This window comes from Muscardinus avellanarius, assembly GCF_963383645.1.
Source record: "Muscardinus avellanarius genome assembly, chromosome: 10".
Classification (NCBI taxonomy): Eukaryota; Metazoa; Chordata; class Mammalia; order Rodentia; family Gliridae; genus Muscardinus; species Muscardinus avellanarius.
Genome location: NC_137796.1, coordinates 74,572,898 through 74,691,431, shown reverse-complemented (window position 1 = coordinate 74,691,431; position 118,534 = coordinate 74,572,898). Strand labels below are relative to the sequence as shown.

General features: G+C 50.6%; 3 protein-coding genes and 1 pseudogene across 5 annotated transcripts; 2 read left to right on the top strand and 2 right to left on the bottom strand.

Moving 5' to 3' along the window:
* Positions 1 to 34,626: 34,626 nt before the first annotated feature.
* On the top strand, positions 34,627 to 35,248 carry LOC308268717 (large ribosomal subunit protein eL15-like; annotated as a pseudogene). The gene has a single exon. The product of its transcript is annotated as a large ribosomal subunit protein eL15-like (transcript).
* Positions 35,249 to 51,382: 16,134 nt separating this feature from the next.
* Positions 51,383 to 88,458, bottom strand: FBXL18 (F-box and leucine rich repeat protein 18; the record flags this gene model as incomplete). The annotated part of the gene is made up of 5 exons (XM_080702984.1): positions 88,264 to 88,458; positions 78,336 to 78,551; positions 75,255 to 76,798; positions 61,517 to 61,735; positions 51,383 to 51,539 (listed from the first exon to the last, which is right to left on the bottom strand). The coding sequence occupies exons 1-5, from the start codon at positions 88,279 to 88,281 to the stop codon at positions 51,383 to 51,385; spliced, it is 2,154 nt and encodes a 717-aa protein (XP_080559110.1). The 5' UTR covers positions 88,282 to 88,458.
* LOC308269118 (large ribosomal subunit protein eL13-like) lies at positions 80,563 to 81,477 on the top strand (the record flags this gene model as incomplete). Of its 2 annotated transcripts, XM_080704281.1 has the most annotated exons (2): positions 80,563 to 80,826; positions 80,968 to 81,477. In XM_080704281.1, 2 exons carry the CDS (start codon positions 80,563 to 80,565, stop codon positions 81,193 to 81,195), a joined length of 492 nt encoding a protein of 163 aa, XP_080560407.1. In that variant the 3' UTR covers positions 81,196 to 81,477. The 2 variants fall into 2 exon arrangements, with proteins under 2 accessions (XP_080560407.1, XP_080560406.1); XM_080704280.1 differs by having other exon boundaries at positions 80,563 to 81,477.
* Positions 88,459 to 104,231: 15,773 nt separating the features above from the next.
* ACTB (actin beta) lies at positions 104,232 to 108,155 on the bottom strand. The gene is given in 7 exon segments (XM_080702101.1): positions 104,232 to 104,956; positions 105,079 to 105,260; positions 105,350 to 105,788; positions 106,241 to 106,480; positions 106,605 to 106,733; positions 107,600 to 107,645; positions 107,647 to 108,155. Coding segments are annotated over 7 exon segments (1,344 nt in total). The 5' UTR covers positions 107,811 to 108,155; the 3' UTR covers positions 104,232 to 104,812.
* Between the last annotated feature and the right edge of the window lie 10,379 nt (positions 108,156 to 118,534).

The following is a 118,534-nucleotide window of genomic DNA, read 5'->3' as shown; positions in this document are numbered from 1 at the left end:
AATTGTGACGGCGGGGTATGTGTGCCATAAATCATTTAGTTGCTAATAAAAATTCTGCCCGTTTGCCCTGCATTTGCCAATGGCGTTTGCATTTTTTCAAGTGCGCGCCGGGTCAGGCTGGCCGACGAGCCCGCGTTTCATCAGGGCGGATTTCGGCCCCGAGGCCCCCGCCCCGCTGGAATGCGGCGCCCCGGCCCCTCGCTCCCGCCCTCGGCGGCCACGCGGGCCTGCAGCCGCCGCGCGCGGGCCGGGCGCGGGGACACGGTGCCCGAGCCGTCGGCCACGCCAAGGGCCTCCCTGGCCTTCGCCCCCTCCGGGCCCCCAGCCCAGGCGCCCTGCAGCCGCTCAGTAAACAGCGGCCGGGAGCCATCTTTGGGGCGTGGGACGGATCCCTAGGGGAGCGGAGGCTGCAGCCCCGGCCGCTTCCGAGACACCGGCCATCAGAGCCGGGCCTCCGAGGCGCCCAGCCGAGCCTCGGGGTCTGGGGAGGCGCCCTGCCCGCCCCGGTGGGCCGCGTTTAAACCTGCAACCCGGGCGCGCGGGGCGGACGGCCACCGCACAGGCCCGCCGCCATCTTCCGCGCCCCACCCCCTCCTACTTGTTTACCCGGCGGGATCGGTGGCCAGAAACTGTGTTGACGCAGTGTGTGTGTTTTGTACTGACTGGGCGGAAAATCGGCCCGGGTGGGGGGAACCACCACGCAGCTCCAAGCTGCAGCTCACGGAGGGAGCCCATCCAGACCAGCCTCCGCCTGCCCGGCCCGGTGCGCGGCCAGCCTGGGTCTGCTCGGCAGCGGCCTTTTGTGTTCCCAAGCCCCAACTCCAGCCTCAGCTCCCGGCCAGCGACCCTGCCCGACTGACAAAACTCTGCCCCTTTGTTGCAAAGCCAAAGGACAGGCCAACCCTGAGCCCACGGGCCTCCCGCGGTGGCTCTGCGGGCGGGTGCGACTCCGGGCGGCGCGCATTCACCCCGGGCAGGGCCAAGCCTGGCTCCCGTAAAGCCCCGGTACGGGCGGCCGCGTAAACATCTCCATCCCATGCTCCTTCCCTGAACAAAGGCCAGTGTCCCCTCCTAGGCGCAGATACCGACGCGATTCCCGGAGGCCAGGAAAGGAGCGGACCCCCGAGGGCCCCGGCGTCTGGTGGAGGGGGCCCCGAGCATCCGCCGGCTTCTGCCGCCCATGCTGGAGGCGGCGACCGGGTCTCCTACGCCTGGGTCCCGCAGGTCCAGCCTGGGCGCCGCTAAAACCCGGAGAGGCCGCACTCGGGACGGCCTGGCCCGGCTGCGGCTCGCCGTCCAGCTCAGCCGAGGGCCGCCCGGACCCGCCGGCGAGGCCAGGCGCGGCTCGGGCGCACGCGGGCACGGGCGGGGCAGGCGCTGCCGGACGGACCAGCGGATTCCGGCTCCTGTCGGCCCCGCCTCCGGCCTGGCCTCTTCCTCCGGCCGGGTCGGGTCTGCGCTCGGCTGTGGTTCAGAGAGAGAACTGAGTCCGGCTCCGCGCGTCGCAGGCCGGCTGCGGCCATAAATCTCTGCGCAGGCCCTCCTTCCCGCTGCTCTGGTGCGGCGGGCATTCGGGCTGGCCTCGCGTCCTGGGCCGAGCCGATCGCCCTGCTCTCCTGGTTGCAGCCTGGGGGACCCCAAGACTGCGCAGGGAGTCAACCCGGAGCTTCCCTGTCGGCCTCGCCCACTCGGCGCCACCGCGGGAAGCCAGGATGGCCCCGGCCCCAAGGATCTCCGCGTGGGACAGAGACGCCGGAGCTGGGCGCTTCCCCCTAGGAAGGCTCCGTGACGCCGGATGGGTGCGCGGCCACCCGCCGTCCTGCACCATCGCCGTCGCCGGACAATGCCAGGGTCAGGGGCCAAGTGGTTTCTCAGAACCCAGCCAGCCCTCCTCCGACCCGGCCTTAGTCCTGCACGGCTGGAGCCCGGTGCCGGTGCACGAGGAATGGGGTGGGGGTGGAGGTGGGGCAAGAGCCTAGCCTGCGGCGTAGTGTTGGAGACTTGCGGGGTTCCCCATCCCGGGCCAGCCCGCCTTCCCCCAGGATACTCCCAGGCTTTTTTCCGGGGCGGAGATCGGGCCAGCCACCTTGGTACAAACAGGTTAAACCAAAGAGAAAATGGAACTTGCCTCGCTGGCGGCAACCTGGGGAGGGAGGCGGGCCCTCTACCCTGTTTTCAGGCTGCCAGAGAGAAGCTGCATTTGCAGTAATAACGTTTAATGCCACCAGTTAGCTTTTTGCCACAGGGACAAGGACCAGGCCTTCAGATCCCCAGTGAGCCGACCTCCGATGGGGATCCGGGGATCCCACACCACCGCAGGGAGTCTGCATGGGGCTTTTGCTGGGCCGTGGGGGCGATCCCTCCGGGGGGGGGGGGCCTCCCCCCAGACCTCATGGTACCAGTGACAGGACCCTAAGCACGAGTGGCAGACGGGGAAGGGGAACTTGGGCTAGGTTGCTTTTGCCCCTAGCGCTTCGGCTCTTTCCTAGAATTTCTAGAAGCAGTTTTGGAAGGACAGAGGTCTTCCGGCTGAGCGCAGAGGAATTTGAGCCTTGCCCCAGCCCTGCCCCGGAGACAGGCTGGGAGTGGAGAGGCTGCCGGGCCACATTCCGGCCTAGCTGCCCCTGCTAGGCCCCAGGAAGCCCTCGGAAAACAAAGCACTGCGGTTTCAGCCCAAGGTTAAAGTCCACCGCTAGCGTTCCTTCCCCGGAATCCGAGAGCGATAGCGTTTCTCCAAATAAACCGCCAATAAATCAGCTCCTGGGGCAGCCTGCTGAAGAGCTCGGGTGACCTTGGGGGATGTTTCCTGCCAGGCCCAACCGAGGACCGGCGGAGGGGGGGGCAGTGTCAGCTCTACACCCCCCAGAGGCGGGGAGGGGGTGGTCAAGGGCATTTGTGGGCGTTTATTGTGGCATGTGTGCCCAGAGGGACTGGGGGAGGTGATGATGGAGCGTTGTAGTTATTTGGGGGTTCGCAGCACCGGCTTGTGGCGGGCCAGCCATGGGGAGGGGCTTCTCCACAACGCAGGCACTGCTGGGCCCTGATGAAGGAGCCCCGAAGGACAAACAGGGCCTCTTCGGGGGCCTGGGTCTTTGTGTGGGTGTGACTGGGTGTGTTCCGCAGCGAGTTTGAGCGGGGTGTGACTAATGGGATTTATGTTGGCCGGTGCCAGGCCAGGGTGACTAATGGAGGGCTTGGCAGCACGTGTGTTTGGGGAGGGGCGCTGCACCCAGGTGGAGAGTCAGTTCCCCCGGAGGGGGCCGCCTGGTCTCTTACGAGTTCCCCTCCGCTCCCCCCTCTACGGCTTCCAGCTTTGTTGGGGCCTCCGCCCCGCTCTGCGGCAGGCCCGAGCAAGCCGACGTTCTGGAGCAAATTCCAGCGCCAGCCGGGCCCCCAGGGGCGCCTCCCAGCTTGCACCTCCCTAACCCACGTGGTGCCTCCCAATCCAGGCTGCCCCACCCCCTGGGGCCGCGCCCTCGGGCTTCCTCAGTCTGGGGCTGAGAGTTCCCTGAGATGCTCCTGGAGAAGCCCCTTAGCACCGTGATTTGGGTGCGGTCCTACTGGGTTTACAAATCAGGACTCCTGCGGGCCGAAGGGAGAAGAGACAGGCAGGCAGCTAGGAATTGGAGCAAGCGATGCCTACCGAGCCAGGCAGGGTGTCCGGAGCCCTTGGGTCTCCAGCACCGGTACTTGCACAGGTGTGTGTGTGTGTGTGACCCAGAGCTGGTGTCAACTAAGCAAGCGCTCAACCACTAGGCCACACCTCCAGGACCCCTTCAAGAGCTGTGACCCGGTCAAACTAACCTGCTTGGCCACACCATGTACAGGCCGTCCCATCAATCCTTCTGCCACTACAGGGGACTTTCTCCTACTTTAACCTGGTGGGAGGAGGGAAGGCCAAGGAGGTCAGAAGGCAGGGACAGGTAAGGGTGGGGTGTGGTCAGGCTGACCGCAGGCTGCATTCCTCTAGAGTTCAGGAGGGCCTGCACCACACCTTCCTTGATTCCACAGAACCTGGTGCAGATCAGGACCTGGGTACACCTGGACAATGGGTTTCCCATCTCTCCTCAGGGGCTTTTTTTTTTTTTTTTTTTTTTTGCGCGTATTGGGGATTGAACCTAGGGGCATTCTACCTCTAAGTTACACCCTCAGCCCAATTTTTTTTTCTTTTTTGGTGGTACTGGGGTTCCTGGAAGCCCTTCTACCTCCGGGCTACCCTCCCAGACCTATTTTTGCATTTTTATTTGGAAACAGGGTCTCCTAAGCCAGCGCACGGGGCTAGCTTTGAACCTGCGCGATCCTCCTGTCTCTGCCTCCCAAGTGCGGGGATTACAAGCGTGCGCCACCACGCCCGGCCCAATTTTTTTTTTAAACAGGGTCTCACTAAGTTGTAGAGGGCCTCACAAAGTAGCTGAGGCTGGCAGTGAACTGGCGATCCTCCTGTCTCAGCCTCCCAAGCACTGGGATTACAAGCTTACAAGCATGCGTCACAGCGCGGGCTCTTTTTTTGTTTTTTAATTTCTGCAGAGCGGGGCATGGTGGCTCATGCTTGTAATCCCAGCATTCTGGAGGCTGAGACAGGAGGATCGTGGTTTGTGGACAGCCTCAGCTTCTTAGGCTCTCCGCAACTTAATGAGACCCTGTTTCAAAATAAGGAATAAAAAATATGGCAGGGGGTATAGCTTGGAAGTTGAATGCCCCCTGGGTTCCATCCCCAGACCCACAAAAAATATATATAAATTAAAAAATAAAATTTCTGCAGATTGAACCCAGGTGTCACCTCATGCTAGGAAGGCAAGCGCTCTGCTCTTGAGCCACACGACCAGCCCTTTGTGTGTGGGAAGGTACTAGGTGTGCAACCCAGGGGCTTTTCTACCTCCCAGTACTTGGGAGGCTGAGAAAAGAGGATCACAGGTTTGAGACAGCCTCAGCTAGTGAAGTCCTCTGCAACCTAGTGAGACAGTTTCAAAATAGAGAATAAAAAATGGGGCTGGGGGTGTAACTCGAAGGTAGAATGACCCTGGATTTAATCCCCAGTACTGCAACAAAAAAAAAAGCTGGGTGTGGTGAGACATACCTATACTCACTGTATTGGGGTGGCAGAGAAAGGAGGACTGCAGGTTGGAGGACATCCTTAGCAAGTAGTGAAACTCTCATCAACCTAGCAAGACCCTGTTTAAAAATAATAAAGGCCGGGTGTGGTGGCGCACGCTTGTAATCCCTGCGCTTGGGAGGCTGAGACAGGAGGATCGCACAGGTTCGAAGCCAGCCTCAGCTACTGAGTGAGGCTCTCAGCAACTTAGTGAGACCCTGTTTCCAAATATAAAAAAGGTTTGGGAGTATAGCCCGGAGCTAGAAAGCCCCTGGGTTCCACCCTTAGTACCACCAAAATAATAATAATGATAATAATAATAATAATAATAATAATAATAATGATGGCTGGAGGTATAGCTTGGTAACAGAATGTTCTTGGGTTCAATCCCCAATACCACACACACACAAAAAAAAAATTTTTAAAGGGTCCTTAAACCAGGCATGGTAGCACATGTGTATAATCCCAATAAGGGAGGCTGAGACAGGAAGATCGCAGATTGGAGCAATTTAGCTAGACCTTTTCAAAATAAATACGATGGGACTGAGGTGTAACTCAGAGGTAGAACACTCTTGCGTTTAATCTACGCGCACGCACACCCGGTCCCTGCGGATGCCGGTGCCCAATTTCCTCCTATGGACTGGTGCTCGCCTGGCCACCGCCCCCCCCCCGTGGTGATGGGGGGGCAGTCTGACCCTTCCCAGGTCACCTGGCTGACAAGCTCCCAGGATTACATTTATATTCCTCTCCCTCCCCCCACACACATTCTCACTCTCTTCACCTCCCTTTTTTTTTTTCCTTCCTTTTTATCCTCCTTTGGCATTTTCTTTCAAGCAGAAAATAAAAACGTTTCCCATGGCTACAGCTTTGAAAGCTCCCCTCTCCAGTCAGCCTCCACCCTGCACCCACCCTCACATCAATCCATTTCTACAATCAGCAGAAAGTCAAAAACAAGCCCGCCGAGATCAAACCTGACAGGTGCCTGGCCTGCGCCCTGCACTTCCCTTCATGCTCTGCTCTGTCTTTGCCCTAGAGAGGAGCAGGCACGCCCTCTCCAACACAGGCGCCTGCACATTTGCACGCCCCGCTTCTGGGGCTCGCTGAAGAGCCTTCTAGAGCTGCTCCTGCCAAAAAGTGCTGCTCTCCTCTCCTGCTCAAAATGTCTGGGCTGTCCCTCAGGTGACCCTCTCAGCCCTGCTCACCTGGCCCAGCTTCTTCCCCTGGGAGACCATCTGTTATGGGTTGAGTGGTACCCTCCCAAACTTCACACATTCATGTGCTGACCCCAATACCTCAATATGTGACCTTATTGGAAATAGAATCATTGAAATATAATTCATTAAGATGAAGTCCTGGAGCCAGGCGTGGTGCTGCACGGTTGCAATCTCAGGACTTGGGAGGCTGAGGCAGGAGATTCACAGGTTTGAGGACAGCCTCAGCTACTTATTCTGCAACTCGGTGAGACCCTGTGTCAAAATAAAGAATAAAAAATAGGGCTGGGGGTGTAGTTCCGAGGTAGCGTGCCCCTGGGTTCAATCCTCAGCACCACAAAAAAATTTTTTTAATTAAAAATGAAATAGGGCTGGGAGTGTAGCTCAGAGGTAGAATGCCCCTGGGTTCCATTCCCTGTACTGCAAAATAAAATAAAATAAAGCTAAAAAATAGTGCTGGGGATATAGTGTAGAGATAGATTGCCACTGGATTCCATCCTCAGTGAAACACAAGTGCACATGTGCGTGCACACACACACACACACACACACACACACACACACACACTGTCCTCGCTGTTCCTGAAGCAGGAAGCCCAAGATCCAGACTCTGGCAGACATGGTTTCTGGGGAGGCCGCTTCCTGGCCTGCGGTGGCACCTCTCACTGTGTCCTTGCCTGGCAAGGAGTGGACGCAGCTGTTTTCTCTTCTCATGGAGGCACCAACTCCATTCATGAGAGCTACGCCCTCCTGACCTAAACACCTCTCACAAACCAGGCGAGGTGGGGCACGCTGGTCATCCCCGCGCTTGGGAGGCGGAGACAGGAGGATCCCGAGGGTTCGAAGCCAGCCTCAGCTACTCAGTGAGGCTCTCAGCAACTTAGTGAGACCCTGTTTCCAAATAAAGTATAAAATAGGTCTGGGAGTACAGCCTGGAGGCAGAAAAGCCCCTGTGTTCCACCCTCAAAACCACAAAATAAATAACTACATATATATTTTTTAACTACATATATATTTTTCTACATATATATATTTCTACAAAATAAATAACTACATATATATTTTTCTACCTTTGGGCTACACCCCCTTCCATATATATATATGGAATATATATATTATATATAATATATATGGAATATATATAATATATATGTGGAAGGGGGCCCTTCCATATATATATAATATATATATGAAATATACATATATTTATATGGAAGGGGGTATAGCCCAAAGGTAGAAAGCCCCTGGATTCCATCCCCAGCACCACAAAAGAATAAAATATAAAAAATAAATGCCTCTCACCAGCTCCACTCCTAAGGCCATTCCTTGGGGGTAGGATTTCTTGTGTGTGTGTGTGTGTGTGTGTGGTTGGAAGGTACTAGGGATTGAACCCAGGAACATTATACCTCTAAGTTACACCCCCAATCCTATTTTTTTTTTTTTTTTTTTGGTGGGTTTGGGGATGGAACCCAGGGGCATTTGACCTCCAAGCTACACCCCCTGCCCTATTTTTTATTCTTTTTTTTTTTTTTTTTTTGGTGGTACTAGGGGTAGAACCCAGAGGCTTTCTACCTCTGGGCTATACTCCAAGACCTATTTTATATTTTATTTGGAAACAGGATCACACTAAGTTGCTGAGAGAATAAGTAGCTGAGGCCTGGCTTCAAACCTGTGTGATACTCCTGTCTCAGCCTCCCAAGCGCGGGGATTACAAGCGTGCGCCACCACGCCTGGCCTTTATTCTTTATTTTTGAAACAGGGTCTCACTAAGATGCGGAGGGCCTCACTAAGTAGCTGAGACAGTCCGTGAACCGCGATCCTCAGGTCTCAGCCTCCCGGATGCTGGGATTACAAGCGTGCTCCACCACGCCCGACACTCTATTTATTTTTTATTTGGAAACGGACTCTCACTCAGTTACAGAGACTGGCCTCAAACCTGTGATCCTCCTGTCTCAGCGTCCCAAGTACTGGGATAACAGGCCTGTGTAACCTTGCCCAGCTCATTACCCTCTTCCACGCCAAGCCAGCTGGACCTCAGCAAACCTGCTCCATGAATGAATGAAACGACATCATCTTGGAAGGGTTTTCAAGGATGAATCCAAGTCTGTTAGGTAGAGAAGGCACAGAAGGACGTTCCTGGCTAAAACAGCCTGGGCCGAGGTCTAGAGGCCTCCCGGCAGGACCTACCTAGCTTGCAGGATGGTTGCTGGTTCTGGGGCGGGGGAGAGGCCTGCGTGGAAGCCAGGCAAGCCGACCAGCCTCCTCGGCCCTGGGCCTATGGGGCCTCCACAGGAGCAGGTCCCAGTGCCTCCGTCCTTCGAGCCAGCTTGGAGGATTTTAGTCTTCCTTTTTCCCCTTCACGGCTGGCTGGGTTGGATAGTGTTTATTCAAACTCGTTTTATTGCTGTTTTTGTTGAAAGTGCAGGAATTATTCATGGCTGGTTTCCATTCTCTTCTGGCAACGACCACATCTTCATTTTCAAGGTACAAACAAGGTGTCAGTTTAATTCCTCGTCACTCAGCTCCTGTCCCCGGCATTCGGCAGCCACGGCTTGGGATGCCCTGGAAGCCCAGGCTGGCTGAGGTGGCAGAGCCTAGATGGCTCATAGTCGCCAGAGTCACCTGGAGCAGGGGACAAGGATGGGAAACAAGTAGCCTGAGACAAAGCCTACCTGTGTCCTTTCTGTGTCCTGGTCTCAGTCTTCTCATCTGTAGGATGGGCGGCAGCCCAAGCAGCGTGGGGACCCCTCCCACCGTCACCCCCTGGTGTTGTCTTCTGTGCCTGGCCAGCCTGGGCACGTGGGTGCCCTCTGTAGGAGCCCAAGGAAAGGACAGGGACATGCTGAGAGAACAGAGGAGCCTGTGCTCTGCAGTGTAAGAACGTGCCCAGAAAAGTGTCTTTGACACTTTTCCTATTGAAGAGTGGGGCTGCCGGGCCTGGTGGCCGCCGGGCATAGTGGGTTCGCTTGTAATCCCAGCATTTGGAAGGCAGAGACTGGAGCATCGCGGTAAGTGGACAGCCTCCGCAACTTAGTGAGACCCTGTTTCAAAATAAAGAATAAAAAATAGGGCAGGGGGATGTAGCTCAGAGGTCGAATGCCCCATCTGCAGACCCGCAAAATAAAAAAGAGTGGAGACAGGCATGGTGGCGCACGCTTGTAATCCCAGCGCTTGGGAGGCAGAGACAGGAGGATCACACAGGTTCAAAGCCAGCCTCATCTACTGAGTGAGGCTCTCAGCAACTTAGTGAGACCCTGTTTCCAAATAAAGTATAAAATGGGTCTGAGAGTATAGCCCAGAGGTAGGAAGCCTCTGTGTTCCACCCCCAGTACCACACACACACACACACACACACACACACACACACACCACAGAGTGGGGCTTAGCCAGGCACAGTGGCACATGCCTGTACTCCTAGCACTTGGGAGGTTGAAACAGGAGGATCTGAGATTCAAGGAGAGTCTTAGCAAGTAGTGAGATTCTCATCAACCTAGCAAGACCATGTGGCACAAACCTGTAACCCTAGTACTTGGGAGGATCACAAGTTTGAAGCCAGCCTCAGCAACTTTGTGAGGCTTCCAGCAATTTAGCAAGACCCTGTTTCAAATAAAACAACAACAACAACAAAAAAAAAAATAGGGCTAGGGGTGTAACCCAGAGGTAGAATGCCCCCTTTTTTTTTTTTTTTTTTTTTTTGCGGGTTTGGAGATGGAACCCAGGGACATTTGACCTGCGAGCTGCACCCTCTGCCCTATTTTTTATTCTTTATTTTTGAAACAGGGTCTCACTAAGTTGCTGAGAACCGCAATTCTCCGGTCTCAGCCTCCCGAATGCTGGGATTACAAGCGTGTGCCACCACGCCCGCCTGGCACAAAAAATTACTTTTAAAATGGGGTATGGGTGTAACTTGGAGGTAGAATGCCCCTGAGCTCAATCCCTAGAAGAAAGGAAGAAAGAAAGAAAGAAAGAAAGAAAGAAGAAAGGGAATGGAAAGGAAAGGAAAAGAAAAGAAGGAAGGAAGGAAGGAAGGAAGAAAGAAAGAAAGAAATAAAGAAAGAAGAAAAAAAGTAGGGTCTTGTGGTACACACCCGTAGCCCCAGAGAATTGCTGGTTGGAGGCCGGCATGAGGTAACAGTGAGCCCTATTTCAAGATAAAATAAAAAGGACTTGGGGTTCTAGCTTAGAAGTAGAACACCCTCGGGTTCAGTCGGCAGTACCAAAAAGAAAAGAAAAGTGGGTCTCATAAGATATAGTGGTAGCCGGGTGTGGTAGCTCACACTTATAATCCCAGCATTTGGGAGGTTGAGACAGGAGGATCATGGTTCGAGGACAGCCTCAGCTCCTACTTAGTGAGGCCCTTTACAACTCAGTGAGACTCTGTTTCAAAATAAAGAATAAAAAATAGGGCTGGGGGTGGCACTCAGAGGTAGAATGTTCCTGGGTTCCACCCTTAGTACCACCAAAAAAAAAAAAAAAAAAGATTTGTGCCTGTAGTCCTAGCTACTTGGGAGGCTGAAGCAGGAGGATTCCTTGAGCTCAGGAGTTTGAGGCCAACTGGGGCAAGATAGTGAGACCCCAATTACAGGCTTGGGCCACCACACCTGGCTGAATCCAAGCGGATTGTTTGTTTGTGTGTTTGTTTATGACCCTAGGGATTGAACCCAGGTGCATTCTACCTCTGAGTTATACCCCCAGCCCTATTTTATTTTTATTTTTCAAACAGGGTCTCGTTAGGTTTAATGAGACTCTCACTACTTACTGAGACCGTCCTCAAACCTGTGATCCTCCTGTCTCAGCCTCTCAAGTACTGGGATTACAAGCCTGCACCATACCTGGCTAGTGAAAGCAATTTTATATATGTATGTTTTTTGTGGTACTGGAGATGGAACCCAGGGGCATTCTACCTCCAAGTGACAGCCCCAGCCCTATTTTTTACTCTTTATTTTGAAACAGAGTCTCACTAAGCTGCTGAGAGCCTCACTAAGTAGCTGAGGCTGGGTTTGAACCTATGTGATCCTCTCAGCCTCCCAAGTACTGGGATTACAAGCGTGAAAGCAATTTTATAAAGCAATGATCAGTCTGACAACAAAGACAGCTACTATATAACTATGTACTAACTACTATATAAGATAACATATACAGAATGGGTACACAAAATAAAGGGATGATTCACATCCTGGGTGGACAGAGCAGGAGAGCAAGAGACTTCATCCTTCTCAGAATGGTAAAAACCTATAAATTGCTTATTTCTAGAATTTCTAGCTAATATTTTCTTTTCTTCTTTTTTTTTTTTTTTTTTTTTTTGGTGGTACTGGGGTTCCTGGAAGCCCTTCTACCTCCGGACTACACTCCCAGACCTATTTTTACATTTTTATTTGGAAACAGGGTCTCCTAAGCCAGCGCGCGCAGCTGGCTTTGAACCTGCGCGATCCTCCTGTCTCTGCCTCCCAAGTGCGGGGATTACAAGCGTGCGCCACCACGCCCGGCTTTTTTTTGTGTGTGTGTGGGTCTAGGGATGAAACCCAAGGGCATTTGACCTCCGAGCTATACCCCCTGCCCTATTTTTTATTCTTTATTTTGAAACAGGGTCTCACTGAGTTACAGAGGGCCTCACTAAGTAGCTGAGGCTGTCCATGAACCATGATCTTCCTGTCTCAGCCTCCTGAATGCTGGGATTACAAGCGTGGGCTACCACGCCTGGCTTAATATTTTCAAACTATGGTTGATGGTAGGTATCTGAAACCACATATAGCAAAACTGCAAATGAGGAAGACTACTCGTGTTAAATTTTTTTTTTTTTTTTTTGGTGGTACTGGGGTTCCTGGAAACCCTTCTACCTCCGGGCTACACTCTCAGACCTATTTTATATTTTTATTTGGAAACAGGGTCTCTTAAGCCAGCGCGGCTGGCTTCGAACCTGCGCGATCCTCCTGTCTCCGCCTCCCAAGCGCGGGGATTACAAACTGTGCACCACCTGCCTGGCCTAGTGCTAAATTTTGAAGCAGTTTTTTTTTTTCACAGCCAGAGTAAGTAGGGCTTCCTCTGAGTCTGTGTGGGGTAGCGTTTAAAGTCAGTAGAGGGCCGGGCGTGGTGGCGCACGCTTGTAATCCCCACGCTTGGGAGGCGGAGACAGGAGGATCGCTCAGGTTCGAAGCCAGCTGTGCTGGCGTAAGAGACCCTGTTTCAAAAATATAAAATAGGTCTGGGAGTGTAGCCCGGAGGAAGAAGGGCTTCCAGGAACCCCGGTACCACCAAAAAATAAAAAAAAATAAAAAATAAAGTCAGTAGAGGGCCGGGCGTGGTGGCGCACGCTTGTAATCCCCGCGCTTGGAAGGCAGAGACAGGAGGATCGCACAGGTTGGAAGCCAGCCTCAGCTACTTAGTGAGGCTCTCAGCAACTTAGTGAAACTCTGTTTCCAAATAAAATATAAAAAAGGTCTGGGAGTATATCCCGGAGGTAGAAAGCCTCTGGGTTCCACCCCCAGTACCACAAAAAAATAAAATAAAATAAAAATAAAATATAAAAAAAGATAAAGTCAGTAGAGAGGAGTGTGGAATCTAGGGGCATTCCACCTCCGAGCTCCACCCCCCAGCCCTGTTTTATTTTTGTTGTTGTTTTGTTTCAAAATAGGGTCTCGCTTGGTTGCTGAGCGTCTTACTAAGTTGCTCGGGCTGGCCTTGAACCTGCCATCCTCCTGTCGACCTCCCAAGTCCTGGGATTCCATGGGTACACCGCCACACTCGCCGGGGAGGGTTTTGCTCCTGCTGGAATCTGTGTACCTTGAAAGGGCACCACGGGGAGCTGAATTTGGTTCTTCAGCTTCTGGAATCAGCTTGTCCCTGGAGACCTCATCCCTTCCAGGGCTTTAAAAGAATCGCACTTGCCGGAGGGAGGCCAGCTCTGGGCCCACAGCTCTGCCAGCTTCCTGTTTCAATTGGGACCATTTTTAGCTCTCTGAGGGAGGCTCCCAAATGCCCCCCTCCCCCGGCATCCCCTCTCCCTGGGGTGCCCACAGGCATGACATGTGCCTACCACGTGCCAGGAGATCCTGTCTAGGGGACTCAGGGAGGGGAAGGCAGTTGTTACTGGCACCCACTGGGTAGAGCTGGGCCTAGGGGAAACATCCACCTAGAACACTGCTCTCTGGAGCAGTGCCCACCGCCCACTGTATAATAACCTTAATCCCAAACCAGACCAGTGGCATAGGCCTGTAATCCCAGTATTTGGGAGGCTGAGACAGGAGGATTGTTGGTTTGAGGCCAGCTTCAACCACTCAGTGAGATCCTGTTTCAAAATTTTAAAAGGGGGGGAGCTGGGATGTAGCTCAGAGATAGAAGGCCCCAGGTTCAGTCCCCAGTGCCAACAACCACAAAGGGCTGGGGCATAGCTCAGTGGTAGAGCATCCCCTGGGTTTAATCCCCAGTAACACACACACACACACACACACACACACACACACACACACACACACTCTCCTAGCCCCATGCTCAGTGCCAGTGCCAATGCAATGGGACCCACCGGCTGGGTTTGCTGGGACCATTTTCTCTCTGAACACCCAATATCCAGATACCTGGCAGCTCAGGATGGGTTCTTGTTTGGAAATATTGGTCTTTGCAGATATAACCTGGGTAAGGATCAGGACATGGAAACATCTGGAGTAGGGTGGCCCTGGACCCAGACACCAGGTCCTTACATGAGACAGAAAGCACAGAGCCACGTGAGGGGACAGAGTAAACCCAGAGCACAGCGGAGCATCTGCAGGCGCTGAGCACCGCCAGCCACCCCAAGGCGCAGAGAGACCTGGGGGTCTGTCCTCAGAACCTCCGCAGGAGCCAGCCCTGCCCACAGCCGGACCCTGGACTCCTGGCCTCCAGAACATGAGACAGTTCTGTTTTGGGGAGATTTTTTTTCTTTTTCTTTTCTTTTCTTTCTTTCCTTTCTTTGTATTAGGGATTGACCCCAGTATGAGCTGGCTCCCCAGGATACATTTTCTTTTTTTTTTTTTTTTTTTGGTGGTACTGGGGTCCCTGGAAGCCCTCCTTCCTCCGGGCTACACTCCCAGACCTATTTTATATTTTTGAAACAGGGTCTCTTACGCCAGCACGGCTGGCTTCGAACCTGCGCGATCCTCCTGTCTCCGCCTCCCAAGCGCGGGGATTACAAGCGTGCGCCACCACGCCCGGCTAGGATACATTTTCTAAGAGGAAAAAAGTTCAGCTGACCTGTCAGTGGGTAAAGAAATGAATCGTACCAGGCATGGTGACTCATGCCTGTAATCCCAATACTTGGGAGGCTGAGACTGGAGGATTACGAGTTCGCTGCCAGCCTCAGCAGTGAACTTGTGTATGTGTATGGTACTGAGGAATGAATCCGGCAGCTTTATACCTCTGAGCTCTACCTTAACCCTTATTATATTATTTTATTTTGAAACAGGGTCTCACTAAATTGCTGAGAGCCTCACTAAAATACCAGGCTGGTTGCTAACCTGCGATTCTCCTGTCTCAGCCTCCCAAGTACTAGGATTACAAGTGTGCCCAGCTATGAGACTCTGTTTCAAAACAAAAAATAAAAAGGGCTATAACTCAGAGGTAATATGCTCCTGGGTTCACTCTCCAGTACCAAAAAAAAGGCCACACATGAGGACAGCGCCAAGGCGTCCTCCTGGACTCCCACAGGCCCAGCCTGGCAATGGCTCCCGCTGAGCTCACATCTGAGTGATTCTTCTCAGTCCTGTTCTGCTCTCCTCATGCCCTATGGCCTGAGAGCCCCGTGTTAGGAACCCACTGTGCACAAGAATCCTGAGCTCTGACCCAAGACAGTAGATGTCAACCACTGTCGGATGGTGGGTGGACAGTGAGTGTGTAGATAGATGGGTGGATGGATGGTAGGTGGGAGATGGACCCGCGCTTTCTCCTCTCAGGCCTGTTCTGCAGACCACTTCCCTAGAACCCCAGGAAACCTGCCTCCACACCCAGTCCCCAGCAGGAGACAGATGAGAGTCTTGCTTATAATCCCAGCATTTGGGAGGCTGAGACAGGAGGATCACGGTTCGCGGACAGCCTCAGCTACTTAGGCCCTTTGCAACTCAGAGACACCCTGTTTCAAAATAAAGAAAAAAATAATAGGGCTGGGAGTGTAGCTCAGAGGTAAAATGCTCCCTGGGTTCCATCCCCAATACCACACACACACACACACACACACACACACACACACACACACAGAGTCTTCTGGGTCTTTTCTGGGCCTTGCCTGGGATGGCTTCGTGGTGGGCTCCTCCACACGCCATAGGTCTAAAAGCAGGGGAAGAGCTGCTTCCACGGGGACCTGCAGGCCTCCTCAGGCAGGCGTGGGTCCCTGGCAGGAAGCCTTGGTCACCTAGCACTCCTGACTTCTCTGCCCTCTGGGAAGGGGACACTGGCTAGATCCTGGAAGAGGGGATGTGCAGAGCCCCAGGCTTTTCCAGCCTGGATGAGGAGCGAGGCAGGGGTGGGGTGCAGGCGCTGATTAGCTTCAAATTTATGTTTCTGTATTTTCCAACGTTTCTACAGGGACAACGATTGTTTTTGCAACCAGAAAAAAAGGTAGTGAGTCCCAAGGACACCGCTGTGCCTTCTGTGTGCCAGCCCCAAAATGACAGGCACATAGCGCCTGTGATGCCCCGTGCGGGGCCCCCACCACGGCCAGGGGCTTGGGACAGAGTGGGACCCGCAGACACAGAGATCCTGGAGGGATCTGGTGCCAGAGGCCCTGCCAGTGCTAACCCTTCCCTGTGGCTGGGGAGGGAATATTCACCAAGACTGTGACCCAGGGCAGAGCAGAAGTTGACCCACCGGTCAGTAGACAACACCTCCCTTCCCCAGACAGGACCCCAGATGGGGCCCCAAGAATCTCAGAGGCCACCAAGCAAGGAACACCCACACCTGGGCAGGTGCGGCGACTTGGTGGACACAGCCCTTGTGACTCCATCTCACTGTCCTCTGACTTGCTTTTCCTGTAGCATTGCAGATGGAACCCAGGGGCATTCTATCTCTGAGCTACACCCCCAGCCCTATTTTTTTTATTCTTTATTTTGAGACAGGGTCTCACTGAGTTGCAAAGGGCCTCATTAAGTAGCTGAGGCTGTCCATAAACCACGATCCTCCTGTCTCAGCTTCCCCAAACGCTGGGATTACAAGCATGTGCCACCATACCCGGCTTTTTATCCTTTATTTTGAAACAGAGATTCACTAAATGGCTGAGGCCGGCCATGAACCTGTGATCCTCCTGTCTCAGTCTCCCAAGTACTGGGATTACAAGTGGTGTGTTCCACCATGCCTGGCTCCTTTTTTTCCTTCCTTTTTTCTATCAGAGATTGAACCCAGGGATATTCTATCTCTGAGCTAGCCCCCAGCCCTTTTTATTTGGAAACAGGGTCTGACTAAATTGCTGAGGCTGGCTTCAAACCTGTGATCCTCTTGTCGGAGCCTCCAGGGTACTGGGCTTACAGGCATGCACAGCTGTGCCGGGCTTGCCTCTGCAGCCTCTTTAATTTGCTTTGTGTAGAAAATAAGCTAATGGAGAGAGCAGAGACTTCATTTAGGCAAAGAGCAGGCCTCAGCATTTCCCACATTGGCAGCTTTCTGGGAGGAGAGGGGGAGGAGGAGAAGGAGGAGGGGAAGAGGAGGAGGAGGGGGAGACGACAGAGGAGGGGGGAGAGAGAAGGGTCTGGGCCAGAGCCCTATGGATTCCCGGAATTCCAGAGCGGACTGGTCCCTGGTTGCCATTCCCTTCAGAGCTGTGCTCCGTGCGACCTCTGCCTCCCCATCCATCAGCCCTGGCCTCTGACCTGTGGCCCAGCTTAGGGAAAGGTCAAGGGGGTCTAGGGGGCTAAAGGCCTTCTCATACGGAGCCCTCAGGCTAGGCCCTGATGCTTAGAGAGGGATGCAGGACCAGAGCTGAGGGGCTGGGACTGGCCTGCAGCTCCCTCACCCTGACAGCTCAGCACAGGGCCCTTAGCCTTCTGCTGCTCTGCACAGGGAGCAGTGTCGGAGGTCCACGGAACCTGGAGGAAAACCGCAGACCCCGCCGCTGAGCACACCAAGCACACGAGTGTCTCCTACGCACGGCTGGCTTCCCAGTCAAGTGCCCATTTTTATTCTTTGGCACTGGACTGAACCCAGGGGCATTCTACCTCTGAGCCACACCCCCAGCATTATTTTATCTTTTTTTTTTTTCCAGTACTAGGGATGGAACGCAGGGCATTCTTCCTCCGAGCTACACTTCCACCCCTATTTTTTATTCTTTATTTGGAAACAGGGGCTCACTGAGTTGCGAAGGGCCTCACTAAGTAGCTGAGGCTGTATGAAAACCATGATCCTATCTCAGCCTCCTAAATGCTGGGATTACAAGCATGCACCACCACACCCAGCTTTACCTTTTATTTTGAAACAAGGTCTCACTAAATTGGGGGAGAGCCTCGCTAAGTAGCTGAGGCTGGCTGTGAACCTTCAAACCTTCTGTATCAGCCTCTCAGGTACTGGGATCACAGGCATGTGTGGCCATGAATGGCTTTGTGTATGTGTGTGGTACTGGGGACTGAACCAGGGCATTCTATTTTTTTTTTTTTTTTTTTTTTTTTTTTTTTTTTGGTGGTCCTGGGGATGGAACCCAGAAGCTTTTTACCTCCAGGCTATACTACTAGACCTATTTTATATTTTATTTGGAAACAGGGTCTCACTAAGTTGCTGAGAGCCTTACTCAGTAGCTGAGGCTGTCTTTGATCCTGTGCGATCCTCCTGTCTCAGCCTCCTAAGTGTGGGGATTACAAGCGTGCGCCACCATGCCCAGCTGAACCCAGGGGCATTATGGGCATTATTTTATTCTTTCTTTTTTTTTTTTTTGCAGTATCAGGGATGAAACCCAGGGCTATTCTACCTCCAAGCTACATCCCCAGCCCTATTCTTTTTTTTTTTTTTGCGGGTCTGGAGATGGAACCCAGGGGCATTTGACCTCTGAGCCACATCCTCTGCCATATTTTTATTCTTTATTTTTTTTATTTTATTATTTATTTATTTATTTATTGCGGTACTGGGGGTGGATCCCAGAGGCTTTCTACCTCCGGGCTATGCTCCCAGACCTTTTTTATATTTTATTTGGAAACAGGGTCTCACTAAGTTGCTGAAAGCCTCACTAAGTAGCTGAGGCCGGCTTCGAACCTGTGCGATCCTCCTGTCTCAGCATCCCAAGCGCGGGGATTACAAGCGTGTGCCACCACGCCCAGCCAGCCCTATTCTTTTTATTCTTTATTTTTGAAACAGGGTTACACTGAGTTGCAAAGGGCCTCACTAAGTAGCTGAGGCTGCCTCCGAACCATGATCCTTCTGTCACAGCCTCCCAAATGCTGGAATTACAAGCATGTGCCACCACGCTCAGCTTTTCCTATTTTATTCTTTTTTTGTGTGTGTGGTAGTAGGGATGGAACCCAGGGGCTTTTCTACCTCCGGTATACACTCCCAGACCTATTTTTATTTTATTTGGAAACAGGGTCTCACTAAGTTGCTGAGATCCTCACTCAGGAGCTGAGGCTGGCTTCGAACCTGTGCGATCCCCCTGTCTCAGCCTCTCAAGCGTGAGGATTACAAGCGTGTGCCACCATGCCGGGCTTCTATTTTATTCTTTATTTTGAAACAGGGTCTCACTAAATTACTAAGGGTCCTGCTAAGTTTCTGAGGCTGGACCTTGAACCTTGTCTCCTCCTCTCAGCTTCCGAAGTGCTGAGATTACAGGCGTGTACCAGGGTACCCCACTCTCTCAAATGCCCTCTGACTGAGATGTTTCCAGGCCCTGAGGATAGTAAAGAGCAGCTCCCGCTGTTGGCCTCTGCCCTGGACAAGCCCCTGGCACAGTTTTCCAGATGAGGAAGTGGAGGCTCAGCCCTGCTCTCCCCGCAGTCGTGGGGACTCTCCTTTGGGCTCTTCCCTGCCCTGGGGCTGTGTGGCCGAAGACAGGGCTGCTGTACCTGGCTCTCGGCAGAGGTGAATCTGAGGTCCCCCCCTGGGTCTGGGGAAGCTGCAGGGCTCTGCGGGCACAGCTGGATGAGCCCCCCTGCCCCGCCCATCCCTGCTTGTCCTGCAGATTCTGCAGCCTCTGCTGACACCTGCTGGTCATGCATCTTATCACTATGGCAACCGCAGCTGGGCCTCCAGGCCCTGCAGGAGGTTTGGGTGGGGTCACCCTGGCTGGGCCGTGGGGGGTGCGGAGCCTCGGGCTGGGGTCCCTTCCAGAACATCCCCTTCCTCCCATGCAAAGACCGCCCTCTTCCCTCCGAGGTCCGAGCTCACCACTGGTCCCCTAGTCAGTGGCCCCAAGGGAATAGGATTCATGGCCCCCTCCCTTGGCCGCCAGGGCCACTGCCTCAGCACAGTGACCCTACCCGCCGCCCTGGGCCCTGGACCTGGGCTGGGGAGGGACCGCCTTGTGCTTCCCAGGGCCCCCTCCTGACCACCTGAGTCCTCTTCGCTCCCTCTCTTCTGCCTTGCCCGGCCGCCTGTCACCTGAGCTTGTCACACCGCCCTGTGTGCTCCCCACCAGGGAAGGTCCAGGGCTGCACAGTCTGGGGGTCTGGACGCACCTCGAGTGATATACAGACAGGTGCTGTCCTCACTTGGGCTCTGCATGAGGTCCCGCCGCAGAGCACCCTTCCACCCCCCTTCTTTTCTTCTCTCCTTTCCTTCTTTCTTTCTTTAGGAGATTGAATACAAGGGCTTTCTACCCTCAAGCTACACTCCCAGCTCCCCTTTTTTTTTTATTTCAAAACAGGTTCCCTCTAAGTTGCCGATGACCTCTCCCTAAATTGCTGGGGCTGGCCTTAACCCTGGGATCCTCCTGTCTCAGCTTCTCAAGTACTGAGATTACAGATATGCACCACCACACCCAGCAAGAGTGGCTCTTTCTGCTTCTTATAAGACTAGAATCCTCTCCATGGACATACAAATGGATAAACAAAATGTGATTCATCCACACAATGGAATATTATTTGCCTGTGAAAAGGAACCTTATACATGCTCCAATATAGATGATCCTTAAGGATGATGAGTGAAAGAAGCCAGTCCCCAAAGAGGAATGCTGCAGGAGCCCCTGATGTGAGCGCCTAGAGAGGTCTGACTCCCAAAGCCACAGGAGAACAGTGGGTACCTGGGGCGGGGGAGTGTTTAGTGGGCAAGTCGGTGAAATTTAGGTTTTGTGCATGCTTACCATGATGTTAAAACATTAAAACCTTCGAGGCTGAAGCTGGGGAGAGAAGCTACAGAAAAGAGACAGAGTAGCCTGGCATGGTGGGGCACGCCTGTAATCCCAGTACTCGGGAGGCTGAGACAAGAGGATTGCGGGCTCAAGAACAGCCTTGGGAACTTAGTGAGACCCTCGGTAACAGAGAGACCCTGTTTCAAAATAAAAAAAATAAACATCTGGGGCATTCAGAGGTAGAATGACCTTGGGTTCAATCCAAGGAGAAAGGAAGAAGGAAGAAAAGGAAGGAAGGAAGGAAGGAAGGAAGGAAGGAAGGAAATAAGGAAGGAAGTTAGTTAGACCCTGGCAAGGGGAGGAGGGTCCCTGGGAAGAGATCCTCTGTCACCCAGGCCTGTCCTGTGAAACTTCAGTTATGCAGAGGGGACGGCAGAGTGCAGGCTAATGGGGGTTCTGACCCCAGCAGCGCTTGCCCCTCCTCCTGTGGGCGCAGGTCGAGAGCTGCTCACCAGGGCTGTAAGGGATGTGGCTGGGCCGGCTGAACTGTAGGAAGATAAGGTTGTGTGTTGGGTCCTGAGTGTGGCTTGAGGGTCCCGTGTGCCATGCAAGGCTATGATAGAGCTGGGAAATCACCTGCAGGGTGCACGGGGGCCGGGGGGGCTCCAGAAGGCAGAGCCCTGGGGCACAGACAGCATTCTGCAGAAGGCAGTCTGGTATTTGTTTGTTTCTTTGCTTATTTATTTATTTATTTATTTATTTATTTATTTATATTTTGGTGCTGGGGATGAAACTCAGGTCATTCTACTTCCAAGCTACATCCCCAGCTCTTTTATTTATTTATTTATTTATTTATTTATTTATTTATTTATTATTTTGGTACTGGTGATAGAACCAGGGGCCATTCTACCTCTGAGCTCTACTCCCACCCAGTCTGATTATTTTTTTATTTTTTATTTTTTGGTACTGGAGATGGAATCCATGGGCATTCTACCTCCACACTACACCCCCAGCCCTATTTTTTTTTGTGTGTGTGGGTCTTGGGATGGAACCCAGAGGCATTTGATCTCTGAGCTACACCCCCTGCCCAATTTTTTATTCTTTATTTTGAAACAGGGTCTCACTGACTTGCAGAGGGCCGCACTAAATAGCTGAGGCTGTCCGCGAACCACGATCCTCCGGTCTCAGCCTTTTACAAGCGTGCACCACCATTCTGATATTTATAACCCCAGGGCTCCACTCACACATCTGCCCTCATGCCTGTCCATCAGCCATAGCACAAGTTCACTGGGATGAGTGTATAATTGAAACTAATGCCAGCAGACGTGGTGGAGCACGCTTGTAATCCCAGCATTCAAGAGGCTGAGACAAGAGGATTACGGTTCGCGGACAGCCTCAGCTACTTAGTGAGGCCCTCTGCAACTCAGTGAGACTCTGTTTCAAAATAAGAATAAAAAATAGGGCAGGGGGTGTAGCTCGGAGGTAGAATGCCCCTGGGTTCCATCCCCAGACCCGCAATAAATAAATATATAAATAAAATAAAAAGAATAAAAAATAGGGCTGGGGGTGTAGCTTGGAGGTACAATGCCCTGGTGTTTCATCCCTAGTACTGAAAGAAAAGAAAAAAAACTGATGCCAGCCTGGTATGGTGGTGCACACCTGCAACCCCAGCTACTCAGGAGGCCAGCCTTGACAATTTAGTGAGATGCGGTTTACAGGCACATGCCTGTAATCCCAGTAGTTAAGAGGCTGAGACTGGAGGATCACAGGTTCAAGGACAGCCTCAGCAATGTAGTGAGACTCTCAACAACCTAGTAAGACCCTGTGTGCAAACAAAAAATAAAAAGGGCTGGGGTATAGCTTGGAGATAGAACCCCTCTGGATTCAACCCCTAGTACCACACACACACAAAGAGATATTTCCATATTTCTGCATAAAACAGAAACACACAGGGGGAAAGGGCTGAGGATGAGGTTAACAGTATTTTTCTAACCCCCCCCCCCACACACAGGGGGCTGGTAACTGCAGACACGGTGGTGCAGAAGTCCCTCCTGGATGCTTGGGCCTCGCAGCTGGGTCTGTCCCCTTCTCCTCAGAGCCAATGAATGGCGCTTTTTGACCCCTCAGCCAATAGCAATGGCCTGCATTGTGACCCTGCCCCGATGTTTCATGGCCTTGCCTGTGCCTGCCATGCTCCTCTCTAATCTGAGGTAAAAAATTTATGTCTGTCTGTCTCGCTGGGATCTTCTTCTTCTTTTTTTTTTTTTTTTTGGTGGTACTGGGGTTCCTGGAAACCCTTCTACCTCCGGGTTACACTCCCAGACCTATTTTGTACTTTTTTATTTGGAAACAGGGTCTCTTAAACCAGTGCAACTGGCTTCGAACCTGCGCAACTCCTGTCTCTGCCTCCTAAGCGCAGGGATTACAAGCGTGCGGCACCACGCCCAGCTAGCTGGGAATCTTCTTAAACCAGGTGCCCATCTCGTGGGGATTAGTACTGCTAATCTGCAGATCCACTTAGCTGGCTGCAGGCGGACATCCCCGTGTCCCCAGCGCAGAGTGGACAGGGAGCCAGCTCCTGGCCTGGCTCCTCCAGGGAGCACGGGACAGCCGATCACCTGCTGCGTGCTGCTGCTTGCCGAGGCCCGCGGCGAGCTGGGCAGGGCTCCAAGGACTTCACAGGGAAAACTGAGGGTATGAAGAAGGAGGCGGCTTGAATGGGGGAGAGGAGGTAGGTGAAGGGCATCCCAAGGGGGGTCCCAACATTGTCAAACTGGGTCCCACACAAATGTCCAGTCCCAAACAGCCAAGTACAAACTGAAAGGGGAGGGAGGGCGGGCCTGCCTGGCCGAGCAATTTGGGGTCTTCCTGCAGGTTGGAAGCCAGCCTTAGCAACTTAGTGAGGTCCTCTACAACCTAGGAATACCCTCCACAGAGAGAGAGAGAGAGAGAGAGAGAGAGAGAGAGAGAGAGAGAGAGAGAAGAGGGAAGAGAGAGAGAGGAGGGAGATAGAGAAGGGAAAGAAAGAAAGAAAGAAAGAAAGAAAGAAAGAAAGAAAGAAAGAAAGAAAGAAAGAAAGAAAGAAAGAAAGAAAGAAAGAAAGAAAGAAAGAAAAGAAAGAAAGAAAGAAAGAAAGAAAGAAAGAAAGAAAGAGAGAGAAAAAGAAAAGAGAGAGGAAGCCGGACATGGTGGTGCATACTTGTAATCCCAGCATTGGGAGGCTGAGACAGGAGGATTGCAGTTCATAGACAGCCTCAGCTACTTAGTGAGGCCCTTTGCAACTCAGTGAGACTCTGTTTCAAAATAAAGAATAAAAAATAGGGCTGGGGCCAGGCTTGGTGGTGCGGGCTTTTAATCCCAGCATCCCGGAGGCTGAGACCTGAGGATTGTGGTTTGCAGATATGCTCAGCTACTACTTAGGCCCTTAGGCCCTTTGCAACTCAGTGAGACCCTGTTCAAAAAAATAAAAAGACTAGCCGGACGTGGTGGCACACGCTTGTAATCCCAGCATTTGGGAGGCTGAGACCAGAGGATCACGGTTCGCGGACAGCCTCAGCTACTTAGTGAGGCTCTCTGCAATTCATTGAGATCCAGGTTCAAAATAAAGAATAAAAAATAGGATAGGGATTATAGCTCGGAGGTCGAATGCCCCTGGGTCCCATCCCCAGACCCACACACACACACACACAAAAGACGAAAAAATAGGGCTGGGGGTGTAGCTCGGAGGTACAGTTTCCTGGTGTTCCATCCCCAGTATTGAAAAAAAAAAAAATAGGGCTGGGCATGGTGGCGCACGCTTGTAGGAGGATCGCACAGGTTCGAAGCCAGCCCCACTGGCTTAAGAGACCCTGTTTCCACTGGGTGTGGTGGTGTACACTTGTAATCCCTGCGCTTGGGAGGCTGAGACAGGAGGATCGCACGGGTTTGAAGCCAGCCTCAGCTACTTAGTGAGGCTCTCAGCAACTTAGTGAGACCCTGTTTCCAAATAAAATATAAAAAAGGTCTGGGAGTATAGCCCTGAGGTGAAAGGCCTCTGGGTTCCACCCCTAGTACCACCAAAAATAAATAAATAAATAAAAATTGACCAAGTTTAATAAAAATTAAAAAAAAGAGACCCTGTTTCCAAATTTTAAAATCCCTATTAAATAGGTCTGGGAGTGTAGCCCGGAGGTAGAAGGGTTTCCAGAAACCCCAGAGAATGCCTCTGAGTTCAATCCCTGGTAACACACACATACATACACACACACACACACACACACACACACACACACACACTGTGTGCCACCACGTCCAGCTCTGTGTGTGTGTGTGTGTGTGTGTGTGTGTGTGTGTGTGTGTATTACTGGGGACTGAGCCCAGGGGCATTCTACCTCTGAGCTACACCCCAGCTCTATTTTATTTTTATTTGAAACAGGGTCTTGCTAGGTTATTAGAGTCTCACTACTTGCTGAGACTGTCCTTGAACCTGTGATCTTCCATATCAGCCTCTCAAGTACTGGGATTACAATCATGTACCACCACACCTGACTATCTTTTTACTTTGAAACAGGGTCTCGATAAGTTCCTGAGAGTTTCCCATCTCAGCCTCCCAAATACTAAGATTATAGGCATGTGCCACCATGACTGGATTCCTTTATTTTATTTATTGGTACTAGAGATTGAAAGCAGGGGTATTCTTTTATATTTATTTATTTATTTATTTATTTATTTATTTATTTATGGTACTTGGGATGGAACTCAGGGGCATTCTACCTCTGAGCTACATGCCCAGCCCTGTTTTAGTCCTTTTATTTTTGAAACAGGGTTTCACTGAGTTGGAAAGTACCTCACTAGGTAGCCGAGGCTGTCCGTGAACCGCGATCCTCCAGTCTCTGCCTCCTGAATACTGGGATTACAAGTGTGTGCCACTACGCCTGGCCTATTTATTTATTTTTATTTGTGGTACTGGAGATGGAACCCAGGGGCATTCTACCTCTGAATTATACCCCCAGCCCTATTTTTTTTTATTCTTTATTTGGAAACAGGGTCTCACTAAGTTGTGGAGGACCTCACTAAGTAGCTGAGGTTGGCCACGAACCTGCGATCCTCCTGTCTCAGCCCACCAAGCTGGGATGACAAGTGTGCGCCACCATGTCTGCTGAACCCAGAGAAATTCTACTTGTGAGCTATATCCCCAGCCCATTTTATTATTTTATTTTGAAACAGTGTCTCACTAAGTTGAGGAGGGCCTCACTAAATTGCTGAGGTTGGCCTGAAACCTGCAATCCTCCTGTCTCAACCTCCCTAATACTGGGATTACAAACATGTACCACTACACCTGATTTATTTATTATTTTGCTTTATTTTTCGTGGTACCGAGGATGAAACCCAGGGGCATTCTACCTTTGAACTACAACCCCAGCCCTATTTTATTTTATTTTTATCATTTATTTATTTATTTGGTACTGGAGGTTGAACCCAGAGGAATTCTACCTCCGAGCTATGCCTCCAGCCCTATTTTATTTTGAAACAAGGTTTCACTTAGTTGGGGAGGGCCTCACTAAATAGTAGAGGTTGGCTGTGAACCTGTGATCTCCTATCTCAGTCTCCCAAGTACTGGGGTTACAGGCATATGCCACCATGCCTGGCTTTATTTTCATTTTGAAACAGGGTCTCTTAGGTTGACGAGAGTCTCACTACATGCCGAGACTGTCCTCACACTTGAGATCTTCCTGTTTCAGCCTCCCAAGAACTGAGATTACAGGTGTGAACCACCATGCTCAGTTGTCTTTTTTTTTTTGTGTGTGTGTGTGTGGGGGGGGTACTGGGGTTCCTGGAAACCCTTCTACCTCCAGGTTACACTCCCAGACCTATTTTATATATATATTTTTTTAATTTGGAAACAGGGTCTTTTAAGCCAGTGAGGCTGGCTTCGAACCAGCGCAATCCTACTGTCTCCTCCTCCCAAGCATGGGGATTACAAGGGTGTGCCACCACCACGCCCGGCCGTCTTGTGTGTGTGTGTGTGTGTGTGTGTGTGTTACTTGGAATTGAACTGGGAGTAATCTACCTCCAAGATACACCCCCCAGTCCTATTTTATTTTGAAACAGGTTCTCACTAGGCTGGTGAGAATCTATTTGCTGAGACTGTCCTCAAACCCGCGATTCTCCTGTCTCAGCCTCCCAAGTAGTGGGATTACTGGCATGTGCCACTGTGCCCAGCTATCTTTTTATTTTGAAACAAGGTCTCTCTAAATTGCTAAGGGTCTTGCTAAATTGCTGAGGCTGTACTCAAACCTGAGCCTCCCAAGAACTGGGATTGCGGGTTAGCTCCACCACGCCCAGCTTGAACTAGTTTATCTTTATTTGCTACCAAACATATCCTGATACAGGGGCATGGGGTGGGGCGCTGGGAGAGAGTTCTTGCAGACTCAGTGTAGCCAGAGGCCACCCCAGAAGCCAGACAGAACAGTTTCCAGATGGCAGTCAGCCAGGGAGCCAGTGCAGGGAAGACCAAGCTATTATTTCCCAAAGCAACAGAAGGTCTGAGAATCAGAGCCCTGGATAGCAAAGGTCTGTGATGCCCCGTCTATCAGCTGCATACCATCCCAGAGCTGCGCCTGGCAGGTCCCGCCCAGCCGCTGTGGTGGGGAGAGGAGCCCCTGCCACCGAGAGCCACATCCAATGCTCTCGCGGGGTGGCTGCCAGGCTCTCACCATGGAGAGCGCTGGAAAATTGCCCACATGTTAAAAGAGATTTCTTTCCAACAGACATCGCTCCGGCAGATTTGAGCCTTATCTTTCCTTCCCAGAGTGAGTGTTGTTCATTTCACTTCCTAAAATTAAAGAAAAAGAAAAAAACCCTACACCACAAACTGAAAAACAGGTGGATTTTGGCTAGAGTTTGTCTTGGGGCTGATAAGGAACCGCCAGTTGTTCGGGTAATAGAGCAGGGAGGAGTACCCAGCGTTTCCAGGGTGCCCATACTGATCCCCAAAAAGACAGCTCCCTGACACCTTTCTTGTTTCTGTTTTTATTTATTTATTATTAATTAATTTATTTATTTATTTATTATTTATTTATTTTTGTGGTACTGGGGATGGAACTCAGGGGCAGTGCATCTCCAAGCTACACCCCCAGCCCTATTTTTTAGTCTTTTTTTTTTTTTTTTTTTGGTGGTACTAGGTGTGGAACCCAGAGGCTTTCTACCTCCGGGCTATACTCCCAGACCTATTTTATATTTTATTTGGAAACAGGGTCTCACTAAGTTGCTGTGAGCCTAAGTATCTGAGGCTGGTTTTGAAACTGTGCAATCCTCCTGTCTCAGCCTCCCAAGCGCTGCTGGGATTACAAGAGTGTGCCACCACGCCCAGCTAGTCTTTCTTTTCTTTTCTTTTCTTTTTTTTTGAAACAGGATTTCACTGAGTTGCAAAGGGCCTCGCTAAGTAGCTGAGGCTGTCTGTGAACTGTGATCCTCCCGTCTCAGCCTCCCAATGCTGGGATGACAAGCGTGCGCCATCACACCCGGCTCACTGGGGGCCTTTTATCTCCAGGTTATACCTCAGCCCTATTTTATATTTTATTTGGAAACAGGGTCTTGCTAATTGCTGAAGCTGTCCTCCAACCTGCAATCCTCCTGTCTCAACCTCCCAAGTATTAGGATCATAGGCCTGTTGCCACATCTGGCTTTTATTTTTTATTTTGAAATAGGGCCTCACTATGTTTCTAAGGCTGTCTGCAAACCTGCGATCCTCCTGTCTCAGCCTCCCAAGTGCTGGGATTGTAGGCGAAGCGCAGCTTCCTCGCAGTTCCCCTCATGACCAGCAGGGTGCGGTCTAGGGGCCTAGGGCTGCTCCACATACATCCCCATCCAGATGTTACATCTCCTCACTCTGGGGCCCTTGGGCATGTATGCGTGTACACACACACACACACACACTCTCTCTCTCTCTCTCTCTCTCTCTCTCTCTATATATATATATATATATATATATATATATATATATATATATATATATATATATCCCCCAAGCTCTCCTCCAGAGCAGGGATGTGCAACAGGCTTTCTCCCCCTCTCACACCTTGGTCCCTCCCGCGTGACTGGGGAGGGTCCCCTGGTGCTGTCGTTAAAGTTTAGAGTTGAGGCTATGAATAGACACCCTCCCAGAGGGCACAGTCACACACTTCTGTAATCCTAGTACTTGGGAGGCTGAGACAGGAGGATGGCAGGTTCAAGGCCAGCAGGTGATAACCAGCGAGACACTGTTTCAAATATAAAAAATACAAAATAAGCCGGGTGTGGTGGTGCACGCTTGTAATCCCAGCACTTGGGAGGCTGAGACAGGAGGATCATGCAGGTTCGAAGCCAGCCTCAGCTATTTAGGGAGGCTCTCAGCAACTTAGTGAGACCCTGTTTCAAAATAAAGAATAAAATAGGTCTGGGAGTGTAGCCCGGAGGTAGAAGGCCCCTGTGTTCCACCCCCAGTACCACACTAAATAAATAAATAAATAAATAAATAAATAAATAAATAAATGGGCCAGGGGTTGTAGCTCAGTGGTAGAATGCCACTAGGTTCAATCCCCAATAGAAGAAAAAAGAAAGTGGGGTCACAGAGGCTATCCTTGTGGGTCTGTTATGTGTGGGAGTTGAGCCTGGTGGCCCAAGTCAGCCAAGCAGCATTGCCAGGAAGCCTGGGTCCTGGGTGGTACCTATGCCGTCCCTCACCAAGCCCTTCAGCCCGTGGGCATGGGCATCTGCTCAGCTGTAGGTTGGGCAGCCGCTCCCTGAGCGCAGACCCTAGGCCTGAGCCCCAGACAGGATCCCAGCTCCAGTCCCAGAGGTTGCCTGTGATTGGGGACCTCCTGCTGGACAGGGCTGAGCCTGAGAACGGATGGCTGAACCTCCAGCTGTGGGGTCCCTGGGAGCTTGGCAGCAGGGCCCGGGCTTCAGCCTGCAGGGACAGGGGGTGTGCCTGGCAGGGCATGTCCTCTGAGCAGACAGGGCTGGACCCCCAGAGACAGTGCCCGCCCTGCCTCCCCTGCCTGCTGTAATCCATCAGACCCTGGGACCACATGATGAGTAACAGGCGCATTCGACCTGCGATCCCCAGCCCAGCAGGAACACTGAGCACAGAGTGAGTCAAGATCTGAGCTCCCAGGACATGCCTCTTCAGGGGCCAGGTCATCCCTGCAGCTTGGGGAGTGCCCTTTCATGCTGGACCCTGTGCCTAGCGCTGGGGCCCGGGCAGACCCAGGCCCGCGCTCACTAGGGACACAGAGAACTAGCAGGTGCTTTGACCCCCCAAAAGAAGCCGGCGTGGGGTAGGGAGTCTGGCAGGGTGGGACCCCAGGGACCAGGACATGAGTCTCACAAAGGCCACTGACACTGACAGGTCAGGGAGCCAACAAGAGATAGCACCTAGCTAGGCACACCAACATGGTATTTTCTTCCAAGAGTGAGACTTTCCTGTGACCTCTATCACCCCTTTTAATATGAATATAAAAGTGTGTAAAGGCCAGGAGTGGTGGCGCACGCTTGTAATCCCCGCACTTGGGAGGCAGAGACAGGAGGATCGCACAGGTTCAAAGACAGCTTCAGCTACTTAGTAAGGCTCTCAGCAGCTTGGTGAGACCCTGTTTCCAAATAAAATATAAAATAGATCTGGGAGGGTAGCCCGGGGGTAGAAAGCCCCTGCGTTCCATCCCCAGTACCACAAAAATAAATAAATAAATAAATAAATAAATAAATAAATAAATGTGTGTAAGTAAGCCAGGTATGAACTGGGCGTGGTGGAGCACACTTGTAATCCCAGCATTTGGGAGGCTGAGACAGGAAGATCATGTATAAGGAAAGCCTCAGCTGCTTAAGTGAGGCCCTTTGCAACTCAGTGACTCTGTTTCAAAATAAAGAATGCTGGGATTACAAGTGTGAGCCAGGTGCGGTGGCTCACACTTGTAATCCCAGCATTCGGGAGGCTGAGACTGTAGGATCGAGGTTTGGAGGACAGCCTCAGCTACTTAGTGAGGCTCTCAGCAACTTAGTGAGACTCTGTTTCCAAATAAAATATAAAAATAGGTCTGGGAGGATATAGGAGGATAGCCCAGAGAAAGCCCCTGGTTCCACCCCCAGTACCACCAAAAAAAAAAAAAAAAAGGAGGCTATTTTGCCAAGGCCTTAAATGCTAGATGACGCAGGGGAACGCAGCAGCTGCGAGGGAGCTGAAGTCCTGGCAGCGGCCTCGCCCCTCCGCAGCCCTTTTCTTCCCCCTCTGCCCCTTGCTGTATCTTTTCTTCCCTGGAAGCAGTGCTGTTCTGAGATAACCATGCTTCTGGGAAACAGAGCTGAGAGTCTTGTTTGTTCAAAGAAATGTTTTCTTGCCGAGCTCAAGTGCTGTGTTTACGCCATAAATCGCTGGGCTTTGCTCCCGCAGTCAAGTCTGGCCCAGGAAGGGGGTGGGGAGCAGGACGAGCTGGGTCGGGCTTGTGGAGGGACCCGGTGTGTGCACTCACCAGGGGCCTCTGATGGAGGCAGCTTGGCAGCCCAGGGGCAGGAAGCACAGGCAGTCAGCTCACATTTATAGAGCACTTAAGTATGTGCTGCTGCTCTTCTGGGCATTTTCTGACATTAACCCATCTCTCACCTCTCTCTCTCTCTCTCTCTCTCTCTCTCTCTCTCTCTCTCTCTCTCTCTCTCTCTCTCTGTCTCTCTGTACTAGTGATTGAGCCCAGGGGCATTCTACCTCTGAACTATACCCCCAGCCTTATTTTATTTTTGTTTGGAAACAGGGTCTCACTAAGTTGCTGAGAGGCTTGCTAAATTGCGAAGGCTGACTTTGAATCTGAGATTCTTCTGTCTCAGCCTTCCATGTGATTATAGGCAAGTACCACCATGCTTGGTTTTATTTATTTATTTTTATTTATTTATTTATTTTGCGGTACTGGAGATTAAATCCAGGGGCATTCTACCTCTGAGCTATACCCCCAATACCTCCAGCCAAATTTCATTCTTTCTTTTAAAACAGGGTCTCACTAAGCTGTGGAGGGCCTAAGTAGCTGAGGCTGTCCGCGAACTGAGATCCTCCTGTCTCAGCCTCCCAAGTAGTGACTGGGATTACCAGTGTGGGCCTGCCATCCCCGATTATAGGTGTGCGCTACCACGCCCAGTTAGTCCTCTGCAGTGTGTGTGTGTGTGTGTGTGTGTGTGTGTGTGTGGTACTAGGAGTGGAACCCAGGGGCTTTCTACCTCTGGGCTATACTCCCAGACCTATTTTCTATTTTATTTGGAAACAGGGTCTCTCTAAGTTGCTGAGAGCCTCACTTAGTGGCTGAGGCTGGCTTCGAACCTGCGTGATCCTCCTGTCTCCGCCTCCCAAGTGCGGGGATTACAAGCGCCCAGCTTAGTCCTCTGGATTTTGAAGACCACAGAGAGCTCAGTCCAAACCACAAGGGAAGAAGGACAACCCCAGCAGAGGAAAGAGTGTGTGTCCAGGACCGGCTCCTCAGACAGCAGATCCCCCATGAGGGCCGACCTTGGCTACCGCAGTCTGGGAGGGGCTGCGGGTGTGGTGCTGACAGCCATCTTTAAGCCCTTCCAGAGCCAGACCGTGAGAGGAATGAGGGGAGCTGGGAATCACAGTCATTTGTATGAAAGCTCAGGCCTAGCCAGGCAGGCCCCACGCCTGTGAAGGAGGAGGCAGGGGATCACAGGTTCAAGGCCAGTCTCAGCAATTTAGCAAGACTCTTAGCAACTTTTGTGAGACCCTATTTCAAAAAATATAAAATGATGCCGGGTGTGGTGGTGCACACTTGTAATCCCCGTGCTTGGGAGGCGGAGACAGGAGGATCCCCGCAGGTTCAAAGCCAGCCTCAGCTACTTAGTGAGGCCCTCTGCAATTCAGTGAGACCCTGTTTCAAAATAAAGAATAAAAAATAGCACAGGGGGTGTAGCTCAGACGTAGAATGCCTCTGGGTTCCATCCCCAGTATCGCAAAAGAAAGAAAAAAATTAAAAATAAAAAAATAAGCAGGTGTGGGGGCGCACACTTGTAATCCCAGCATTTGGGAGGCTGAGACAGGAGGATCGCAGTTCACGGCCAGCCTCAGCTACTTAGGCCCTCTGCAACTCAGTGAGACCCTGTTTCAAAATAAAGAATAAAAAATAGTGTTGGGGGTGTAGTTCAGACGTAGAATGCCTCTGGGTTCCATCCCCAGTACCGCAAAAAAAAAAAAAAAAAATTAAAAATTAAAAAACAAGCAGGCGTGGTGGTGCACACTTGTTATCATACCATTTGGGAGGCTGAGACCAGAGGATCGTGGTTCGTGGACAGCCTCAGCTACTTAGTGAACCCTGTTTCAAAATAAAGAATAAAAAATAGGTCAGGGGGTATAGCACAGAGGTCAAATGCCCCTGAGTTCCATCCCCAGACCTGAAAAAAATTTTAATAAATAAATAATAAAAAAATAGGGCTGGGGGTGTCACTCAGAGGTAGAATGCCCCTGTGTTCCAACCCTAGTACCGCATAAATAAATAAATAAATAAATAAATAAATAAATAAATAAAATGAAAAGGACTGGGGTGTAACCAGAGGTCAAATGTCCCTGTGTGCATGCCGGGCATGGTGGCGCACGCTTGTAATCCCCTTGCTTGGGAGGCTGAGACAGGAGGATGGCACGGGTTTGAAGCCAGCCTCAGCTACTTAGTGAGGCTCTCAGCAACTTAGTGAGACCCTGTTTCAAAAAAAAAAAAAAAAAAAAGATCTGGGAATATAGCCTGGAGGTAGAAATCCTCTGGGTTCCATGCCCAGTACCACCAAAAAAAAAAGTTCATGTGTGCAATCCCCAGTCCAAAGAAAAAAATTACAAATGCACAGACTCTTTGACCTGCCACTGCACCTTGGAATTTATTTTACAGATTGATGCATATGTACAAAATGACAGGGAGGCAAGACATTAATCTGCAGCATTATATATAACTGCAAAAGACTAAAAATAATCTAACTGTCCAACCACAGGGGATGGGCTAAATAAATTACAATGCACCTAACCAGAGCAATTGCACAGCTGTGAAACCCAACAAAAGAGGGTATGTGAGCAAAAATAGCAGAGTGAACACCTTTGAAAATTCACTGTGCAGAAAAACTGGCAAAGCTGACGAGAATGAGATTTGCAGAACTCTGGGAACTGGAGGCTTGTGGCAAGCTGACATGCATTCAAGGAAAACAGCTCACAGTGCTTGTGAGGCTGAGACAGGAGGGTCACAGGTTCGCGGCCAGCCTCAGCAACTTAGCAAGACCCTCAGCACTTTAGTAAGATCCTGTTTCACGGTGGGGCATCATTGTAATGCCAGTAAGGCTGAGACGGGAGGGTCACAGGTTCGAGGCCAGCCTCAGCAACTTGTGAGGCTCTCAGCAACTTAGTGAGACCCTGTTTAAAAAAAAAAAAAACCGGGCGTGGTGGCTTGGAGGCGGAGACAGGAGGATCGCGCAGGTTCGAAGCCAGCCGCGCTGGCTTAAGAGACCCTGTTTTCAAAGAAAAAAAAATATAAAAATAGGTCTGGGAGTGTAGCCCGGAGGTAGAAGGGTTTCCAGGAACCCCAGTACCACACACACACAAAAATCAAGTCGGGTGTGGTGGCACACACTTGTAATTCCAGTACTTGGGAGGCTGAGTCAGGAGGATCGCAGATTCTCAGCCAGTCGCAGCAACTTAGTGAGACCCTGTTTTATTTTTTTATTTATTTATTTTTTTTGGTGGTACTGGGAGTGGAACCCAGAGGCCTCCTACCTCCGGGCTATACTCCCAGACCTATTTTCTATTTTATTGGAAACAGGGTCTCACGAAGTTGCCGAGAGCCTCACTAAGTAGCTGAGGCTGGCTTCGAACCTGTGCGATTACAAGCGTGCGCCACCACGCCCGGCCAAGGTTTTTTTTGTTTGTTTGTTCTTAGCTTTTTTTTTTTTTTTAAAGGGGCTTTTTTTTTTTTTTTTTGGGGTCTTTTTGGAATGGGGATCGAACCCAGGGCGGTGCACTTGCCAGGCAAGCACTTTACCACTGAGCTAAATCCCAGCCCTGTGAGACCCTGTTTTAAAAAATAAAGAGCTCTGGTGGCAGCCATCAGGTAAGCCAAGATGGGCGCATCCAAGTACATCCAGGAGCTATGGAGGAAGAAGCAGATGGACGTGATGCGCTTTCTGCTGCACGTCCGCTGCTGGCAGTAAAGCCAGCTTTCAGCGCTGCACCGGGCTCCCCGCCCCACCTGGCCGGATAAAGTGCGCAGGCTGGGATACAAAGCCAAGCAAGGCTATGTCATATACAGGATTCGGGTGCGCCGGGGTGGCCGCAAGCGCCCTGTTCCTAAGGGTGCAACCTATGGCAAGCCTGTCCATCATGGTGTTAACCAGCTAAAGTTTGCACGAAGCCTTCAGGCTGTGGACAAGGAGAGAGCTGGACGCCACTGTGGCGCTCTGAGAGTCCTGAATTCTTACTCGGTTGGTGAAGATTCCACATACAAATTCTTTGAGGTTATCCTCATTGATCCATTCCATAAAGCTATCAGAAGAAATCCTGACACCCAATGGATCACTAAGCCAGTCCACAAGCACAGGGAGATGCGCGGGCTGGCGTCTGCAGCCGCAAGAGTCGTGGCCTTGGAAAGGGCCACAAGTTCCACCACACCATGGTGGTTCCCGCCGCGCAGCCTGGAGAAGGCGTAATACTCTACAACTCCACCATTACCGCTCATATAAGTAATGTTTGTAAGATTCATACCTAATAAACAATTTAGGACAGTAAAAAAAATAAAAATAAAAAATAAAGAATATTCTGGGAAGATGGCGACAGAGAAAAGCAGCATTTATGAGCCCTGCTAAAACTTGATCTCTATTGCCACAAAATCAGCGCTTTTAAATAGCCAGAAAACGCCATCAGCAGAGAAATAAAAAATGTAAACACAAGGGACAGAGAAAAAAAAGACTAGAAGAACAACCAGAGACCAGAAATCAAGCCTGCAATGCAGCAGCGGGGCCGCGCCAGCACCATCTTCCCTCACAGCACCAGGATCCAGAGAGGAAAGTTAAGCAAGGAGCTGAAATGAGCAGCTGTGGATCATTCGGGTATAATTCAGCAGTTCTTTCAGCGCAAAGAACGTCTAAAACTCCCAGTGGTCAGCTGGGCATGGTGGCACATGCTTGTAATCCCTGCGCTTGGGAGGCTGAGACAGGAGGATCGCACAAGTTTGAAGCCAGCCTCAGCTACTTAGTGAGGCTCTCAGCAACTTAGTGAGACCCCGTTTCCAAATAAAATATAAAATAAGTCTGGGAGTATAGCCCGGAGGCAGATAGCCTCTGGGTTCCAACCCCAGTACCACCAAAAAAAAAAAAAAAAAAAAAAAAACCTCCCAGTGGTCAAGCTTATCACGCCTTCCAGGGACTCAGAACAGAGCTCAAAACCAGAAAAGAAATATGCCAGCCTCACAGCTGAGGGTGTGACAGCAGCATCATATTGCCAGCAGTGCCAGCCTCATGGCTGAGGGCATGGCAGTGGTGCCATATTGCCAGCAGTGACAGAAAGTTCACCGCGCCATTGACAGCTCCTGATCAACACGCACAATAACCGTGAGTGAAACTGCTGCCCCTAAAGGAGAAATCCCTGTACTGCACACCCAGGGATTTTGATAATCTCCCTGGGTCTGAGATTTTGCAGTCCAACCCAGTGAAGGAGTAGCGGTGGCAGAGATACCACACCTTAGTCGCAATTCCCCATGGGAAAATGCCCAGCCCGGCACACCCCACAGCCTCGATTAACTTCCTGGGTCTGAGACTTTGCGATACAACCCAGTAAAGGAGTAGTGGCGGCTGAGATTACCACAGACTCGAGATACAGAGCACCCTAAGTGAAGTCGTAGTAATCCAGGAAAGGCACAAACTTCTGAAATCATGGGAAAGAGGAACAACAATAGAGTAATGAATGCCCACAAACCAATATTATCAGAACCTGATAACACAGAAATTCAGAGCTCTCCAGAAGATCAAATTAGGAATATAACTGTAGAAATAATACAGGACCTTCGAAAAGAATTTAGAGAGAGTCTAAAAGACATAAAGGATGCAATCATTGAGGTAAAGCCCTCAATTCAAGTATAAACAATCGATTAGACCACATGGAGAATAGAATATCACTCCTAGAAGAGGATCACTCCAAAAACGAACACATAATTTATAATTTAGAAAAAAAATCAGACAGCAGGAATCTGACATTGAAGAAATATGGGCCCATTTTAAGAGAGCCAACCTAAGAATAATTGGAATAGAGGAGGGAAAAGAAGGTGGAACCAAAGGGATCAATAATATCTTCAGAGAAATAATAGCAGAAAATTTTCCAAACATAGAGCAAGAGGTCGATACACAGGTCCAGGAAACTTATAGAACTCCCTTTAGACAGGATCAAAGAAGAGGATCCCCACGCCATATAATTGTCAAATGACCAATGTGGAAGCCAAGCAGAAAATCTTAAAGGCAACAAAAACAAAAGGCCAAATGACATTCAGAGGCAAACGAATTAGAATCACTCCAGACTTCCCAAATCAAGTCATGAAAGCCAGAAGGGCTTGGAGTAACATATTCCAAACTCTGAAAAAAAAAAAAATTCCAGCCAAAAATTTCCTACCCAGCACAACTATCTATCAAATTAGATGGGGAAATAAGAAGTTTCCATGACAAACAGAAACTGAAGGAATTTATGTCTTCAAAACCAGCACTAGAGAAAATACTCAGAGATTAACTACAAAGAAGAAATAGGTAATACACACCAAAACCAAAGAAACAAGATTTTCATCCAGCAGACAACTAAGCAAAGAATATATTCATGTTTTTATTGGTCAAAATCTTTGGAGATTCATTATTTATCTTAGTCTTTTACCTATTTCTAAATTGTATTGTTTGCTTTTATTGTTGCTAATTTTTAGGATTCCTAATTGAAATATTAATATACCTTCAGATATAGCATTTGGAAATATTTTACCCCATTCTTTTTTTTTTTTTTTTGGTGGTACTGGGGTTCCTGGAAGCCCTTCTACCTCCGGGCTACACTCCCAGACCTATTTTTATATTTTTTTATTTGGAAACAGGGTCTCTTAGGCCAGCACAGCTGGCTTCAAACCTGCGCGATCCTCCTGTCTCCGCCTCCCAAGCGCGGGGATTACAATCCTGAGCCACCACGCCCGGGCTATTGTTTATTTTGAAACAGGTCTTGATACTTTGCTGAGGGTCTCACTATACTGCTGAGGTTGTCCTCGGACTTGTGATTCTCCTGTCGCATCCTCCCAAGTGCAGGGATTATAGGTGTGTGCCAGACGCCTGGCAACAAACAGATTCTCTAAAGAATTATGAGATTTAATTGGGAGTCAACAAGGAGGCTTCGTGGAATAGGCAGGTCAGGGACGGGAGCATATTCAAAGGGGGATCTGAGAGGGAAAACAAGGAAGGTTGCAGAAGTTACTTTGAAACAATAATCTTTGGCCACAAAGATCCATAGCAAGGGTGGCACCAGTCCAAGGTGGAGTAGTTCTTTGCAGGACGTCCTTGCAAAAGTATGCTCTGAGCGAGGTTGCGGCGCCTCTGTGCAAGGCTGTGGTTCTGGCAGTGTCCTTGAGATGGTTCTTCCCATCCGGCAGATAGGCATGAATCCCGCTTCAGAGCCTCCCAGCTCTGTTCAGTTTATCCTATTTTTTGTTGTTAGGGCTCAATATAAGAGAAGTATGTGTGTGTGTGTGTGTGTGTGTGTGTGTGCGTGCGCGAGAGAGAGACAGACAGACAGACAGAGCATGTGCAAGAACCCAGGGGCATTCTACCTCTGAGCTGTGCCTCCAGCCCAATTTTTTACTTTTATTTGGGAACAAGGTCTTGCTAGGTTGATGAGAGTCTCACTACTTGCTGAGGCTGTCCTTGAACCTGCAATCCTCCTGTCTCAGCCTCTCAAACACTGGGATTACAGGTGTGCATCACTGCTCCGGACTTGTTCATTCTGTTTGATCTAGAAATAGGTTATAGGTGTGCACCCCCATGCCTGGCTAAGAGACTCCATTTTGATTGTCCATTTGATTCAGGCTCTAGAATCCGGAAATTATTCATAAACGTTACAACTCAACAATAAAAAGGCAAATAACCCAATTTAAAAAATGGGCACGCCAGGCATGGTGGCGCACGCTTGTAATCCCAGCGTTTGGGAGGCTGAGACCAGAGGACAGTGGTTTGTAGACAGCCTCAGCTACTTAGTGAGACCCTTTGCAACTCAGTAAGACCCTGTTTCAAAAAAAAAGACTAAAAAGTAGGGCTGGGAGGTATAGCTCAGAGGTACAATGCCCCTGCATTCCATCCCCAGAGCTGAAAAAAAAAGAAAAATGGGCAAGCCGAGTTTGGTGGCGCACGCTTGTAATCCTAGTACTTGGGAGGCTGAGACAGGAGGATCGCAAAGATTCAAAGTCAGCTTCAGCTATTTAATGAGGCTCTCAGCAACTTAGTGAGACCCTGTTTCTAAATTTAATATAAAATAGGTCTGGGAGTGTATCTCAGAGGTAGAAAAGCCTCTGGGTTCCATCCCCAGTATGACAAAAAGAAACAAACAAACAAATAAATAAATAAAATGGGCAAAGCTAGGTGTAATGATGCATGCTTGTAATCTCAGTACTTGGGAGGCTGACACAGAAGTATCACAGGTTCAAAGCTAGCCTCAGCAATTTAGCAAGGCTCTCAGCAACCTCGGAAGACTCTATTTTCAAATAAGAAATAAAATCTGGCTGGGGAAGTAGCTTAGAGGCAGAATGTTTCTGAGCTCAATCCCCGGTACCACAAATTAAAATAAAAAAAGGGAAAAGAAAATTGGGCACAGTGGCTCAAGCTTGTGATCTCAATATTTGGAGGCTGAGACAAGAGGATTTCCGGTTTGAGGACAGCCTCAACGACTTAGTGAGACCCTGTTTCAAAATAAAAAATAAAATAGGGCTGAGAGTATAGCTCAGCGGTTGAGTGCCCCTGGATTCAATCCCCAGCACCAAAAATAATAAATAAAAAATAAATAGGGCTGGGATGGAGCTTACAGGTAGAATGCTACTGTGTTGGGCATGGTGATACACACTTGTAATCCTAGTACTTGGGAGGCTGATACAGGAGAATCATAGGTTTGAGGCCAGCTTCAGCTATTTAGTGAAGCCCTCTGCAATTTAGTGAGATCCTGTTTCAAAATAAAAAATAAAATTGGCCTGGGGGTTATAGTATGGAAGTAAAATGCCTCTGGGTTCAATGCCAGTACAAAAAAAAAAAAAAAGTGCCAAAAAATCCCCAAATAAAACACTTGCATCACTCAACAAGGAGAACATTTAAACTGTGTACTAAACTGGGCGTGGTGGCGCACGCTTGTAATCCCAGCATTTGGGAGATGGAGACCGGAGGATCACGGTTTGAGGCCAGCCTTAGCTACTGAGTGAGGTCCTCTGCAACTTAATGAGACCTTGTTTAAAAATAAAGAAAGCCGGGCGTGGTGGCGCACGCTTGTAATCTCCGCGCTTGGGAGGCGGAGACAGGAGGATCGCGCAGGTTCGAAGCCAGCCGCGCTGGCGTAAGAGACCCTGTTTCAAAAATATAAAATAGGTCTGGGAGTGTAGTCCAGAGGTAGAAGGGCTTCCAGGAACCCCAGTACCACCAAAAAAAAAAAAAAAAAAAAAAAAAAAAAAATAATAATAATAATAATAAAAAAAATAAAGAAAAAAAATAGAGCAGGGGGTGTAGCTTGGAGGTAGAATCCCCCTGGGTTCTATCCCCAGACCCGCCCCCCCCCAAAAAAAATGTGTACTAAGAACCAGGCGTGGTGGCACACGCTTGTAATCCCTGCATTCAGGAGGCGGAGCCCAGAGGATTGTGGTTTGCAGCCAGCCTCAGGTACTTAGTGAGGCCCTTCCCAACTCAGTGAGACCCGGTTTCAATAAATAAAACAAGTCAGGCGTGGTGGCACACGCTTGTAATCCCATCATTTGGGAGGCCGAGACCAGAGGATCGTGGTTCATGGACAGCCTCAGCTACACAACTTAGTGAGACCCTGTTTCAAAATAAAGAATAAAAATAGGGCAGGGGGTGTAGCTCAGAGGTCGAATGCCCCTGGGTTCCATTCCTAGTACCAAAATAATAATAATAATAATAATAATAATAAGAAGAAGAAGAAGAAGAAGAAGAAGAAATAGGTTTTCACTATGTTGCTGAGTGTCACTACTTGCTGAGGCTGTTCAGAAACCTGTGATTCTGCTGTCTTGGCCTCTCAAGTAATAAGATTACAGGCATATGCCACCATGCCCAGCTTCTTATTTATTTATTTATTTATTTATTTATTTATTTATTTATTTATTTTTTGGTGGTACTGGGGTTCCTAGAAGCCCTTCTAACTCCGGGCTACACTCCCAGACCTATTTTATACTTTTTTATTTTTGGAAACAGGGTCTCTTAAGCCAGCACAGCTGGCTTCGAACCTGCACGATCCTCCTGTCTCCGCCACCCAAGCGCGGGGATTACAAGCGTGCGCCACCACGCCCGGCATTATTTTTTATTTTCAAACAGGGTCTCACCAGGTATGATGGCACATGCCTGTAATCCTAGTACTTGAGAAGCTAAAACAGGAGGAGCACAGGTTTGAAGCCAGTCTCAGCAAGGTAGCAAGACCCTGTTTCAAAACAAGAGCTGGATGTGGTTACACACTAGTAATTCCAGCACTTGGGAGGCTGAGACAGGAGGATCGCACGGGTTCGAAGCCAGCCTCAGCAACTTAGTGAGACCCTGTTTCCAAATAAAATATAAAAATAGGTCTGGGAGTATAGCCCGGAGGTAGAAAGCCCCTGGGTTCCACCCCCAGTACCATACACACACACAGATAAAAGTAAAAAGTGCTCAGAAGTAGAATGCTCCTGGGTTCAACTCCCAGTACAAGAAAAAAGAAAAAAGAAAGGAGGACCTTGCTAAATTGTGCATGCTAACATTGACCCTGCGATCCTTCTGTCTCAGCTTCCCAAATAACCACTTGAGTTTCTGTCCTTCTGGAGGTTTTTTGTTTTGTTTTGTTTTGTTTTGTTTTTTGCGGTTCTGGGAATGGAACCCAGGGGCATTCAACCTCCAAGCTATACCCCCTGCCCTGTTTTTTATTCTTTATTTTGAAACCGGGTCTCACTAAATTGCAGAGGGCCTCACTCAGTAGCTGAAGCTGTCCATGAACCGCGATCCTCGGTCTCAGCTTCCCGAATGCTGGGATTACAAGCGTGTCCCACCACGCCCGGCTTACCTCTAGCCTTTTTAAATTTTTTTTTTAAACATGGTTTGGCTAGGTTGCCGAGAGTCTCACCCAGTTGCTGAGGCTGTCCTCAAACCTTCGATCCTCCTGTCTCAGCTTTCTAAGTAGTACTAGGATTACAGGCCTGTGTCACCACGTCTGGCGTAAACGTCTCTTCAAAGCCTTGCTTTTCTTTTGGTGTCTCCACCTTAATGCACCTGAGAGATTTCCTGTCACTGAATGGCTTCTTTGTCAGTTTTTTGGTTTTGTTTATTATTATTATTATTATTTATTTTGCTACTAGGTTTTTGGTTTGTGGTGTGTGTGTGTGTGCGTGTGTGTGTGTGTGTGTGTGTGTGTGTTACCAGGGATGGAACCCAGGGACATTCTACCTCTAAGCTACACTTCCAGTCCTATTTTTTATTCTTTATTTTGAGACAGGGTCTCACTAACTTATAGAGGACCTCACTAAGTAGCTGAGACCTTGTTTCCAAATAAGAAATAAAATCAGTCTGGGGGTGTAGCGTGAAGGTAGAATGCCTCTGGGTTCAATTCCCAGTACTGAAAAAAAAAAGTGTCTGGAGCAAACACATTTACTAAAACAGTAGCAAGGCTTCCTCTGCTGGTGAGCATGCATGTGTGATTTTCTCTCCCCCTTTGTTGCACTTTGAATGTTTCAGATTTTCTGGAAAGAACATAATAGATGAGTTACCTTTGCTGGGCATGGGTGTGTGTGGTGTGAGCACAAACGTGTGAGTGTGAATATATGTGTGTGAGGATTGTTAGCGTGTTCTTCGTGTGTACAAAGACTGTGCATGGCTTCTGTGTGCAGTGTGTGGGTGTGAGCAGGCGTGTGCTCCTGAGGGTGAGCGTGACGCCGGTGGCGTCGGCACGTGCAGTGGGAGTGTGAGTGTAGTGGTCCGTGTGTGTGTGTGTGTGTGTGTGTGTGTGTGAGTGTGTGAGAGAAGGTCAGCTGTGGGGAGTGTGTGACTGGTGGACGGGGCCTCGCGGCCAGGCTGGTGGCCAGCGTGGGACTCAGGGACCTGCTGATGGACACACCCTGGCCTGGGATTCTCCCCACCCAAGGGAGGGGAGCCCAGCATGGCCTCGGGGCTCTGCATTCCTGGCTCTCCTACCCAAGATGCCACAAGACCCTGCCCCCTCACCCCGGAGGGAGCCTGGGCTTTGGGGATTGAACCTGGGGGAATTTTACTTCTGGGTTACATCCCAGACCTTTTCTTGTCTTGAAACAAGGTTTCCCTAGGCTGCTGAGGTTGTGCTTGTGGGCACTGAGGTCCAGCTGTGAGGCCCGGCCAGACGAGGCTGAGGACAAAGGACTCCAGGAAAGGCGGGAACACACCTCTAACCCGCCCCTGCCCCCGCCCCGGGCCAGCATCTAGCCGACCAATCGGAGGGAGAAATACACAACTGCTTTGCTCTCCCCTCCTAACACCCCATAAAAAGCCCCTGTTGTGTAAGGAAGGGGGCTCCTGAGTCTCCTGGGTCCCCCTCGCCCCCTGCCCGGCCCCCATCAGTTCTCCTAGGCTCCACTCCAAATAAAACCTGTTCTGGTCTATTTAGCCCTGTGTCTCTCTTATCCCTAAATTTTCTAACAGTCCTTGAACCTGTGATCATCCTGTCTCAACCTCCTAAGTACCCGGATTACAGTTGTGCGCCACTGAGCCCAGCTGTTTTTATTTTGCAGTACTGGAGACTGAACTAAGGAGCATTCTACCACTGAGCTACATCCCCAGCCATTTTTATTTTTATTATTATTTTTAATTGAACCCAGAGGCATTCTACCTCTGAGTTACAGTCTCAGCCCTATTTTTTAAAATCTTTTTTTTTTTTTTTTTTTTTTTTTTGGTACACTAGGGGTGGAATCCAGGGGCATTCTACTGATGAGCTACACTCCCAGCCCTATTTTTTATTCTTTTATTTTATCTTATTTTTGCAGTACTGGGGATGGAACCCAGGGGCATTCTATCTTTGAGCAACACCCTCAGCTCTATATTTTTATTCTTTATTTTGAAACAGGGTCTCACTGAGTTGCAAAGAACCTAAGTAGCGGAAGCTGTCTCAGCCTCCCAAATGCTGGGATTACAAGCATGTGCCACCACACCTGGCTCTTCTTCTTCTTCTTCTTCTTCTTCTTCTTCTTCTTCTTCTTCATCATCATCATCATCATTATTAATTTGTGGTACTGGGGATGGAACCCAGGGGCATTCTACCTCTGAGCTACACCTTCAGTTCTATTTTTTTTTTTTTTTTGGCCTTTATATTTTTTGAAACAAGGTCTCACTGAGTTGAAAAGACCCTCACTAAGTAGCTGAGGCTGTCTGCAAACCATGATCCTCCAGTCTCTGCCTCCCAAATGCTGGAACTACAAGTGTGCACCACCACACTCGGCTTATTCTTTATTTTGAAACAGGATCTCAGTCAGTTGCACAGGGCCTCTTTAAATAGCTGAGAGGCTGTCTTCAAACTGCGATCTTTATGTCTCAGCCTCCCAAATGATGGAATTACAAGCATGTACCACCATGCCCGGCTTTATTCTTTATTTTGAAACAGAATCTCACTAAGTAGCTGAGGGGCTTGCTGAGACTGGCCTTGAACCTGTGATCCTCCAGTCTTAACCTCCCAAGTACTGAGATTACAAGTGTGTATCACCACACCTGGCTCCTGGCCATTTAAAATTTTTTTTTAATTTTGAAGTCAGGGATGGTGGCACACGCTCTTAATCCCAGTACTTGGGAGGCTAAGACAGAAAGATCACAGGTTCGCAGCTGGCCTCAGCTACTTAGTGAGGCCTTCCGCAATTTATGAGACCCTGTTTCAAAATAAAGAATAAAAAATAGGGCTGGGGGTATAGCTCAGAGGTAGAATTCCCCTGGGTGAAATCCCCAGTTCTGCAAATTAAATAAATAAATAAAAGCCAGGCGTGGTGGTGCATACTTGTAATCCTACTATTTAGGAAGCTGAGACAGAAGGATCCTGGTTTGCAGCCAGCCTCAGCTACTTAAGTCCTCTGCAACTTAGTGAGACTGTTTCAAAATAAAGAATGAAGCAGGGTGTGGTGGCGAATGCTTGTAATCCCCCCCCACCCCCGCTTGGGATGCTGAGACAGGAGGATCACACGGGTTCGAAGCCAGCCTCAGCTACTTAGGGAGGCCCTCAGCAACTTAGTGAGACCCTGTTTCCAAATAAAATATAAGCCGGGCATGGTGGCGCACGCTTGTAATCCCAGCATTCGGGAGGCTGAGACTGGAGGATCGCATGGGTTTGAAGCCAGACTCAGCTACTTAGGGAGGCCCTCTGCAACTCAGTGAGACCCGGTTTCAAAATAAAAAATAAAAAATAGGGCAGGAGGTGTAGCTCGGAGGTCGAATGCCCCTGGGTTCCACCCCAGAGCCGCAAAAAATAAATAAATAAAAATAAAATATAAAAAAGGTCTGGGAGTATAGCCCGGAGGTAGAAAGCCTCTGGGTTCCACCCCCAGTACCACCAAAACAAACAAACAAAAAAAACAAAAAAAAAAATAAAGAATGAAAGCCGGGCGTGGTGGCGCATGCTTGTAATCCCAACATTCAGGAGGCTGAGACTGGAGGATCGAGGTTCACGGACAGCCTCAGCTACTTAGTGAGGCTCTCTGCAACTCAGTGAGACCCTGTTTCAAAATAAAAAATAAAAAATAAGGCAGGGGGTATAGCTTGGAGGTCAAATGCCTCTGGGTTCCATCCCCAGACCCACAAAAAAATAAAAAATAAAAAAATAAAGAATAAAAAATAGGACTGGACATGAATCTCAGAAGTAGAAGAATGTCCCTGGGTTCAATCTCCAGCACCATCAAAAAATAAATAATAATAATAATAATAATAATAATAATAATAATAATAAATAAAATGCCGGGTATGGTAGCGCATGCTTGTAATCCCAGCATTTGGGAGGCTGAGATGGGAGGCCCTTTGCAACTCATTGAGACCCTGTTTCAAAATAAATAAAAAATAGGGCTGGGGATGTAACTCAGAGGTACAATACCCCTGGGTTCCATCCCCAGTACCACAAAAAATAATTAATTAAATAAATAAGTAAATAAAATGAAATTCTGAGACAATGTGTCACCAGGCCTCTCAGGCTGGCCAGTAACATGCAGTCCTCCTGCCCTGGCCTCCCAAGCACCTGTGTTTATAGGCGTGTGTCACTGCACCCAGCCAGCCCCAACTGCTGCACACAGCCACAGGAGCCTCCAGACGCCACGGAAGGGTGGCAGTGTGGCGCCCAGCCTGCTGAGGGGGCCAAGGAGGCCAGGTGCATCTCAAAATGGCTATCTTCCTCCAGGAGCTGGGCTCGGTGGGTTTCTTGGCTGTTTCTCAGTCTGGGCTCTTCCTCCTCCTTGCTTGTTGCTAATGAGAGTCACCAGTGTGTCTCTAGAGCGAGGGCGATGGGATGGGACTGTGTCTCCCTCCACTCTCCTGTGCTGCTTGGACCATCAGCCCCACCCATGGTTCGACCCTCTACAGAAAGATGGCAAAATAGACTTACCCCCTGCCCTTTTTACTTTTTTATTTGGAAACAGGGTCTTGCTTAAGTTACTGAAAACCTAAGTTGCAGAGGCTGGCCTTGAGCCTGCCATCTTTCTGTCTCAGCCTCCCAAGTATTGGTAATTCCGGTACTTGGGAAGTACATGGTGGTATACTACTGATTTTTCATTTTATTCTTTTTGTGTGTGTTTGTGGCACTGGGGGTGGAACCCAGGGACTTTTCTACCCCCAGGCTATATTCCCAGACCTATTTTATATTTTATTTGAAAATAGGATTTGACTAAGTTGCTGAGAGCCTCACTACCTAGCTGAGGCTAGCTTTGAGAACCTGCGCGATCCTCCTGTCTCAGCCTCCCAAGCGCTAGGATTACAAACATGCGCCACCACGCCCGGCTAATTTTTTATTTTGAAACACGGTCTCACTAAATTACTGAGAGCCTCACTAAGTTGCTGAGGCTGTCCTTAAACCTGTGACCCTCCTTTCTCAGCTTCTCAAGGACTAGGATCATAGGCATGCCCCACCATGATTTTATTAAATTTGGAAACAGGTTCTAAGTTGCTAAGGGATCTCGCTAAGCTGCTGAGGCTAGCCTTGGACCTGAGATCCTCCTGTCTCAGCCTTCCCAGTACTGGGATTACAGGCGTGTGCTGTTGTGCCTGGCTAGCTTATACACAAGCAAGTAAATAAATACATATATTTACCTTGGGAGCAGCTGAACGGCCCTGCGGACCTTCAGCCAGTCACTATTGTCTGCCACGGAGCCTTTGTGCAGTGCGCAGTCTACACAGCCACACCAGTACCCCGCCCTCCCGCCAGCAAGCTCTGGCCACGCAGCTTCTCTCACCTCCTCAGCATCGCTGGCTGCCAAGGCTGACTCGGATGCCCCCCCTGGTGCCCCACTCCTGGCAGCACTGGGCCTGTCTGGGTTTTAGGTCTCCATCCACCCATCAGTTTTGGGCCCAGTGGAGGGTGGCAGGCGAAAGGTCAGTGTCCTGCTGGAAGGACCACGCAGTCGCCAGGCTTTCTAAATCAAGTCCACTTTATTTGAAATTTTCCACATGCCACAAATTTACATGAAAATACCCATTCAGATGTAGTCTGTTAGCACGAAGCCCAGATTCAGGAGTGGGTGTCACTTGTGAGAGGCCACAGGACAGGGCCAGCACCTGGGCAGGGATGGGGAGGTTGGTCGTCAAAAGGCAGGCAATGGTCACTTAGCACCTGGTGACAAGAGGTGGCGAGATCCCGGAGCCAGGGACAGGCCTCCCCCCAGAAGAAAACAAAAACCACACTGAGCTCGGCCGGCTCCAGTCAAAGCGCAGACAGAATGGGTGAGCTGTGGTGCCAAGGATGGAGGGATCACAGGCCACACACACACACACACACACACACACACACACACACACACACACTTCTGCCTGTACTTACGCACACACACCAGCCTGGGGACGCGTGGACACAGTGACCCAGGCTCTGCTCACATCCTGCAGCTTCCACAGCGAAGCCTTGGCCTCCACAAGCTGCCCCAGGGGCACTGGACGCCATGGCACCGACGGGAGGCCGCGCTCTCAAGAGCTCTAGGAAGCAGTGACTGATGCCGGCCGGCCGTGTCAGCCTAGGTGCAAGGATTCTGCAGTCTTTGTTCACTGTGCCCAGGGAATCCTCAAAACTTCTCATGAGTGCCCCCAAATGCAAACACCACCAATCCCAAGGCCCCGTGCTGTGGCCGGGCCACGGAGAGCAGGAGGCGCAGCAGCCATCACGTGTGGTGGCCTCGGAGCGCCTCAGGCTCCTCGACATCCTGCTCGTCCACCAGCTTCTGGTCTTTCCTTACAAGAGTTCTGCAATTTCCAAATCCCGAGAGGGTTTAGATCACAACGTGGCGATCTTAGCTGGTGGTGGAGGGCACCGAGGGAGCGCCGCTCACGTGGCCCTGGGCTGGGGCATATCTCAGATCCCCTGCGGCCCTTGGCAGGCGGGGCCCCCGGCCCACCCAGGGACCGTCCCCGGCCGAGTGGGCTTCAGCTCGGCTCCTGGTGTAGGCCTGGCTCTCAACACCGAGCCTGCCCAGGTCTGAGGGCAAGGATGTGAGCCTGAGCCGAGCCTCTGGGCCCGTGCCCTCCAAGGGCACTGTGGGCGGGATGAAGGATAAAGTGCCTCCCTCTGGACAGCTGGACAGTACAATTGCTCGATTCCTTGCCACAAAATGGGGAAAGCCAGCGCAGGGCAGGAAGGGAGAGCTGGGGCCAGAAGCACCTTTCCTCTGGCTGCCTCGGCTGGACCGCCTTCCCTTCAGAAGCCGGCCCGTGTGGCTGACATGGAGCTCAGGACACAGGGCCAACAGGAGGCCAGGGGAGGCGGCAGGAACTGGATCTGGGGCAGGTGGGAGCACAGGGGGCTGCAGCCGGCTGGAGCGTGGGGGAGGTCAGGAAATTCGTTTTTTTAGAACAAAAGGACAAATACATGAGTCTCCTCCCTCCTTCCCAGTCTCAAGTGGGCACAAAGCAGAAGATGATTTGTGTGCACACAGACATGCACACACAGAGCACACGTACCCACATGCAGGCATGTGCACATACACGCATGTACACACACACATACGCGCACACACAGGAACACACACACGCAGGCAGGCAGAAGTGCTGACCGCGCGCCTCTCAGCAGGTAGCATATGGCCTGCCTCTAACAGCCCAGTCCTGCCAACCGGGGACCATTAGGGTGGGTTCTCCTCCCAGTGTAAGATGCTGCAGAATATAAATTGCAATTAACACCAGTGCCAAAATAGCACTTAGTGAAAATAAGCACGTTATTAACATCTGCTGAATCCTGTCTCCGGCGTAGGGGAGAGGAAATTCTTACTCTAAGTCAAAGGACTGTTGTAGGGGACACTATAGACACAAGCTCCACTGTTTGGGGGTTTCTTCCCAAAACAGTCTGGGCCCCCAGCCTCTCGTGCACAGCACCCCCTGCCCAGTCCCATTTATGAACATCAACTACACTGCTGGTGAATGCTGGCACATGAGAATGGGCTGCCCAGATGAGATCATGAAAAAAGAGTTTCAGCCTTTGGAGAAGATTGCTAGTGAGAAGACAATTCTGTCTAGCTCCAAAGCAAAGGAGGATGTAAAGGACAGGACTCAGCCAGCAGCACTCGGCCTCTGATGGCCAGGGCCTTCCAGCTGCCTGCCTTCCTCAGGGCCCACCCAGCCAGGCTGTAACCAGCCACACCCTCACCGCCGGGACAAGTGGCCGTGCTGGAGGGCCTTAGCACCACCAAGCACCTCTCTGGTGGCCTTCAGGGGGAGCTTAAAACTAATGAAAAGCCACTCACTGGGGAAGCGGCAGGGCGGATCCTCTCTAGCTGGGGGACCTCAGCCCCTCCCTGCCAGGGCCTAGGGCCGCCTGTCATGTAGCCTGCAAAGCCAGGAAGGGGCAGGAGGGCTGGTGGCACTCAGAAGCCTGTGGGGACGGGGGAGGGCCCTGGGTCCAGCATGGGCCCTGCTGTGGGGCAGCCTGAGATAAGCCTGCAAACAGGTCCTTTGGGCCAGTAGGCTGCCGGCTACAGCCTGGAACAGGGAGGCAGAGGCCTGTGATCTAGAGAGGAGGCCAGGACCCCCTCTGAAAAAAAACAGGGCGCAGAGGGAGGAGACCCCGTGCTACAGACCCACCTGTACAGACAAGAGGCAGGCTCTGGAGCAGGGCTGCGCAGGCCCCATGCACGGAGCAGCAAGGAGGGGCCGGCCAGCACAGGCGGAGAGCTGACTTCCCCTCACTCTGACCCAGCAGGTGGGAAGGATCCCCTTGGCTCCGGGGGGTAGAGCTGTCAAGCACTGCTTGCTCAGAGAGCTGGTGAGGTGCAGGAGCAGGTGTGCCCGCCCTGGGACCAGCTTACCCTGCTCTGTACCAGTGAGCTAAGTGTAGGACAGGGGCTGGCTGCCAGGGAAACAGGAGGAAAGGAGCAGGCTGGGCCTGGGGTCTCAGGGCAGCAAGCGAGCCTCAGCGCCCAGGCTGGGAGCCACTCCACGACCTGACAGCCTACAGGCCCCCATCACTGAGAGGGGTGGGGACGGCAGGGTGCAAGGGACAGAGGCGGCCTGCCAGGCTGGGGAAACCTGGGCACCAAGAGGTCCTTCCTCATGGTCAGACCAGCTTTGCTGAATTTTTTTCTGAGTATTAAATAAGGTTATCGAAGGCAGGGTGACTCCTCACACATCCATCCTAGGTTTTAATGTCTCTAGTTACAAAGCCAAATACCACGAACTGGGGGGCAAGCTGACCCCTCATGAGAAACAGGCCCAGCTCCTGGAGCTCAGCCTGAGGGACCCGCCCGGCAGCCCCAGCCCCAGGTCTCTGCTGGGGCCACAGGAGGCATCCTGCTAGAAACAGCCCAGATGTGCAATTGGGTTAAAATGTGCCTTTCCTTTTCTTTTTGTGGCCTGGCTGGAACAGGCCTCGCACACGCTGGGCAAGTGCTCTACCACTGAGCCACACCCCAGCCTTAGAATGTGTCTTACCAGGAGACAGTTCCACAGCCACAGAACCGCGCATGTCATTGGAGGTGTCTCAGCCGAGGAAGCCCCCACCCCACAGCACAGTGGCTGGTCCGCTGAGCTCGATGGCCAGGGACACAACACAGGCGCAGAGGGTGCTCTTCGGCTGAAGTGAGGGGTGGGGAAGGAACTCACAGCCCACCCAGCACCCTAACTCGGGCAGGGCTCTGGGAGGCTGACGACTATAAGCGAGGCTCTGAGCAGGGATTCCGCCTGCCAGGCCCCACAGGCAAGCCCAGCTTGACCCCCACGCCCACAGCCACGCGATCCGTCTTGTCACCCAGAGCACAAACCCTCAACCTAAGCTTCACTGAGCCACAGTGCTCGGGAGAGAAAGCAAGAGGAATCACAGGGAGCAGGGCGGGTCCCGGAGGGCAGCCAGTGAGATGCTTTGCACTGTGACAGACCAAGGGTCCCAGGTCTGCAGCTCCTCAGCGCAGTGCCAGGGGTGGCCTGTGGCCACTGAGACCGAGGGAGGCTGGGCCGGTGCTCACCACCACAGGTTTGGCGGCTCCTCTGCCACTCTGCTCTTAAACAAGGTGATCTCATCCAGGTGGACCATGGGGACGTCCCGGATGACATCCGTCAGGCCCTCATGGAGCAGAGGGAAGATGACGACATTCAATGCAGGTCTCTCAGCCTGGAAACTGAACCAGAGACAGGCCGTCAGCAGGCACATCAAAGACCCACTCGAAGCCAAAGCCGGGCGTGGTGGCGCATGCTTGTAATCCCAGCATTTGGGAGGCTGAGACTGGAGGATTGTGGTTCACGGACAGCCTCAGCTACTTAGTAAGGCCCTCTGCAACTCAGTGAGACCCTGTTTCAAAATAAAGAATAAAAAAATTGGGCAGAGGGTGTAGCTCAGAGGTCAAATGCCTCTGGGTCCCATCCCCAGACCTGCAAAAAAAAAAAAAAAAAGACCCACTCGAGGCCACCTGTGTCTCCAAGATCCCGACCTGCCTGGCTCACCCGGCTGTGGCTGATGCGCAGGTGGGTCTCTGGCCCTGTGTGGCAGCCAGTGCTGGGGACAGGGCAGGGAGCAGGGGCGGGGTCATACCTCTCCAGGCACGAGGAGGCCTGGGTACCTGCCCCTGCTCTGCAGACAGGAAGATGGCAGAATAGGTCACAGCACCGTGGGGCGGGGGTACCCTGGGGGAGTTATGCTGGATGAGTAGGACCCCCAGCAGGGACCCACTGCCAGGGAGATGGTGCACACCTGTAATCCCAGTACCTGGGAGGCCAAGACATGAGGATGATACAAGATCCAGGGCAGCCTCAGTAACGTAGCGAGAGACTCTGCAGCCTAGTGAGCCCTTGTTTCAAAATAAAAATTAAAAAATAGCTCAGCGGTAGTATGCCCCTGGGTTCAATCCCCAGTACCACAAAAACAAATAAGTAAGTAAGTAAATAAAATAAAGAGGGCGAGAAATGTGTGAGACCCTGGGTTCAATCCCCAGTATCACCTCCCCCTTCAAAAAGAGAAGCTGAGAAGCCGGGTGTGGTGACACATGCTTGTGATCCCAATACTTGGGAGGCTGAGGCAGGAGGATTTGTGCAGGTTTGTGGCCAGCCTCAGCTACTCAGTGAGGCCCTGTTTCAAAATAAGAATAGGTCTGTGGGTGTAGCTCAGAGGTTGAATGCTCTCGAGTTCAATCTCTACAAAAAAAAAAAAAAAAAAAAAAAAAAAAGCGGCAGCGCAGCCCTCACTCCATTTCTCAGAGCTGACTTCCAATCCTAAAGCTCTTGGTGTTCACCAGACTTCAACAAGTCACGGCTCTGTCTGTAAACTTACTTCTCAACACCAGACCCATGAGAGCTGAGCTCTTCCTGGCCCGGTGGCATGTCACGCGGAGGCCTGGGAGCCCGCCCCCAAGGCTTCCAGGGCTCGCCAGGAGGTGCGGCCGGGGAGCCACCTCTGCAGCTCTGCCACCCAGACGCCTGCAGCGGTGACATCGACTCCGTCTCTGCAGCACCAGCCTGAAGCCAGTGCCGCCATCAGCCAGCCGCCTAGGGCCCCAGGCCTGTGGCAAAGGCCGCGCTGAAGACTTGCTCAGGACCACAGGGGGAAAGGAAGTTCTCCCTGGGCCTGAGAAGCGGTGACGTGGTCATTACAGTGGCCACTGGATGTGAGTGACCCCAGCCTGTGGGGACTACAGCACCCCGCCTCCTCCCGCTGGAGGACAGGATTCCAGAGGGCTCTGGGGAGGGGAGCTGCACGGGGCTAGCACAGACCTCTGGGGCTCACAAACCAACAGCAGCCAGGGACAAGCAAGACGACTGGACCCCTCCAAAGGCACCAGCACCTTGACAGCCTACATGTCTGCCCGAGGTGCTCCCGGGAGGCGCCACCTGCTTTAGGGCCAGCACACTGTCTTCACCTTGGCTGCTCCGCATCAGGGCCGGGGGAGCTCCAAGGCCTGTACATACACGCTCAGGCGCAGAGACCCCTCTGCAGGCACTGGAGATAAGATGCAGAATACCTCAGACTCTCTGAAATCCCAGATGACCTGGCTGCAGGAAGCAGCTCCCCATCTACACTGTCCAGCCCGGACATGTGTGGGAGCCACTGTGAAGAGGCCCAAAGATGGGGACCTTGCAGAAGAAAGCTAGTCTAACACCTGGCAGGGAGAAGGCACTGCCATCACAGGAGGGCTGGTGGGGCCACTCAGGTCACAGTTCACACAGGGTGGGCACAGAGAAGGCAGTGACTCTATCATGACCAGGTCTTGCACTGCCTGGAGGATAGTTGCTGTTTCAGAGAAGAAACAATGGTGGGCAGAGGTGACTTGCTCAGGACCCCTCTCCCCCTCGACCAGGAAGGACGTGGAAGCAGACATGTCACCCACGGGGTTAGGGACGGTCTCATAGAGGGAACAGGGAGGGGACCAACAGAAAACCCTCCTTCAACTCTGGCTGCAAACCTCACCCAGGCACGAGCCCAAACCTAATACCAGACAGTTCTGGGGCCACTGGAGAGGCCCAAGTGGGGAGACGTGCAGAAGAAAGCCCATCAGAGCAATCATAAATCTAGAAGGCCACACAGTACAAGAAGACAGAAGAAGGTCCAGAGATTTAAGTTTCAAACTTAGAAAAGCAACATCGAGACAAGACCTGGAACATATAAAACAAGGATGCTGAGCGTGGCTCACGACACTGTGACATTTGACAACCGTGGCCTCCCGTTCCTGTGACCACCCAGGACACGGCTGAAATGAGTCTCTCAACTGGGGAAACGAGACAGGATCCAAACCCAGCAACTGGCAGGACCTGGCGACAGTGTCAGCACCAAACCCGTACTGAGTGCCGCAGCTGGGGCTTGGAAGGGGCGGGGGGTGAGAGCCTGGAGCCTGGGAAAGGCAGCAATTTCTTCAGAGACAGGACAGGAGGGACCCTCCCTGCTGGCCAAGGCACTGAGAAATGGCGGGATCGCCATGCATACAGGCGAGGGGACAGATGAGCCACAGAACAGCTGAGGCCAGGTGCTTCCTCCTGCTCAGGAATTCTGAGCTCTTGAGGCAGGCAAGGAGTGAGAAAAAGCAAAGCATCAGGTAAAATAACAAGCTCCCACTTCCACCTCTTCACGTCCCTGGTGGGAGGCGGCTAGGGGAAGCCCTGGGCTGGCTGGGCTGCTGCTGCTGAGAGCCATGGCGCCACCTCCTGGGACCTGCAGAAAAGCACCTGGTGCAGCTGCCTCCTGACGCCAGGAGGAAGGGGGCGGGGAGGGCCTGGCTGACTGCAAGGCTGGCAGGGAGAGCGCACAGCCCCACGGGTCCACAGCAGTCACACTGCAGTTAAGGGGGCCGCGACGGAGGCGTCCACAGAGGGGCCTCTTCTGCTGTCTTTGGGGGCTGTCTCTGGCCTGTGGGCTGCCAGCACAGCAGGAAGGGAAAGGCTTTTGGCAGACCTGGACCTGGACCCACACACGTGGCCCCGGAGGGCCCGCTCCCTTGGGATGTGAAATCCTGTCCTTCCGGGCTAGGCCCCTGGCCTTCCTTCTTCCTGTCTCTCAGAACCTTGTTTTCCTCATCTGCATGGGACTGACGGCACCTACCTCTCAAGGCTTTTGTGCGACTTAACGATATTGGCAAGAGCCAGACATGGTGGTACACCTTGTAATCCCAGCGCTTGGGAGGCTGAGACAGGAGGATCGCGCAGGTTCGAAGTCAGCCTCGGCTACTGAGTGAGGCTCTCAGCAACTGAATGAGACCCTGTTTCCAAATAAAGTTTAAAATAGGTCTGGGAGTAGAGCCCGGAGGTAGAAAAGCCCCTGGGTTCCACCCCCGGTACCACCAAAAAAAAAAAAAAGATGTCAGCAAGAGAGTGCCTGGCTCAGAGAGCACTTTAACATGGCCCCCACACCAGATGGGACAGGCAGGCGCTCAAGGCCTTGCCCTGGAGAAGTACATCCAGGGCTCACATTGAGAACACAGGCAATGGGAGGGCATCCTAATCCCTGTTAGTCGGCAGCAAGTGCCACCAAGGCAAGCAGGACAGGGACACATGAGATGGAGGGCCTGTCAGGACCGGCTCAGCTTCCTGCCCAAGAGTCCACCGGGCCATGCCAGCCTTGGGTCTGGTCTCAACCCCAGAGCACACACACAGAGCACCAAGCAGTGGTGATGGTGGCCCTCCTGGTATGGATCCAAGCATGACCAGCACCCGCCAGGCCGCCAGTAGCCTAGGACCAGACAAGGCTTGTGTTCGAGTTTAGCATAGAAATGTACAAGGATAAAAGAGCTCTTGAATGCCAGTCCCCAAAACCCAATTATACAGAGGGGGAGCGAAGAACTTGACATTTGGTGGAGAGCGTTACATTCCCTAAGAGAGGGTCAAGAGCTGTTCCAGAGGCCAAGGGGGCCGTGGCTGAGGGGGCTGGGGTGGCTCAGGGGAGGCAGCTCTTGGGCAGGCCAGGAGCACGAGCACGCAGGCTGCAGGCTGCGCATGGAACTGTGTGGGCAGGGTGAAAAGGCAGCCTCAGTGGCTGACGATGCCTGTGAGGGCGGAGGGGCTGTCCAGACCCTGAGGCCTCATCGCCTGTGTCTGTCGCAAGCACAGCTCTGAGATGCTTGCAATCATGGACATCCTTGTTCTGGAAGAAGCGTCTGTGTGCACACACAAGCAAGAATGCTGGCAACGCCCAAAGCAGACCTCAGCTCTACAGGAAAAGCCGCCCCTCAGGGCGAAGCATGTCCCATGTAGGCTGAGTCTGAGACGCTGACTCTTGGGCAACAGGTGGAGCAAATGGATGGGTCCACCCCCCAAAAACAAGCCCTCAGGAAGGTGTGGTGTGGGGGCGCAGCCTTGCTCTCCCAGCTGCACCCAGTGCATGGACACCAGCTGCAAGCTGAGGGGGAAGTGCCAAGCTCTCCCTCCCTCCCCTGCTGCACTGAGCATCCAGGCTCTGCCTCTCAGGACAACCGGGCACAGAGCAGGTGGAGTGGGAGAGCACCAGGCGGGCAGCTGTGCTACCTGCCAACTTCCCCGCCCGCCTCAAGCCCCGCAGCACCCTTGGTGAAGCATCGAGGCCCAGGTCCCATTAATGCTCCTAAAGCTGCTCCTCGGAGGTGTCAGCTCCAGCTCCAACACAAAAAACCCAGGTGTGCATGAGGCACACAGAGCAGCTAAACTGGACTGTTCTCACCACTGCCCAGCAACCCAGGTCCCACGGCTGGGAGCACCGAGGTCTGAAGCACAGGAAGGGCAGCAACACAAAGTCACCTGCAGAACCAGCCACACATTCAGATAACGGACACCAAGCAGACACTAAAATAGTCCTGGAAGGTGCAGGGTGGCACACACCTGTAAGCATGGTACTTGGGAGGCTGAGATAGGAGGATCATGGGTTTGAGACTAGCCTCAGCAATTTAGCAAGACCATGTTTCAAAATAAAATTTTAAAGAGCCAAGTGTGGTGGTGCAAGTTTGGATTCCCAGTACTTGGGAGGCTGAGATAGGAGGATCATGGGTTTGCGGCTAGACTCAGCGACTTAGTGAGGCCCTCCACAACTCAGTGAGATCCTGTTTCAAAATAAAGAATAAAAAAATAAGGCTGGAGCCAGGCATGGTGGCACATGCTTGTAATCCCAGCATTTGGGAGGCTGAGACTGGAGGATCGCGGTTCACGAACAGCTTCAGCTACTTAGTGAGGCCCTCTGCAACTCAGTGAGACCCTGTTTCAAAATAAAGAATAAAAAATAGGGCAGAGGCTGTAGCTCGGAGGTCAAATGCCCCTGGGCTCCATCCCCAAACCTGCAAAAAAACCAAAAAATAAAAAATATATAAATAATAAGGCTGGGAGTGTAATTCAAAGGTAGAATGCCCTGGGCTCAATCTCCAGTATAGCAAAATAAAATTTAAAAAATAAATAAAATAGGGCTGGGTATAAGCTCAGAGGTAGAATGCTCCTAGTACCAAAAAAAACAAAACAAAAAACAACAACAACAAAAAAAACCTGGGAAAACCAGGTGTGATGGCACACACCTGTACCCCAGTGATTTGGGAGGGTGAGGAAGGAGGATCACTTGAACAAGGACTCTGAGGCCAGCTTGGACAACGTCACAAGACCCTATCTCAAAACCAACAAAGAAGTCAGGTGTGGTGGCTCACGCCTATAATCCCTGTACTAAGGATATGCTGAGACAGGGGGATTGTAGATTCCAAGATAGCCTCACCATCTCGGCAAGGCCCTCAGCAACTTACTAATAGGGCTAGGGATGAGCTCAGAGCTAGAATGCCCCTGGATTTAATCATCAGTACCACACACACACACACACAAATAGAGCTGGATGTATAGCTCAGAGGTACAACACCCTGGGTTCATCTCCAGGAGCACTAAAGAAAAAGCCCTAACTCACACTGGGATGGTATTAGGAAGTAGAGCCTCTGAGAAATCCTTAGGACTAGGTTAGGATACAAGAAGGTGGCCCCTGCTTGCTCCCCACACACAGTGTGATCAGCTTCTAGGACTGTGAGATTAAATATCTATTGTTTAAGCCACTAAATCTAAGCCAACTAAAGCAAGATCCACCTCCAGATGCTAAAATTAGTGGGTAAAAGAGCACGAGAAAAGAGTATCTACACACTTTTTCCTTTCTTTTGCAATACTAGGGATTAAGCCCAAAGGTGCTCTACCACTGAGCTCAGTCCTAGCCCTTTTAATTTTTCATTTTGAGACAAGGTGCCAAGTGCCCAGGCTGGCCTCGAACCTGTGATCTTGCCTCAGCCTCTGAGTAGCAGAGGCCACAGGCTTCCACTACTAAGCCTGGCTACGTACTCCTGACGTATCCCTACATAGTATTTATATTCATTAGAAAGAAACACAGTAAGTTCAAGTGGAGAAACCTGGCAGGTACCACATTAACCAAGGAATCAAGATGAACATCGCCAGTGGTAGATCTGACAGCAACATGCAACCCTGACTCACAGAGAGGCCCACAACATCGTCCTGATGGCCTCTTGCAGAAAACACAGATACCTCAGTCTAATCAATCTAATACCTAATCAGTCTAATCAGTCTAATACCTCAGTCTAATCAAGAAAACATCAAGTCAGGGGGGCGTGGTGGAGCATGCTGTAATCCCAGCATTTGGGAAGCTGAGACAGGAGGATCAGTTCCCGGACAGCCTCAGCTACTTAGTGAGGCCCTCTGCAATTCAGTGAGACCCCATTTCAAAATAAAGAATTAAAGGCCGGGCGTGGTGGCGCATGCTTGTAATCCCCGCACTTGGGAGGCAGAGACAGGAGGATCGCGCAGGTTCAAAGCCAACCGCGCGCGCTGGCTTAGGAGACCCTGTTTCCAAATAAAAAAATGTAAAAATAGGTCTGGGAGTGTAGCCCGGAGGTAGAAGGGCTTCCAGGAACCCCAGTACCACCAAAAAAAAATAAATAAATAAATAAAAATAAATAAATAAAATAAATAAATAAAGAATTAAAAAATAGAGCTGGGGGTGTAGCTCAAGAGGTAGAACGCCCCTGGGGCCCCAGTACCACAAAAATAAATAAATAAATAAATAAATAAATAAATAAATAAATAAATAAAACATCAAGCCAAGCATGGTGGTGCACACTGGAAAACCTAGTACTTGGGAGGCTGAGACAGGACAGGTTCAAGGACAGCCTCAACTGCATAGCGACTCTCAGCAACCTAGCGAGACCTTTTCAAACTAAAAAATAAAATAGGGTTAGGGAGGTAGCTTGGAGAACTCTCCTAGGGTTCTATCCCCAATAACACACACACACACACACACACACACACACACACACACCATCAAACAAGTGGAGGGATATGTGCCAAAACACCAGCCAGTACTCTCAAAGTGTCCAGCTCAGGAAAGACTGAAGAACAGCCATGCCCAGCTTAAAATTACTTATTTATTTTGTAGCAGTATGGATTGAACCCTGTGGCATTCTACCTCTGAGCTACACCCTCGGGCCAATTTAATTTTGTTTTGAAACAGGGTCACTCGGTTGCTGAGAGTCTCACTACTTGCTGAGGCGACACCTGACCTGGGATCCTCCTGTCTCAGCCTCCCAAGTACTAGCATTACGAGCATGTGCCACCATGCCTGACAAAGCTATTTTAAAATAAAAAGTAAGCTGGGCGTGGTGGCACACGCTTGTAATCCTAGTACTTGGGAGGCTGAGACAGGAGGATTGCAGGTTTGCAGCCAGCCTCAGCTACTTAGTGAGACCCTGAAACTTGCTAAGATCCTGTTTCAAAATAAAGAATAAAAAATAGGGCTGGGGTATAGCTTAGTGGTAGAATACCCCTGGTTTCAATCCCCAGTACAACAAAAGATAAATAAATGGGTGTGGTGGCACATGCTTGTAATCCCAGTACTTGGGAGACTGAGACAGGAGGCTAGCAGGTTCATGGCCAGCTGCAGGTACTTAGTGAGGCTCTCAATTTAGTGAGACCCTGTTTCAATATAAAAAATAAAAGAGCTGGGTGTGGTATCGCACTCTTGTAACTCCAGCATTTGGAAGGCTGAGACCAGAGGATCGCAGTTCACAGACAGCCTCAGCTACTTAGTGAGACACTCTAACTTAGTGAGACCCTATGTCAAAAAAAAAGAAATAAAGAATAAAAAATAGGGCAGGGGTGTAGATTGGAGGTCGAATGCCCCTGGATTCCATCCCAAGACCCACAAAAAAAAAAAAAAAAAAAAAGAATAAAAGACAGGGCTGGGGGTGTAGATCGGAGGTACAATGCCCCTGAGTTCAATCCCCAGTACTGCAAAAAATAAATACAAAATAAAGCTGTGTGTGGTGGAGCACACTTGTAATTCCAGTATTTGGGAGTGTGAGACAGGAAGATTGCAGGTTCAAGATCAGCCTCAGCAAATTAGTGATACCCTGTTTCAAAATAAAAAATAAAATCAGGCTGGAAACATAGCTCAAAAATAGACTGCCCCTGAATTCAATCCCCATACCACAAATAAACAAATAAATAATAAAAAGTAAGCCAGGCATGGTGGCACATGCTTTGAAATCCCAGTACTTGGGAGGCTGAGACAGGAGGATCACAGATTCAAGGCCAGGCTCTGCAATTTAGAGACACCTGTTGTAAAAGACAAACTAAAATAAAGCTGGGGGTGTAGCTCATTGGTAGAATGCCTCTGGGTTTAGTCATCAGTACAAATAAGTAAACCTGTACTCCCAGTATTTGGGAGGCTGAGACTTGAGGATCAGCCAGCCTTAGCAACTTGTAAGGCCCTCTGCAACTTAGTGAGACACTGTTTCAAAATAAAGAATAATGGGGCAGAAGGTGTAGCTTGGAGGTAGAATGCCCCTGGGTTCAATCCCCATTAAAAAAAAAAAAAAAAGGCTGTCCCAGTGCAATTTTTGGAAATGAAATAACTGAATCAAGGTTCTAATTGCACCAGTGGATAAATCCACAGAACACAGGACTTTTTTTTGTGTGTGTGTGGTACTGGGATTGGAACCCAGGGGCATTCTACCTCCGAGATATACCCCAGCCCTATTTTTTATTCTTTTTTTTTTTTTTGTGTGTGTGTGTGTGTGGTACTGGGGTTCCTGGAAGCCCTTCTACCTCTGGGCTACACTCCCAGACCTATTTTATACTTTTAATTTGGAAACAGGGTCTCTTAAGCCAGCGAGACTGGCTTAGAACCTGTGCGATCCTCCTGCCTCCACCTCCCAAGCAGAGGGATTACAAGCGTGCGCCACCACGCCCGGCTCTAATTAGCTGAGGCTGTCTGCAAACCAGGATCCTCCTGTCTCCGCCTCCCAATGCTGGGATTGGGCTAGGACTTACTGAGGCAGTCGCTCGGGTGTGGCCTTGGGAACTACACTGTCTCCTTGCTCTTCCAGCTGCCGTGAGGGGCGCTGTCCTGTCTCCCGCCATGCCGCGTCTGCCTTGAGCTGTCAGTTCTGAACTGTACCTCTGAAGTGCTGCGCTCCCTTCTCTCTGTTGCTCGTGTCAGGCAGTTTGGGTACAGTGAGAGAAGAACTAAAACATGGGGGGATGTTGAACCACCTATGCAACCAAGAGAGTGCTTCTGCTGCAGAAGGAAACCAGGCCACTGCCTGGCGCTCCTTGTCCACAGAGGCACTGCTGGGTCCTTGGGGTGCCATCTGAGCCACACCCAGCGCGCGACACTCACCTGCGGAGGAGCGACTGCTGCAGGCTCTTGCAGGTGGCAAGGGACTCGCCGGTGAACATGTGGCACACGACCACGTGCAGGCAGCGGGCCATGAAGGCCAGCACAGCGTCGGGCTGGAGGGAGCCACTGCGGGAGACGAGGCACAGGCGCTGCAGCGAGGAGCACTGGCTGAGCGCCTGGAAGAACTGTGCGTTGGCGCTGAAGTAGGGCTGCTCCAGCCTGCAGGGAGAGAACAGGCGTGAGGTCCTGCGGGAGGGACGCCACGCGGGGGACAGTTCCTGGACACAATGGGGGGCCCTGCCAGTCTGCCCAGTCCTCACTACAGGACACTCCCCAGAACACTGGGCAAGGAAGCGGCCCCACGGCCACTCTTGGAGATCCACATTTGGGAGGACCCAGTGGGCCCAACACAGCCACTGCCTACCTACACACCCGTCAAGAGCCACTGGCATGAGGCCACCAGCCTTTGGTGCCACAGCCTGCCTCGAGTTCACTGCACAGCCTGCTGGGGCCGCTGCCTGCCTAGGCGCCCTGCGCCTCACATGCTGCTGTGCACTTCCACATGGCCTCTGCCCTGGGAGCTCAGTTGATGAGGGAGACATGAGGGAGCACTGCAGGACAGAGCCCAGGAGGTGCCCGAGCCAGGTGGACGGCCATGACAGAGGGTGGCAGCCCTGCAGCTTGCTCCCAGGAACACCCGGGTGAGGGCACAGCTGGAGGGTGGGCTGCGAGCCAGGGGCCTGGAATGGCAGCTGCTGTGCGCTTTGCAGAAGTCCCAGCCCAGAATCTGTGAGGGTAGCCTCATGTGGGAACACTTCTTTGCAGATTGAGTTAAGATGAGGCCAACCCAAGCCCAGTGTGGAGTCACATGCCTGTAATTTCAGTATTTAGGAGGCTGAGACAGGAGGATCACAGGTTCAAAACCAGTCTCAGGCCGGGCGTGGTGGCATACACTTGTAATCCCCGTGCTTGGGAGGCAGAGAGCGGAGGATCACGCAGGTTTGAAGCCAGCTGCACTGGCTTAGGAGACCCTGTTTCCAAATAAAAATATAAAAAATAGGTCTGGGAGTGTAGCCCGGAGGTAGAAGGGCTTCCAGGAACCCCAGTACCACCAAAAACAAAACAAAACAAAACAAAAAACCAGTCTTAGTAATTCCATGAGACTTTTAGCAATTTACTGAGGTCCTCTTTAAAAATAAAAAGCAAGCCGGGCATGGTGGCGCACGCTTGTAATCCCAGCATTCGGGAGGCTGAGACCTGGAGGATCGCGGTTCGCGGACAGCCTCAGCTACTTAGTGAGGCCCTCTGCAACTCAGTGAGACCCGGTTTCAAAATAAAGAATAAAAAATAGGGCAGGGGGTGTAGCCCGGAGGTCAAATGCCCCTGGGTTCCATCCCCGGACCCGCAAAAATAAAATAAAATAAAATAAAATAAAATAAAATAAAATAAAAAATAAAATAAAATAAAAAAATAAAATAAAAATAAAAAGCTGGGTGTGTTGCTGCACACTTGTAATCCCAGAACTTGGGAGCTGAGACAGGAAGACTGCAGGTTCACAGCCAGACTCAACTACTTAGACTTTCTACAACTGTTTAAAAAAAAAAAAAAAGACTGGGGTATAGCTCAGAGGTAGAATACTCTTGGGTTCCATCTCCAGTACTGCCAAAACAATTAAAAAAAAAAAAGAAAGCCAGGCATGGTGGTGCACACTTGTAATCCCAGCATGCGAGAGGCTGCGACTGAAGGATCACTGTTTGCAGACTGCCTCAGCTACTTAGTGAGGCCCTCTGCAACTCAGTGAGACCCTGTTTCAAAAATAAAAACATATAAGCCGGGTGTGGTGGCACACACTTGTAATCCCTGTGCTTGGGAGGCAGAGACAGGAGAATCTCACAGGTTCGAAGCTAGCCACGCTGGCTTAAGAGACCCTGTTTCAAAAATATAAAATAGGTCTGGGAGTGTAGCCCAGAGGTAGAAGGGCTTCCAGGAACCCCAGTACCACCAAAATAAATAAATAAATTAATTAATTAATTAATTAAAAATAAAAACATATGCTAGGCATGGTGGCGCACGCTTGTAATCCCAACACTTGGGAGGCTGAGACAGGAGGATTACGGGTTTGCGAAAAGCCTCAGCTATTTAGTGAGGTCCTCTGCAACTCACTGAGACCCTGTTTCAAAATAAAAAGAATACAAAATAGGGCTGAGGATATAGCTCAGAGGTAAAATGCCCCTGGGTTCCATGCCCAGTACACACACACACACACACACACACACACACACACACACACACACACAAATTAATTAATTAAAAATAAATAGCCGAGCGTGGTGGTGCACGCTTGTAATCCCCGCGCTTGGGAGGCTGAGACAGGAGGATTGCGCAGGTTCGAAGCCAGCCTCAGCTACTTAGTGAGGCACTCAGCAACCTAGTGAGACCCTGTTTCCAAATAAAATATAAAATGGGTCTGGGAGTTTAGCCCGGAGGTAGAAAGCCTCTGGGTTCCACCCCCAGTACCACCAATAAATAAATATATATATACTAAAAAAGAGGGCTGGGGGTGTAGCTTCAAGGTACCGTGTCCCTGGGTTCCATTCCCAGTACTGCAAAAAATTAATAAAATAAAATAAGTAAAATATAAAAAGGGCTGGAAGCCGGGCGTGGTGGCGCATGCTTGTAATCCCAGCATTTGGGAGGCTGAGACCTGGAAGATCGCGGTTCACGGAGAGCCTCAGATACTTAGTGAGGCCCTCTGCAACTCAGTGAGACCCAGTTTCAAAATAAAGAATAAAAAATAGGGCAGGGGGTATAGCTCGGAGGTCAAATGCCCCTGGGTTCCATCCCCAGACCCGCACAAAAAATAAAATAAAATAAAATAAAAAATAAAATAAATAAAAAGGGCTGGAGATGTAGCTCAAAGATAGAATGACCCTGGGTTCCAAAGAGAGATGAGGTCATCCCTACGCCTAGTGACTGGTTCCTTACAAGGCCACGTGAAGTGAGGCAGGGACACAGAGGCAGAGCCTGGACAGAGATGTCCACAAGCCACAGGGACCAAGCATTGCCAGCCACCATCAGAAACGGAAAGGTGGGGACAGACACTGCCTTACAGCCCTCAGAAGATACCTGCCCTGCTCACACCTTGATGTGAGACTCCTGGCTTCTGGGACTGTGAATCCACACATTTTTATTTTAAGCCATCTAAGTCCATGGTCATTTGTTCCAGTGGCCCCAAGACACTACAACAGACACTGAGGAGAGACTGGGCTGCAGGATCTGCCAGCACAGAAATCTTTTCGTGGAAAAAAGACCAAGACACAGGAAAAGTCCCTTGTGTACCTTACATAAAACAAATACTCCCAGAAGAACATCTGCTGCAATCACTCCTGGAGAGCAGGTCAGGGCCCAGGGAACGGCCCTTACTCTTCAGGCTGTGGCAGCACCTCTGTCCTCCTCAGACATGCTCGTCTACTTCACACTTTAAAAAGCTTGTGTTTGCTGTCGCAGGCAGTCACCGTCCCTTGGCCAGAGCAGCTGCAAGCTGGTGGCAAAGGTGAAGGCCTCAAGACCAGGTGCCATCAGTCCAAAGCGTGTAGGGGGCAGAGGGGCCTCCTACTGGACGGCACATCACAAGACAACAGATTTGAGCACATCTGTGGGAAGCCACGGCTTGAGAGCAGCCCAGCTGCGGTGGGCCGAGCTAGAACCATACCCCCGCCAACCCAGCACCTTCTAAAGCAGGAGGAAGGATGCGCAAAGGACAGTCTTTCCTGGAGCAGCTTCCCTTCACTAAATGGGCTTCATCCATTTGGGGTCATCTGTGCCTGACTGTAAGGAAAGCCAAATGTGAGAGGGATTGGAAAGGGAAGCCACTGGGCAGCGGTCAAGGTCATTTCTAAACGAGCCGCTTGCACCTCCACCAGACCCCAACAGAGCTTGGTAGGCAGCAGCCAGGCTGGACACAAGCGCAGCACAGGCTGAGGCCCGGGCCTGCGGGGCCCTGAGCACACCACAGGAACGCCATGCCAAGCCCTACAAAACCCTGCTAAATGAGACCTTCTAGCAGGTGCCCAAGGCCTGAGTCCTGTACAAAGCACCTCCTGCAGAAACCCAGCTTCAAGCTGGGTGTGGTGGGTACGCTTCTAATCCCAGCATTTGAGAGGCTGAGACAGGAGGATCGAGGTTCGCGGACAGCCTCAACTACTTAATGAGGCCCTCTGCAACTCAGTGAGACCCTGTTTCAAAATAAAGAATAAAAAATAAAAAATAGGGCAGGGGGTGTAGCTCGGAGGTCAAATGCTTCTGGGTTCCATCCCCAGACCCACAAAAGAAAGAAAGAAGGAAGGAAGGAAGGAAGGAAGGAAGGAAAGAAAGACAGACAGACAGACAGACAGACAGACAGACAGACAGACAGAAAGAAAGAAAGAAAGAAAGAGAAAGAAAGAAAACCCAGCTTCAGAGCTGGAGCCTGGGTCTCTGCAGCTTCAGCCCTGTCCATGGATCAGACAGTGCCCATGTCATCCCAGCTTTGTCTATGAGGTAGCCCAGCATGAACTGCAGAAGGCCTGCTTCTCACTGTGCACAGACCAGATCAAGGTGGAGACCTCGGAGGACACCCCCGAGGAGGTGGTCTAAGCCATGGCTCTCACCAAAAAAGAGAAACTTCTAGGATGAGTTGATGTGGACTGCCCTGAAAGATGCTGAGCTAACCAAAGCTCAAGTGAGAGGCAGTCAACACCTGGGTGTGGGGGTGCACACCTGTAATCCCAGTACTTGGGAGGCTGAGACAGGAGGATCATAAAATCAAGAATAGCCTCAGCAAGCCGGGCATGGTGGCGCATGCTTGTAATCCCCACGCTTGGGAGGCTGAGACAGGAGGATCGCACAAGTTTGAAGCCAGCCTCAGCTACTTGGTGAGGCTCTCAGCAACTTAGTGAGACCCTGTTTCCAAATAAAATAGAAAATAGGTCTGGGAGTACAGCACAGAGGTAGAAAGCCTCTGGGTTCCACCCCCAGTACCACCAGAAAAAAAAAAAGAATAGCCTCAGCAAGTAGTGAGGCTCTCATCAACCTAGCAAGATCCTACTTCAAAATAAAAATAATTGGGCTGGGGGTATAGATCAGAGGTAGAACAACCCTGGGTTCATTTCCAGGTAAACAAAATAAAAAGTTAATTAAAAATAAACAATAAGAGCCAGGAATGGTGGTGCACACTTGTAATCCCAACATTTGGGAGGCGGAGACAGAAGGATCACAGTTCGAGACCAGCCTCAGCTACTACTTAGTGAGGCCCTTTGCAACTCAGTGTGACCGTTTCAAAAATAAAGAATGAAAAATAGGCTGGGGGTATAGCTCGGGGGTAAAAAGCCCCTGGGTTCCATCCCTAGTATGGCAAAGAATAAGTAAAAATAAATAAATAATAAGCTAGGCATGGTGGCACACACTTGTAATCCCAGCATTTGGGAGGCTGAGACAAGAGGATCATGGTTCACAGACAGCCTCAGCTACTTAGTGAGGCCCTTTGCAACTCAGTGAGACCGTTTTAAAACAGACTAAAAAATAAGTCTGGGGGTGTAGCGCAGAGATAGAATGCCCCTAGGTTTCATTCCCAGCACCGCAAAAATAAATAAATAAATAAATAAATAAGTAAATAATAAGCTAGGTATGGTGGCACACACCTCGAATCCCAGTACGCGAGAGACTGAGACAGGTTTACAGCTTCGAGGACAACCTGCCAACACCTTTTTTCTTTTTTTGGTGGTACTGGGGTTCCTGGAAACCCTTCTACTTCTACTTCCAGACCTATTTTTTTATACTTTTTTTTTTAAACAGAGTCTCTTAAGCCAGCGCGGCTGGTTTCGAACCTACACGATCCTCCTGTCTGCCTCCCAAGAGCAGGGATTACAGGCAAGGGCCACCAACGCCCGGCTTTTTTTTTTTTTTCTTTCTTTCTTTCTTTCTTTCTTTCTTTCTTTTTTTTTTTTTTTTGTTTGGTGGTACTGGGGGCCGAACCCAGGGGCTTTTCTACCTCCGGGCTATACTCCGAGACCTATTTTATACTTTATTTGGAAATGGTCTCACTAAGTTGCTGAGAGCCTCGCTAAGTAGCTGAGGCTGGCTTCGAACCTGTGTGATTCTCCTGTCTCAGCCTCCAAAGGGTTGGGATTACAAGCATGCAGCACCATGCCCGGCTAAGACCTTTTTTCAAAATAAACAATACAATTGGGCTGGGAGTGTAGCTTGGAGGTAGAATGCCTCTGGGTTCAATCCCCAGTACCACAAAAAAATAAAAACAACCCACAGCTGGGGGTATAGCTGTTTAACCCCAGTACCAAAAAAAAAAAAAAAATGGAGGCAATCAACAGGTGTTCTGTCTTCACTGTGTGCAAAGCCAGACACAAGCTCACAAGCCAGGACCTTGGGCTTGTCTGCATTGGCCTGCACCCAGGAGATCCCAACAGGTCACATGGCTCAGGTGATATGAGAGAGGTCTGCAAAAGTAAGAGCCAGACATGAGCACGGAGCAGGGCTGCCCCTGCTGCCCCACGGGGGCCACCAGCTGGTCGTCACGCATGGCTACGGAAGGCCTGGCATGCAGTGGTGAGACTGGCATTTATTTTATTCACATGGACTTAAGGCAAGAGTCAGTGCCATGCATGGTGACTTGGGAAGGCCATCGCATGTGCTGTGGTCCTCAGTACTGAGGGCAGGGGAAGGAGGCCTGGCAGGGCTGCCAGGCACCAGCACCAGGGAAAGGCCAAAGCCGCACTGTATACAGACCACACAAGCCCCGCCACAGAGCCACCACGGGAAGACGGGAGGGAGCCAGGCACAGTGGCACCAGCCTTTAATCCCAGTACTTGGGAGAGTGGGATGAAAGGATTGAAGGTTTGTGGCCAGCTTCAGCAACTAAGTGAGACCCAGTTTCAAAATAAAAAAATAAAAAGGGATGGAGTGTAGCTCAGAGGTAGAATGCCCACCGGGTGTGGTGGCACACACTTGTAATCCCAGTATTTAGGAGACTGAGACAGGAGGATCTGAGTTCACGGCCAGCCTCAGGTACTTAGTGAGGCACTCCACAACTTAGTGAAACCCGAAAAAAAAAAAATTTATAAGCCAGGCATGGTGGCATTCACTTGTAATTCCAGTACTTGGGAGGCTGAGACAGGAAGATTGCAGGTTTGTGGCAAGCCTCAGCTACTCTGCAATTCAGTGAGACGGTCTCAAAATAAAGAATAAAAAACTGGGCTGATTCTCTTTTTTCTTTTGTGGTACTGGGGGTGGAAACCAGAGGCTTTCTACCTACGAGCTATACTCCCAGACCTTTGTGTGTGTGTGGTGCTGGGGATGGAACCCAGAGGCTTGCTACCTTTGGGCTGCACTCCCAGACCTATTTTATGTTTTATTTGGAAACAGGGTCTCACTAAGTTGCTGAGAGCCTCACTAAGTAGATGAGACTGGCTTTTATTTTATTTTTTTGGTGGTACTAGGGGTGGAACCCAGAGGCTTTCTACCTCCAGATTATACTCCCAGACCCATTTTATATTTTATTTGGAAAGAGTCTCACTAAGGTGCTGAGAGCCTCACTAAGCAGCTGAGGCTGGCTTCGAACCTGCACGATCCTCCTGTCTCAGCCTCCCAAGCACGGGGATTACAAGCGTGCACCTCCACACTCGGCTTTGATTCTCTTTTTAAAAACAAACTCTAAGGCCGGGCGTGGTGGTGCATGCTTGTAATCCCCACGCTTGGGAGGCTGAGACAGGAGGATCGCACAGGTTTGAAGCCAGCCTCAACTACTTAGTGAGGCTCTCAGCAACTTAGTGAGACCCTGTCTCCAAATAAAGTATAAAATAGGTCTGGGAGTATAGCCCGGAGGTAGAAAGCCTGTGGGCTCCACCCCCACTACCACCAAAACAAACAAACAAACAAAAAAAAAAACAATACCTAGGCCCTGTGTGGTGGCACATGTCTGTAATCCTAGTACTTGGGAGGCTGAAACAGGAGGATTGCAGGTTCAAAGACAGCCTCAGCAATGCAATAAGACTCTCAGCAACCTAACAAGACACTGTTTCAAAATAAAAGTTTAGAGCCAGGCTGGGTGTAGCCTGGAAGAGAAATTCCCCTGGGTTCAGTCCCCCAGTATTAAAAAATAATTTTTATTTTATTTGCAGTATTACGATGGAACCCAAGGGCACTGTACCTCCGAGCTACACCCCCCTAATTTTTAGTATTTTTATTTTTTGAACAGGCGATCCTCCTGTCTCAGCCTCCCAAATGCTGGGATTACAAGTGTGCACCACTACGCCCGGCTGAAAAATAAATAAAACTTAGGGAAGGATCCCTCTACCCACCTGGGAGCAGGGAGATGAGGGTGTAAAAGTACCCCTGAGGCACCCTGCCTGCTGTAGGCTGCTTGGGCTCTCCCCTCCCACACAGGGGGGTGGAGCCCAAGGGTGCCAGGCCGCAACTTCCACCTCATTCACTAGGTGGCGATGTGGGCTGCATTACCAGCCCAGGACAACCCAGGCCGGCCGATCACAAGTGGTGGCCCGCTTGTGCACTATTAGACCTTTTCAGCTAAACAGCGACCTCCAGATTCTCCACTCTGAAGGTCACTGGTGATCCAGGTAGGGGGGGTGCCTGGTGGGAGTGCCCTGCACATTCTCGTTTCCCTAGTGCTGGGGCCAGTGTGCTCCGACAATCTCCCACTCCCCTGTACAGTAGGCCGCGTTCACTTGCCACCCAGGATGGCTGGAAGGACTGACCTAAACAAGTGACTGGCATGTCTGAGGCTGGGCAAGGGATGAGGTAAAGGCAGCCACTGCAGCCAGCAAGAATCTGACCTTCAGACCATCTTCCTTCGGGGTGTCTTGGTCTCCCCACGGCTCTGGGCATAAGAAGCACTTAGCTCGCCAGGTGTGGTGGCACATGCTTATAATCCCAGCATTTGGGAGGCTGAGACAGGAGGTTCATGACCAGCCTCAGCTACTTAGGCCCTTTGCAACTCAGTGAGACACTGTTTCAAAATAAAGAATAAAAAAATAGGGCTGGGGGTGTAGCTTGGAGATAGAATTGGAGATAGAATGGCGGAGTTCTATCCCCAGTACTGCAAAAAAAAAAAAAAAGAAGAAGCACTTAGCTCTCACTGGGAGGTGTGAGGCAGCCCCGGCCTCACAGGTGTTCCTGGGGCCCTGCCAGACCTGGCTTGCACTGTTCTCTGGCTTCTGCCCAGAGGCTGTCCTGGTTCTGAGGTCAGGTGGCCCAAGGTCACTCAGGGTGACAAGGCCTCACCAGTCTTAGGAAAGAAGACTTGTGAGCCTTTTGCCATGGAGACATGCCCCAGTCTGGAGCCAAAACAGCACATACCTGCCCCACCTCCTGCCGACAGGAGCTCAGGCTGGTATGCGCTTGGGTTCATGACACTGGGACAGTGGAGGCAGCAGCCAGTAGGTCAGCCTGGGATCCAGAGGGCTGCTGTCTCAGGAACACTCCCCTAGGACGTACAGGAGCGCGGGCAGCCCCCACATCCCTAGGAGCATGCGCCAGCCTCTGGCCCAGAACACCATTTCCTCTTGCACCTCCTGCCCACGGCCAGCAGGCGCCACCTGCTCCACTCACTGCAGCCTCCCGGGCTTGCCTGCCACCGAAGGCAGGAATCCAGAGGAACAGGGCCATTTGGCTGCATTCTGCAAACGGTGTTTGTTCTGTACAGGCAGTACCCAATTCTGAGCAGACGTGGTTCTGTGACTGCTGGGCACAGAGATGCCTTTATGAGCCACAGTCAGGTTCTCAGGATGGCCTACAAAACCCATTTATGATAGGCATGATGGCTCACACCTGTAATCCCAGAGCCTTGGGAGGTAGAGGCAGGAGGATCACAAGCCTGAGGCTACTCTGGCCAACTTAGCAAGCCCCCCCCCCTTTTTTTTAGTACTGGGATGGAACCCAGGGACAGTCTATTTCCAAGCTACACACCCAGCCCAATTTTTTACTTTTTGTGTGTGTGTGTGGTACTGGGAGTGGAACTCAGGAGCTTTTCTACCTCCAGCTATACTCCCAGACCTATTTTTTTATACTTTATTTGGAAACAGGGTCTCACTAAGTTGCTGAGAGCCTCACTAAGTAGCAGAGGCTGGCTTCGAACCTGTGCAATCCTCCTGTCTCAGCCTCCCAAATGCTGAGATTACAAACATGTGCCACTACGCCTGGCTTATTCTTTATTTTGAAACAGGGTCTCACTGAGTTGCAAAGGGCCTAAGTAGTAGCTAAGGCTGTCCACAAACCATGATCCTCCTGTCTCAGCCTCCCAAATGCTGGGATTACAAGCGTGCGCCACCATGCCTGGCTTTGCAAGCCCCTATCTTAAAATTAAATTTAAAACGGCTGGGGAAAGCTGGGCGTGGTGGCACATGCTTGTAATACCAGCATTTGGGAGGCTGAGACAGGAGGATCACGGTTTGTGGACAGCCTCAGCTACTTAGTAAGATTCTCAGTGAGAATTAGATTCTTAGTAAGATTCTTAGTAAGAAACTCAGTGAGACCCTGTTTCAATAAAGATTAAAGAATAAAAATAAAAAATGGGGCTGGGAAGCTGGGCGTGGTGGTGCACACTTGTAATCCCAGTGCTTGGGAGGCTGATCAGGAGGATTGCAGAGGTTCAAAACCAGCCTCAGCTACTTAGTGAGGCTCTTGGCAACTTAGTGAGACCCTGTTTCCAAAAAGTATATATAAAAAATAGGTCTGGGAATATAGCCAGGAGGTAGAAAAGCCCCTGGGTTCCACCCCAGTACCACCAAAAAAAAAAGGGGGGGGGGAGGGCTGGGGGTATAACTTGGAGGTAGAATGCCCCTGGGTTCCATCCCCACTACTGCCAAAAAAACAAAAACAAAAACAAAGTTTATACCCAGTCCTATCTCCCACACTGGATGCAAAGCCCTGTTCCTGGAGATGCCTGGCCATAGGAACCATGTCCCAAACCCCAAAGGCCTGCAGTCACCACCAAGCACTGCTGCACTGTCTCAATCAATGATCAGTCTCTGTGAGGCAGGAGTCACTCCAGCCGTGCATGGTACAGCGAGTGCCTGGGCAGGTCCGTGAATTCTCTGGGCCTCGCTTACCACATCTGCAAAGAGGATGATGGCATCTATACTTGGGCTGCTAAGGATCTCAAAGGGATCCTCAGCTTTCACCTACAAGCAGATGAAAGCTTGGCAGCAACCTGTGAGCTTAGAGGTAGACCCACCACATAGCTGCTCCCATGCCGACAGCATCTGCTCAGCATCCTCTGCTGTATCTTCCTCCTCTTCCCAAACAGGCTTCACCAGGTGCCCCTTGCCAAATCCGTGTGCTCCAGTCCCATGGTCACCTGCTACTTATGTGCTGAAGACTCCCTGGGAGTCCTAGGGAGGAGTTATGTGCTGAAGATATTCTGTGATCCACACGCTCCTCCAGGAAAGGTCAGGGCCATGGCGGAAAAGGCACTGGAGGACAGGAGTGGAGGAGACACTGGACAGAGGTGAAGCAGTAAGAAACTAGGGAGCTGACACCTGGTGGCTTAGGGCAGCAAAGACGACGAGGAGGGCATCTGAACCTTAGAAGCCAGAAAGCCGACACAGGAGGCAGAGTAGAGGCAGTGGCAGGCTGACTGCTGCAGCAGCACATCTTCAAGCACCAGCTGCAATGTTTTCCCCAGAGGTAAAAGGAAAATAGTTCAGTTCTCAAATCAAGCACAGCTGGGATGCTCAGCCCAGTGTGGATAACCACCAGACCTAAGCCCTGCATCTGCTGCAACTGCAATCAAGCTGCAGACCCCAGGGGTGTGGACTCAACAACACAGAGGCTCCGAGCAATCTGCTCTGCTGTTTGGAAGGCCAAGTTCTGGTTCTAGGTTCTCATACCAACACTGGCAAAACCCAACAGCCCTGGGTGGCCATGCTCAGTGAACAAGGTCAGGCAGCCTGGCTAACATCATGGCACCTGCTGGTTTCCATTGGATCCAGCTCACTTCCTGTCATGCAGAAGCCACAGGGGAGAGCGGAGGTTTGTAATGGACACGCCTTCTCCTCCTGCATGCCTGAAGGGCCAAGGTCAAGGTCTGGCATTAGACTGATGGGTAAGACGCTCAGCTCTGCTCTTCTGTTCTTTTTGGTACCAGGGATTGATCCCAGGGGCATTCTACCACCAAGCTACCCCCAGCCCTTGTAGAGTGGGTTTGCCACCTTCATGTTTTGGGTGATTTTTCAAAACCAGATCTTTCTGTCAAGATTTCAAAATACATTTTAGTTAACAAATTCCTATCCTTTAAATACCAGGACATCACAGAACACCCTTCATCCCATGGCATAATTTGGTGCAAGTCCATTCCATACTTGGCGCTGGAACACGAGTGAGCCCCATGACAACAGCCTAGGGAGGAGTTCTCCAAGGCCCGTGGCTTCTTTTTGTTGCTGCTGTTGTACTGGGAATTAAACTCAGGGGTGTTCTATCTCTGAGCCATACCCCACCCCATTTTTCTTCTTTTGTGTGGTACTGGGATTGAACCTAGAAGCATTCTACCTCTGAGCTATATCTCCTACCCTACTTTTTTCTGTGTGTGTGTGGTACTGGGGATGGAACTCTTCTACCTCCAGGCTACACTCCCAGACCTATTTTATGTTTATTTGGAAACAGGGTCTCTTAAGCCAGCTGAGGCTGGCTTTGAACCTGGGATTACAAGCGTGAGCCACCACGCCCGGCGTCAATTTCTTATTATTTATTTTGAAAAAGGGTCTCACGGAATTGCAAAGGGCCTCAGTAGCTGAGGCTGTCCAAGAACCGTGATCCTCCTGTCTCAGCCTCCCAAGTGCTGGGATTACAAGCGTGCGCCACTACGCCCGGCTTTTTATTTTGGAACAGTGTCTCCCTAAGTAGCTGAGGCTGGTCTCAAACCTGTGATCATCCTGGGATTACAGGAGGGTGCCCCTCACCTGGCTCAAGGCCTGTAGCTTTTACCTCCTCCTGCTCTTCTGGATTGGTGCCACCACCTTACTCCAGGCCAAATATTCCTGGGAGTCTGCACCCCTTCCCAGTGAATCTGCCTTCTCTATCCTGTCCCTCTCCAGTTTCCATGGTTGCACACCCCCTCACTCCCCCCGCTCAAGTCCTTAAGCACCTGCCTGCATCTCTCACCTCACCTTACCTGTCCTCCCACCTCCCTGCAGGGCCCCAGCTGCTCTGAATCAGATGGGTTTGGGTGAATTTTCAAGCCTCTAGGTTTCTGCAGATGCTGCCAACCCAGAAGCCTTGAACCCACAGCCCCTGGCTAACTCCTGTACATCCTCCAAGAATCACAAAGCTGGGCCAGGAAGCTCTAGGTTCAAATCCTGGCTCCCCCACATACCAGTTCTGGTGGCTGGGAACAACCATATCCACCTCGCTCGGTTACGAGGGTCAGATGAGATGGCGTACAATCACAGGACTATGAGGAATAAGCACAATGCTATGCTCAGGTAACCCTGCCGCCAGCACCCCAGGGCTCTGCTAGACTACAGCTTCCCCAGAGCCCCTGAGCCCGGTGTACTACATACTGAAGCCCCATCCCACCTCTGAGGCCCTGGGGACAGGCCCACATCAGAGCCTCTAAGTTCCACTCGCAGGAGGCTGGCTGTAGGCACATGAACGCCGGCTACTCACTCCCCCTTGCTGGCCTCGGAGGCCTTCAGAGAGCCAGCAGAGACGGCAGAGGAGCCACGGCCCTCACCTGAGGTCCTTCAGTCGTCTGCAGTGCTTCAGCATGTCCGAGAGGGCGGGCATGTATACCACCTTCCCCATCATGCCCAGGTTGGCCAGCGAGAGAGACTGCAGCTGCTGGCACTGTAGGCCAATGCTGACCAGCCCAGACCCTGTCAGGATGCCAGGAAGCTGGGCCAGAGTCAGGTGGTGCAGGAAGGCCAGCTGGCCAATGGCGGCCACCTCTGAGTCCCCCACATTCTGCGCTCGGCTGCAGGGCGGGAGGGAATTGCGGATGGCAGGCTCGTTGCGTGGCATGGCTGAGGAGAAGTTGGACCCAATCAACTCGAGGTGCTCCAGAAAGGGCAGGCTCTTCAGCAAAGACCAGAACACGGAGGAAGGCTGAGGGACTGTCTGAGCCAAGAAGGGGCTGGGGCAGGTCTGCACACCTATGCGCACCTTCTTGCCAAAGCCACGGGGCACAGCGTGCATCACGGGCTGGGCAGGTGCACGGTCTGCCCTGGGCGCTGAGTCCGCAATGGAGCAGACGGGCAGGGAAAGAGAACGCAGGTGGCGCAGCCGGGCCAGGAGCTGGCAGAGGTGCCTGCCCAAGCCCTCGGAGCTGTGGTGGTGAGCGGCCGAGAGGTTCAGGTGCCGCAAATTGCAGCAAGACACCACCAGCGTCTCCAGGATGCTGCTGTCGATATCGTCCTCCGCCTTGCGGAGCAGGGAGTCTGGGGAGAGGCAGTGAACACAGCCACTCAAGTTCAGGCTGGCCAGGCTCCGGAGGTCCTTCCCACCATTGATGACCCGCTGGATCAGGTGGCCACCAGACAGCGTGCACCGGCTGAAGCTAAAGTAAAACGGATTGTTGAACTTCATGTGCTGGAGGAGGGACGAGCCGTTCAGCCAGGACTTAGGCAGCTGAAGGGCATCCAGGGCGACGTTGCGAGCCATGGACTCCAGCAGGTTCTTGGTGGCCCCGCTCTCGGCAAAGCTGCCGGGAACGGAGATGAGGAAGGCGTGTAGGTTCTCAGGTGTGCGGTCACTGAGCACAGCCAGGTACAGACGCACCACCTCCTGGTTGATGTAGCCAGGGGCCAGGCGCGCATAGAAGACGCGCAGGTTCTGGTAGTGGGGCACATTGCTCTGGCCCACCATGAGCTGGCCCGAGAGCACTGCACCCTCCCGTGTGCGGTCCAGGATCTCAAAGTAGAGGAGCAGCTTCTGGAGGCTGGCGCAGCAGGGCACCACGCCATAGGAGGGTGTGAACAGCGTCTGCTTGAGCTCCCGCACACGGCTCAGCGTGGCCTTGCACTCGCTGCTGAGCTGGCTGGCGTCGAAGCCAGGGCTCACGTCAATGGCCAGCGAGCGCAGGTGCTGCAGGGCAGAGAGCACCTTGGAGAGGCGCAGGGAGGTGAGGTGGCAGCCCGAGAGGTTCACCTTCACCAGGCCCCGGCAGCGGGCCACGTGCTCGATGGTGGAGCCCGACAGCCAGTAGCAGCCAGCCATGTTCAGCTGTTGGATCTCCCGGCCAATCTCCTTCACCAACTGTTTCACCTTGTCCTCGCTGGCCTACAGGACAGGGGTGGGGTGAGAAAGGAAGGAAGGAAAGGGGATAAAGGCGCCAGGTGCCTCCTGGGTGCCTCTGCGCACACTGCCCTCGATGCTCAGGAAGCATAAGGTGAGCAGTGGCCTCTGCTTCAACTCGGTGGGGAACCCTCCATTTATTTGCCCTAAGCCAGCAGTCAAGAGACCCTCATTTCATGAAAAGGGAACATGGTACAGACACTGAAGGAACCACTTGGCTAGCTGCATGTGGTGGTGTATGCCTGTAATCCCAATACCTGGAAGGCTGAGACAGGAGGATTGCAGGCTCAAGGCCAGCCACCGAAACTTAGCAAGACCTCTGTTTCAAAATAAAAAATAAAAACGGGCATGGTGCATGTGCTTGTAATGCTAGTACTAAAGGCTGAGACAATAGGATCACAGATTTGCAGCCAGCCTCAGCAATGTGGTAAGACCCATCCCAACTTAGTGATACCCTGTTTCAAAATAAAAATTAAGCCAGGCATGGTGGCATATGCTTGTAACCCCAGTACTTGGGAGGCTGAGACAGAAGGATCACGGTTTGCGGACAGTCTCAGCTACTTAGTGAGGCCTTCTGCAACCCAGTGAGAACCTGTTTCAAAAAAAAAAAAAAAAGCCGGTTGTAGTGGTACATGTTTATAATCCCAGCATTTGGAAGGATGAGACAGTAAGATTGCAGTTCGCAGACAGCCTCAGCTACTTAGTGAGGCCCTTTGCAACTCAGTGAGACCCTGTTTCCAAATAAAGAATAAAAAATAGGGTTAGGGATATAGATTGGAGGTAGAATGTCCTTGGGTTCCATCCCCAGTACTGCAAAAAAATTAAAAAGAGATAAAGAATAAAAAAAAAAAATAGGGCTGGGTGTGTAGCTCGGAGGTAGAATGCCCCTGGGTTCCATTCCCAGTACCACAAAAATAAATGAATAAATAAATAAATAAATAAATAAATAAATAAATAAAATTTAAAAAATCCCCCCTGGGTGCAATCCCAGCAGCCTGCTGCATGGAGGCCACCTGGGCATAGCTGCTTGTCCAAAACACCACAGAAGAGCAACACTCGCTCCGGCTGCTTTCCTTCACATCATTTGCATGTTCCCATCATTAACTCCTCCTCACAAACCAGGCTGTGACTGGCTCGAGTGAATCCATGCCCAGTGGGGGAGCACAGGCTCCTGCAGGGATTTCAAAGAGATTTCCACACAGAAAGTGTAACTCCCAGACACCGCTGAGATGTCACAGTGCCACCCCGCCCTGCTAGAGAGCACTGCAGGTTCAGCGTCACAAGGGACTTCCTGCAACCTGCATCCAGGGGTCCACAGGGAAGCAGGTCTCCCACCCACCCCTCCTCCCTCAGTGCCATGCCACTCATACTTCTCTGCCCTGACTTTCTGTCGCTCAATGCATACTGAAGACTGCTCCAGTGGGGATCTAGTGCCTGCAGCACAGGGCCCGCCCAGAGCCCTGCCAGTTCCCAATACTGGTGTCTTGGACATTTCTGATCTTCTGCCTCGCACCTGCCTCACCTGATAGTCCTTCTGCAGCAACACAGTGTGGACCAGGCTCTTGTCGAGACACAGAGTTGCGAGCTTCCGGCAGGTGCGCCGCACATTCAGAACCAGGTCTGTGCTGGGAACGTGGCTCAGGATGTGCAGCAAGATCTCATCAGAGAAGCCCAGCAGGTGGGCACCACCTGCCACCTCAGCCACTGCGGGGGCTGCCTCATCATCGTTGGACATGTCCTGGAAAGAAGGAAGACATAAGATTTCCACAGGATCTCCAGAGGCAGCTGTCGACCTGGCTTCCCCAAGCTAGGGGCAGAAAACAGCAGAAGCCCCACAGTCTATGGGGAAGCAGGTGCTTTTACCAAATCTCTCCTGGATAGCAAAGAACTCATGAAATTCTTCAAAATCCCCATTTAGATGACCAAATCAAATAAATTAGAAAGACCACTATGTTTTTTTGTTTTTTGTTTTGGTGGTACTGGGGTTCCTGGAAGCCCTTTTACCTCCGGGCTACACTCCCAGACCTATTTTTACATTTTTATTTGGAAACAGGGTCTCTTAAGCCAGCGCGCACGGCTGGCTTCAAACCTGCACGATCCTCCTGTCTCCGCCTCCCAAGCGCGGGGATTACAAGCGTGTGCCACCACACCCGGCTTGACCACTATCTGTTTTAAAAAAAAGATTTTTTGCTAACAGCCTCCTCTAGTCAACTCTGAAATTTTTTTTTTTTTTTGCAGTACTGGGGATGGAACTCAGGGGCATTCTACCTCCAAGCTACACCCGCAGCCCTATTTTTTATTCTTTATTTTGAAATAGGGTCACTAAGTAGCTGAGGCTGTCCTCAAACAGCAATCCCTGTCTCAGCCTCCCAAATGCTGTGATCGCGAGTGTGCCCACATACTTATAATCCCAGTACTTGAGAGGCTGAAACAGGAGGATCATGCAGGTTCGAAGCCAGCCTCAGCAGCTTAGTGAGGCTATCACTAACTTAATGAGATCCTGCTCCCAAATAAAATGTAAAATAGGTCTGAGAGTGTAAGCCTGGAGGGTGAAAGCCTCTGGGTTCCATCTCTAGTAGCACACACACACACACAAAAGTCAAAAGAATAAAAATGGCTGGGGGAGTAGCTTGGAGGTAGAATACTCCTGAGTTCAATCCCCACCTAGTATTAGTAGTAGTAGTAGTACTACTACTACTACTAATAATAATAATAATAATAATAATAATAATGCCTTGCTAGGTTGCTGAGAATCTCACTACATTGCTGAAGCTGTCCTAGAACCTGTGATCCTCCCATCTCAGTCTCCCAAGTACTGGGATTACAGGCGTGTGCCACACCCAGCTAATGTAATGCCATGTGTGTGTGTGTGTGTGTGTGTGTGTGTGTGTGTGTGTGTGTGTTACTAGAGATTGAATCCATAGGCATTCTACCTCCAAGCTACAACCCTACCCCTTTTAATGTTTGTTTTGAAACTGGGTCTCACTAGGTTACTGACAGTGTCTCACTAAGTTGCTGGGGCCGGTCTCAAACCTACAATTCTTCTGTCTTAGCCTCCCAAGTACTAAGATTACAGGTGTGTGCCACCATGCCCGGCTGGCCTTTTTGATTTGCACAGCCAAGAGGGGGGAGGGTGCTGGCCCTCTGCTAATGTAAAAGGAAATCCCCAAATCAAGGACGAATGAATACATAAGACTTTAGGAAGCTGGGCACAGGGGCCACATCTGTAGTCCCAGCTACTGGGAAGGCTGAAGCAGGAGAATCAAGTTTGAGACTGGCCTGAACAATTTAAAGAAACCTTGTCCCAAAACAAAATGAAAACCCAAGCCCGGCATGGTGGCGCACGCTTGTAATCCCAGGATTCGGGAGGCTGAGACAAGAGGATTGTGGTTCGCAGACAGCCTCAGTTACTTAGACCCTCTGTAACTTAGTGGGACTCTGTTTCAGAATAAAGAATAAAAAATAGGGCAGGGGGTGTAGCTCGGAGGTCAAATGCCCTTGGGTTCCATCCCCCAACCCACTAAATAAATAAATAAATAACAATAATAAAAAATAAAAAATAGGGCTGGAGCTGTGTGTGGTGGCATATGCTTGAAATCCTAGCATTTGGGAGGCTGAGACAGGAGGATCCCGGTTCATGGACAGCCTCAGCTAATGAGTGAAACCCTTTGCAACTCAGTGAGACCCTGTTTCAAAATAAAGAATTAAAAATAGGGGCCTTTCCACTCAGCGGCTCCAGCACAAGAGCTATGGCGCCCAGCCAGAATGGCATGATCCTGAAGCCCCACTTCCACAAGGACTGGCAGTGGCACGGGGCCACGTGCTTTAACCAGCTGGCCCGGAAGATATGCAGACGCAAGGCCCGGCAAGCAAAAGCGTGCTGCATCGCCCCCTCCCCGTCCCACCCCATCCAGCCCATAGTGAGGTGCTCCAAGGTGAGGTATCACACCAAGGTCCTAGCCGGCAGGGGCTTTAGCCTGGAGGAGTTGAGGGTGGCCAGCATCCTCAAGAAAGTGGCCCGGGCCATCGGCATCTCTGCGGATCCGAGGAGGCGGAACAAGTCCACCGATTCCCTGCAGGCCAACGTGCAGCGACTGAAGGAGTACCGCTCAAAGCTCATCCTCTTTCCCAGGAAGCCCTCGGCCCCCAAGAAGGGAGACAGCTCTGCTGAAGAACTCAAATTGGCCACCCAGCTGAACGGGCCAGTGATGCCCATCCGGAACGTGTACAAGAAAGAAAAACCCAGAGTTATTACCAAAGAGGAGAAGAACTTCAAGGCCTTTGCCAGTGTCCGCATGGCCTGCGCCAATGCCCAGCTATTCGGCATCCGGGCAAAGAGGGCCAAGGAAGCTGCAGAACAGGACGTTGAAAAGAAAAAATGAAGCACTGGGGCTTTGTAATAAATGTGTAGTAAATGTAAAAAAAAAACAAAATAGGGCTGTAGCTCGGAGGTACAATGCCCCTGGGTTCCATCCCCAGTACCACACACACACAAAAAAAAAGGGCTGGGAGTCTAGGTTGGAGGTAGAATGACTACAAAAATTAAATAAATAAATGAAAAAAGGGCAGGAGATAGAGCCTAGCAATAGTGTACCCCTGGGTTTAATCCCAATACCTCCCCCAAAAAAATACTGCAGCAAGAGAAGCCCATGGACGGACCCCTTACCTTCCTAACACTGGGAGCCCTCTCTCTACAGTGATCACTCCCAGGAAAGCACCCACATCATTTCTACTGCATTTTCTTTTTCTTTCTTTTTTTCTTTCTTTCTTTTTTTTTTTTTTTTTTGTGGTACTGGGGTGGAACCCAGGGGCATTCTACCTCCGAGCTGCACCCCTAGCCTTATTTTTTATTCTTTATTTTGAAACAGGGTCTCATTGAGTTGCAAAGGGTCTCACTAAGTAGCTGAGGCTGTCTACGAACCCGGATCTTCCTGTCTCGGCCTCCCAAATGCTGGGATTATAAGCGTGCACCACCACGCCCATCTCTACTGCATTTTCTGACAACTGTGTCTATACGACCCTCATCTGCAGCCTGCCTTCTTCCACCCTGCTTCTGGTACATGACTGTGTGGATGGAAGCTGAGCCTGTGAAACCCTTGCTGCTGCCATGGAAACTGTGAAGCCCAAGGAGGAAGAGCCAGTCTGCATGCCCCACACCAGCAGCAAAGCTTCCCCAGGAACTGACTGTGCCGTCCTCGCTCCCTGTCCTGCCCAGCTCTGTATCCCACCAGCAAGACCCAAGGTGTCCCAGAATGGTCCCCACCTGTTCTTCCCTGGAAACAAAGAAGCGTCCTCCATCCTCCAGAGGGGAGTCAGTGTTCACCAAAGGACACAGCCAGGAGGGAAAGGACATTTACCACAAAGGTCAGAAATACAAGGACTTGTCGCACAGCAGAGCCTCCCATCTTCCCTTCCCCTCAACCTCATCTGCCCTCGTCCCTGTTACCAGGGTAGAAGGTGATCATAGACCCAAGCCTGCTGCCATGCCATGTCATGTTCTGGGCCTACTGTTTCCGAACACCGTGACTTTCCCTTAGTACAGTATTTCCTGAAGACCAGGCACGGAGGATCACCCAGGTACCTCTTAAAAAGCAGACTCCCAGCCAGGCATGGAGGCACATGCCTCAGAAAGCAGTGAGACTCTCTCATCAACCTAGCAAGGCAGGAGGATCGCAGGTTTACAGCCAGCCTCAACTACTTCAGGAGGCCCTCTGAAATTTAGTGAGATCCTGTATCAAAATAAAGAATAAGCTGGGTTTGGTGGCGCACACTTGGATTCCCCGCATTTGGGAGGCTGAGACAGGAGGATCAAGGTTTGAGGACAGCATCAGCTACTTAGTGAGGCCCTCTGCAACTCTTTGAGTCCCTGGTTCAAAATAAAGAATAAAAAATAGGGCTGGGGTTGTAGCTTGGCAGAAGAATGCCTCTGGGTTCCACCCCCAGTACCACAAAAAAAGAAAAAAAAAAATAGAGCTGGGGTTGTATCTCAGTGGTTAAATGACCCTGGGTCGATCCCCAGTACCACAAAAAATAATAAAAATAAATAAAATAGGCCGGGCGTGGTGGCGCACGCTTGTAATCCCCACCCTTGATAGGCTGAGACGGGAGAATTACACAGGTTCGAAGCCAGCCTCAGCTACTTAGTGAGGCTCTCAGCAACTTAGTGAGACTCTGTTTCCAAATAAAGTATAAAATAGGTCTGAAAGTATAGCCTGGAGGTAGAAAAGTCCCTGGGTTCCACCCCCAATACCACCAAAAAATAAAATAAAATAAAATAAAATAAAACAGGGCTGGGGATATAGCTTGGAGGTAGAATACTCCTGAGTTCTATTCCTAGTACCACCAAAGGGGGGGCGGGGCTGGGCATGGTGGTGCATACCCATAATCTCAGTGCTTGAAAGGCTGAGAATAGAGGATCACAGGTTCAAGAACAGCTTCAGCAACTTAGTGAGGCTCTCAACAAATTAGTGAAGACCCTTTTTCCAAAACCACAAAAGGGCCAGGCATAGTGGCACATACTTGTAATCTCAGCATTTGGGAGGCTAAGAAAGGAGGATCACAGTTCACAGATAACCTCAGCTACTTAATGAGGCCCTTTGCAATCCAGTGAGACCCTGTTTCAAAATAAAAGAATAAGAAATAGGGCTGGGAGTATAGCTTGAAGTTAGAATGCCCCTAGGTTCCATCCTTAGTACCGCAAAATAAATAAATAAATAATAAAATTAATATCTAGAAGAAAAAAACCAAAACCCTCCTTTTCAGACACTGGAACAGTCCTGGACAATTGCATTTTATTTATTTATTTATTTATTTATTTAATTTATTTTGGTGGTACTGGGGTTCCTGAAAGCCCTTCTACCTCCGGGCTACACTTCCAGACCTATTTTTTACATTTTTTATTTGGAAACAGGGTCTCTTAAGCCAGCACAGCTGGCTTCGAACCTGCGCGATCCTCCTGTCTCTGCCTCCCAAGCGCGGGGAAGCGTGCGCCACCACGCCCGGCTTATTTTATTTTATTTTTTGTGGTACTGGGGTTCCTGTAAGCCCTTCTACCTCCAGGCTATTTATTCTCCCAGACCTATTTTTTATATTTTTATATGGAAACAGGGTCTCTTAAGCCGGCGTGGCTGGCTTCAAACCTGCGTGATCCTCCTGTCTCCACCTCCCAAGTGCTGGGATTACAAGCGTGCGCCACCACACCTGGCTATTTTATTTTTTGACAATTGCATTTTTAAAAACTTTGAAAATCAGACAACCTATCCTGGAATCAGATAGGGTAAAAGTTGGCCAACGTTGTGAATACAGTTTTTATTTTACCATCTCAGCCTTCCAAGTACTGGAATTATAAGCATATACCACTGTGCCCAGCTTAATTGTACACTTTAAGAGTAACATTTTAGCTGGGCATGGCAGCGCACACTTGTTTTTGATTTTTTGTGGTTTTTTTTGGTTTTTTCTTTTTTTTTGGTGGTACTAGGGGTGGAACCCAGAGGCTTTCTACCTCCAGGCTGTACTCCCGGACCTATTTTCTATTTTATTTGGAAACAGGGTCTCACTAAGTTGCTGAGAGCCTCACTAAGTAGCTGAGGCTGGCTTCGAACCTGTGTGATCCTCCTGTCTCAGCCTCCCAAGTGCGGGGATTACAAGCGATGGTGGCGCACACTTGTAATCCTAGTACTTGGGAGGCTGAGACAGAAGGATCCGGATTCATAACCAGCCTCAGCTACTTAGTGAGGCTCTCTACAACTTACTGAGACCCTGTTTCAAAATAAAGAATAAAGCCGGGCATGGTGGCACACGCTTGTAATCCCAGCATTTGGGAGGCTGAGACCAGAGGATGGCTGTTTGCAGACAGCCTCAGCTACTTAGTGAGGCCCTCCACAACTTAGTGAGACCTTGTTTCAAAATAAAGAACAACAAAAGATTAGTGCTGGGGGTGTAGCTCAGAGGTAGAATGTTCCTGGGTTCTATCCCCAGTACTGCAAAAATTAAAAAATTAAAAGGTAGAAGCACCTGGATCCCATCCCCAGTACCAAAAAATAAAACAAAAAGAATAAAAAAATCAGGCTGGAAGCCGGGCCTGGTGGCGCATGCTTGTAATTCCAGCATTCCAGAGGCTGAGACCAGAGGATCCCGGTTCGCGGACAGCCTCAGCTACTTAGTGAGGCCCTCTGCAACTCAGTGAGACCCTGTTTTAAAATAAAGAAAAAAAAAAATGGGGCAGGGGGTGTAGCTTGGAGGTCAAATGCCTCTGGGTTCCATCCCCAGACAGGCAAAAAAAAAATATATATATATATATTGGGCTGGGAGCCAGGCACGGTGGTACACACTTGTAAGCCATTTGGGAGGCTGAGACAGGAGGATCCAGGTTCACAGCCAGCCTCAGCTACTTAGTGAGGCTCTCTGCAACTCAGTGTGACCCTGTTTCAAAAATAAAAAGACTGAAAGCCTGGTGTGGTGGCTCACGCTTGTAATCCCAGCATTTGGAAGGCTGAGACCAGAGGATTGTGGTTCGCGGACAGCCTCAGCTACTACTTAGTGAGGCCCTCTGCAACTCAGTGAGACCCTGCTTCAAAATAAAGAATAAAAAATGTGGCAGGGGGCGTAGCTCGGAGGTCAAATGCCCCTAGGCTCCATTCCTAAAACCCACAAAAAAAGAAAGAAAGAAAGAAAGAAAGAAAGAAAGAAAGAAAGAAAGACTGAAAAATAGGGCTAGGGGTGTAGCTCAGAAAAACAATGACCCTGAGTTCAATCCCCAGCACCACAAAAAGAGTAAATTTTAAATTTTGATCAAGGCATGGTGGCACACACCTGTAATCCCATTACTTTAGAGGCTGAGACAAGAGGATCGCAGGTTGGAGGACAGCTTCAACAGCATAGTGAGACTGACAGCCACCTAGTAAGACCTTGCTTCAAAACAAAAAATAAAGCCGGGCGTGGTGGCGCATGCTTGTAATCCCAGCATTCCAGAGGCTGAGACCAGAGGGTCACAGTTTGCGGACAGCCTCAGCTACTCTGTGAGGCCTTTTGCAACTCAGTGAGACCCGATTTCAAAATAAAGAATAAAAAATAGGGCCGGGCGTGGTGGCACACACTTGTAATCCCCGCGCTTGGGAGGCAGAGACAGGAGGATCGCGCAGGTTCGAAGCCAGCTGCGTGTGCTGGCTTAGGAGACCCTGTTTCCAAATAAAAATGTAAAAATAGGTCTGGGAGTGTAGCCCGGAGGTAGAAGGGCTTCCAGGAACCCCAGTACCACAAAAAATAAAAATAAAAAAATAGGGCAGGGGGTGTAGCTCAGATGTAGAATGCCCCTGGGTTCCATCCCCAGACCCGCAAAAATAAATAAATAAATAAATAAATAATAGGACTTGGGGTGTGATTCAAAAGAATACCTCTGGGTTCAAACTTTATTTTTTAATTTATTTTTATTTTTTAATTTTTTTTGTAGGTCTGGGGATGGAACCCAGAGGCATTTGACCTCCGAGCTATACCCCCTGCCCAATTTTTTATTCGTTATTTTGAGATAGGGTCTCACTGAGTTGCGGAGGGCCTCACTAAATAGCTGAGGCTGTCAGTGAACCGCGATCCTCCCATCTCAGCCTCCCAAATTCTGGGATTACAAGCATGCGCCACCACACCGGGCTTGGGTTCAAACTTTAATACCACCAAAAAAAAAAAAAAGTGAATTTTCAGGCTGGAGCTCAGTAGTAGAGTGCTTGCCTAGCATATATGAGGCCCTGTGTTTGATCCTCAGAATTGCAAAATCAATGAATGAATGAGTGAATGAATGATGTGGATAATTTGACCACCCCACAAAACAGACTTTGATCTCCACATTCAGGACAGACCCAGACTCCTCTTTCCTCTCCTCCCAGAGAGGCAGCAAAAAGCAGGCCTTGCTACCCAGAGAGCACCTGGCTTCAAGAAACAGTGACTGTGTGTGTGTGTGTGTGTGTGTGTGTGTGTGTGTGTGTGTGTGTAACTAGGGATTGAACCCAGGGACATTCTACCTTCAAGCTCTAACCCCAGCCCTATTTTTATTCTTTATTTTGAAACAAGTTTTCAATAAGTTGCTGATCACCTCACTAAGTTGACAGAGGGACCTTTAAGGCCACACTCCATATAACCAAGTTCTCAGACTCCTCTCAGACACACAGGTCTAACTGGGATCTGCTAACACAGCAAGACACCCAAGAAACCTTCTTCTGGGAGCTGGAGCTTTCTGATCCTTCAATTCTATTACCAGTCTGTAGGTAGGACACAAACCCTTCCCTGTCAGTCAAGGAGCCATAGAGGCAACTTCTGAGCCCAAATCACTTCAAATGAAGAAGCGCTATCAGCAAACTCAGGCTATCTTCCACACACCCATGCCCCTTCCACTCTGAAGAAAACACCTGAACCTCTCACTGCCTGAACCCAGGCAAGCTTCGAAGACTTAGCAGTGCACCCACCAGGCTAAATCTTGAAAGAGGATAGCTAAAAACCTAGGTACACACACAGGTAGGCAAGAAGCCACCAGAGTACAGAGCCCAGCTACATCCTTGTCTGCAGAAACAATACTTTGCACTCCATCAGAGTACACGCACTATTGTAGTACATGCAGTGTTCCCTCCTCGGACTTAAATTGTGAAGTCTGAGGAATGAATGCCAGGGTTAAGTCTTAAGTCCCCAGGTGAAATGGGCTTTCCTCCATCACTCTCTGCCAAGTCCTACACTCCAGAGAGAAGGCAGCTGGAGAAAAACTGAGCATTCAGAGATAGCCCACGCCTGTAATCCTAGTACTTGAGTAGCAGGAACAGGATGATCGCCGGTTCGAGGACTGCCTCAGCAAATAGTGAGACTCTGGTCAACCTAAGGAGACCCTGACATACACAAAAGAAGGTGGGGCCCGGCATAGAGGCCTGGAATCCAGTACTGGGACAGAAGGATCACGGGTTCAAGAACAGCCTCAGCAAGTAGCGAGACTCTCAGCAATCTAGCAAGACGTTGGTTCAAAACAAAAATAAAAATGGTTAGGGTATAGCGCAGTTTGTAGAATGCCCTGGGTTCAATATCCAGAGCCCCCCCCCCCCAAAAAAAAAGAAAAGAGGGTGAGAAGTGGGCATAGAGGGGCAACGTCTAAAAGCTGCGAGGGTTGAGCCACGGCACAGGGGCCTCGGGCAAGAGTCTGGGAGGCCCAGAAGATCTTGGCAAGTCAGGGGACAGAGCCACTCTGGAGATCAGGACTGTGGAGCTGGGAACGGGATGGGAAACACAAAGGGGACAGACAGCCTGAGACTTCGGAGGCAGGGCGGGGGCCTGAGAGGAGGGCGAAGTGAGCTAAGACGGGCCCAGGCGCCAGGCCAGGGTCGGTAATGAAAGGTGGGTCTCGGAGGGAGGGGTCGGGTAGGGATGGGAAGGACTAAGAGGGGCAGAAGCAGAAGCAAAGAGGAGAGAGTCGCGTGTTGTACCTCTCCGGAGCTGGCCATGCTGCTGGCTCGCCGTGCGGGGGCCGCCGGAGCCGCAGCCCCGGGGCCTGAGGTCCGCACGGTCAAGGATGCTCGAAGCCGGCGCGTCCGCGGATCCGGAGACCCCGGCGAGGGGCGGGGCTGTGTGCCACTTCCGGCGCCCGCGGACACGCACTTCCGCTCTGCGGCAGGCGGGCCGCGCGCGCCGCCATGTTGGGTGCGGCGCCTCCGGCACCGGCACGACCTGGGAGGTGGCGGGCTAAGTAGGCCACCGGGGACCTCGGCCTGCTCGCTGAATTCGTTCTGCAAACTCCGTGCCCTGGGCCCAGCCCTGTCCAACCTACCAGCCAGGCTTTCGCATTTTCCGTTCCCACAAGCCACCTGTCAGATGACCAGGGCAACCTGCAAAGGATCTCAAGGCCTGCTCCCTGCATTCACCTACGCACGCCCATATTTGCTCCCCTCCTGTTTCTCAGAACTGGGAATGGAACCCCAGTGCATTCTACCTCAGAGCTACACCCCCATTCCTATTTTTTTCTCTCTCTCTCTCTTATTTATTTATTTATTTATTTATTTATTTATTTATTTTGCAGTACCGGGGATGGAACGCAGGGCCATTCTACCTCCAAACTACACCCCAGCCCCATTTTTAAATTTTGAAACAAGGTCTCACTAGGTTGCTGAGGGACTCACTAAGTAGCTGAGGCTGGCCGCGAACTACGATCCTATTGTCTCAAATCTCCAAAATTCCAAAACTGGAATTACAAGCGTGCACCACCAGGTCCAGCTATCTTTCTATTTCTTTTGCCCTAATCCGGCCCCAGTATAAATTGTAAAGAGGTATGGGATTTCTAGAACTAACCATTGGATGTGGTAGGCACTGAATAAATGCTCACTGAGTAAATGAATGTATGGATGATATGACTTTACATTAACATTTGCGCATAAAAACATTTTGCCAGCCGGGTGTGGTGGCGCAGGCTTGTAATCCCAGCGCTTGGGAGGCGGAGACAGGATCGCGCAGGTTCGAAGCCAGCCGAAGCCAGCCGCGCTGACTTAAGAGACCCTGTTTCCAAATTTTAAAAGCATGAAAATAGGTCTGGGAGTGTAGCCCGGAGGTAGAAGGGTTTCCAGGAACCCCAGTACCACACACACACACACACACACACACACACACACACACACACACATTTTTTGCTAAACCAGGCATGGTGGCCCACACTTGTAATCCTAGTATTTGGGAGGCTGAGACAGGAGGATCACGGGTTCCCAGCCAGCCTCAGTGAGGCCCTCCACAAACTAGGCTGGGAGTGTAGCTTGGAGATAGAATGCCTCTGGGTTCAATCCTCAGTACCACACACAAAAAAAAAAAAAAAAAGCCAGGCAGGCACGCACGCTTGTAATCCCCACGCTTGGGAGGCAGAGACAGGAGGATCACAAAGGTTCAAAGCCAGCCTTGCTGGCTTAAGAGACCCTGTTTCCAAATAAAAATATAAAAAATAGGTGTCTGGGAGTGTAGCCTGGAGGTTTCCAGGAACCCCAGTACCACCAAAAAAAAAAAAAAAAAAAAAAGTTGGACATGGTGATACACACTTGTAATCCCAGAATTTGGGAGGCTGAGACAAGAGGATCGATTCACGGACAGCCTCAGCTACTTAGTGAGGCCCTTTGCAACTCAGACCCTGTTTCAAAATAAAGAATAAAAAATAGGGAAGAGGATGTTGCTCGAAGGTAGAATGCCCCTGGGTTCCATCATCAGACCCGAAAAAAAAAACAGGTTAGGGATGTAGTTTGGAGATAGAATGCCCCTGGATTCAATCTCCAACAACACACACACATGCACACACACACACACGCACACACACACACCCAGAGTTTTATATAGAACCGGGTGTGTTGACACATGCCTGTAATCCCAGTGTTGGAAGGAAGAGTCCACGTTCGAAGCCCGCCTCATTAACTTAGTGAGGCCCTCCACTATTTAGTGACCCTGTTTCAAAATAAAATGAAAAACTGGGCATCGTGGCTCATGCTTGTAATCCTAGCATTGGGAGGCTGAGACAGGAGGATTGGTCCTCAGCCTTAGCTACTTAGTGAGGCCCTTTGCAACTCAGTGAGACCCTATTTCAAAATAAAGAATAAAAACTAGGGTTGAGGCCGGGCTTGGAGGCACACGCTTGTAATCCCCGCGCTTGGGAGACGGAAACAGGAGGATCGCACAGGTTCTAAGCCAGATGCGCTGCTTAAGAGACCCTCTTTCCAAATAAAAATATAAAATAGGTCTGGTGCCGGGCGTGGTGGCACATGCTTGTAATCCCAGCATTCGGGAGGCTGAGACTGGAGGATCGCGGTTTGCAGACAGCCTCAGCTACTCAGTGAGGCTCTCTGCAACTTAGTGAGACCCTGTTTCAAAATAAAGAATAAAAAATAGGGCAGGGGGTGTAGCTCGGAGATCAAATGCCCCTGGGTTCCATCCTCAGACCCACAAATATTAAAAAAATAAAATAGCCGGGCGTGGTGGAGCACGCCTGTAATCCCCGCGCTTGGGAGACTGAGACAGGAGGATCACACAGGTTTGAAGCCAGCCTCAGCTACTTAGTGAGGCTCTCAGCAAATTAGTGAGACCCTGTTTCCAAATAAAATATAAAAAAGGTCTGGGAGTATAGCCTGGAGGTAGAAAGCCCCTGGGTTCCACCCCCAGTACCACCAAAAAAAAACCAACTAGGGTTGGGGGTGTAGCTCAGATGTTGAATGCCCCTGGGTTCAATTCCCAGAACCGCAACAACAACAACAAAAGATAAATTAGGGTTGGAGTATAGCTTAGAGGTAGAATGCTCCTGGGTTCAAGCCCCAGTACCACACGCACACATACAAAAAAAAAAAAAAAAAGCCAGACATTGTGGCACACATGGTTTGTAATTTGGGAGCCTGAGACAGGAGGATCACAATTCATGGACAGCCTCAGCTACTTAGTGAGGCCCTTTGCAACTCAATGAAACCCTCTTTCAAAATAAAAAATAAAAACTAGGGCTAGAGATGTAGCTCAGAAGTAGAAGGCCCCTAGGTTCCAATCTCAGTACAAATAAATAAATAAATAAATAACAATCGCCATGCATGGTGGCACATGCCTGTAATCCCAGCATTTGGGAGGCTGAGACAGAGGAGACGGGTTTGCAGACACCCTCAGGTACTTAGGCCCTTTGCAACTTCGTGAGTCCCTGTTTCAAAAATAAAGAATAAAAATCAGGGCTAGAGCTGGGAGTGGTGGCGCACGCTTGTAATCCCAGCATTCTGGAGGATGAGACCAGAGAATCATGGTTTGTGGACAGCCCCAGCTACTTAGTGAGGTCCTCCGAAACTCAGTGAGACCCTGTTTCAAAGTAAAGAATTAAAAATTAGGCCTGGGAGTGTAGCTGGAAGATAGAATGCCCCTGGGTTCCATCCCCAGTGTCACAAAAAGGAAGGAAGGAAGGAAGGAAGGAAGGAAGGAAGGAAGGAAGGAAGGGAGGGAGGGAAAGAGAGAGAGCCGGGCATGGTGGTACACGCTTGTAATCCCAGCGCTTGGGAGGCTGAGACAGGAGGATCGCACAGGTTCAAAGCCAGCCTCAACCACTTAGTGAGGCTCTCAGCAGCTTAGTGAGACCCTGTTTCCAAATAAAGCATAAAATAGGTCTGGGAGCATAGCCTGGAGGTAGAGGAGTATAGCCCTGGGGTCCACCCCCAGTACCACAAAAAGAGAAAGAAAGAAAGAAAGAAAGAAAGAAAGAAAGAAAGAAAGAGGCTGAGAGCCAGGAATAGTGGCACAGGCCTGTAATCCCAGTACTTGGGAGGCTGAGACAGGATAATCACAAATTCGAGGACAGCCTCAGCAATTTAGTGAGACCCTGTTTCAAAATGAAAAATGGCTGGGTGTGTAGTTTGGAAGTAGATGCCCTTGGTTTAAATCCCTAGTAACACACACGCACACACGCACGCACACACGCACGCACACACACACGCACACACGCACGCACACACACCTTACTAATATAACTCCAAGGGATCAGCTCATGCTTGATTCAGAACTGGGTTTGCATATGGTGCTGAGTCCTGATGACCCTTAAGGACTGCACTGGTTTTCTAGGGCTGCCCTAATTTATCCTCTTGTACTTTTTTTTTTTTTTTTTTTTCGGTACTGGGGATGGAACCCAGGGGCCTTCTACCTCCAGGCTATACTCTCAGACCTACTTTATATTTTATTTGGAAGCAGGGTCTCTCACTAAACCGCTGAGAGTCTCACTAAGTTACTGAGGCTGGCTTTGAACCTGAGGAATCCTCCTGTCTCAGCCTTCCAAGTACTGGGATTACAAAGGTGCGCCACCACGCCCAGCTTGTCTTTATTTTTTGAAACAAGGTCTCACTGAGTTGCAAAGGGCCTCACCACTCCTGGGTCCAGCCCTAGTTTTTTTTATTATTTTGAAACAGGATCTCACTGAGTTGCAGAGGGCCTCACTAAGTAGCTGAGGCTGCCCGTGAATTGTGATCCTCCTGTCTCAGCCTCCCAAATGCTGGGATTACAAGGGTGCGCCACCACGCCCAGCTTTCCTTTTGTAGTTTTTGAAGCCAGATGTCAGAAATAAAGGTGATGCAGGGCCTTGCTCCCTCCAAAGGCTGTAGGAAAGAATCCTTCCTTGCCGTGTCCTAGCTTTTGGTGGTTGCCAGCAATCCTTGGAGTCCCTTGCCTTGCGGCCACATCACCCCAAGTTCTTACTCCACCCTTAGTTCACCAGCTCCCCACTGTGTATCCTTGTGTGTCCTCTCCTCCGATGAGGACACCACTTATCCTGGACTACAGGATCCTGTAACCTGAGCCCATATGGTGGCAAACACAGCTAATCCCAGCTATTTGGGGAGCTGAGATAGGAAGATATCAAGTTCAAGGCTAGCCTCAGCAACCTGGAGGACACTGTCTCCAAATAAACATAAATAAATAAAAGGGTGATGTCAGGAAATATAGCTAAAAGGTATAATGTTAAGCTGGGTGTGGTGGTGCATGTTTGTTATCCCAGTACACACCACATATCAAGCCAGGCATGGCGGCCCATGCCTATAATCTCAGTACTTTGGAGGCTGAGACAAAAGAATTGCAGATTCAAGACCAATAGCTTTAGCAGCTGGGCATGCTGGCGCACGCTTGTAATCCCAGCATTCAGGAGGCTGAGACCTGAGGATTGTGGTTCACGGCCAGCCTCAGCTACTTAGTGAGGCCCTCTGCAACTCAGTGAGACCCAGTTTCAAAATAAAGAATAAAAAATAGGGCTAGGGGTGTAGCTCGGAGGTCGAATGCCCCTGGGTTCCATCCCTAGACCCGAAGAACAGCTTTAGCAATGTAAGGAGATTCTCAACAACCTAGCAAGACTCTGTTTCAAAATAAAGAATGCAGTGTCAGGTGTGGTGGCACATGCTTATAATCCAGACACTTGGGAGGCTGAGACAGGAGGATCTCACAAGTTCGAAGCCAGCCTCAGCTACTGAGTGAGGCTCTCAGCAACTTAGTGAGACCCTGTTTCCAAATAAAGTTTAAAATACGTTTGGAAGTATACCCTGGACGTATAAAAGCTTCTGTGTTCCACCCACAGTACCACAAAAATACAAATAAATAAATAAATAATAAAAATGCAAAGGACTGGGAGTATAGTTTTGAAGATAAAATACTGTGGGTTCAATCCCTAATAACAAAAAATAATAAAAAAATAAAAACCACAGTAGGGCTGGGGCATAGCCCAGTAGTACCACAAAATAAATGAAAAAATAGAATGAATGGCACAACACTATAATCTCAGTACTTAGGAGATTGAGACAGGTGGACTGCAGGTTCCAGCCCAGCCTCAGCTACTTAGTGAGAGCCTCCACAACCTAGTAAGACCCTGTTTCAAAATAAAAAATAAAGCCAGGCGTGGTGGCGCACGCTTGTAATCCCAGCGTTTGGGAGGCTGAGATCGGAGAATTGCAGTTCCCAGACAGCCTCAGCTACTTAGTGAATCCCTCTACAACTTAGTAAGACCCTGTTTCAAAATAAAGAATAAGCCGGGCATGGTGGCCCACACTTGAAATCCCCGTGCTTGGAAGCCTGAGACAGGAGGACCACACAGGTTCGAAGCCAGTCTCAGCTACTTAGTGAGGCTCTTAGAAACTTACTGAGACCCTGTTTCCAAATAAAAATATAAAATAGGTCTGGGAATATAGTCTGGGGGTAGAAAGCCTTGGGTTCCACCCCCAGTACCACAAAAAAAGAAAGAAAGAAAGAAAGAAAGAAAGAAAGAAAGAAAGAAAGAAAGAAAGAAAGAATAAAAAATAGGGCAGGTGGTGTAGCTCGTAGGTTAAATGCCACTGGGTTCCATCCCCAAACCCAAAAATAATAAATAAATAAATAGTAAATAAAAAATAGCCGGGCATGGTGGCACACGCTTATAATCCCAACATTCAGGAGGATGAGACCAGAGGATTGTGGTTCGTGGACAGCCTCAGCTACTTAGTGAGTCCCTCCGCAACTCAGTGAGACCCTGTTTCAAAATAAAGAATAAAAAATTGGTCAGAGGGTGTAGCTCGGAGGTTCAATGCCTCTGGGTTCCATCCCCAGACCCATAAATAAATAAATAAATAAATAAATAAATAAATAATAATAAGGCAGGCATGGTGGTGCAGGCTTGTAATCTCAGTGTTCAGGAGACTGAGACAGGAGGATCGTGGTTCATGGTCAGTCTCAGATACTTAGTGAGGCCCTTTGCAACACAGTGAGACCCTGTTTCAAAATAAAGAATAAGAGCCGGGCATGGTGGCGCACGCTTGTAATCCCCGCGCTTGGGAGGCAGAGACAGGCAGATCGCGCAGGTTCGAAGCCAGCCGCATGCTGGTTTAAGAGACCCTGTTTCCAAATAAAAACCTAAAAAAATAGGTCTGGGAGTGTAGCCCGGAGGTAGAAGGGCTTCCAGGAACCCCAATACCACCAAAAAAAAAAAAAAAAAAAAGAAAGAATAAAAGCCAAGCATGGTGGCGCACCCTTGTAATCCCAGCATTTGGGAGGCTAAGACCAGAGGATCGCGGTTCGTGGACAGCCTCAGCTATTTAGTGAGGCTCTCCACAACTCAGTGAGACCCGGTTTCAAAATAAAGAATAAAAAATTGGGCAGGGGTTGTAGCTCGGAGGTCAAATGCGTCTGGGTTCCATTCCTAGACCCTAAAAAAAAAAAAAAAAAAAAAGAATAAGAGATAAGCACCAGGCGTGGTAGCACACGCTTGTAATCCCCGCGCTTGGGAGGCAGAGACAGGAGGATCAGGTTCGAAGCCAGCCATGCTGGTTTAAGAGACCCTGTTTCCAAATAAAAATATAAAATAGGTCTGAGAGTGTAGCCCGGAGGTAGAAGGGCTTCCAGGAACCCTAGTACCACCAAATAAATAAATAAATAAATAAATAAATAAATAAATAAATAGGGCAGGAGGTGTAGCTCGGAGGTAGAACAACCCTGGGTTCCATCCCCAGTACCGCACACACACAGAAAGAAAAAAAAAATAGAGCTGCAATTGTAGCTTACAGGTAGAATACCCCTGGATCTCATCTTGAGTACTACACACACAGAAAAAATGAAGGGGCTGGGGGTATAGTGTGGATATAGAATGCCCCTGAGTTCAGGACTACAAAAGTAAATAAATAAATAAATTTGCAGTTATAGGATGTACCCTACCAAGAGGGAACCTTAATGTATAGGCATGGCCCTCCACCATGGGACTCTGATGATGATGTGTCCAGTGTGGGTCCATTCCTTGTAACAAATCTAGCACTCTGTCACTCCGTTGGGGGTGTTGGCAGTAGGGGAGGCTGTGGGCGTGTGGGGACAGGGAGTACCTGGGAACTCTCTGTACTTCCCCTACACTTTTGCTATGAGCCTAAAACCGCTCTAAGAAAATAAAATATTGCCAGCCATGGTGGTGCACGCTTGTCATCCCAACATTTGGGAGGCTGAGACTGGAGGATCACGGTTTGCAGGCAGCCTCAGCTACTTAGTGAGGACCTCCCCAACTTAGTGAGACCCTCTTTCAAAATGAAGAATAAAAAATAAGGCTGGGGGTATAGCTCGGAGATTGAAAGCCCCTGAGTTCCATCCCCAGACCCGCAAAATATATAAAGAAAGAAAGAAAGAAAAAGAAAGAAAAAATTAAAAAAAATAGGGCAGAGGTTGTAGCTTAGAGGTCAAATGCCCCTGGGTTCCATCTCCAGTACGGCAAAAAAAAAAAAAAAAAAGAAAAAAAAGAAAAAAGAAAAAGAAAAAGCCAGGCATGGTGGCACACGCTTCTAATCCCTGCGTTTAGGAGGTGAAGACAGAAGGATCGCGCAGGTTAGAAGCCAGCCTCGCTGGCTTAAGAGACCCTGTTTACAAATAAAATATAAAAAATAAGTCTGGGAGTGTAGCCCAGAGGTAGAAGGTAGACATAGAAGCCCAATACCACCAAAAAAAATAATAATAATTAAAATTAAAAAATATAAACATAAAAATAAAATAAAATATCGAAAAATTTTTTATTGCTGGGCGTGGTGGCACAGGTTTGTAATCCCTGTGCTTGGGAGGCAGAGACAGGAGGATCGCGTGCTGGTTTAGGAGACCCTGTTTCCAAATAAAAATGTAAAAATAGGTCTGGGGGTATAGCCCGGAGGTAGAAGGGCTTCCAGGAACCCCAGTACCACCCAAAAAAAAAAAAAATTTTTGTCATACTGGGAATTGAACCCAGGGGCATTTTACCTCCAAGACACACCTCCAGCCCCCCCTTTTTTTTTTTTTTTTTAAATATGTTCTCCCTAAGTTTCTGAGGGTATCACTAAAGTGCTGAAGCTATCCTGGGATAGCTTCCTGTTTCAGCCTACTAAGTACTGGGACAGGTATATGCCACTATACCCTGCTAAATATTGATTGATTTTTTTTTTTTTTTTTTTTTTTTGCGGTATAGAGGATGGAACCCAGGGGCATTCTATCTCCTAGCTACACCCCAGCCCTATTTTTTATTTTTTATTTTTATTTTTATTTATTTATTTACTTATTTTTTGGTGGTGGTACTGGGGTTCCTGGAAGCCCTTCTACCTCCGGGCTACACTCCCAGACCTATTTTTTACATTTTCATTTTGGAAACAGGGTCTCCTAAACCAGCGCGCGCGGCTGGCTTCGAACCTGCGCGATCCTCCTGTCTCTGCCTCCCAAGCGCGGGGATTACAAGCGTGCGCCACCACGCCCGGCTTATTCTTTATTTTTAAACAGGGTCTCACTGAGTTGCAAAGAGCCTCACTAAGTAGCTGAGGCTATATGCAAACTGCAATTCTCCTGTCTCAGCCTCCCAAATGCTGGATTACAAGCATGCACCACCACGCCTGGCAAAATATTGATTTTTTTTTTTTTTTTTTTTTTTTGCAGTATAGGGGATGGAACCCAGGGACTTTCTACCTACACTCCTAGACCTATTTTTTATATTTAGTTTGGAAACAGGGTCTCACTAAGTTGCTGAGAACTTCACTAAGTAGCTGAGACTGACATCAAACCTGCATGATCCTCCTGTCTCAGTCTCCCAAATACTGGGATTACAAGCATGTGCCACTGTTTCCGGCTTGATTTTTTTTTTTTTTTTTTTTTTTTTTTTTTGGTACTGGGGTTCCTGGAAGCCCTTCTACCTCCGGGCTACACTCCCAGACCTATTTTTACATTTTTATTTGGAAACAGGGTCAGTCTCCTAAGCCAGCGCACACGGCTGGCTTCAAACCTGCACGATCCTCCTGTCTCTGCCTCCCAAGCGCGGGGATTACAAGTGTGCGCCACCACTCCCGGCTTATTCTTTATTTTGAAACAGGGTCTCACTGAGTTGCAAAGTGCCTCACTAAGTAGCTGAGGCTGTCCGCGAACCCGGATCCTCTTGTCTCAGCCTCCCAAATGCTAGGATTGCAAGTGTGCGCCACCATGCCCAGCTTGATTTTTTTTTTTTAATGCTTATCTTTTGGACTGGGAGTGTAGCTCAATGGTAGAACACTTGCTTAGCACATACGAAGCCCTGTATTTGATCCCCAGCTCTGGGGAAAAAATAAAATAATATAATATAAATAATAAAATGCCTGGGCATGGTGGCACATGCTTGTAATCACAGTACTTGGGAGGCTGAGATAGGAGGATCTCAGGTTCAAATCCAGCCTCACCAGGTTAGTGAGGCTCTCAGCAACTTAGTGAGACCCTGTTTCCAAATAAAATATAAAAATAGGCCTGGGGGCCGGGAGTGGTGGCTTGTAATCCCTGCACTTGGGAGGCGGAGACAGGAGGATCGCACAGGTTTGAAGCCAGCTGTGCTAGTTTAAGAGACCCTGTTTCTAAATAAAAAAGTATAAAATAGGTCTGGGAGTGTAGCCCGGAGGTAGAAGGGCTTCCAGGAACCCCAGTACCACCAAAACACACACACACACACACACACACACACACACACACACACACACACATATATGCCTGGGGGTATAGCAAAGAGGTAGAAGGCCCCTGGGTTCCACCCCCAATACCAAAAATAAAATAAAATAAATAATAAAATGAAGCCGAGCGTGGTGGTGCACACTTGTAATCCCAGTACTTGGGAGGCTAACACAGGAGGATTGCAGGATCATGGTTAGCCTCAGTTACTTAGTGAGGACCTCTGCAATTTAGTGAGAGAGCTTGTTTCAAAATAAAGAATAAACTGGGTATGGTGGCATACACTTGTAATCCCAGAGTTTGGGAGGCTGAGACAGGAGGATCTCAGTTTGTGGACAGCCTCAGCTACTTAGTGAAGCCCTTTGCAACTCAGTGAAACCCTGTTTCAAAATAAAGAATAAAGCCGGGCGTGGTGGCACAGATTTGTAATCCCAGCATTTGGGAGGCTGAGACAAGAGGATTGCAGTTAGTGGACAAACTCAGCTATTTAGTAAAGCTTTTTGCAACTCGGTGAAACCCTGTTTCAAAATAAAGAATAAAAAATAGGGCTGGGGGTATAGCTCAGAGGTAGAATGCCCCTGGGTTCCACCCCGAAGACTGAGAAAAATTAAAAATAAAAAAATAGCCGGAGCGGGGCATGGTGGCGCATGCTTATAATTCCAGCATTTGGGAGGCTGAGAAGGGAAGATCGAGGTTGGCAGACAGCCTCAGCTACTTAGTGAGGCCCTCTGCAACTTAGTGAAACCCTGTTTCAAAATAAAGAATAAAAAATAGGGCAGGAGGTGTAGTTCGGAGGTCGAATGCCCCTGGGTTCCATCTGCAGACCCTCAAAAAAATAGCCGGGCGTGGTGGCTCATACTTGTAATCCCAGAATTTGGGAGGCGAGACTGTAGGATCGCGGTTCTGGACAGCCTCAGGTACTTAGCGAGGCCCTTCGCAACTCAGTGAGACCCTGTTTCAAAAAATAAAAAAAATACTACAAAATAGTACTGGGGTGTAGCTCATAGGTACAATGCCCCTTGGTTCCATCCCGGTACTTGGTTCCATCCCGGTACTGCAAAAATAAATAAATAAATAAATAAATAAATAAATAAATAAATAAGCCGGGCTTGGTGGTGCACGCTTGTAATCCCCCCGATTGGAAGACTGAGATAGGAGGATCCCACAGGTTCCAAGGCAGCCTCAGCTACTTAGTGAGGCTCTCAGTAACTCAGTGAGACCCTGTTTACTAATAAAATATAAAATAGGTCTGGGAATATAGCCTGGAGGTAGAAAAGCCCCTGGGTTCCACCCCCAGTGCCAACAAAAATAAAAATAATATAAATAAATAAATAAATAAAATAGGGCTGGGGATGTAGCTCAAAAGTAGAATGTCCCTCAGTTCCATCCCCGGTAGCTCAAAAAAAAAAAAAAAAAAAGGAATGTTTGAGGCTAGCCTCAGCAATTTAGCAAAACCCTGTTTCTTCTTTTATTAATTCTTTTTTTTTTTTTTTTTTTTGCGGGTCTGGGGATGGAACCCAGAGGTATTCGACCTCTAAGCTACACCTATTTTTTATTTACCTGCCCTATTTTTTATTCTTTATTTTAAAACAGGGTTTCACTAAGTTACAGAGGGCCTCACTAAGTAGCTGAGGTTGTCTGCGAACCATGATCCTCCGGTCTCAGCCTCCCAAATGCTGGGATTACAAGCCTGTGCCACCACGCCTGGCCAAAACCCTGTTTCTTCCTTCCTTCCTTCCTTCCTTCCTTCCTTCCTTCCTTCCTTCCTTTCTCTTTCTTTCTTTCTTTCTTTCTTTCTTTCTTTCTTTCTTTCTTTCTTTCTTTCTTTTTCTTGTACTGGGGATGGAACCCAGGGGCATTCTACCTCTGAGCTACACCCAGTTCTATTTTTTATTCTTTTTTTGAAACAGGGTCTCACTGAGTTGCAAAGAGCCTCACTAAGTAGCTGGGGCTGTCCGTGAACTGTGAGGATTACAAGCGTATGCCACCACGCCCAGCAACAAAACTCTGTTTTTTAAATTTTTATTATTAATTTTTGTTGTTGGTGGTGGTGACTGAAGATTGAACCCAGGGGTGTTTTATCTCCGAGTTCCCTCCACCCCAGCCATATATATTTTTAAATTTTGAAACAGGACTGGAGGTTTGGCTTGGAGGTAGAATGCCCCTAGATTCAATCCCAGTGCCAATAAATAAATAGAAGCTGGGGAGTGTAGCGCAGAGGCAGAAAACTCCTGGGTTCAATCCTTAGTACCAAAAGAAGCAAAACCTTTAGGATCAAAGACAAACTGGAGAAACTCTTGCTTTTTCCTCTAAGGTTAGGATCATGAGGCCAGACACCTCTCCTCTCAAAGCCCCAGACTCCCAGCCTGTGAAGTGGGGCAGAGAGGAAGCAGAAGGCGCCCGTAGCATGATGGGGCCCGATTCCCAAAGACGCGGGGCTCTGGCTGCAAGCCAGGCCTCCGATGGCCAGCCAGACTGCTTGCCCCATGAGGACAGCGACTAGGCTGGATTGCCAACAAAGCCAAAGGTGTGTCTGGGTTGCACTTCCCAGGTCCTGAAAGGCCCTTACCTCTCCACGCCTTACCCTTGCTAGCGATGTGCCCATTTCTCAAAGGGACTTGTGAACACCAACAGGCCTTCCCAAGGCCAGATTTCTAGCAACCAACCCATGTTCCATCCTGTCCTAGGGGTTGTCTCATCTCCTGACCTTTGTCCCAAACCAATCCATGCCTCTGTCTTGATAGGAACAATATTACCTGCCCAGATCCTGGTCCTTCTCCCAGGAAGTCTTGGGGAAGCCTCTTCCCTAGTCTACCCAGTTCTATTTTTATTGTCATTGTTTGTTTGTTTTTTGCAGTACTGGGGATAGAACCTAGAGGCATTCTACCTCTGAACTACACCTCCAGCCCTATTTCTTTTTATTTTATTTTTTTGCAGTACTAGAGATGGAGCCCAGGGGGATTCTACCTTTGAGCTCTGCCTTCAGCCCTACTTTTTATCCTTTGAAATAGGGTCTCACTGAGTTGCAAAGGGCCTAAGTAGCTGAGGCTGTCTATGAAGCACGATCCTCCTGTCTCAGCCTCCCAAATGCTGGGATTACAAGCGTGCGCTGCCAGGCCCTGCTCCTCTTTTATTTTTTATTTGAAAACAGGGTCTAAGCTGCTGAGAGCCTAAATTCCTGAGCATGGCTGTGAACCTGTAATTCTTCTGTCTCTCCCAAGTACTAGGATTACAGGTGTGTACCACCCAGCCAGTTTGCCCAGTTCTGTGATCCTTATGGTCTTATGGTTGCTTTTTTAAAGTCTGTGATTATAAACTGGGTGTGATTGTGCATGTTTGTAATCCCAGTACTTGGGAGGCTGAAACAGAAGATAACAGGTTCTAGACCAACCTCAGCAATTTAGTGAGGCTCTCTGCAACTGAGACCCTGTTTCCAAATAAAGAATATAATAGGAGCTGGGCTTGGTTGTCCATACCTGTGATCCCAGTACTTGGGAGGCTAAGACAAGAGGATCACAGGTTCCTGGCCAGCCTCAGCTATCTAGTGAGGCCCTCCACAACTTAATGAGACCCAGTTTACAAAATTGGACTGGGGTACAGCTCGTTGGTAGAATGCCCCTGGGTTCTATCCTCAGTATTGAGAAAGAAAAAAAAAAAAAAAAGTAGTGAGACTCTTAGAACCTAGCGAGACCCTATTTCAAAATAAAAATAAAAGAGGGCTGGGGCTGGGAGTGTAGCTTGGAGGTAGAATGCCTCTGGGTTCAATCCCCCGTGCCACAAAAATAAATAAAATAGGGCTGGGGGTATATCTCAGATGTGGAATGCTACTACTCCTAGCCCTTTTTATCTTTTGTGGGGCGCGGTGGGGGTGTACAGGGTATTGAACCCAAAGGCTCTCTTTTGCTACAGCCCCAGCCCTGTTTAATTTTTTGTTTGACAGTCTCGTTAGGTTGCTGAGTCTGACTTATGTTGCTGAGGCTGCGCTCCTGTTTTAATCTCCCAAATAAATACTGAGATTACAAGTGTGCACACCTGGCTCTACCTTTTTTTTTTTTTTTTTTTTTGTGGTACTGGGGATGGAACCCAGGGGCTTTCTGGGCTGGGCTACACTCTCAGACCTATGTTATACTTTATTTGGAAACAGGGTCTTGCTAAATTGCTGAGAGCCTAAGTAACTGAGGCTGGCTTCGAACCTGTGCGATCCTCCTGTCTCAGCCTCCAAGGTACTGGGATTACAAGTGTGCGCACCACTCCCGGCTTCATCCTTCTAAATTTTCAAACAGGGTTTTGCTAAACTGCTGAGGGCCTCACTAAATTGCTGAGGCTGGCCTTCAGCCTATCATCCTCCTGGTCTTTGCCTCCCAAGTACTAGTATTATAGGCTTGGGATACCACGCCTAGCTTTATTGATATAATTTGAGCTTTTGATGTTATGCCCACACCCACGAAACCACATCTGACAACCATCACCGCACCCAGCTTGTGATCCTGTATTATCACAGCCTCTACTCTTGTATTGCAATTTGGGATTGTGCAAAACCATCTGTCTCCATTATGATTGGTGCCCAGTGAGGGCGAGGGACACAACTGGTTTGTTCTCCACTGTATCCAGTTCAACCCCTGGCTTGAGCAATTGGATGGGTGGATGGAACTTTGTCCAGGTCACCTCTTTAGCTTCAGGCCCAGCGTACAGTGGGCACTCCATGTTGGTTAGTCTAAGGAGGCATTTCCTTGCAATACTGGGTATCAGAGGATCACCTCAGAGATGAGGCTGGCTCAGGAGATCCTTCCTCCACAAGCCCCAGACTGGTCAGAGGGACCCACGGGGCAACAGGGAGTTTGTAGGAGTCCTTTAGTATGTCTTAAGGGAGGAATCTCAGCTGGTGTGACCCACAGCTTTAAGCAGAGGGCAAAGAACCAACAGGCCAAGTCAGAAACTGACCTGCAACACCAGGTGGACCCTACCCTCCAGGAATCTGGCTGCTCCCCAAACCCCGGGTTCTAGAACTAGGTCAGGTCTGAACTTTCTAGCCTGGGGTCTTATAAGTCATGCACCTCCCTGTGGTGGGGCTCATTCTCTTTAGAGTAGGATAACAGGAACATTACAGGAAATGGTGAGAGGGATGTGGCCTCCTCCCAAGAGAACTCTTGGGAGGTGAGAACTCTAAGTCCCTTGGTTTGCCAGGGAACCTTCCCTCACAAAGGTACCCACAGACACCTCCAGCAGGGTCCCTCCATATTATAACAGCTGAGACCAACCTCCCAACCTCCCACCCTCCTGAAGCACTTCAAACCCCAGAGAAATGGGAGTAGCCTGATGGGTTAAGGGGCAGGCATCCCTGTTTAGAATATTATGGAAGGAAAGTCCTCACTCCTCATAGTGAGAAGACCTCAGCCCACCCCTAAGCCCTCAGGGCCGGCTGGCTTGGCCCCCTCCACTGACCCTGTCCCACACCCAACCATACACAAAGCCACACTGCACCTAATTTTTAAGGTGTGCACTTTATTGAACTGGTCTCAAGTCAGTGTAACAGGTAAGCCCTGGCTGCCTCCACACCTCAGCCCACTCCCAGGGAGACCAAAAGCCTTCATACATCTCAAGTTGGGGGACAAAAAGTTGGGGGGCCTTGATGGCTGACCATTCAAAATAAAACAAAATAAAAAAGTATTAAGGCGAAGATTAAAAAAATTTGCATTACATAATTTACACAAAAGCAATGCTGTCACCTCCCCTGTGTGGACTCAGGCGAGGACTGGGCCATCCTCCTTGAAGAGGAGTGGGGCGGCTTTTGGGAGGGCGAGGGACTTCCTGTAACAATGCATCTCACTATTATTTGGAATGACTATTAAAAAAAAGAACAATGTACAATCAAAGTCCTGGGCCACATTGTTGAACTTTGGGGATGCTCGCTCCAACCGACTGCTGTCACCTTCACCGTTCCAGTTTTTAAATCCTGAGTCAAAAGCGCCAAAACAAAAAAAACAAAACAAAAAAGGAAACAAATAAAGCCATGCCAATCTGATCTCGTTTTTTCTGCGCATTAGGTTTTGTCAAGAAAGGGTGTAACGCAGCTAAGTAACAGTCCGCCTAGAAGCATTTGCGGTGGACGATGGAGGGGCCGGATTCGTCGTACTCTTGCTTGCTGATCCACATCTGCTGGAAGGTGGACAGCGAGGCCAGGATGGAGCCGCCGATCCACACGGAGTACTTGCGCTCAGGGGGAGCGATGATCTGTGAGGGAAGGCAGGTGTGGTGAGAACCCTGGATGCCACAGCGCTTCCTACCTTACAGGACCCACACCCACAGCTGCCCCAAGCGCATGCGAAGAGGCCCACCCAGGCCTGAGCACTCACCTTGATCTTCATCGTGCTGGGGGCCAGGGCTGTGATCTCCTTCTGCATCCGGTCGGCGATACCTGGGTACATGGTGGTGCCGCCAGACAGCACTGTGTTGGCGTAGAGGTCCTTGCGGATGTCAACGTCACACTTCATGATGGAATTGAAGGTAGTCTCATGGATGCCACAGGATTCCATGCCTGAGGGAAAATGAATGCCAGACTTTATTTCCAGAGTGTGGTTCTATTGTCACCCTTTGGTGCAAAAAAGGATCACAAGGCCAACTCACCCAGGAAAGAAGGCTGGAAGAGCGCCTCGGGGCAGCGGAATCGCTCGTTGCCAATGGTGATCACCTGGCCGTCAGGCAGCTCGTAGCTCTTCTCCAGGGAGGAGCTGGAGGCTGCGGTGGCCATCTCCTGCTCGAAGTCCAGGGCAACATAGCACAGCTTCTCCTTGATGTCACGTACAATTTCCCTCTCCGCTGTGGTGGTGAAGCTGTAGCCGCGCTCAGTCAGAATCTTCATGAGGTAGTCTGTCAGGTCCCGGCCAGCCAGGTCCAGACGCAGGATGGCATGGGGAAGGGCGTACCCCTCGTAGATGGGCACGGTGTGGGTGACCCCGTCACCGGAGTCCATCACAATGCCAGTGGTACGGCCAGAGGCGTACAGGGACAGCACAGCCTGGATGGCCACATACATGGCTGGAGTGTTAAAGGTCTCGAACATGATCTGTAAGGAGAGAAGTGCCTTGTCATGTTCAGGAAACTAAAGATAGACAGCCAGGCCAGAATGAGAACATGCAGAGTGTGCAAGAACACAGGTAAGTGTGCTGGGAGGGGGGTCCCAGGACGGGGAGGCTGTTCAGACCTACTGTGCACCTACTCAATACACACTCCAAGGCCACCTTAACACCAGCCTCAGTGGCCGCCACACAAACCAGTGTTAGTACCTACACCCACGACACTTGTGTTTTTGGATATCTAGTCATATAAAGGCAAACACGAGAAAAAGACCTCATCTGGGGAAAAGCAAATAGAACCTGCAAAGTTCCAAAGGAGACTCAGGTCAGGGAAGAAAGTCCTATGGAGAACGGCAGGAGAAAGAACAAGTGAGCAAGGCATGGAACAGAAGGGCAGGAAGGATGACAAGGCTGCCAGGTGCAAGGTGGCCAAACCACTGACCTGGGTCATCTTTTCACGGTTGGCCTTGGGGTTCAGTGGAGCCTCAGTCAGCAGCACCGGGTGCTCCTCAGGGGCCACACGCAGCTCGTTGTAGAAGGTGTGATGCCAGATCTTCTCCATGTCGTCCCAGTTGGTGACAATGCCGTGCTCGATGGGGTACTTGAGTGTCAGGATGCCTCTCTTGCTCTGGGCCTCGTCACCCACATAGGAGTCCTTCTGGCCCATGCCCACCATCACGCCCTGCGGAGGGAGAACCGGCGTCCTCAGCCAGAGCTCGGCTCACAAGCCCCACCTGGAAAGCCTTAAGGACCGAGTCAAAAAGGGAGGTTGCCCCGCGGGGGTCTGTGCAGGAGATCTGGCTCACCTGGTGCCGTGGGCGCCCCACGATGGACGGGAAGACGGCCCGGGGGGCATCGTCACCGGCGAAGCCGGCCTTGCACATGCCGGAGCCGTTGTCAACGACGAGCGCAGCGATATCGTCATCCATGGTGAGCTGCAAAGAAAAGCAGGTCGGTGACCAGGGGTCGCGGCCGCCCCGCCCTGCCCACTTCCGGTGCGGCGCGGCGTCGGGCCGCTAGGGGGCGCCCGCGCGCGCCCAGCGCCGGGACAAAGGAAGCCGGGCCGGCCGCGTTATTACCATAAAAGGCAAACGCTGGTCGGAGGCGGCCCCGCGGCGCGCGGCAGGAAGCCAGGCCCCCGCCCCCTCCCACCAGCGCTGGCCCCGCCTCCGTCCCGTTCAAACAGTCGGGCGGGTGCGCGCGCGCGACAGCCACACCCGGCGGTGCGGCCGGAGGGGCGCGCATGCGCCCAGGCGCCGCAGCGACCCCACCCCTTCCGGCGTGCGGCCCCGCCCCCGCTCCGGACGCGGCACACTGGACCTTAGCGCGCATGCGCAGCAGCGCCCCAGCCCACCCCCCCCCATGCGCACGCGCAGCAGCGCCCCAGCCCCCACCCGGTCCGGCCGGCCCCGCTGTACCAGGCGGCCGGCACGGACAAAGACGCGACCGACGCCGAGAGCAGGGCCGGAGCCGCGAGTCCCCAGCACAGCCCCGCGCCCCTTGGGCGGAGGGGGCGCGCTCTGCCACCTGCAAGCAGGCCGTCTCCCCGGGCGCCCACGCCGCGGCCGTGGCTCTCTTAAGCGTCCAACCACGGCCCAGTGGCTGCCCAAGTACCCACAGCGGGGCCCTGCAGCTCCCCGGACATACACGGCGGCCGGGAGCCTCGGCGAGCGCGCGGCGGCCCGCGGCTGCCCGAGTCCCGCTCGGCCCGCGCCCCCGGCCTCCCGACCCCGGCTCGCGGCTCTGCACCGCGGCCGCGGCGCGCTCGGGCCGGCGGGGCGGTGCGGCGCCCAGGCCTTACCTGGGTGGCGGGTGTGGACCGGCGGCGGCGGAGCGGCGAGGGGACTGTGCTCGCGGGGTGGACGCGATCTCGGCAGTGGCTGCGCGGCGCTCCGCCGGGTTTTATAGGGCGCCGCCGCGGCCGCTCGAGCCATAAAAGGCAACTTTCGGAACGGCGAGCGCTGATTGGCCGCGCGCCGCTCACTCACCGGCCTCGCCGCACAGTGCAGCATTTTTTTACCCCCTCTCCCCTCCTTTTGCAAAAAGAAAAAAAAAAAAAAAAACGGGAGAGGGGAGAAAGCTAGATTGAGGAAGAGGATGAAGAGAGTTTTGGCGTTCGCCGCCCTTGGGTGCTGGGCCCTTGGGCACGGAGTACGTGCACGGCCCCCGCCCTACTGTCCGAGCCTGCGAGGCCAGGCCTGGACCCTGCCTGCCCACCTCGTGTCCCCCACCCACCCCGCGACCCTCTGGGTGTGGGTGTCACATGAGCAGTGTGCACCCCGGTGGGCGAGGGTCTGCACGGATCCCGGGGCGCCTGATTGTCGTGGGCTTTCGCGTAAGGAGCATGTGGGGCATGGAGTGGCTAGGGGGCCTGGAGGGGTCAGGGAGTCACTCCCCTCCCCGTTGCCAGCATAGCTTACTGGTCCAGAAAGCCCGGGCCAGAGTGGGGGTGGGGAGCTCTAGCAGGGGCCTAGCTTGCTAAATGTGTGGTAGGATTATTACTATGACCCGGAGAGCCCGGAGACTTTGGCCACTTAGGTACCTTAGGTCCACACTCCTGGAGACAGGGCAGTCCCCAGGGGCCCAGTGGCTGAGGGTGGCCTCTGAAGAAGGCTCCAAACCTACCCTGGTGTACACCTAAGAATAGACTGTCCTCCGTAGTGAAGGAAAACTTCGTATGGAGGCAGGCTGCTTCTGGGGTCTGCTGGTCACACCCAGCCATTGCTGGGCCTGGGCAGTTAGCTGGTGGTACAGACAGCTGCTGGGCTGGGGCTGGCTCTGCACAAGGCTGGGCCTGGAGCCCAGCACCGGTTATCTGTCTGTCATGTGTATCCACAGCTGAACTGTCCTCCTGGACCATCTGGAGGCTGCCAAGGACTCTGGGGAGTAACTGTGCCGGAGAGGAGTTGGAGGCGGGGCCGGAGCACAAAGCCACCAGAGGAGACCCTCTCCTTGTCTCCCTTTCTCACCCTCCGTGTACCCAGCAAACATCAGGCCAGACGTGGGTGCTCAGGTGTCCTCCACCTAGCCAGAGAAGCAGAGCTCACACGGTGACCAGGGCCACGGGACCCCAGAGAGGCCGCAGGGCGCAGCCTAGAGAAATGCATGCCTCCTGGGAGGGGGGTGACAAGAACCTGAGTTTTCACACAAAGAAACACAGGAAGGGTGGTTTAGATGGGGCTCAGGGCTTTTCAGCACACAGTAGGTACTCCTTGTGCGCGTGTGGGGAAACCAGTGAAGGAGAAGTCCATATATGGATGCAGAACCTAGGGCCAGGGAAGAGACTTGAGCCTGCTCACCGTAGGAGGCTGGTGACAGAGCACTTTGAAGGTTGCAGAGGCCGCAGCCAGGCAGGAAGGGTGACCACCACCCCGCACACAGTGGAGGCCACAGCTCACGGCTACTTGCTAGCGTTCCCACAGAACTGCCGGAGACTTGACAAAGCTACCCCGTCACTGCTCTGGGCCTGGGAGAACTTTCCCAGCCTGTCTACTCCCTGCCTTCCGGGGATGCGACTGCCCTGTCCCTGGCCTTGTATCTCTCAGTCACAGGCGTCTTGCCAGCTGCCTCAGGACCTGCCAACCCTGCAATTCACCAGTGGGGGGAGGGGGAGGGTGGGGGAGGGGTGAGGTGACCATCTCTACTGCCTGTTGGTGAGGACTCCCTCGGGCTGTTGATGGACCCTGATGAGGTGCCCGAGAGGATGCCACCCACCAGGGTTGCAGGAGGAGGCGGGAGCCTCTTGGGTGGCTCCAGGCAGCCACACAGGCTAGGAGCAGACCTGATTTCCCAGTAGGTTCTGGGCTGTGGCTTTGCCTCCTCTCAACCAGGGGCCAACAAAGGGGCAGGAGCTCCAGCCCCACCCAACCTCAGACTAGAACAATCTGAGCCCGTCCTACTGGCCTGTGTTTCCCTCAATCTGCAGCCACCATTTCCTGGTGCTCTCCTATGCGTCCTTCAAAGCCCATCCCAGAGCCAGGCGTGGTGGCACACGCTTGTAATCCCAGCATTTGGGAGGCTGAGACCAGAGGATTGTGGTTTGCCGACAGCCTCAGCTATTTAGTGAGGCCCTCTGCAACTCAGTAAGACCCGGTTTCAAAATAAAGAATAAAAAATAGGGCTGGGGGTGTAGCTCGGAGGTAGAATGCCCCTGGATTCCATCCCCAGTACCGCAAAAAAAAAAAAAAAAAAAAAAAAAGCCCGTCCCAGAAGACCTCTCCTTGGTAGGCACTGTGACACACACCAGTAATCCCAGTACTTGGATTGGAAAGTTGAGGCAGGAGGGTTACAGGTCAACCTCAGCAATTTAGCAAGACCCTCAGCGACTTAGCCATACCTTGTTTGGGTTTAACTCCCAAGTACTGCAGAAAAGAGAGAAAAGAAGAAGAAAAAGGCCCCTGCTTGGAGGAGCCCTTTAGCACTTGCTGCATACATCTTCCCCACTTCAGAGCACACCAATGCACCAGGCTGGTCATTGTAAGTTGGTCTCCCCCATCAGACAATGGGCCCTTGCAGGATCTCCATCACCCCCACTTCCTGCCACCACCCCCACCCTGGGGCTCTGCTCTGTAGAATGAATACATGACTACCAGGCTGTTCTCGAAAGGACCCAGAGAAAATGGCGGTTTGGAAGGGGGCTGAGTGGTGAGCCTGGGGTAGGGGTGGGAGGAGTTGGAGAGAGAAAGCAGGCTGGGGGGACAAGGAAAAGAGGAAGGGGGAGGCAGGCCCGAGAGGAAGCAGACCATTTCTTCTTTGCTTGGGAACTTTTGGCCCTGCGTGGTTTTCAGCAATGTCACCTGGGCGGGCACACAGCCCTAGCAGCCTCAGCCCGGCGCAGCCAAAGGGAGCCGCCATGCTGCAAAGCCTCCAGCAAGGGGATGTTCAGAGGCCACACCAGAGGCCCTTTGCCAAAAATCCACCCTGCCACCTAGGCCCTGGGCTACCTGGTAAAGAGGGGCCTACACTATTTTTCAGAGAAAGAAGCTGGGGGGGTGCTTTTAAAAAAATAAAATAAAATAGGGAATGACAGGTATGTGCAACCACACCTGGCTTAGCCCTATTTATTTATTTACTTATTTATTTTTGTTTGTTTAGTGGTACTAGGGATTGAGCCGTGGACTGACAGACTTTCTTTCTCTTTCTTTCTTTCCTTCCTTCCTTCGCAGTACTAGAGATGATTGAACCAGTGGCATTCTACCTCCTAACTATACCCCCAGTGCTATTCTATTTTTTATTTGGAAACAGGGTTTCACCGAGTTGATGCCAGCCTTGCTGAAGTGGCTAAAGCCGGCTTCAAACTTTCTATCCTCCTGTCTCAGCCTCCCAACCGCTGGGATTATAGGTATGTACCACCATGCCCAGTTTATTTTTCATCTCGAGACCAGGTCTCCCTAAGTTGCTGAAGATGGCCTGCAATCCTCCTGTCTCAGCCTCCCAAATATTGGTGTTACAGGTGAACTTCTTTCCAAACTGGAATGGACTCAAGAAGGAGGGTTCCTGCACACAGGATCCTGGGGGGGAAAGTGGGGGAGGTAACTGAAAATTGAATGAAAGAACGGCCTGAAAGGTTTCTGGGGGAAAAAAAAAAACTTTCTATAGGCCCCAGGCAGCACTGATAAGATGCCCAGGACCAGAGTGATTCTAAGTTCCGGCTCCCTGAGGGGGAGGCTGAAGGTTGGCCTCCAGCTTCACGCTGCCCCTCCCTGGATAAAGTGTCCCATGGAATGTCCTTAGGGATTAGGTCCAAAGGCTGCTCTGAAGTCTGAATTCTTGGCCCTTTCTCCTTTGTTAGCAGAGAGGACAGCTGCCAGCTCTAGCTCACACGGGTCTTGGGGCCCTCCTCTCCCCATACTCAGAACTGTCCCAGGTGACTCAGAGCTTCTGGGCATCAGGCATTTGGGGGAGAAGGGCTATGAACTGGGCCCTCTGTTTCCTGCCCAACTTCTCTGCCTTCAGGGCCAGCTTCAGGCTGCCCTCTCCAGGAAGCCGGCCCTGACTTCCTCCTTCCTTTGCTACAGCTGCAGTAGCTTTCCTGCTCAGACAGGGCAGGTGACCTCCAGGCGTGGTGGTGCACGCCTGGGAGTACTTGGGAGGCTGAGACAGGAGGATCACAGTTTGTGGCCAGCCTCAGCTACTTAGCGAGGCCCTCCATAACTTGAGACTGTTTCCAACTCAGGAATAAAAAATAAAGCTGAGAAGCCGGGCGTGGTGGTGCACGCTTGTAATCCCAGCATTCTGGAGGCTGAGACAGGAGGGTTGCGGTTCGAGGACAGCCTCAGCTACTTAGGCCCTTTGCAACTCAGTGAGATCCTGTTTCAAAATAAAGAATAAAAAATAGGGCTGGAGATGTAGCTTGAAGATAGAATCCCCTGGGTTCCATCCTCAGTACCGGGGGGAAAAAAAAATTATAATAATAATAGAGCTGAGAGCTGAGCATGGCGCCTCACATTTGTAATCCCAGTACTGCAGAGGCTGAGACAGGAGGATCACAGGTTTGTGTCCAGCCTCAGCAACTTAGGCCCTCTGTAATTTAATAAGACCCTGTTTCAAAATAAAAAAAAAAAAACAGATCTGGGGTGTAGTCCAGAGGTAGAGGTCCTTGGATTTCATCCCCAGTACCAAAAAAAAAAAAAAAAAAAAAAAGGAAGAAGATGAAGGAGGAGGAGGAGGAGGAAAGTGACAGCCAGGTCACCAGCAAGGCTACAGCCAGAAGCAGAAGGCCTTTTCAGTTTCTGGATCATGCAGCATCTGGATCCAAGACACCCACATCCATGAGCCAGGCACACCAGGCAGTGCTCTGAGCAACGGAGGCAAAGAAAGCAGATCTTTGTGGTGGTGCATTCCTACAAGCCCAGTACTTGGGAGGATGAGACAGGAGGATGGCAGGTTCTAAACCAGTCCCTGAAGCCGTGTGTGGTGGCACATACTAGTAATCCCAGCATTTGGGAGGCTGACACAGGATCACCTTTTGCGGACACCCTCGGCTACCTAGTGAGGCCCTTTGAAACTCAGTGAGATCCTGTTTCAAAATAAAGAATAAAAATATCGGGCTGGGGTGTAGCTTGGAGGTAGAATGCCCCTGAGTTCCATCTCTGGTACCGCAATAAACAAACAAACCAGTCTCTGCAATTTAGCAAGATCTGTTTAAAAATCTATAAGTCAGGCCGGGCATGGTGGCGCACACTTGTAATCCGAGCATTTGGGAGGCTAAGACCAGAGGATCACAGTTCCCTGCCAGCCTCAGCTACTTAGGCCCCTTGCAACTCAGTGAGACCCAGTAACAAAATAAAGAATAAAAAATAGGGCTGGGGTGTAGCTTGGAGGTAGACTGCCCCTGACTTCCATCTCCAATATCGCAAAAACAAAAACAAAAAAATTTTAAATTAAATAAGTCAAGCCAGGCATGGTGGCGCACTCCTGTAATCCCAGCATTCTGGAGGCTGAGACAGGAGGATCATGGTTCAAGGACAGCCTCAGCTACTTAATGAGGTCCTCTGCAATTTAGTGAGGCCTCGTTTCAAAATAAATAATAAAAAGCCGGGCGTGGTGGCACACGCTTGCACGCTTGGGAGACTGAGACAGGAGGATCACGCAGGTTCAAAGCCAGCCTCAGCTGGCTTAAGAGACCCTATTTCCAAATAAAATATGAAATAGGTCTGGGAGTGTAGCCTGGAGGTAGGATGCCCCTGGGTTCCATCCCCAGTACCACAAAAATAGGGCTGAGGGTATAGCTCAGAGGTGGGATGCCCCTGGGTTCAATCCCCAGTTCCACAAAAAAGAAGAAAAAGAAACAGAGTCTCACTAATTTCAGAGGACCTCCATAAACTGGTGAGGTTGGCTGTAAAACTGTGAACTGTGATCCTCCTGTGTCAGCCTCCCAAATACTGGGATTACAAGCATGTGCCACCAGGCCTGGCTTTGGGATGTGTTTCTTAAAGGCCCTTCAGGAAGAGTCCCTCTGAGGAGGTGAGCCTCCAGCTAAGCAGGGTCCTGGGCCCCGCCTTTACCCAGCCTCCAGACCCAGCCTCTCCTGGGGCCCTCACCAGGTGTCCTGCTGTGGCTGGGCCACCCTGGGCCTGCCCTGATCCCAGACAGTAATCTGGCAAGGGGGATCCCTGCCCTGGAGGAACTGGGAACTTCTCACACCTCCTGGGAGAGTTTTTAAAAATCCTTTAAAACTACCCTCTGCCTCTGCTCCCCCAGGGCACCAGAAGAAAAGGTCCGCCCTCCCGGGGAGTTCCCACACTAGCTGATTCGGTTGAATTATTCAGAAGCAGAAAATAAGCTTCCCTGGGCTTCCCCTGCGCACACCCCAGCTTTCTGCTTACCCGCGGACCTTTCTGTGGGCAGGCCTCACCATCTTCACCCACCAGATGGGAACTGAGCAACCCAGAGACCCCCAGTGCTGACTGGCAGAAATCCTCAGGGACCTGAGGCCCTCCCAGAGAGTCAGGTGTGTGGAGAAGCTGGGAAGGGATCCAGGCTGGGGCTGGGCGGGGAGGGGCTTCTCTTCTTCCTGGCTTGGTGGGCTTATCCCTGACTCCTTTCTGCCTGGTTCAGAAATGTCCCTTGGAAAGCTGGGCAGGGTGGTGCATACTTGTAATCCCAGTACTTGGGAGGCAGAGACAGAGGACCAGAGGTTCATGGCCAGCCTCAGCAACTTAGTGAGGCCCTCTGCAACTGATTTTAAAATAAGAAATAAAATAAAATAGGACTGAGGGCGTAGCGCACAATGTCCCTTGGGGGTGGAGGGGGCACCTGCCCTAGAGAAAGCAGAAGAGGGCAGAGGAGGGAGATGCTGGGAAGGAGCAGGTGGGCCGGGCCCGGCTGACTTACTATCTCTGACCTTCCTTCCCCTTCCCACCCTCTCACCCATCCTCCTGAGAAGGAATGGTAAGTCTGTGTGCTGGACACTAGCCAGAACAGTGCCGTGGCAGCACCTGCCTGCAATCCTAGTACATGGGAGGCTCAGATAGGAGGATCATAGGTTTAAGGCCAGCCTTAGCAGTTGTGTGTGTGTGTATCACTGGGGATTGAACCCAGAGGCATTCTACCTCTGAGCTATATATCCCCAGCCTTATTGTTTCTTATTTATTTTTGAAACAGAGACTCACTAAGTAGCTGAGACTGCCTGCAAACCTGCAATCCTCCTGTCTCAGCCTCCCAAGTACTAGGATTACAAGTGTGAGCTTTTAGCCGGCGTAGTGGTGCACACTTGTAATCCCAGCATTTGGGAGGCTGACAGGAGGATCGTGATTTACGGCCATCTTTAGCTACTTAGTGAGGCCCTCTGCAACTCAGTGAGACCCTGTTTCAAGATAAAGAATAAAAAATAGGGCAGGTGGTATAGCTCGGAGGTCGAATGCCCCTGGGTTCCATCCCCAGACCCGCAAAAAGAAAAAAAAGAATAAAAATAGGGGTGGGGGCCTCTCGGAGGTAGAATACCCCTGGGTTCCATCCCAGTATCGCAAAAAAAAAAAAAAAAAAAAAAAAAGCGAAAAAACAAAACAAATAAAAACCCAAGTGTGAGCTTTCCCCCCCCCCCCCTATCTCCAGGCTACACTCCCAGACCTATTTTTATATTTTTTATTTGGAAACAGGGTCTCTTAAGCCAGCACGGCTGGCTTTGAACCTGTGCGATCCTCCTGTTCCGCCTCCCAAGCGTGGGGATTACAAGCGTGCGCCACCACGCCTGAACTTTTTTTAAAAAACATGGTTTTGCTAGGTTGCTCAGATTCTTGCTAATTGCTGAGGCTGGTTTCAAACCTGCTTCAGCCTCTCAAGTACTGGGATTACAGACATATGCCACCATGCCCAGTTATAAAGCATTTTTTTCAAAATAAAAAATTAGAACCAGGCATGGTGGTGCACACCTGTAAATCCCAGTACTTGGGAGGCCAAGACAGGAAAACCACAGGTTCAAGACCAGCATGCATTAATTTAGTGACACACCCTGTTTCAAAATAAAAACTAAAAAGGGCTGGAGATACAGCTCAAAAATAGAATGCCTCAGGTTCAATCCCTAGTACCAAGCATAACAAAACAAAAAGTGAGAGACCTGGCCCTTCAGTTAGTAACATAATCTATTTTCACAACGTACCAGAACTCAGGTGTACACAGGCTATTACTAGAATGTACCGTAACCCACATGTCCCCCAGCCTGGCGTGGGGCCAAGGCCAGTTAGGAGCCGTGAAGGGGCTCATGGAACCCTCCAGTCTCCATGGGCCACAGTTTTCTTTTCCGTCTTCCTGCTGGGCAGGCTCAGGTTCAGGGCGGACAGATGGCAGTGCTCCTTGTGGGAGCACCCAGGATTCCACTGGGGGTGCCGCTCAGCTGGCGCCAGCTCCTCTAGCCATGGGGCCTGGGGCCAACCCAAGTGGAAACCCGATAACCCACGGCCACGTAGCTGCATAAACCAGGCTTCCTCAGCCAGAAATCTCTGCCGCTGGCTGGGCGGGCCAGGAACCTGAGCTGACTCCAGGGGGACCGCACGGCCTAGTTGCTTGGGCTTCCTGATGTCTCCCCACTGCCTGGCCCCATGCCAGCTGTGAGGGACCCAAGGGGCTTATCCCTACATTCTTGTGCTCTGTCCACTGGGGACACAGGGCCCTGTTGTCCTGAGTCCCTGAGATTGGTCGGTCTCCTGCCAGCCCATAGCAGGCCCTAAGCCCAGGCTCAGGTAGTGAAGGGTCCTGAGGCCTCAGGGGCTTGAGGTTGCTGGGTCCCACAGTGGGAGGGGTTTGCTTTGGCATTCTGGCTTCTGTTAGGGGCTCTGGGCTGCAGCCAGGGCTCCCGTGTGAGGGGCCCGGCCTGCTGTTCCCAGGTCTCTAGGCACCTGGCGGTGAGCTTACCACACAAAGGGCAAAGCCAGGGTGAAAAGAACACGAGCAGGCGGGGTACCCCGGGAATGGGTGGAGCATCTCCCCCCCTCCGCGAGACCCCTGTGTGGTCAATAACCAAAGCCTTTCCTTCTCTGAGCCACTTTGGGGCTTTGTGTTACGAAGGACCCAGGTCTGTCCTTCACCCAGGGGCAGGCTGCGGGGAAAGTGACTCACTGTCTTTGAGCCTGTAGGGTCGGAGACACCCGTGTGAATGGGGCTGTGGGGACTTCCAGGCCTCTCAAGGGTTTGTCATAGACGCCCTGGGGGCTTACCATCTGTCGACCAACCCAAGAGGAAAGCAAGCCGGGCGGGCGTGGTGGTATACACCTGTAATCCCAAAACTTGAGAGAGAGAGAGGCTGAGACTTAAGAATCCCATTTTTGAGCCGGGCGTGGTGGCGCACGCTTGTAATCCCCGCGCTTTGGAGGCTGAGACAGGAGGATCACACGGGTTCGAAGCCAGCCTCAGCTACTTAGTGAGACCCTGTTTCCAAATAAAATATTAAAAAGGTCTGGGAGTATAGCCTGGAGGTAGAAAGCCTCTGGGTTCCACCCCCAGTACCACCAAAAAATAAATAAATAAATAAAAATCCCAGGTTTGGGGCCAGCCTCAGCAATTTAGCAAGACCCTGTTTCAAAACAAAACAAAACAAAAAAAAGTAAAATAAAAAGAGCTGGGCTTGTAGCTTGGAGGTAGAATGCCTCTGGATTCAATTCCTAGTACCACAAAAAATAAAAATAAAAATAAAAAAGGGCTGTGGCTGTAGTCCAAAGGTAGAATGTCCCTGGGTTTAATCCTCAGTACCAAAAAAAAAAAAAAAAAAAAAAAAAAAAAGAGGGGGGAACCCAAAGCTCAGAGATGAATAGACGTTTGCCCAGCATCACTGTTTTTTTTGTGCCACTGGGATGGCCAGCATGATGCTGAGTCTTCTGTTAGAAGGGCCAGGATGGTCTTCCCAGGATGGAATGGGGACCCTGGTCCCCCCAAAACAGGATGATGGCTCTAAATGCTACCAGGGCCACTTGGGCAGTTCCACATGGCCAGCTTCTTCAGGCCAGAAGCCCGTCCACCTCCTGGACCTGGCTTTTTAGGCCTGACCACACACAGCCCTGCTGACCTGCAGGGCCTCCTCCATCATCCCTCTCAGGTCTGATGGATTTGTGTATCCCCATAGGGCCAGGCTGAGTCCTGCTTCTGCGAATTTGCACTTTCTGTTCCCATGCCTGTGACACCATTCTCTGCTCACCATGGATCCTGGACGGCCACACTTTATCCTTCAAGAAGCCTTACCTGGGCAGGCGTGATGGCACAGACTTGTATGGTGGTACCCGCTTGTAATCCCAGTATTTGGGAGGTCAAGACAGGAAGATCCCGCTTCAAGGCTAGCCTCAATTATTTAGTGAGGCCTTCCACAATTTAGTGAGACCCTGTTTCAAAAATAAAGAATAAGTCAGGAATGGTGGCACAGGCTTGTAATCCCAGTACTTGGGAGACTAAAACAGGAAGATCGCAGGCTCACCACCAGCCTCAGCTAAAAATAGGGCTGCAGGTATAGTCTGGAGGTAGAATGCCCCTGGGTTCCATCCCTAGTACCACACAAAAGGGCAGGGGTTGAGAGGGAATGTAGCTGAGAGGTAGAAAACCTCTGGGTTCAGTCTGCAGTGACCTCCCCCAGCAAAAAATAATAGGAGCCAGAGCTAGACATGATAGTGTATGCCTGAAATCCCAGTATTTGGGAGGCTAAGACAGGATTGCAGGTTGAAGGCCAGCCTCAGCCTCAGCAATTTAGAAGACTCTCAGTAACCTCGCAAAATCCTGTTTCAAAAAAATAAAAAATAAAAAATGGGCTGGGAGT